Source organism: Silurus meridionalis, chromosome 23 (assembly GCF_014805685.1).
Source record: "Silurus meridionalis isolate SWU-2019-XX chromosome 23, ASM1480568v1, whole genome shotgun sequence".
Classification (NCBI taxonomy): Eukaryota; Metazoa; Chordata; class Actinopteri; order Siluriformes; family Siluridae; genus Silurus; species Silurus meridionalis.
The window spans coordinates 10,362,011-10,483,634 of record NC_060906.1 but is presented as its reverse complement, the minus strand read 5'-3'; the positions used below and the strand labels follow the sequence as shown (position 1 = coordinate 10,483,634).

At 40.5% G+C, this 121,624-nt stretch overlaps 6 protein-coding genes across 16 annotated transcripts; 3 read left to right on the top strand and 3 right to left on the bottom strand.

The window, feature by feature from the left end:
- Positions 1 to 2,926: 2,926 nt before the first annotated feature.
- suco (SUN domain containing ossification factor) lies at positions 2,927 to 41,301 on the bottom strand. 9 transcript variants are annotated; one of them, XM_046836482.1, is made up of 24 exons: positions 41,024 to 41,300; positions 22,896 to 23,004; positions 20,380 to 20,493; positions 19,877 to 20,244; positions 19,226 to 19,342; positions 18,782 to 18,932; positions 18,298 to 18,403; positions 17,252 to 17,373; positions 17,037 to 17,104; positions 16,495 to 16,602; positions 15,093 to 15,198; positions 13,361 to 13,381; positions 13,034 to 13,089; positions 12,149 to 12,240; positions 11,950 to 12,030; positions 11,180 to 11,263; positions 10,088 to 10,175; positions 8,704 to 9,843; positions 7,531 to 7,618; positions 7,311 to 7,415; positions 7,061 to 7,209; positions 6,553 to 6,644; positions 5,752 to 5,807; positions 2,927 to 3,703 (listed from the first exon to the last, which is right to left on the bottom strand). In XM_046836482.1, the coding sequence occupies exons 1-24, from the start codon at positions 41,074 to 41,076 to the stop codon at positions 3,218 to 3,220; spliced, it is 3,960 nt and encodes a 1,319-aa protein (XP_046692438.1). In that variant the 5' UTR covers positions 41,077 to 41,300; the 3' UTR covers positions 2,927 to 3,217. The 9 variants fall into 9 exon arrangements, with proteins under 9 accessions (XP_046692438.1, XP_046692439.1, XP_046692447.1 ...); XM_046836483.1 differs by having other exon boundaries at positions 5,752 to 5,804; XM_046836491.1 differs by having other exon boundaries at positions 5,752 to 5,804; positions 11,950 to 12,015.
- Positions 41,302 to 48,125: 6,824 nt separating this feature from the next.
- On the top strand, positions 48,126 to 54,998 carry tmed5 (transmembrane p24 trafficking protein 5). Its single transcript, XM_046836920.1, has 4 exons — positions 48,126 to 48,789; positions 50,806 to 50,903; positions 50,993 to 51,176; positions 53,395 to 54,998. Exons 1-4 carry the CDS (start codon positions 48,604 to 48,606, stop codon positions 53,611 to 53,613), a joined length of 687 nt encoding a protein of 228 aa, XP_046692876.1. The 5' UTR covers positions 48,126 to 48,603; the 3' UTR covers positions 53,614 to 54,998.
- Positions 54,999 to 57,735: 2,737 nt separating this feature from the next.
- Positions 57,736 to 59,494, top strand: pigc (phosphatidylinositol glycan anchor biosynthesis, class C). The gene is made up of 2 exons (XM_046836395.1): positions 57,736 to 58,055; positions 58,144 to 59,494. The coding sequence occupies exon 2, from the start codon at positions 58,147 to 58,149 to the stop codon at positions 59,026 to 59,028; it is 882 nt and encodes a 293-aa protein (XP_046692351.1). The 5' UTR covers positions 57,736 to 58,055; positions 58,144 to 58,146; the 3' UTR covers positions 59,029 to 59,494.
- A 1,554-nt stretch (positions 59,495 to 61,048) lies between these two features.
- Positions 61,049 to 96,924, bottom strand: dnm3a (dynamin 3a). Of its 3 annotated transcripts, none has more exons than XM_046835935.1 (22): positions 95,477 to 96,924; positions 95,059 to 95,263; positions 90,548 to 90,621; positions 90,065 to 90,214; positions 89,759 to 89,962; positions 89,591 to 89,689; positions 88,393 to 88,553; positions 88,076 to 88,218; positions 86,241 to 86,376; positions 86,085 to 86,152; positions 85,833 to 85,971; positions 85,662 to 85,748; positions 84,988 to 85,058; positions 84,838 to 84,889; positions 82,065 to 82,094; positions 79,155 to 79,268; positions 74,006 to 74,115; positions 71,390 to 71,501; positions 70,209 to 70,373; positions 67,151 to 67,386; positions 66,576 to 66,773; positions 61,049 to 61,263 (listed from the first exon to the last, which is right to left on the bottom strand). In XM_046835935.1, exons 2-22 carry the CDS (start codon positions 95,220 to 95,222, stop codon positions 61,182 to 61,184), a joined length of 2,595 nt encoding a protein of 864 aa, XP_046691891.1. In that variant the 5' UTR covers positions 95,223 to 95,263; positions 95,477 to 96,924; the 3' UTR covers positions 61,049 to 61,181. The 3 variants fall into 3 exon arrangements, with proteins under 3 accessions (XP_046691891.1, XP_046691892.1, XP_046691893.1); XM_046835936.1 differs by having other exon boundaries at positions 61,049 to 61,260; XM_046835937.1 differs by lacking the exon at positions 82,065 to 82,094.
- Positions 96,925 to 97,859: 935 nt separating this feature from the next.
- mettl13 (methyltransferase 13, eEF1A lysine and N-terminal methyltransferase) lies at positions 97,860 to 106,173 on the bottom strand. Its single transcript, XM_046835938.1, is given in 9 exon segments — positions 97,860 to 98,173; positions 98,341 to 98,472; positions 100,851 to 101,063; positions 102,253 to 102,426; positions 102,509 to 102,698; positions 103,265 to 103,311; positions 103,314 to 103,463; positions 103,544 to 104,279; positions 105,717 to 106,173. Coding segments are annotated over 9 exon segments (2,082 nt in total). The 5' UTR covers positions 105,870 to 106,173; the 3' UTR covers positions 97,860 to 97,886.
- Positions 106,174 to 106,268: 95 nt separating this feature from the next.
- itpa (inosine triphosphatase (nucleoside triphosphate pyrophosphatase)) lies at positions 106,269 to 110,025 on the top strand. The gene is made up of 8 exons (XM_046835939.1): positions 106,269 to 106,372; positions 107,017 to 107,074; positions 107,573 to 107,637; positions 107,728 to 107,801; positions 107,886 to 107,917; positions 107,995 to 108,107; positions 108,460 to 108,536; positions 109,737 to 110,025. The coding sequence occupies exons 1-8, from the start codon at positions 106,310 to 106,312 to the stop codon at positions 109,864 to 109,866; spliced, it is 612 nt and encodes a 203-aa protein (XP_046691895.1). The 5' UTR covers positions 106,269 to 106,309; the 3' UTR covers positions 109,867 to 110,025.
- Positions 110,026 to 121,624: the final 11,599 nt, after the last annotated feature.

Here is a 121,624-nt window from a genome sequence, read left to right as displayed (position 1 = left end):
GCCTGATCGGTGTGTCACACACCCTTGCTTCTTTTATATGGATATTTTTTGACAGTGGAACCAAGCACCATCAGCAGTGCTGCCCTGTACCAGTCACAAATAGACCAATGAAACAAAGTCTGGCTTTGTCCATGACTCGATACTTCTTCAGAGCAGAATATGTTGACCACCGTGAACAAGTTCACCCTTCTCACTCGGTGCATACTGGACGGCTTGTACAGGTCTTCAATTCCATTGATGGGACAGCAGGCTGACATGCTGCATCTCTGTGTTATCCAAGGTGGAGTTGTCCTGTACCCATTGAACACAGCAGGCAGTGCTTCATATTCATACTCGTGTCGATCATTACCCATTATTCCGAACTCCCAAAAAATTAAATAAGCAGACCTGCCATAATGAAAGGAAAAGTGTCTTTATTTAGAAATTCACAGTTTCTATTGGCACTACATCACTGTAGTTACATTTACACCTGTTTCCAAAAAAAAAAGAATAATAATAAAATACTGTGCATCTCATCCTCAGATTATCTGGTGTAAAAATGTTGCCCTCTCCCACTGGCCAATGACACGAATACACAAGCCCATGGCCACTAGAGGACTCCAGGGGGGAAAAAAAGCACAGGGAGAAGGAGCACTTTAAACATAAGACATGAGAAGTTCTCCAAAGTGCTGAGAGAGTGAGAGCCTGAGACACAGAGCTCTGGTTGTAATCAATCATCTTCCACACTAAATCACCCATACGCACTGGGAACCAATCGGGAACCAATACATTCGAAACAAGAGCGAAAAGAGAACATTAACCAAAGAAAAAAAAAAAAAGTTCACATTCGTTAGAAAGCACAGATCAGGAGACGAGGGGACATGGACGAGTGTGTGGGGAGAAAAAAGGAACCGAACTACACATCTAGAGTGGTCCAGTGAACCAGTCCAACAGGGACAGACACATACACACAAACATAAATAAAGACAAAGCAACCCAGTAAAAGACTGCAAATCAAGAAGGAGCTTCATGTACAATGGAAAATAGAGGAATGAGAAAGATACGAGTGTTTTCACACATAGAATTCAGATTCCGAAATCAGCAGGAAGAGCAGCCACCCCCCCCCCAACCCCGATCCCACCCAATCCAAACACAAAGGATTCTTGAAACGACAACCAGCACAATAAAGAACTCATCCGAACAGATCCTTAGACAAACATGAGCTGGGAAAACCACCAAACAATAAAACTCCACTCTGAAAGATTCGGGTGGACATTTATGACCCAACGTCTGGTTCATCGCATTAGAAAACACGAAGCGTTAGTGAGGGTGAAATTTGTCGAACACGACGAGGAAGTAGTGGGTGGCATTTTGCCTGGCGCTCAGACTCCAGCTTTTTCTTTACATGAAATGGAAGGCAGAAACGGAGCGTACCATTCGCATGGTTCACACTTGGGTGTGCGAGTGTGTATATACACACATACAAGAACCATTTTCAGTTAATATTCAGCCCAACCTCCTTCTTTTAATTCTAAAGACTAAAAGGATGATGTGTTTCTCCATGACCTCGAGTTCAAACATCCCAAGTAAACAACTACACTGTAATAAATAAATATATATATATATAAATAAGGAGTGGGGCTCGGGGGGGCGAACAATTTATATTGATGCATGCGTTTTTTGGTACCTGTAACAGATCTGTGCATTGTGGGAAAAAAAACACTGAAAGAGAGAGGTGTGTGTGTGTGTGTGTGTGTGGTGGGGGGGACGACAACCTGGAGTCTGAATGCAGGAAAAGGCCTGAATAAATATATTTTATAGATACGCTATATGGAGAAAAGTATCGGGACACCTGACCTTTCCTGCTATATGTGGTTCTTCTCCAAACTGTTACCACAAAGCTAAAGGCACTCACAATTCTATAGAATGTCTATAATAAATATTTTGTGTTCACTTGAATTTGGAAACCCAAAACCTGTTCCAGCATGGCAATGCCCCTGTGCACAAAGTGAGTTTGAAGATCTGGTTTACATGCTTTGGAGAGAAGATCTTGAGTGGTCTGCTATAAAGCTCTGATCTCATCCCTACTGAACACCTTTGGGATGTATTTAAACACTGACTGCACCCCAGGTCTTCTCACCTACATCAGTACCTGCCTTTGATAATACCCTCGTGACTGATAAACACAAATGGAGGAATTTTAGGCGCAAATCGTGGAATGCGATGCTCAAAAACCAACAATCTTATGACCAGGTGTCCGCAAACTTTTGGCTATATAGTGTATGCACGGGTATATATATATTTTTTGCAGACTTCAGGCCCCGCCTGAAATACTTCATGAACACTTCAAAACACAGAAAGCGAGAGAAAATGGGGAAAAAAAGAGAGACTAAATGACTAAAGGAAAAGTCTGGATCTGTTCTTCATTCAGTTCTGCTCACTTGAATGATGGAGGTTAAAGTGCTACAGAGGCCTACGCTTTCGACATACATTCACGCACACGTATGTACGCATCCTGGTCCCACTACACAATGACTGGACAAGACTAGAGTTCCACATACACCTATACCCCTCCAAAAAAAATACTAAAAGGAGCCTATGTGAGGGAGTGTGCAAGTAAACCTGGTTCCCAACAACAGAACAGGAGGAAAGTGTGAAGCTGCAACACTGACTGTAATAAAGATCAGGGTATGAGAGGAAGAGAGGAGCAGAGAACTGTAGTAGTGTGTAAGAAGAGAATCTCTAGAAAGAACAGACCTCTTGACCTTTCATGGTCTTGACCTGGTCCACACACACACACACACACACACACACACACACACACACACACACACACACACACACACACACACAAACAGTAGACTAAATCATACTGACATATGTTTTTTAGAAATAAAATAGAATTTCTCTCCAAAAATGAAAGAAAATGAAATAAGGACCCTTCACCTTGATCTGTGGTCTGATCTTTAGTTTGTTAACGGACAAATAAAGGCACGTAAAAGAGGATCAAGAAACCAAGGTAACTGCCCAAGAGTCTATATTTCTCTGTGCTTGAGCAAACGTAGCAGAGCCTGAACACTAAACAGTGTTAAAAGGAAGGAAGAGAAAGAGTGAGAAAGAGTGAAAAAAACAAAAACAAACAACTGTGTTTGTCTTTCTTCCTCCAAAGTTGAACACTGTTTCAGTCTATAAAGCTGTGTGTAATATAGTGCTGAAAAAAAAAAAAAAAAAGAAGTTCTCAGACATGACCGGTGACGGCCGTGACTCCAAAAGTCCCCATTCCGAGTTCCTGTTTTCCCTTCATCAGCTGCTGGAGCGTGGGCATGACGCACGTTGCCACGGGAATAGGCGTGTGCAGTAACCCCGCCCCATAGCGCCCGTGCGACTGCGTTTGCTGCTCGGCCACTTTAGAGCGACGGCGCTTAAAAGACCTCTTCTCTGTCTTGCTCTTGGCCAGCGGGAGCTGCTCGTGATTCAGACCCACACAGTGGCCGTTAACGGAGGGGATGCTGGAGCTGGACTCGTCCGACGCTGTCGACGAGGAGGAAGATGAAGATGATGAGCCGCCTTTGGGGCCGCTCTCGGCCACTCTTTCTCTGGACGAGCAGGTGGACGCGTCGCCCTCCCCTGGTGACGGCAGGAACTGAGGCGCGCTGACACTCTTGCCCTCGAGGCTGCAGTTACTCAGAAACGCTTTCTCTCCTTTCATCTTGCAGCGCTTTTTCTGCAAGAGGGGGGACGGAGAGAAAAGGTTTAGTTACGGGCAGACAGAAGATACAGAATTTAAAACAGTGAAGACAGACAACCCCAAAACTGTTGGCACCCTGCGTACGAACGAGTCTGGCATTGGTACTACGTTCATAGTCGTAGCAACATGTTGGATGTGAACCTGAAGTTACTCGATATTCATTTTGTGGTTCGTATAACATCTATATTTCAGTTCATCTTTTTTTATTCCTCAAAGGTTTTAGCACTTGTTTTTTTGTTTTTTCCTCGGCTTCACCAGAAACTGAAACAGAGCCTCCGCTCGCAAACTCCACGCATCTGCTGCCACAAATATATAAATTGCTAAAATTGTAAATTGCTCTTTTTAGCTATGTTATGTACTGTTGTGTGTTAAGTCTATTTTACATTATCACCATTCTTTAAGACCCTGGGTGGGCTAGGTCAAATCTCAACATACTATTTTTGAAAGTTATGATGGGGTCATCGGAACGCACCATAAGTCGGGGACTACCTGTAAATATTTTATAGTATATATAACTTATCGTTTTTACAATACGTTGTTTCGCTAAGAGACCGATTGCATTTTATCTCAAATCTTAACCTCTTGCTTTCGTCCTCATGGGTACAGCATCCGGGATGAGGTTTTATTATGCCGGTGCTGTTTGAGTGAAAACTTGAGTTATTTAATAAAACCCAGCCATATACCCTTTCTTTTATTAAAAGGGTACCAGTAATTCAGGAGTTAATGTTTTAATGTACCATCTATATTAGAGAATGACACCAAACATTGTAAGAAAAAAAAACAAAAACAGAAGTAATAAGAACAAGATCTTGTGGGTCTTGTGAACACACTGTAAAAAAACAAACAAACTTCAGTCAGGAGAGATTTGGTTCAATTGGACCAGTATGAAAGAAACTGCTGGGGCTCTGTTCCAAAACTCTCACTTGGTCTTTTACAGCAGGGTGCACTAAACAACACGCTCTGGGGGTCATGCAGAAATAACATTTGTTTGGTTAATTTGGTCATGTCTACAGACTGTTTGGTTCAGTTTGCATAAATAATTTCAGTTGTTTTAGTCCTCATTTTTCCCTACATTGGACCAGATGTTTCTGAATGTTTCATTACAGATGAGTTTCTTTTTTTTTTTCCCCTGTATTTTATCCTCTAGGGCAGTGGTCCCCAACCTTTTTTTGCGCCACGGACCGGATTAATGTCGGACAATATTTTCACGGACCAGACTTTAAGGTGTGGCGGATAAATACAACAGAATAAAATGAAACGATCGGCATATGTAAACAATGGAATCTTTTCTGTGTTCAGGGAAGCGCATCCGCTCCGTGAAAGTAAACACAGAGAGAATGAGGAGGAGCTTCTTCCCGCAGGCCATTCGGAGTTTAAACCAGGAAACACCCAGGATCTAAAACTGGTCCTCTCTCTCTTCATCTTCACACTTTTTCTGCACAATTTCTTTTATATAGTTTACACTTTTTATTTATCTACCTTCTTTTTTTCTTGGATTATTTTCCCTCATGCCGGACCGTCGTATAAAAGCATTTCACTGCATGTATGTATGTATTTAATTTGATAAAAACTGGTATTTTCTAAATATAATAATAAATGTGAATCCACCGTGTCGTTTTTTTGGTCATTTTGCTCGCTTGGGGGTTTAAATTTAGCGGTAATGTATTATGTGTTAGCGGCCGGAGCAGCCCCTTTAAGAAGGTAGCAGATGGAGGTAAGACATGTGACTGAGGCAAACATCATGACATGCATCAAGAGTGAGTCATAGGCAGATGTGTCAGAGAGAATCCGGTAATTTTCCATAACAAAAAAGTTTTGTATTCTTTCTGTGCAGCCCGAGATCAATTGACCCACAGACTGGTCCCGGTCCGCGGCCCTGGGGGTTGGAGACCACTGAATTAGGGTATTGAATCACAAGTTAAATGCCCTGGAGTGAGTGTTAATGTCGATCAAGTGAGCGATTTTGAAACTCGGCCCCTGGAGTGCGCAGCAGCCTACCACCGCAGGCAAAATGGACACTGTACCTTTTTCTCTGGAGAAAACCTTAGAGGTTCTACAATGTACAAGTCATCAGGACCTACTAAAGAGGGGAGAGAGGGGGGCAGGTTAAAGGAATGACATGGCAATTATGAACATGAACAAGCATGACTTTGCTTGCAAGTAGTACTTGATGCATTAAAGATCAAAATACACAACTCGATATGCGCTTGCATTTTGTATGGGGGGAAAAAAAAGAAAAAAGAAAAAAAATCGTCAACTATTGGATTTTACTTGAACACACGTGTCTGCTCATACTACTTGCAAATGTCAAATGTGAGCCAGCCCCAAGCAACTTTGGAGACAAAAGACCAAAGATGCGTTCTCACCACAGACAGTGATATATGTGACCATCAAACTTTCACATGGCGTGTTTTATTTATTTATTTATTTATTTTAAGCTCACTGTTGTAATTGACTGTAAGGGGGCAGAAGCCATGCACAGCAAGTTGCAATTTTATTTGAACATGCTAAGCTAAAAAACAGACTGTAAAATAAAACAGAGCCGCATATAGATCAATTATAATCGAAGGCTTTTTTTTTCAGGCCAGCAGACACCTTGTATTTTGCAAATGAATGTGCTAGGTGTACATGACGTATATGGGCGGATGTGTTTGGAAAAGCCAAGATATAGAGGGGAAAAAAAAAAAAAAAAAAGAACTAAGCAGGAGAACGTGTGTAAGAGAGTGCAAGAGAGCAAGAAAGAGCGAAAGAGAGACAGAAATAACCTTTAAATACAGAGAGAAAGAAAAGAACCCTGTGTTTGTGTTTTCAGAGAAAACTCTTACCATCTGAAGCTGGCAGCTGAAATGACTTGGACCGTATGAGAGGGCATGAAACTTTTCGCTTCAAACTCATGTCGTCGTAAGAGGAGAAACACCTGGGAATAAGAGTGAGACATAATAGAAAGGACATTTCATTGGTTTGTGGTTAGAAAGTGGGTTACCAATTAGTCCTAAGCATAAAGTTGTTGGCAGGTGATTAAAGAATAATGACTGGGCCTTCCAAACAGGACTGTCAGGTATTGGCATGAAATACTTTATAAATTTTTTTCTTGGATTTTGTATGCAGGTGTGGAGAACAGCACAATCACAGTAGACCTTTTTTTTTTTTAGCCATTCCAGCAACGGACGCAACCTGGAAAAACTATCGCTATGGATTTTTGCGGATTCGGCAATTAACTATCAGTGCAGCCGATGAACCAGTTGAACTCTATTTGTGGGTTTAACTTTGTATCTGCCTAGTGTGTGGTTGGGAGTTTGGGGTGGGGGGGATGTTTGTGGCAGAGTTCCATACCTCTTGGGACTGGGGTAGTGATTGCTCACAGGGATCGCAGAGCTTCTGCTATTGGAGGAGCTGCTGCAGCAACACTGCATACACAACAGCAGGCCCAGAGCCAAACACAACACCAGAGACACCACCAAGTAACTCTGCCTGTCTGACACCTGCAACACAGTTATGATGTTTAAACTAACAGATCCTGTTTAATAGAGAGTATGTACAGGGAAATGTGTAGAGATGTGTACGTGTATGTGTATACAAGCACCTCTCTCTGTAACTGGCCCACAATGATGGACAGGTTCAGCATGAGCTTGGTGACATTCTCCAGCTGGCTCTGCAACATCTGAATGGCTTCTGTCTGTTTCTGATCCTGCATGAACACAAAAACAATTTCAGCACCTAAAATCAACCTGCCCACACCTACGCTGTCAGGCAACATGCCTGGATGGCATTTTGAAAGATATACAAACATAAATACTTCTGACCTGTTCCTCTGCAATTCTGGAAGTGTTCTGAAGTTTAATGATGGTCTTGTTGAACGCCCGCTGCATCTCCTCCATTTGCTTACGATACCTGAGTGACAGGAAGACGGACCACAATGTGCTACATCAGTGTGCAAACTACACACTACTGGCTCTTCCATAATAAACAGTTTTTTAAAATAACAGGAGACGTACAATTTAAATGGTGAATTCGATCATTTAAATATTCATAATTATTAAAAATAGAACTGAGGGGATTTCAATTTAATTAAGCATAACCATTAGAGGTCGACCGATTCATTAGTTTTTCAGATTACTGGGCATGGATAGTTAATTGCACTAACTATCAGCAAAAATCCATTTCGATAGTTTTTCCGGGTTGCGTTATATATAGTACAAGTGCGGCCTCTAGAGGCGAAACACTGATGCCACATGCTGTTTATTTGATGGCTGTTTTTTGTTATTTTTGGATGTAACTGTTTACGTATTTAGAGTGTGTCTTTTTTGTTTCAGAATACACGTCTATTTATTTCCCTCAGTATTAATTTATGTAATAAATATATTCATATAGCACATTTTCATGATTCAGTACTGTATTTTTATTTGTGTACTGAAGTTAATTACTATTTTACATGGACTGTTATGTTGTTGTTTTTTCATGAAGGATCCATTTTAAAGACTTTGGGTGATTAATCAGTTATTGGAATGAGAGTCGCCGGTCGGAATGAAAGTCGTGAGCATGCGAGGTCGCGAGCGCTGAGGCCGCGAGCTCCGAGGTTCCACTGTATTGCCTAATTATTTATTAGATTCACCCACCAACCATATGCATAAGTAAGCAAATATTTGGCTTTCAATAGCAATGAAAACAACATGAAAAAAATTTCATTATGATAATAATAATGCTCTTTTAATAAGCTATTTATCTCATAAGTAATGCTTATTTGTCTTTATGGTGCATAACAAAAACAAATCAAGCATTAGGAGGCATAATAAATACAATTAAAATCATGATAAAATCTCCACAATACTTGTACTAGTCATTTTCTGTTACAGAACGACCCGGCATATGATTAAAGAAAAAATTATGTTTTCCACACAGGAAAAAAGTTTGGGGACCCCTGGCTTAATGCAAATATAAGGAAGGAGCTATTGGGTATGTGTGTATCAGTAGGTTACCTCTGGCTGAGTTCCTCCAAGTATCTGCTGCTGAGCGACATGTTCATCTCTAAAGCTTTGATCCTATTGTTAAGCCTCATGAACACCGATTCCTTCTGGTTGGAGCCGTGCACGTGGTTGCCGTTGCCGTAGCTCGGCTCGCCCGAGTTCTGCAGCTCGGCGTAGAAGTCGGTGGCGGTGCGCTGTAGTGTGCTCTGCGCCTCCTCCAAGGGCTCTTCCTGAGAAGCGAGGTGAGAAGGATCCTGCTGGACCTCCTCAATGCCTGCAGAAGGCTCTGGGCCAGGCCCAGGCCCGGGCAGTTCTGTGGGAGGTGGGATTTCTGTAGGTCGTACGTGTGTGGGAACGGAATGAACGGACTGCTCTTTGCTGAGTGTGGGGAGCTCCGTCGTCTCGGGGACGAGAAGTGAAGTGGTGGGAGTGAGGATCATAGAAGTGGTGGAGGTGAAGGTGGAAGCGAGAGAGGTGCTGGCAAAGGTGTGGGTCGGCGTTTCAGGTATACGCTCTATGTATCGTGGTATCGGATCTTGGGGCTCATCTGTGGGCAGAGAGTCAGGAATGCCCTCGGTGGGCGTGGCTTTGGAGAGCGAAGCCTCAGAGAAGCTGTGATGGGGAAGGGAGGAGGTGTGGCTTGGCTCTAATAAAATTGGAGGATCAGTGATTGGATCCAGAGTAACAGGGGGCGAGTCAATAGGCGCAATGTCTTCACTTTGGGTGGGCTCTACCTCCAAAGGCTTCTCATAGGGCAACAAGGGGGTGCGAGTTGGACTGGGGTCTGGGAGTTGCGTCGATGGTCGCGTGTGTCTCCTTGCGTGTGTGTGACGCTCTCTTTGTACCCGTTGAAGAGCCAGTGCTGCAGAACAGCGAAGGTGGAGGTGCTCGTGGAAGCTGGCTAGACAAGACAACGTAGAAAACTGGCTGCAGTAAACGGCGCTCTCCCGGAGGCGTGCCTCCTCGCGCCGCCTCTCCTCATCGCGCTCTTCCTCTAGAAGGGTCACGGTGGGTGGCATTGGCTCTTCCTCTTCATCTTCAATGAGAATGACGATACGACTATCTTCAGGTGATGGAGTAGAGGGGGAATCTGGAATGGGTACTTCTGGATCCGGCTTCGCCAGAGTGGAATCCAGCTCTGGAGTTTGGAGGCTGGGAACGAAGAGAAAACGAGAAATCGTTCTTGAAACTGCACGCATAATAATAATGATAGTAATACTAACAATAATAAAAATACGTTAATTATTTCCTGATGCTGGGAGTGAAAAAACTATTCGAGCGGCTGTAAAAATATAGGCTATTATTCAGAAATTTCAAACAAAAGCAGCATTCCGCAACAAAAAGAAACAAAAGCATATTCGGTGTATTGTGTGTGTATGTAAAGCTAAAAACATACATTTCTTGTGGCTGCGTGAGTGTTGGGGTTGGCGTGAGTGTAGATTCTGTGTCTTCTGTGATGTTCTCGTTGCCTGATGACGTATTGCCTACAGAAAGACCATCAAACACAGAAATAAAGAAAGGAACGCAGAAAAGCAATAACAGTGGGACAAAGAGTGGGAAAGGGAAAAACAACAGCCTGAGTCAGAGACTCGCCCACCACCTCTCCCCAGATGAGTGCGGACCCCCATCCTCCAACAACTCTCAGTCATGCACAAAGAAACTCATTGTTCATCAAGAAATGCAGCCTTCTCTGGCTGAAGCACATCCACACATGCAGAATTTACCTTTAACTCGAAACACACAAACACACCGAGCTCCCAAAACAAGAAACAGCAGGAAAAACTACTAGATCACAGATACTGAAAATCTACGATGAAAAGAAATACAATTCCCGGCACAAATAATGAACATATTTTGCAACTTTCGTAATTATTCCAAACCATAGAGCAAATAAACTCGTTTTTTTTTACTGACGGTCAGCTAATGGTAATGAGTAATATGTACATATCGAGCTTGGCCAGCTTTACAAAAGTGCGTTCCACTCGAGCGAACTTGTAAAGTAATGACTTTGAGGTTTGTTCTGGATTTCCTTGGAATGAAGCTACTTGCTCAGGCACAGCGAAGCAACTTTGCATAAAAATAAATACATAAAAGAAAGAAAGGCTAATACTGTGCTCAGCTCTAGAAATGATGACATTAAATAGAATGGAATGAACTGACTACTAACTATCACACAGTCTAAATTCAGTTGAAGTTACTGTTATACAGGTGAATTCTTTTTTTGAGAATATAATCTGGGCACTGCAGCTGTTTGCTCTGCAAAAAGGCTCTCATGTGCAGGTTCCATTCATTTTGCTTTTGAACTTGTTTTTTTGCACACTTTTCACTGACCATGACCTCTTGAAACTGAGCAAGAATGAGCATGCTCAGTTCATTAGCGCATACACCGATAGAAATCCCTAAAGTTTGTCAAATCTGATTAAAAGTGAGGTATTGAAAATTAAAAATAAAATAAAAAAAAGATGGATTTACAAAAGTAATGATGTACCTTCCATCTGAGCTCCATCTTCAAGCTCTGGCTTGGCCCCGAGCACATTCGCAGCAATGTTGTTGACCATTGTTAGGATTGCATCTGAGAGAAAAAAAAAAAAAACTGTGAGAATATTTACTGTTGACATGTACCGCTTGTGGTCTGTTTATGAAGAACACAAACGATACATGTATCAGTCTTGGGATTTTAAATAAAAGACGAGGATAGAAATGTAAGGAGGAGATTTTAATTTAAAAAGTGAAAGCAGTACAGATTTTGCCGCATTTTGTAACAGAGAACCCTAAAGAGATTGGAGCCCCATTCAGAAACAGAGCCCAGGATCCCAAATCAACATGTTCATTAAAAAAATAAAGAAATGTATGCATGAACGCTGGTGTGAGATTTTTCTTTACATCATTACAACACAGACGGACACTGTGTGTGCAGTGTGAGGAGGGAATACAGAGCCACCAAAGTAAACAGGCTCAACTGGCTGCAGGGTTTAGAAAATAAACCAAATAAACCATTACCCATGAAGCCTTATGGGATGGGTGGGTGTATTTTAAACATAGCTTGAGGGTGGGATTTTAGAGATTCTATGAATCATTTTTTATTAAGTACATATGTAGTGCGTTTTGGATTTTTATTATGACAGCCATCATGAATACACTCTAATCAGGATCGTTACAGCTGTCCTACGCTGTCCATCTGTGAGCAGTCTTTTACTAAAAGCCAAAGAAGCCATGCGGTTCCCAGGAAGTGCTGATACTAAGTGCTTGCATACATACTTGTAGCAGAACCCAGAAGATTCTTGGATGCCTTGTCTTCAGATGGAAGGTATCCTGGAGGGTAATCTATGGAATGGAGGTCTGGAGTTCAGAGAACACCTACAGTACATTAGCTAATATTCACTCACAGTATCTCATATCCTATAACCATGGAACAAACAAGCACTTCTTTCTCCTCGATACAAAATGTAAATCGTACCATAATCCTCGTCCAAGTACTCGACCCTCTCAGAGGGATACTGCGAGTCAGCAATCTCATCATACTCCTCCACCATACTGGTACCAAACACCCTGACAAACCGGGGAAAAAAATAACATGTTGGTACAATTAAAAAAATAATTAGAGAACGGACAAGAAGGATGGAAATACATAGCATTTCTGAAAGATAAATATAAATGGAAATGACACTGTTCAATACATTACAACATAAAGCTACAGATCAACCGTACATGTCACCACCAGCAGGGGCTCCAATCTTAAATATCAGGGCTAAGACCACATACACCGATCAGGCATAACATTATGAGCGATGAAGTAAGTAACACTGATTATCTCTTCATCATGGCACCTGTTATTTTGAGGTATTTATTAGGCAGCAAGTGAACATTATGTCCTCAAAGTTGACGTGTTAGAAGCAGGAAAAATGGACGAGCGTATGGATTTGAGTTTGACGAGGGCCAAATTGTAACGTCTAGACGTCTGGGTCAGAGCGTCTCCAAAACTGCAGCTCTGGTGGGGTTTCCCAGTCTCCAAATTGCTCCAAGAAAGAAACAGTGGTGAAGCGGTGACAGGGTCACGGGCAGCCAAGGCTCATTGATGCACGTGGAGAGCGAAACCTAGCTCGTGTGGTCCGATCCAACAGCTCAGACTGCTGAATAATTTCATGCTGTTAATGCTCAATGGGTCAGAACTGTTTTGGCAGCACAAAGGGGGACCAACACAATATTAGGCAGATGGTCATAATGTTATGCCTGATCGGTTCCTAAAGGGTTGTGATAGAAACATTGAAATTAAATGTGTGCATCATTTATAATTTAGACTGAGATACCAGACCGACAGGAAGACGGTTGTTTAAAATCTCACCTGATTAAACTGAGGGGGCAAAAATGCTCGGAACCGAAATGGGAAAGCAGCTCGACCTGCACGGTGTAAAACGAGAAATCGAACAAAGTGATTAGAAAGCAAGACTCCACACCACACGTATGCATTTTCTCTTCCTAATCGCAGCTGAAACCCAGCCAGAGTATTTGCAAAGCATTTTTAATGTTTATTTATGACAATATTACAATAAATAAATAGATTTATGTAAGACAGACGTGTACCAGTGCCATGCGTTTAATCTACTCAGCCTTTGCCACCAAAGCTCCCATTATTGTGCAATCAAAACATCTAAGACAAGAGAATGCTAACCTTTATGTACTTGATGAACATCTGATGCAAGGCAGGAGAGGGGAAGAGAGAAACAGGAAAAGAATCAGTAAGAGAGACTGGATTCAACCCACAAGAAAGTTCTTTTGTACTGATATGAGGAGAGGTTTCATTCAAGAATATGAACAACTCTCGAAACAGAGCAATATACGTGCAGGAAAAATGAGAAAAGGCAAGAGAGATAAATAGCGAACATGAAGGAACAGGCCAAAACCTAAGCGTGTGTGCGGATTAAAAAGCGATCCACCTTTGTTTAACCGGTTCGAAACAAGAAAAAAAAAAAAGTCTTCCACATGAATCAACACTGCGAGGTGACAAACTGTCGGAGAAATTGCGAAGCATAAAACCGGTAGCACAAACAGCTCCAAGCAAAACGGATGTAACATCCAATAAAACGCAGTACATACGAAGTTCTGCTTAAAGAGTTTACATGGCGCCCTCTCAGTGCTGAATAAAGCAGCTTTTTATGAGTATCTACTTCCTTTGACCTCTTTCCCTTCGTCTCCTTCTAGATCCCTCTTAGATTCTGTTTATAGATGTAAACCGGATGCTAAACAGATGATTATTTCTCTATACAAGATATTTAATACAAGTAATTCTGCCACATTAGCTGTACTTTCACTCGTCGTCATCTAATATCAGAGAGGACTTTGATCCCACGTGTCTGATGTGCGCAGGAACCAGCCACATTACTGCGCATGTTCTGGACAGCTTTCTTCTCGCTAGGAGAACGATTCTGATTAATTGGAAAGAGCTGTTATTACCAGTGGGTGCTCCCTGGATTAAATTTAAAGTCTTGTGTTTTGTTCATCCAAAAAAGATTTGCGCTACCGTTCAGGAATTTTATGATGTCTGGCAACCATTCTTGAGCCACTTGGTAAATATAGATGCATATCAAGTAGACTGAGTATCAAAGGTATAAGCAACTTTTACTCAAATACATTTAGGATTCAACATGTGTACTTTCTATTCCACGATAGTTTAATTGATAACGTCATTGCACCTCTGCTAAAGACGTCATTACGGTTTAACATTCGCAACCCGCATCCGCTGCCTGTGAGCAACTTTTTAGCACCGCTGGCCTTAATGAATTCCAAAAACTTTGAGAACCAGCTTTTGTTGATTAAAAAAAATTAAGAGCTGCATCATATCACAGTCAGTTATGTATTAATTGTTTTCCCATTGAATAATAATGGTTCTACTTTGACATGATACTTACGTTTTATTTGTTAATCGATACATTTTTGAAAGATCGCTTTACTACTTTGTCTGGTTTTTGTTTGTTTTTGGTTTGATCTTCGTTTCGTTCTGGCATGAAGAGGTTTTTGTGCTGATCTTGAGAGTTGAGGTATACAATTGAATGTGTCTTGGTGTTGAGGACTAGTGCATCTTTGGGCCTAAGTTCACTATGAATTAAATTCTCACCGATATTACTTTTACTCAAGTCATATAGGAATTTGAACCTGTAATGGAGTAAGTTTTACTCAAGAATGTTTTTCAGGTTCACACCTCTGACCGCAAGACACCGCCGCGTCCCAAATGACTCCTCTGTTCACGTGTTCTAACTGTTATTAATCTATTGGAAGACATTGGGCGTATCAAGTAAAATGGCACCGAACTCCTGATACAAGACACCTGGTGCAGTGATGAGACCTGGGGGAACAGGGATGTAAACAGGATAGTGAAAGAACTGGTGCAAAACCCCTCCCCTTACCTTAACATATTTGGCATACAGCTGTTCATCCAATGGGAAGCTTTGAACTGTGCGCTCATCACGTGCATGAAAGGTGCCAAGCTTCACCCACTTGTTGGTCGGGTATCTGTGGAGTAGCAAAAGAGTCATTTAAATACGGTGTGCTTAATAAAAATAAAAAGTGTTCATAAGAGTCTCATACCCAACTCGAAAAAACACTTACTGTACAGCTCAATACGTGAAAAGAGCCGACAACAAAATGCCTCTGAAGGAGCTAAGCGCTGATGACATCATACTTTAACTGTGTAACATGGAAACATGTGAACTGCTTCTGTAAGCGAATGCTCTGTCCACGAACCAGCGTTCACTCTTTAGCGTTTACTCTGTATAGTATAAAGCTTTCCAAGCTGCTAGACTCATTATTATATATTGTCATAAACGAAAAGATACAAGGACAAGGTGGTGTTGGTAGACGGTCAACTGCCAATCAAAAACCATTTATTCATGTGTTCGAAGAAAAAAGACGTGCCTTGTTTATACGTATATTTGTGCCTCGTTTATTAAAACCGTAAGCCCTGGGAAAGGAGAGATTGGATTTATGGGAGGAATATATAACATACCTGGCAACCCTATCAAACATTAAATAGACCCAAAAAAATGCAGAAGAAGCAGAAAAAAGAGAACGACAGTGAGAAAAATGTTGTTGTGTCGGTTTGTTTTGCACACACAAAAAAAAAAAAAAAAAAAAAAAACGTGCGAAGAAGGAAGACGACGACTCCCTTAAAAGTGTTACCGTTGCTGTTTCCATGACCACAAGGAACCAAAGGACCCAACAGTCTCTCCTTGTATTGACTTTAGTAATCATTAAATATTTGGACCGATCGCTGACTGGAAAAAAAAATGATGCAGTGCTCAGGAAGAGTTTTGTTTGGAAATTGGCACTCGGCGCAGTGTGCAAACTTAAAGCGACACCTCGTTTTGACACGTCGATGCTTCTTACGTCGAAAATGCGTTTTCCGGTTAAAGTAAAGCAACAGTTTAAAAGCTATGCTCTGGTATTAAGTCTGACTCGGACCTAGGGATTAGAGTCCCTTGGTAAATTTTTTTTTTTGCAGGTGTGAACACAACAATCACACTTCTGTGTCATTCGAAGCATTCTGTCTGAAAATAACCGAATAGTGAGCTCAAGCCACGTTTATAAGTGAACCACAGCAGCATATAAACCATTATGGGATGTAGGCAGAACTCTTATGTAAATTTCTCATTTCCCACTACAATCGTCTTGCTTTGTGGATTTCTACTCGTCCTTGAGTTGTTTTTTTTTTATGTACAATGAACCTTTGAAAGCTTTTCTGTTTGTTTTAAATGTATGCAAAAATAAATAATATTTAAGAGAGAGATCAGAAAAAAAAGGGTGGTTTACCTGTCACTGATTGACACCAGGAAATCTTTTGGAGTGGAGGAAAAGAGTTCAAAATTCGCAATATCCAGCTGCTTCACCTGGATTGGCTCACAAAGCTCAATAACGAACCTGAAACCACGGAGAGTAAGGCAGAGAGTAAGGCAGTAAGTAAGGCAGAGAGTAAGGCAGTAAGTCTTTGTGTGATTAAAGAAAGAAGAAGTATATACACTTTTGTCAACAAAATCTGCCACATAATGGCTTTTACATTCATATCTTTAAATGCTGATATAAGCACTTATTCATTTCAACATTGACAAATCTGTTAAAAGTTAATCAAGTCAGGTTGCCAGGTGTAAGCAGCTGTGGAGACACGTTTTAACAGTGCGACCAGCATTTAATTTTTTTTACGGGAAGAACCTTAACGTGATATTTTATTGACCGCAACTTTAAAAAGCAAGAGAGATGGAGGATCTCAAATCACGAATGTTTATATGATCACACACTTTTCTCATTCCATTCTCCACCTCAGTCTCTCGGTGTTTCGAATGACCAGAGTGACTCACCAGATCTTATTACTGCAGGGGTTGAGCATGTAAAGATCCATATTCTCCATTAGAATGGCAGACGTGCTCTGGTAAAGAAAATAAAGAACACGCGCATTTACACTGAGAGCATTCCTTTCGCATTGTGAGATTACCTGCTTTTCAGAAAAAGACCGGATTCAGATATAAATAAATAAATAAATAAATAAATAAATGGCTCCGCAGCTGTGCATTACCTTAGCCTCGTTGTTGGCTGCGAGAATTTTGGCCCCACACTCCACAGAGGCATAATTATTCTTAAAGTTCTTCTGAATCTTTTTCACTGTATGGGGGATGCCGTTGGATGACGTGTGCAGACCTAGAACAAGAATAATTTGATTTGAACGCATTTGCTGCAAAAGTCACACAATAATCGCGCTTCAAACCTCGAGCATGAAGAATCGGGTTTGTTGGACAAGGAATTTGGTTCCAGCTGTTGGTGACTCTCAAAAGTACCGACATATTATAGACAAGAAACCTACAACATAACATGGAGCTTTTAAAATGGTTTATGCACGGCGGAGATCTAAAACAGAGACAGCTCGAAGATAATCTGTGGTGTCTGCAAGTGAGCCAGTTGTCCCGCATTAACCTGCAAGACAGCTTAATGAACGCATGTAAGTTTCAGAACGTATTATCCTGCCTAATAACAACATTGGAAGCAGTGTGTGCAGAGTCCGCGCTTTACATTAGATTAAATAACAGCCTTGTTCTGTTTGTTTTTGATTCGGCTCGGAAAAGCGCTAGAATGCAGTAAACACACAATAATCATTGGACACGTCTTATTATTTTAGTTATAATTCAAGCAACTGATTCCTAAAACTGACTGTTTCAAAGCCAGATTTGAGCTCTCGTGTCTCTCGTGTTTATGGGCGCTCGCTGCCACATGCATGCATACTGTAAAGTTTATGTAGTACTGTACTAGAAATTGCTCCGTTTGGCTAAAATTGCACTGCGCACCATGCTGCCCGAGCAGCCGATTTATCTTAAAGTTGTAATCTTGCATACGGTGTAGATTTATTCATTGATAGAGACTCGAAATGTAAATTATGTACCATAATGAGTTAGGCCATGTCTCGACTTGCGATATTTTACGATGGGGAAACGCATGTCCACCGTAACTCAAAGACTCCTAAACATGTGCACACGGATGCTAAATAATAAAATGCCTTAAATCATTTTATCCATCAACTAAATACTATAGAACACTGCTGCACGAGATGTGTTAGAAATTCGCTCTTACTTTTCTTCTCCTCCACCTCCATTACTTTTTTCTTCCATTCATCAAAAGTGGGGATGTCCTCTTTGCCAGGGACAGGGGGATCGGTCCCTCCCTCGGGTTCAGTCACCTATCCACAACACAGGGCCGTTTTCAAACAAACTCTTACATGACGTTTACAAATAAAAGCGACACACGGTCACATAGGGACAGAGCTACGGAGATCTACGGATCCCATTTTTACTTGGCGAATCCTCTGATGTAAATTAGCGCCGAGGCTCGATGCCCCGGGGATGTGAGAGTGAAAGTACATAAGTGCGTTATTAAGGAGCAATGGATAGCTTTTCCGGGAATTGATGAACACTTGAAACCTTTTTTTTTACTCAAATTCGGGTGGCTGTAAAACATCTATTCAGGGATGGACCACTGCTTCTGTGGTCCCTATTTAAACACCCCTTCAGCAATGATTTAAATGAGCACAAGGACTCGTTTATATTACAAATCGGACCTGTGCATTTACCACTTCCTGGTTCTCCTGGGCTTGAGAGTCATTGACTGTGTTCTCTGGCTCAGTGAGGTCCGGCTCAGCCGAATCCAGAGGGGCAGTCAGGTCAGCATTGGTCCCTGGATCCTGATTCTCAACTGATTCCACCAACACACTGCAGAGAGAGAGACAGATCCAGCAAGGAAGAAGGAGGGGGGAAAAAATGGACAGCCATATTTATAAAGTGCATCTTGGAACTGAATTAAATCTCATTTTAAAAAGAAAGAAAAAAAAGGCATTTTTGTATTCATATTTTGAAAACCCTTTTTTTTGACGAGAGGTCACGTTTCAAAAAAAACCCTGTTAAAAAAAAAAAAAGGATCAAATGAAGGACGGCGTGCTTCCACGTGCTCTTGTTACCTTATCACCCAGTTGTAGTTGGGAAGCCTGCAGGTGCTCAGTACTCACCTGCTGAGTGTAGAGCCAGAAGCAAGGAGCTGGCTGGAGAGGGCCACAGAGCCCAGCTCACACTGACTGGCACTAGAGTTCTTTAGTGGGGAACCAGCACTGGCAACCTCTAGTGCACTAAGGGGGAAAAATCATATGCCATTTACCAAGGACGAAAAGATGGACAGAGAAAGAGAAAAAGGACGAAGACAAATTTAAAATGGAGGAGGAACGACGAAGCGATTCTATCCAGGGTCCGAAAGGGCGACAAAACAAACAGGGAATTGACTTCCTGTGACATGGGGACAGGTCATTTTGCTAAGGCCTATTAGACTTTCCGGACCACAAAGCCAGCAGAAGAATGCGGATCCTACAACGGCAAGTTAGAGCGAGGCATTTCCAGTGCTGAGGTCCGTTCAAAAGACGTGAAAAAGCAGGCGAAAAGCTTCAGCCATTACAAATCCCAGGTGCGATAGCGACAGCGATGCGTGATACTGCTGATTCGGGCCGATTGATGAACAAAAACAAAAATTCTATAAATGCAGGACGTTTCCCATAGAGGTGATTTGAGGAACCTAATCGTGGGATCATGTTAGTACAGGAATGATTCTGCATGAAATGTTATTCAAAGGTCAATCACAACAAATAACGAACCAACTAAACTTTTCGCACCTGGAGGCGCTTTCCGATGAGGTGTCTGAGGTAGGTGCCGCCGGTTCCGGGGCGTTCCCCGAGTCGGCGCTGATGTCCGCATTAGTGTTCGAGTCTACGTGGAGATCGGATGATGGTTCAGCAGGAGATGTAAAAGACGTTTCAGCAGCAGCAGCGTCGGTGTGCTCCGGTGAGGGCGAGGCCTTGGAGGGCTCGGTTTCCACTGGATGGGGTGGAGGTGGTGGTAATGATGACTGAGATGATGAAGGTGGGGGCTGTGTTTGAGCAGGCTCTAGTTGGTCAGAGTTGGTATTGGGATCAACCTCTAAATGTGGTGTGTCTGGTACAGTGTGTGCCTCCTCCAGCACCTGCTCTACTATAGTCACAGCCTAAGGAACCAAAAAGCAGAACAGAAATTCAGGGGAAATTTCTAGAAGGGGTATAAAAAATAAATAAAAGAAAAGGGGGGAGGGGATTTTTTTTTTTAAATATAAAAAACGTGTCAAAATAACAACATTTCTCACCTCTTCAGGTTTGTCGTCTTCTGCTGTGTCTTGTTTTAGCTGCTCCTCTAGTGCAGCCCTCTCGGTCTCCAATCCCATGTTGTAGGATGATTGTAACTTCCATTCCTCCTCAACCTGGTAGAATAAGTAACATCATGTCAAAGCTAAATATACCCCTCCCTGACTTCAACAATACATTTATAGAGCGGTGTAAATTAAACGCATTGCTTTTCTGCCAGCAGATTGTTGATGACGTCAGAGCCAGCTAGATTCCATTCATTAATATGAATGTAGTGGTTCTCTTTTCACGTGGCCCAAATCGTAATTTGATTGATAAATGTTACGGTAAAATGTTCTCGCGGATATTTAGAAATAGCAACTACGTTTAGCTGCTTTACCCCTGTACATTTTCCCCCTGTTTTTCTAACGTGCCCATCCAATGAGTTCACTTTCTCATCCTTAGTAACTGCCTGGTCAGGATGATTTTAATTGGGCTAAAAGTACAGGTACAAGCAAAAATCAAAACTAGGGGGAAAAAAACAAAGCATGCTAATAGAACAGGTATTTTTTTACTAGCTTATTCTCTGATACGGTAAAAGTTAGGGATGGTAAGATTTACCGATTCAATAATTGATATGTAGATCGATTTCTCCTCGCTAAACTGTTTCTCTAACGCGTTCTCTCAGTGGCGCTGCTGCGACGTGAATACGACCTATCGCAACGCTAATTAGACCGAGGCCTGTCCCGAGACTAACATTGCAGAGTTAGAGCTGCATCTTAAAGACAGAACAAGAAAAGACAGTTTTTTTCTTGTTTGCGTTAGAAGTCAGAAGGCACCTTAAGTAAACCAAAAACTTACTGTCTGTCTGAAAGCGACAACTATCTGCATAGTATATTTTTTCTGTGAAATCATATTGCATTGTGATGAATCGAATCGAAATCGTATCACATCTCATCACTAGCTGCTTCATATGCATGTGTCGCAGCGTTGGCTATGCACAGAGAAGGAGAATCGCATTGCCCTCAGTTATGGAAATGCGCATCCCTAATATGGGTAATTCTGGAAAAACCATATCCTGTTTAAACCACACCCACTTCACAGCAAAAAGCATTGATGCATGGATTGCATTACGCATCTGCTGTAACTTTGCCTTAATGTGTCTGAGGTCCGCCTTCCTCCACCTCTTTAATGCAATTGCTGCGCAATGGGGTTCGGTTTATGTCTTGTGTATTTAGGTGTATTGCAGTCCGTTTGGACATGTTTTATGGTCATGTTTGTTGGGGGGTTTCTTCTCTGTTAAGCAGGAAAGCGTGTAAGCGTGTGAGTCTGCAGTATTCAATATGGCATTTTGTATAAATAAAAGTTACGGAATTGGTCTTTGGTTCATAATTGGGTTTATTTTGATATCTGTGCACTGGTCCCATCGCCCCTTTTCTTCAGGATGTACGAGTTTATTATTGGTTGAGGTCTGATGGTGGAAGTTTACACTCTGTGATTCTCATTTTGAGAGGGCAGAGGTGTTTCCAGCTGACAGTAAGGCTGCAGTAACTCAAGTAACCCTTTCTGGACAACTGTATTTGGAAGTAAAGGGTCTCGGGAAAGCAAAGCACACTGGAACCTGCTATGAAGCACTATGAAATCATCATCATAGTGTTATTATATCTGCAAACATCTCTTCCAGGTATATACGTCATAAGAGCTCGAACAGCATAGGCCTTCGGTAAACTCCTTAGGTCGCAAGGCCCACAAGCTTATCCTTAAATCTATGCAGGATCAATGATGCTTTGTTGGGCCGTGTTTGTTCAAGGAGGCGAAGAGTGTTGAAAAGCATACAAGCAAACAGCAGCCACGTAGTTGTTTATACGAAACATGTCATATGACCACAGGCCACGAAGTGATGCTCCTTCTGGTTAGTAGATATCAAGTGAGAGGGAAACTAGCTAGCGGGTGTGAAATGACTAAATGGGAAGAACATGGGGTTAAAGTGCATTTTTATTATCCATACAATAAAATAATGTAAAGAGTTGAACAAAAATGTGATCAAAGCCCCAATGATACTCAAGGATCCGGCAGACGGGGCGAACCGATTCAAATTAGTGGAGAAAAGCAAACTTCCTCGACAAGACACATGCCGAAAGTGATTCAATGTCAATCTAAACAGTAGACATGAAACTCCACCTAAACAAACTCGACCTGTGGGAAGATGAAGATCTTAAGGGGTGAAAACTAAAAAAAATTCTAGTAAAAAAAGGGAATGAAGTCTCAACCGGAAATAAAAAAAATAGCCAGCAATGGTGTCGAAAAACATGTTGACTCACTGTAATGTCTTGGTGTCTAAAATTGATTAGACTTGTCTAATTTCAAATGAACATCTGACACATGAAGTAGAACCTCAACAGACTCCATATTCACAAACTGCTCCCAGATTGTGTCCTTTAAAGCATTTACCCTGATATTAAACACCACTTGATCTTTGCTGCACTTGTGAAAGTTGATGCACTGAAGCTTTTGTTCGCCGCGTGGTCAAAACTGTTACCTCGTCGTTAGTCCTCGTCTCCCGTGTCGCGTGCGCGCTACTGTCCTGTGTAGCGGGTTCTGGGCCTGAAGACGGCTGTTCTGTACATTGGACATGACGACTTGAAGACCTGTGACACACAGACACAAGAATAACCGGTTAAGCACCTTCGAAACCAAAGCTTCAAAAGGTTAGAGGCAGGAATTAATGTTTGTATATATATATATATATATATATATAAAAAATACAAAATGTATGTGTGTATAGATAGATAGATAGATAGATAGATAGATAGATAGATAGATAGATAGATAGATAGATAGATAGATAGATAGATAGATAGATAGATAGATAGAGATAGATAGATAGATAGATAGATAGATAGATAGATAGATAGATAGATAGATAGATAGATAGATAGAGACTTTTTAGTGCTGTCGATTAGAGCTACAGAGCTCACAGCTGCTTTAGTTTGTTTTTTTTGAAACTGGAAAAATCTCACACAATCATGCGAATCGCTGGGATTAAGTTAAAAAAAAACTTGCCACAAACTCGCGCCTTGTGCGCGCTACACGTCGCATGTCCACACGATCTGAGGCTGGAAAGGCCACGATCATGAGAGAGTGGAGAACAGCTGGGACTGCTGACGGTCAACTGATATACACGGCGTTACTAGAGAACTTCACCTTGAAATCTGGCCTCCAACCTGCCCACATGGAGGCAAATGTTAGCATGCTGTCAGCACCACGGCCTACAAGAGGTGCCTTTTAGGTAGATGCTCGGTTCGCTTTGCTTCCGTCGGATAATACATGTCTATCGTAAAAAAAAAAGCCCTCTAATATCTAAAGCCGCGTGAAGGAGGTGGTGCTCATGCTCGGTTCTTGTGCTATGCAAAGCATTAAAGCCCAAAGAAGAGCTCCATTTTTAGAAGTCATGTGTTATCCCTGGACAAAAGGCAGCCGAGGGCGCATGGCTGCTGGCTGCTTGCGGGGGGGGAAACGTGAAACCGTCCATGCACATCGCTCACAACACGAGCTCGAGCGCTAGAAAATAAACTGCCACCTAAAACTGCAAGGAGGTTTATCTGTGTATGAGTTCAAGGAAACATAATTAAACTAGTATAAACAGGTGGTGCTTTCCCAAGATAGACAGGTATGGGGAAGGGGTAGGTCAGTGGTTAAGATGTTGGACTTCTGATCAGAAGGTCCTAAGCTCAAATCCCACCAACACTAAGCTGTCACTGCAGTGCCCTTGAGCAAGACCCTTAACCCTCAAGTGCTCAAGTGTATGTGAAGTATACACATGTATATACACATATCTGAATTAAACAGAAGAGATGGGTGGATATGTATGACAGATATAGACAAAAAATAAATAAATAAAACAAAATTAAATTAGTGACCCTGTGTGATTGTCAGTAAAAATGTGTCCATGTGCTGGTATAAAAATGTAAAAGTAAAAAGTTTTTTTTTTAGGTAATTCTTTAGAAAATATTTTTTACTTCCCTGTCTAACAGGATGCAAAAAAGGAGCTGACTGGAACACCGGAGGTGACGAGACAACCGAGTATCTCAAAGCACTTCAACACCACCGCCGAAATTGGGATCCGAATGAAAACTATTTGCAGCTTTATAACGTAGCTGAATTTAACGCCGAGTCAGCAAAAGCAGGCTTGCTCATTCTGGCTCAAAATCCGATTCAAATCGATGCCTGTGTGCTGTGCTTGATAGACAGCAGATTCCTGCCTAGAGACAATTCAGAATCGAGTTGTCTGCTGTGCTGTCAGTTGCGTAATCGGGGACTTGGATGAGGAAATGCACAAAATAACAACCACTTTCTCACCTGTACAGCTAAACCTGGTAAACGTGACAAGCTCATGCATTCCAACAGCATGTCAGGAGGAGCGATGATGATGGGAATTTGTTGTGTAATTTCCAGCACTGCATTTCAAAGCAAGGTTATTACCATTCCACAGAAAACGATTCATCACCAGTATGGAACATGATGCGTTATATTATAAATCTGTGCTTACAGGGTAGAGATCCAACAAGCCTTCAACTGCAACATGATTCGCCCTAAGTGTTTAATCTCGTTTCTCATCGGCGCAGTTGCTATTAAAGCTGCTGCTACAGATTGTTGTAGTAATCGAGTATCCTAACGATTATTCCATCGATCAGTGGGATAAGAAGTCATTTTTCTGTATTCAACAGCGATCCAAAAAAAAGACGGGTCTCTTAAAATGAACAAGGAAGTAGTTTTCCTTTTAGGAAATTATTATTGCTGAAATTCACTATACAAGAATATAAAATTAGAACAAAATAAACCCATTTAGTGCATTCAATTGGCAAATTACATCAAAATGCAAATGCAGTTGCGTTCAAAAAGTTCCTCGGCAGTAGAGCAGGTTATGGGAAACTATTTATTTAATGAAACGCAATTATGCGATGTGGTTTTCCACGGATCACATCCGTGTGCTTATCGCCGGCCGCTGCGGAGGGATTATTTGACAGCATAATATATAAAAATCCATTTCGAATGACTTTAAACGCGGTGACCGTGCTGTACGGTGTTTATGTTTTGGTTTGAAACGATCCCAAACTTTGGAAACTTTCTGCCGCTTTCTTTGGTCTGAATCTTCCCCGATTTTTTCATTAAAGCTTCTTCTGTGTTACCGCTCCAGAGCGCTCCAGGGTTTAGCGGGTGGCACGTCAGTAATAATGGCCCGTGGGAAACGCAGTGCTCCGTGTTTTGTTAAATGGACTAAACTAATTGTAGCAATGAAATTACTCGAGGAATCGTTACAGCCCAAGCGGGTATTAAAGAAAACGGGATTAAATAATGAATAAGGGATAAAATGTAATTTTTTAAATCTCATCCTGCATATAAACGACTTATTAACAAACAAGCATCGAGACTCCGTGGGAATTCGAGAAATCAATCACTGCTGCATGACACTTTAACAGCAGCTTTTTTTTTTTTTTTTTTTGTACAGAACAACTTACTGAACCAGACAGTCCAGATCTTCAGTCATGCAGAGCAACTGTACAAAGCAACACATATCACATCTCAAGATTTCTTTTTTTATCTTCAATTCATTTAAATAGGAACAACTAAAACAACCAACAAAATGTACATCCTACACTGTGACTTCATGTGCAATAGATGAGACATCGGTTACAAGTAAGACATGAAAATGGAGCCTTTAATAACCGCCTACTTAAATCAGGCTGTTTACATGAAAAAACTAATACTGATGTCAAGTCTATATTATGTATGTTGAATTGATCTTAATAGGCTGTAGCTTTCTGACAGGCGCCACGCCTTCTTTATCCTGTGTAACCCTGCGTACTACGACAAAAACAACTGTAACTGTTCACAATGGAAAACGCATTCTTCCTTTTAATTATCGGCATCGGCCACATCAGTCTCATCACCTGAGGAAAAACAGTTACTGGTGGCGTTTAACCACAAGCCTTCTCTGTTTCTGTTCATCTCATCTCAATTTTAAAAAGTTTATTTCTTATTTTTTTAGCATGTTTGTCACACTTTGTTTCAGATCATAAGTAATTAAAATATTATTACCGTATTTTCCGGACTATAAGCCGCTACTTTTTCCCCACGCTTTGAATCCCGCGGCTTAAACAATGAAGCGGCTAATGTATGGATTTTTCCTGAGTTTTTCCCGGTTTCACAAACTTCAAGCCAAAAAACTGAGCCCCATAACATTAGACCAGTAAAATTGCAGAACGGGTTCAGGTGAACCAATGAAACTCTTTGATTTTTTTTCATGATTTTTAAACGCACGACGATGCCAAAAGAAAAACTCTCGAGAGAAATTGTTGTGAAAGGAAGGAGGAAGACAGTGAACAATGACTTTCTTGGTAGGCTCCTGTTTAGATACAAGCCGTGTAACAGACACTGTCTTTCATTAAAGCCTGTGTAAAGTTCATTAGTTTCAGTGTAGACAGGTTTATAGACAGGTGCGGCGTATTTATGTTCAAAATAAAAATCTTTGTAAAATTCAGTGGGTGCGGCTTATATTTGGGTGCGTTTAAAACACGTGAACACAACATACTGTTTTAAATTAAGGTTTTTATTAAGCGTTTGCACCCTAAACCTAATAACTGGTTGGGCAACTTGCATTAAGTCTGTTACAGCGCTGTGGAGGAATTTTGCTCCACTCATCTTTGCAGAATTTTTTTAATTCAGCCACATTGGCGGGTTTTTGAGCATGCACCGCCTTTTCAAAGACTAGGCCTCTCCAAAGTCTTCATTTAGTTTTTCTTCAGCCATTCAGAGGTGGACTTGCTGGTGTGTTTTGGATCATTGTCCTGCTGCAGAACCCAAGTTCGCTTCAGTTTGAGGTCACAAACAGATGGCCAGACATTCTCCTTCAGGATTTTTTGGTAAACAGCAGAATTCATGGTTCCATTTATCACAGCAAGTCTTCCAGGTCCTGAAGCAGCAAAACAGCCCCAGTGCATAACACTACCACCACCATGTTTTACTGTTGGTATGATCTTTTTCTGAAATGCGGCGTTACTTTTTCGCCAGACGTAATGGGACACACTTTCCCAAAAGTCTTGGAGATCATCAAGATGTTTTCACAGAAAAACCATGAGGATGAGTCATCGCTGTGCTTGTGAATTGTGAATAATGTCTCTCACTGTGGTTCTCTGGAGTCCCAAAGCTTTCGAAATGGATTTATAACCTTTTCCAGAATGATAGATCTCAATTACTTTCTCATTTGTTTCTGAATTTCTTTGGATCTCGACATCATGTCTAGCTTTTGAGGATCTTTTAGTCTACTTCACTTTATCAGGCAGGTCCTATTTAAGAGATTTCTTGATTGCGAACAGGTGTGGCAGTAATCAGGACTGGGTGTGGCTAGAGAAATGTAACTCAGGTGTGATAAACCACAGTTTTAACAGTTTTCACACAGGGCCATGTAGTTTTGGATTTTGTTTTCCCTCAATAATAAAAACCTTCATTTAAAAACTGCATGTCGTGGTCACTTGTGTTATATTTTACTAATATTTAAATTAGTTTGATGATCTGAAACATTAAAGTGTGACAAACATGCTAAAAAAATAAGAAATCAGAAACACTTTTTCACACCACTGTATTTACACACACACACACACACACACACACACACACACACACACACACACACACACACACACACACACACACACACTATTATGGACAACAGTTTGTGGACACCCGAGTATAAGACTCCTATGTGCTTTCTAAACACCCCGTTCCACATTTGGTCCCTGTTCACTGTGATAATTCCCTCCACTCTTCTGGGAAGATGTTCCACTAGATTTTTCGAGTGTACTTGTGGAGATTTGTGCTCATTCAGCCACAATGGTGTAAGGTCAGGTGCTGATGTAGGTGAGGTGAGGAGCACTGGGGTGCAGTCAGTGTTCTAATTCACCCCAAAATGTATGGTCAGAGCTTTATAGCAGATCATCTTCCACTCCAACCCATATAGAGCAGAACTATACATTCATACTACATAGTATACATCCCAGTCCTTTTTCACCAATCAGTACAGCAAACTTTAGATGGGAGTCTATTGAGAAGCACCCGGCCTGGGGCAAAAGCGAAATATCTTCCCTCCTGTAGAAACATGCCCAAGTTCATGTGTTAAGAAATGCTCACATTATCAGCTCTCGAAGAAGGGTGTGAGAGGGGGTGGTTCGATGGCTTTATGGATGACAGGAAAAGAGGTAATCATGTTATTCTTCCAGTCAAGACAAAAGATCTGCAAGATGGACCTGATGAAAACACGATGTGGGCTAATTCTCCAGCGCTACACCAGTCGGGTCGGGTTACTATGAACTCGCTTTGAAAACTATGAGTTCGCTGTGATGGACGTAAAATTCAGCTCGGGTTACGATCCCGATTGTCCAAATAATGACTGGAATGACTCTCAATCCTTTACTTAAACCCAAATCCGAGCTCAGGCAGGGGGACGGAGAATAGATGACAGGGAGCTACACAATCAAAGATCAAGATCAATTAGCCTGTTCTCTATCTGATGTGGCAGACCTCTGGGTTTTGTGCCAGGCTTTATCTTTAGGCTCATCTGCCTAAATGGGTTCAGGAAGAGCAGGCATGCAGCAAAATCCCTCCGGTATTCCCTGTCACAACCTAAAAAAAATAAATAACAGTACGAAAGCGGAACAGATTCACGACATAAAAGTTATCGATGGGATGCATCAAAAATTTTTTTTTTTTAAAGTGTGCATCGTATACACTTTTACATCCTTTTTTTTTTTTTTTTTTGAATAGTGGTGTCGGTAAAATGCGCTTTATTGATATATAATTGTTAGCAGAATCGCTATGCCTTTGTTATACCAATAATTTGTGAGCAATATTTGATATGTAGATTGATTTCTCCTCGATAAATTTTCCTCAGTGCCGCTGCTGTGACGTGAATATGACGAGGCGTGTCCTCACAAAGAATACAGATTAACAAGGCAGAGGAAGAGCTGCATCTTCCTGGAGACAAAACAGGAAATAATTTCACTTTTGACAAAATAACCTGCACATTTAGTATTTGGCTGTTGGAGGAGGCCATATGCCAGGTCTTCAATACAGAATAACTCGCTACCACTGGCTAATCACCTCAATTACGTCACAAAAGTGAATGGACACTTGACCATGAATAGCAGCTGGACGAGGAATTCGAGATCTATTCGATCTCTAATCAAGTCTAAAACAAACAAATCCGACCTTTCAGCCCGAGACTGTGACCGTATAAGATGAAGACGGGAAATAGCTTCTCATTATTTTATAAATAACACAAGCAGAACATGATTGAAACGTATGAAACGTACGTACAGGTTGCGCAAGATGAGTTCTAAACGTGTGTGAGAGACAAATGGTCTTTGAAATCTGACTGCTAGTATTTACAAACTGACGCATTTAAAATTCCAAGGTGTAAACCGCTTTGTTTCCAGTTGTCCATTTAGCATCGGCTCATCAAAGCTTGATGTTAATAACGGGTGTGAACAGGCCTAAGACTAATTTAAAGCACAAGAGACAATGTCAATGACATGTCTTATGTCCTCAGGCATTAAAGTATAATACTATAATTAGACTATAAGTTGTATTGACATATTTGAGTCGTGAGATCGTGGTTTAATATTCAGAAGTCCTCCATGTACGCCAAAAGGGAGGAAGAGTAAAAGTACACGCAAGCTTGAGTGGTTTAAAAAGTCAACTGGAAAGTAGATCAGGATCTGGAGCATGTACTGAGCCGTGTGGCTGTGAGACAAACAGCCAGAGAAACAGGCAGAGTGACGCAACGAACCTCGTGTTGGAAAGTAGGCCAGGGCCTGAGGAAAATAAATGTTTCAATGCTGTCAAGCGGATAAAGAGGGGGAATAAAGCTGAAGGAAACAAGTGAACTTTAATTCATGGCCATTGCAGGTTCACAGAGCAGCTCTGGGGCAGAGCGAGGCACGTTCAGATAGGAGATATGGAGCCTAGTTACAGTCTATTAGATAAATATTCATGTGCAATGTTATGCAAAACCTACTGTCTTTCACTGAAGACAAACCACAGGAGGTCTTTCCTACCATTAGCCATCAAACTCTATAAACTCCCCCCCTTTCAGTAAGAAGCAGAGCTGACAGAATGAATACTGACAGCATCACTGTGCCTTTATATGCATTAGCAAAATCTTATATGTGTAATATAACACTACGTGTAATATTAAACCATCATACCATGTGCAATGTGTCCTTAGTTCCCGAGTACCTTTTTGTACTTTGAATACATTTTGTATATATAAAATATTTTTCATTTACATTTTTTTTTCCTCTGGCAAAAACAACAAAAATTTCCTCCGAGATTAATCTGGAAGAGATAATGCTTGCGGATTAATTGCGTTTGACTGGAGGGTGCGACCTGCAATTCCCATCCTCCGACCAATGCTCATCTTTCTGTAAAGGGCACGAACACGACACGCTGCATGATCTTAGCGCTGCCGTATTCTTTCAGTCATATTCAACACATTCGCAGACTGCACGGTATCGCACCGCGCTCTAGCTTGAAAAAACGAATAGCGCGCGGCGTCAGTGATTCGCCTCTAGAGGCCGCTGTCGTGGTGACAGCAGACCTTTACAATCGCTCCAGCAACTAACCGGTATGGATTTTTCCATATTGGATTATGGATTTGGTCGACCTCAAGACTAGACTGCAGTTTATATTTTCCTGATGACATAGAAGAGATTGACAGTATTGAAGTATGATTGACAAATACAAATTATTACAAGAGAAAAGCATTTGACGGACAAAAATGCCAAACACTTAAATAATGTTTAATGCTTTGAAGCAGGGCGGTTCCTGGCATGCAAACGGTTCAAAGGGGGATTAAAGCAAAGTCAAACTTACTCCGCATACTGAACAAGCAATGATGTTAGGTAACTGCAGGAATATTAAAGTGCACAGCATATACACTCATCTATCAACAGGGTGGATTAGATCTGCTAAAGTGCCCCTAGGTGTGAAGGAGTGTGTGCCCTTCAATGGACTGCTCATACAGGGAGATTTCCTGTCTCATGCCCAGTGTTCCCAGGATAAGCTCTAATTCCACAGTAACTCTGACCATTAAAGTGGTTTTCCCCCTGGTTTTATTTTGTTGATGCAAGAAAAACCCCTTAAGACAAGTCTGGCTTCTATAAAGGGAGATTCACAATGAGTTCAGTTTAAGAGTCAGTTAAAGGAGAAATCAAAAGAGTGCATGATGAATATAGGAACGTACACCACCGACTCACATCCTGAAGAAGCCTCGCCCAGTCTTTACATCGCGATGGAGGAACAACACTGCTTTGGACTCGTCAGTCCTTTCGGTTTCCATGCCAACCGCTCGTACGAAGTGCTCAGAAAGCGCAACACAAGATTTCAGCCGTTGCCGTTGGATACACGACCCACCCACCCCCCACCCACAAGAAGGACAATGGGTGGTTATTTATAACCTGTGGTTATTTCTACGAGTGCTCTTAAGTGGCATGGACAGAAAAGCATCTGCTCTGACGTCTGGAGATCAAAACCCTGAAGCCAGTCACAGACGTTCGATGAACTCATTTATGTGGAAAGGGATTGCTATCGATGTTTCATGATGCAGAAAAACTGGTCCAGTCTAAACAAACACGCATATGCTGCAAAAAAATGCAAAACAACCTCTGCATGCCCGGACGCTTATCATCTGTATTTACGAATTCCAGAGAACGCAAACTCACCAAGCTGCAAGTTTATACCTACATCTACTTATACTTAGAGCACTGCCCAGCTCATTCCTCATGTTCAATCCACAACAACGCTGTGTGCGGAACAACTCGCAGACTACCGTGTTTACACCGAGACTAACTATAGCCTCAGAGCTCGGGCGAGGCGAAAGCAGGATTACATAATCAACCTGCAGGCCCGCGGGGATAATTCTTCATGAATAAACGCAACCGGGTGATGACGACCGTTAGAAAAAAAAATATCCGGAACGATCCGGATCTCTCTCTATCCGTGATTAAACGCCATGTTTTGCCTAAACACAGGTGGTGTGCGCTCAGGAGTGCAAAACAGGAGTTAAAGCTACTCGTTTATTAAGTTATACGCCGAGGACACGTCGCATTTTAACATTCGAAACGTACGAAACTTTCCCAGCATCGAGTCAAAGCGATCACAAAACTTATATTATGCTTGAAGAGGGTTATAAGATCCTATGCAACCATCATAACCTGACTGAAATCACATCACACTTTTCATTCATTCTGGTGTTCGATGATTATGATGAGATGATCAGCATAAGCAGGCGTTGTTCATCGAATGGACACTGATTCTATATTACCATATTCACAACGCCTCCGAATGGTGGATTGTGAACATTACAATGAATCCCGTAGTCATATGACCCCCAGCTCTAAGCAACCGGCGGATTTGCTCACAACCTCTTTTCTTTCTTCTTCGCTTCTCCATTTTGGGCAAAAGATAAAAACACAGCAAACAAGCACAAAAAAAGTCTCTTAATCAATAGAGCACTGGCTCTAAGATCAGCCCGATTACCACAGGGATGTATGTGCACCAATGGAATAGGATTTGAGAGATCTGCAATATAAGCAACTTAAACAGAAAATCTCAAAGTCTCTCAAATGCACATAATTATAAAGTAATATAAGTAAGAAGACACGACCTGCCACAATTAGTTTGTGCCTCAAAGCAACAACAACACCAAAAAAAAAAAAACGCTCGGTAACAAGTTCAGCTACGCTGCGCAAAAAATGTGTCACTTTCCCCGATCGTGTTTAACAAAGTGTTGTTTTTGTCTTGAAGACAAGAGTCGAACCTGTTCACTGCGATCACTCCGTATTAGGCTCAGATGGCCACTACTGCACTTTATTTTAAATGATTGGAGGCTATAAGATATAAATGTTGAATGCAAACACAGAAAATTAACTTCAACTAATCAAAATTTCTCTTCTGCTGCTTTTTCACTGGTGTTCCCTTGTTTCAATTGTCCGTCACACTTTGTTCAGAAAATGATGTTTTCTAAATTCGCCGAGATCATTCGTTTCCTTTATCTCTGCAATCATTAAAGAGAGAGATAGAGAGAGCAATAAAGATAAGGAGAGAAATAGAGATAGACAGATACAGATAGCTTGATAGACAGACAGACAGACAGAGAGCTAGACAGACAGACAGAGAGCTAGACAGACAGACAGAGAGCTAGACAGACAGAGCTCGAAAGAGAGACAGACAGCTTGATAGTCAAATAGACAGACAGATAGTTCGATAGACAGACAGACAGACAGACAGCGCTATAGACAGACAGACAGCGCTATAGACAGACAGACAGCGCGATAGACAGACAGACAGCTCGATAGACAGATTGACGGATAAACAAAATGCAGTTTGGCATCTACCAGAACAGTAACTGTGCAAATTGACAAGTGCAGATAAATATGTAAGTATATGTACAGCATGTAATATAGATGTAAACATATGTTCAGTAAATAAATATAAAGGCTTTAGCAGTGGGGAAAAAAATATGCAGACTTGAAAAATACGAGTAAATGAAAATTAAGCAAAAAGCCGAATGAACAAATACACTAAATATATGTATATGTGGAATATAAGGCAGGATGTACAGTATGTAAGGTATATATAGATACACCTACATAAGAGATTAGTGCAGATGTATATAAGGCACAATATGCGTAGAGAATGAGGGGTATATAAATGACAATATGCAATACTGTACAGAAGATATATACAGTGTTTATAAAGTGATCTAACGGTGTGGTGTTGAGTGCAGTAGGATGATGCTGGACGGAAAAAAAATAATAAATAAAAGCTGTTCCTGAACCTGCTGGTTCTGGTGTGTATGTTTGTGATTGGGATGTGAGGAGTCCTTGATGATGCTGTGGGATCTGTGGTGAAGGTGATCAATGGCAGGTAAATACAAGAGATTTTCCTAAAACGATTCCAACATAATCTACAGTAATTAAAACCTAAATGTGGGTTTCAGCCATAATACGGTAGTAACTTTCTTTCTGAATTGTGAGTACGCAAAGCCGTCACCAGTCACGCATTAAAACTAGACACCAAACAAGTCAACATTCTACCCAACACACAAATAATCACCAATTGCGATTCTCAATGTTCATTTGTTCAACTGAAAGCTTCGAGTCGCATTAGTGGAGAAATTTTGGAAAATGCCCCATGAAGCGGTAGTTCAGCAACTTCTATTTTCCACTTTTCCAGATAAAGTGAAACTGCAGTTCTCAGCAGCCGCTGGAAATAATCAGCGAACAAAATTGAACTACTGCTTAAATCTATTCAAACCTGTCGAATTTGAACCAACATTTTGCATCGGAACAGTTGAGTTTGGTTCCATTAACTGTAATTACTCATATAGCTGGGCCTTAATGCTACCAAACCGCTATGTATAAAGATTATTAGGTATTATTATAACGGGTTTATATTATGGCACAGCTGTATTAGTGAAACCGATTAGTCAGAAGTGTTCATTTTCCCGACTGCCATAGTTTGTTATGGAATTTTACAGTAGCAAACAAACAAAATATATAAAAAAAAACAAAACAAAGCTTAGGCAGTTGTTGTGTGCTACCGAATATGAAATTGAGTTGTGTTTTTATTTTACAATCTGCTGTTGAATGCATGGTCTGATGATCTCATAGTTCTTCAATAAACTAAGCAGAAATAAATGAAAGAAGATGCGATCAGTAAACCCACAAAAGACCCAACTGGAAAGGATCAAATGGCACTTGCCAACAAAAGCATCTTTGTGCGAGCGTAAAACTTTGCACTATTCAAAACACGCAAGAGACAGGGACTGACACGTCGCTCGTTACTGCTGAAAATGTTTTTTTATCACCGAGACATGCTGACTGTGTAAATGCTCTTTCTTTTTTTTTTTTTTTTTTAAAGAAACTAAAAGTCATGAACTCTATACCCTCATTGATGGATCATGATCACTACTATAAACACACCCCCAAACCGCAACACACGGCTCCGGCATGAGATTTCATAATTATTTGTAAAATTAAAGTACTACAGTGTAATGGTTCCTCACCTGACTCTATGCAAATGTTGAGAAAGCAAATTAAAAACAAAATCGCATACTGATATGATCTGAAGTGAAACAGTAATAAACTTGACAAGGACAAAGAAAAATACAAGGGAAAAAAAATTGTTGCATCCAAGTCAAATGCAGAAATCTAGACTTCATGCTGTTGCCTCGTTCTCATTTTTATCTGCGTGCTGAATATTCACTTCCTGATCAATTTGAAGTTGTCTTCAAGGCAACTGCGGTTACGAGGACAAAAACATCAGGCAAGCTGAGCGACAACATGAATCCAATCTAATTCAATTTTTGAGACAACTCAAACATGCGACGGTCTCAGCAAGTCAAATCAGCACAGCTGCTCGGAGCAGTGGGAGTTCACGCTGTAGTTTCATATTACATCAGTATACATAAAGAAAAAAACGAGAAGGAATATACGACGTGGTATCGAAGAAAGGTTCGAGACTAGTTTCGTAGCACGCCACCAGATGGCAGCACGAGGCTGCACGCGCAATCGCGGGGAGCACTGGCCTTCACAAGTCGGGGTCACGGAAGTCATCGTCCTTTGATCGAGCCGGAGCGACTCGCTTGACATGCTTCGAAACGAAGAATTCCGGGACATAATCCCGAAGAGGCAGGAACGAAGGGAGCGCTGGATTGCTTTGCGAAAGGACTATTTTGAAAGTGATGGTGTGTAAACGTAGATGATTGAAGTACTTTCTTGTGAATGGAGCTTTTTGACATCACCTTCGATCTTTAAAAAACATGGAGATGTTTAGTAGCTGAAATGCTAAAATGAACTGAAAAAGGCAAAAATTCCAATTTGTTCCTGCATTTTAAGTCAAAAAATTTTTCGGCCTATTTGTACAAGGCTACTAAAGGAAAGAAGGCTAAAAGTGGTGGAGAGCCGACGAACCACATGGACAGCGACATTAAACAATGGTCAAAAACGCACACAATAGGATGTGTGCAAGCTGCTCGCGGATGGAGAAAGCGTAGGTCTTCAGTCAGAGAAAGCAGAGATTTGTGCCAGAGCTGCACTTCTCTCTGCCCACAACTGCAGGCTTTGTGTTTCTGCCTGACTCGGCTTTTCTTTCTCTCTTCAGCGTTGGGGCTGAACAGCAGATCGGTTCTGTGCATGCTGGGGAAAAAAAAGAACCCTTGCGGATTTGAGAGAGAGAATCGTATGTTGTACGGAGCGTTAGGAATGTCAGCGTTAGAGAGGAGGGAGGTTTGGCCGAGAGGCCGTGCTGACGATCACGCACCGTCTGAACAAAGCGTGCCTTTGAGTAGACGCAGAGTTTGATTAATACCAACCGGCTTTCAATCCGGTTCCAAAATAAGACTCACGTTAGTGTTGGATTCTCGGGAAATCCGGTTCCCGAGAGTTGTGAATACTGACTTAAACAAACACCAAAGTTTGTGATGTGCTTGTTAAACATCCTGGTAAATTTTCTGAAACTTTCAATGGAAACTGCATCTGGGGAATTTTTGGACATATTCCAACTTGGAAACTTACCGGGAATTTATGGGAAACTTACTAAAAAAAATAATTTTTTATACATTTTTTGGACTGATTTAACTGTTAGTATAATTTAGTTGTAACTTACACAAAGCACAGGGAAATTTTAGATATAAATGCACATAATATTTATCTGATTTACGCGAATACTCTCTATTCTTGGACATTGTTTTGTGTGCAGGATTCGAGGAATGATGTGTGCGTTATGTTATGGAGGAATAAACAGGGCATGTAGGGGGTGTGGCCTTAACAACCCTGCAGGAAGTGTGTGTGTGTTTTAAATTTATTTATCCAAGAGTCATCCTGTGAGACCCTTTTTTTTTTTTTTTTAACTACGTTTAAGTTTCTGCCATTTTGTAAATTCCCACTTTACTCCCTTCAATTCCCAAGGAAAGTTTCCAAGCCGTGAGAATTCCTGAAATTTTGCAACCCTAGATCAGGCATATTAAGGCTGAAGAGGCCTGAGATCTTTAGCAAACCATGTCTTTGTGGAGGGTCTAGTAATCCATTCACATGCAAAATATTTCTGTGTCTATGTATTTTATCAGATGAGAACATTTTGACGACGGGTTTCTGGCCATGAGATACTTGTGTTTCTGCAACTTCACTGGGCGGGGTAACAGAACGATGCCTATGATTGGCTGGCGGAAATGTGACCGGCAGAAGGCCGGAATTCAAACGTGCACAAATCGTGATTGACATTCGCAATTTTTTGAGATCGATTTCCCATATAAACAAAAACGCGTATTCATCATGAAATTGGGAATGTCCCATGTGCTGACACGTGTGCACCGCGACAGATCAGACGGTAAAACGACGATCTTCGAGCGTGTTTAGGCGCCGAGAGTTCAAGAAACCAGCAAAGCCAACATTCGTATCTGTTCATTCCCAATAGACTTCTGTGGGCAGAAACTGGTCTTAATCAGCATATAAACGTGTCCCTTCTCGAAATTAGTAATCCGAGTTGCTGTAATTTGAAGAAGGAACACAGGAGTAACTCGGTATTAAAAGATGAATACGTGAGAGTGGAATCCACACGTTTGTATTTGGACGAACATTTAACAACTCTATTAAAGTTCACTTTAATACTGTAACGCTGTTCTGGAGTCCAGGCTGATGCTAAATTGAGAAACCGAAATCGAGATCATAACTGTGCAATTCAACTTCCTTTTAGTTTTTAAACGGAAACACGCGTGTACTATACACTTCCTGTACACTTTTACCATCTTTGATATGTTTCTTATTCTTGAGGTGCCTTTTCTGACCGAGTAATCAAAAAATGTATACATATATGAATATCGGTTTGGATACGTGCTGTGACGTGGAGGAATACGGATGCGTGAGGAATGGGATACAGCAGGGTCTTTTATCTTCTGCTCTTAGACACCTGGAAAAATCTAAAGATGCAAAACAGTGAAAGAGTCGCAGATCTGAAAAACACTACTGAAAGTGATTTCAGTACCTTTAACCAGTCTGTTGACTTTTACTAAAACTCTCATCTAAGGACATTTATGTTTTTTTGTGCCGCTTCTCCTCCAAGTAGTCGACGCTAAGCTTCAGGTTACAATAACACGCCGCCATCCGTCATCTTAAGAAGACTATTAATGCTCTGATGTCATTAATACATGGACGTACCTGACATCCTAAATAAACAAGCACGTCTCAAATATCATTATCAGTCGTAACAGGAAGGGAATGTTCACGGAGCTCTGTGAAGGCCGGCCTTTCTGTACGAGATTCTCGCTCCAAACACGGTGCACTGCTCACAAGTTAATAAAGCGACACACCAGCGTGAATCTACCATCTGTCCATCTCGTGCAGAACCGGCGGGATAGAAAAAGACCAACATTCCAGCAATGATCCAGTCACTCCAGATTAATATATAATCAAGTTTCTGCACAAGAGCACACAACCCAAATGATAGCTTTCCTCAATACAGACTAGTTCAAGTACAATAGGGTCTCGTTTTAACACGTGTTATAAGTAATAATAAGGTTGTGATCAGGTATTTTTTTTTATGAGGGAATAATAATGGGCTCGATCAGTTCCGTAGATAAACATATTATAACTTGTTGTCTAGGCATGGTTATGTGCATTGCACAAGAAATCAAAAGCTCATTTTTTAAGTTACAAAAAATTAAAATAAACCAATCTCTAACGTTAAATGCCAACAAGCTGAAAAGTCACACGGATTCGAAACAACACCGAATCTGATATCGAATTCTGCAAGAAAAGAGTAACTGGAATGCTTTTGAAACGGAAAATGTATATTAATAGACTGCTATTAATTAAATGACTTTTTTATATTTTGTATATTCACCCAGGCGTAGTGTTTAGATAAGGTATAACATTATGACTGGTGAAGTGAATAACACCGATTATCTCTTCATCATGGCACCTGTTATTGTGAGGGACATTTTGTCCTCAAAGTTGACGTGCTAGAAGCAGGAAAAATGGGCGAGCGTAAGGATCTAAGTGAGTTTGACGAGGGACAAATAATGACGTCTAGGTCAGAACGTCTCCAAAACTGCGGCTCTGGTGGGGTTTCCCAGTCTGCAGTGGTCAGTGTTTGTCAAAAGTGCTCCAAGAAAGGAACAGTGGTGAACCGGCGACAGGGTCATGGGCTACCGAGCCTTATTAATGCACACGGGGAGTGAAGGCTGGTGCGTGTGGTCTGATTCATAGGACGAGTAACTGTAGCTCAAATCGCTGAAAAAGTTCATGCTGTCATAATGTTATTCCTGATCAGTGTATATTTACGGTACAAGTAATTTTTGTGACAGAGTCTCGCTGTGATTTTTCTCAATCAAACTAGAAGAAAAAATGGGACCTGTTGAACAGAAAGATGTGTTCAGAATAGGGAAAAAAAAAAAAAAACCATAGCGGCCTCATCTCTCCGTCACTGATGCAAATACTTTGAATCTTTTGAGTTGTAAAAAAGACGCAGTAAAGAAACAGGGGCAACAAGTAAATCTGATGGACCACATTTACATAATGTGGTCAGGATTTGAATAGCTGGAAAAGCCTCGGGAAAACAAATCCGAATGCACCGGTTCACGAGGGTTCGTTCAACTCCTGCGGCTTATTATAAAACTAATTATTATTGTATCTCCAAAATAATCATGAAATCAAGATCAACAAGACATGTACAACACATTTCCTAAAAAAACTAAAAAAATATTAAGCTTGGTAATATAAAAAATAAGAATCATCATAAATAAACAAATAGCAAAATATATCACTATATAATATGGATAAATCGTTAAAAGATAATGCAGAATAATAATCATATAATATAAAAACAGCTGCAAGAAGGAAATTTGCCGGTGTAAATAAATAAATTAAAGTATAAATAAATAAAATGTCGAGGTGAAAGTGACTAACAGTTAATGAGGCACTTTTTTAAAACAGGTAAACAATATTTGAGTTGAGGAAAATAAATAAAAAGTCATATAAAGGCAGAGATGTAATGATGTTTCTGTGAGGAAAATGTCAGCCAGCTGTTTCTCCACCTCTCCAGGGCATGTTAGAGAAATGATGTGGTTGTTGAGGGGGGGAAAAAATAACCCTAATAGGGTTTAATGTGTACAAAATGTAGAATTTAATGTCAAAAATACCAAAAATAAATGTGTATTGTTTTGAATATTGAGTCTCCATGTACATACTAAACCCTATAGCTAGCTTTCCTTTAGCCATACGGAGCAACGTCAATGTTGGAATCCACAATGAAGCTTTTTTTAATAATAATTTTCTAAGGGAAAAATAATTTATGAGCTAAATATACGAACAGTGCCTTTTGCTTTACATTTATTTAGCTTTTTTTTATATTTTTTATATTTTTTCTCCGACCAGTCTGTTAGCTACGCATGAAGCTTCACAGGCCAACAAATAAAGCTGATAAAAATCAGACATTTCTTTTATAACTACAGGGTTAATGTGAGAATTAGCATTTCAAGGTATCCCTGAGGCTTATTTCTGTAAAATAAATATATATAAAATAAGGAGCATTATTAATTCTGTGAGAACTCACCAGCACACGAGAGCTACAGTGAGGCACAGGAGCAACACACACAGCCTCTTCATTATCTTCCCACGGGGACCAACATCCTCGCTTCTTATTACACGCTGTCCTCTTCGTTTCGATTTAAAACACTTATTTGTTAAATAAGAATAAAGTAAAGCTATAAATACACTGAATAAGTGTGTGGGTGTGTGTATATGTTCCGCGCCCAGCCGTGTGTTACACAGCCGACCTTCCGCCGCTGCTGCTCGGCTGCTTCTGGCCCTCCAGCGGTCGCTAGGCCTCCGTAGCTCCTCCCCCTGTGTTAGCGGTTAGAGGCCTGCACCAATAGGACTGGAGCGTATGGATTGTGGTCCCGCCCACACGGCGGACTTCCAGGATGAGTTGGAAGTTGGATGAACGGCCGCGTCACCACGCTGATAAGAGACACACCGGGGACACGGAGCAGAGCTGGACCTCGTACAGAAGCATCCATGTGGAAAATGTCGCGGTGGAGTTTAATGAATGATGTAATTCGGAGCAACCTTTTGTTCAGGTGTGAGAGAAAAAAAAACCGTCACAAACACACACGTCACCGGCTTCTAGATACTTCTAGATTCTTTTAACCATAAAAACAATAAGTCCATACATTATATCAAATTATCATCACCTCCCATAGATAGATAGATAGATAGATAGATAGATAGATAGATAGATAGATAGATAGATAGATAAATAATCCATCAACTTATCATCACCTTCCAAATACATACAGATAGATAGATAGATAGATAGATAGATAGATAGATAGATAGATAGATAGATAGATAGATAGATAGATAGATAGATAATCAACCATCAAAACATTGATTGTGTACATCAACTTATCATCACCTCCCATATACATGTAGATAGATAGATAGATAGATAGATAGATAGATAGATAGATAGATAGATAGATAGATAGATAGATAGATAGATAGATAATCAACCATCAAAACATTGATTGTGTACATCAACTTATCATCACCTCCCATATACATGTAGATAGATAGATAGATAGATAGATAGATAGATAGATAGATAGATAGATAGATAGATAGATAGATAGATAGAAAATTAACCATCAAAACATTGATTGTGTACATCAACTTATCATCACCTCCCATATACATGTAGATAGATAGATAGATAGATAGATAGATAGATAGATAGATAGATAGATAGATAGATAATCAACCATCAAAACATTGATTGTGTACATCAACTTATCATTACCTCCCATATACATGTAGATAGATAGATAGATAGATAGATAGATAGATAGATAGATAGATAGATAGATAGATAGATAGATAGATAGATAGATAATCAACTATCAAAACATTGATTGTGTACATCAACTTATCATCACCTCCCAAATACATACATACAGATAGATAGATAGATAGATAGATAGATAGATAGATAGATAGATAGATAGATAGATAGATAGATAGATAAAAAGATAGATAATTAACCATCAAAACAATGATTGTGTACATCAAATTATCATCACCTCCCAAATACATACATACAGACAGACAGACAGACAGACAGACAGACAGACAGACAGACAGACAGATAGATAGATAGATAGATAGATAGATAGATAGATAGATAGATAGATAGATAGATAGATAGATAATTAACCATCAAAACAATGATTGTGTAGATCAACTTATCATCACCTCCCAAATACACTCCTGAACAAAAATGTAGGACCATGGAACACATTCCAAGTTTTAACATTTTGCACTGGTGGATCATAACCAGGTTGTAGGTACTGCTTCAAAATGCCAAAAGAAAAAAAAGTAGCAAGAGACAATTTATTGAAAACTGCATTTAAACTCAAACAAGCTGTTCATCAGCTGATCAAAAGTTTAAGACCAAAATGTTTCCCTGTTCTTAAGATTTTTGTCAGGAGTGTTTATATATACACGGATGGACAGACAGACAGACAGACAGACAGACAGATCTTTATTGTCATTTCATAGTTCAAGTATACAGCAATCAAATGCAGTTTATGTGTCAATGTGTGTGAAATAAAATAAAAAGACAATATATAGAAATATGGAATATTTAAAGTTATAATATGAGATGTGTACATTGTATGTACAACTGTACAATAGTTATACACTGTGAATATACAGATGATGTATAGATATATAGGAGTTAATCTAGGATATGCTATGAATGCAACAAAACAGTTATAATAATCCAGATATGATACAGAATGTACAGAGTGAAGTAGAACTTCATAATGATTCCCAACAGTTAAATAAGTAAAGCATCAGCGAGCCACTGAACAATCTGATTGCTCAGTGATGTCTTACTGGTTCTTACAGATGATCTACTAGACAGAACATTCCACCACTAGAAGGCAGCAAATTACCAGTGGAAACACAACATTAAAACCATTACAATTCCTTTTACAGCTATTACAAATTCTATGAGGGTTTTTTCTTGATGAACATGACTTTATTTTTCAGAGCATATAATGTACATAACAGTGAACCTTTTTTTCACAGGAAGCTGGGGTTAGAACATATCTGGAGTACAATTATACAATTTGTATAAAATATCTTTGTATGATAGAGGCCCAAAAACCCAACCATTAAGGTTGCACAAGCCAGTGCACTTATTGCCGGTCCCAAGCCCGGATTAATGGGGAGGGTTGCGTTAGGAAGGGCATCCAGCGTAAATCGTGTGCCAAATCGAATATGTGGATCAAGAATCAGAAATTCATACCGGATCGGTCGAGGTCCGGGTTACCAACAACCGCCAAAGGTATCGTTAGCCAACAAGGTACCAGTGAAAATTGGGCTACAGTTGGCCGAAGGAGGAGAAGGAGGAAGATGTCTACAGAGACGGCAGGAAAGGAGCAGTGTAGGAGAGTGGAGGTTCGGGTTGGTACTTTGAATGTTGGTACTATGACTGGTAAAGGGAGAGAGGTAGCTGATATGATGGAGAGGAGAAAGGTAGACATGTGCTCAGGAGACCCAGTGGAAAGGGAGTAAGACCAGAAGCATTGGAGGTGGGTTTAAACTGTTCTATCATGGTGTGAATGGAAAGAGAAATGGTGTAGGGGTAATTCTGAAGGAAGAGTACAGTAAGAGAGTAGTGGAGGTGAAGAGAGTTTCTGATAGAGTGATGATCGTGAATCTGGAAGTTGAAGGGATGATGATAAATGTCATCAGTGCCTATGCTCCACAAGTCTGCTGTGAGATGGAGGAGAAGGAAAGATTTTGGAGTGAGTCAGATGAAGTGGTAGATGGTGTACATAGGAATGAACGAGTGGTGATTGGGTCAGACTTTAATGGACATGTAGGTGAAGGGAACAGAGGTGATGAGGAGGTGATGGGTAGATATGGTTTTAAGGAGAGGAATGTGGAAGGGCAGATGGTGGTAGATTTTGCTAAAAGGATGGAAATGGCAGTGGTGAACACTTATATTAAGAAGAAGGAGGAGAATAGAGTGAAGTATAAAAGTGGTGGAAGGTGCACACAGGTGGACTATGTTCTATGCAGGAGATGCAACCTGAAGGAGATTGGAGACTGTAAGGTGTTGGCAGGGGACAGTGTAGCTAGACAGCATCGGATGGTGGTCTGTAGGATGGTTTTGGAGGTGAAGAAGAAGAGGAGGAGTGTGAGGACTAAAAGAAGAATAAGATTGTGGAAACTAAAGGAGGAAGACTGTAGTGTGAGATTCAGGAAAGAGGTCAGACAGGGGCTCGGTGGTGGTGAAGAGGTGCTGGATGATTGGGCAACTACTGCAGAAGTGATGAGGGAGGCAGCTAGAAAGGTACTTGGTGTGACATCTGGAAATAGAAAGGAAGACAAAGAGACGTGGTGGTGGAATGAGGAATTGCAGGAGAGCATAAGGAGAAAGAGATTGGCAAAACAGAATTGGGATCGACAGAGTGATGAGAAAAGTAGGCAGGAGTACAAGGAGATGCAGCAGCAGGTGAAGAAGGATGTGGCGAAAGCCAAGGAAAAGGCATATGAGGAGCTGTATGTGAAGTTGGACACTAAGGAAGGAGAAAAGTATTTGTATCGTTTGGCCAGACAGAGGGACCGAGCTGGGAAGGATGTACTACAAGTTAGAGCAATAAAGGATGGAGATGGAAATGTGTTGATTAGTGAGGAGAGTGTGTTGAGAAGATGAAGGGAGTATTTCGAGCAGCTGATAAATAAAGAAAATGAGAGAGAGAAGATTGGATGGTGTGGAGATGTGAATCAGTAAGGAGGAAATGAGAGCAGCGATTAAAAGGGATGAAGAGTGGAAAGTCATTTGGACCAGATGACATAACTGTAGAAGCATGGAGATGTTTAGGAGAGATGGCAGTGGAATTTTTAACAAGATTTTGGAAGGCGAGAAGATGCCTGAGGAATGGAGAAGGAGTGTGCTGGTACTGATCTTTAGGAATAAGGGAGATGTGCAGACCTGAAGTATTTACAGGGGAATAAAGTTGATTAGTCACACCAGGAAGTTATGGGAAAGAGTAGTGGAAGCCAGGCTGAGAGAAGAGGTGACCATCTGTGAGCAACAGTATGGTTTCATGCCGAGGAAGAGCACCACTGAAGCATTGTTTGCTTTGAGAATGGTGATGGAGAAGTATAGAGAAGGTCAGAAGGAATTGCATTGTGTATATGTGGATTTAGAGAAAGCGTAAGACAGGGTGCAGAGAGGGAGGAGTTGTGGTATTGTATGAGGAAGTCAGGTGTTTCAGAGAAGTATGTGAGAGTGGTGCAGGACATGTATGAGGACAGTGTGACAGCAGTGAAGTGTGCAGTAGGAACGACAGACTGGTTCAAGGTGGAGGTTTAACTGCATCAAGGTTTGGCTCTGAGGCCTTTCCTGTTTGCAGTTATGATGGACAGGTTGGTGGACGAGGTCAGACAGGAGTCTCCCTGGACTATGATGTTTGCGGATGATATTGTGATTTGTGGTGAGAGTAGGGAGCAGATGGAGAAGAGCCTGGAGAGGTGGAGGTACGTGCTGGAGAGAAGGGGAATGAAAGTCAGTAGGAGTAAGACAGAGTACATGTGTATGAATGAGAGGGAGGGCAGTGGAGTGGTGCAGTTGCAGGGAGAAGAGGTGGAGAAGGTGGAGGAGTTCAGGTACCTGGGGTCAACAGTGCAAAGTAATGGAGAGTGTGTTAGAGAAGTGAAGAAAAGAGTGCAGGCAGGGTGGAGTGGGTGGAGAAGAGTGATAGGAGTGATTTGTGATATAAGGGTATCGGTGAGAGTGAAAGGGAAAGTTTATAGGACTGTGGTGAGACCTGCGATGTTGTATGGTTTAGAGACAGTGGCATTGAGTAAAAAAGACAGGAGGCGGAGCTGGAGGTAGCAGAGCTGAAGATGTTGAGGTTTTCTTTGGGAGTGACGACGATGGACAGGATTAGAAGTGAGTTTATTAGGGGGACAGCGCATGTAGGACGTTTTGGAGACAAGGTGAGGGAGGTGGGATTTGGATGGTTTGGACATGTGCAGAGGAGGGACATGGGGTGTATCGATAGGAGAATGCTGAAAGCCACTAGGAAGGAGGAAAAGGGGAAGACCAAGAAGGAGGTTTGTGGATGTGGTGAGGGAAGACATGCAGGTAGTTGGTTTGAAAGAGGCAGATGTAGAGGACAAGGGGGTATGGAGACTGATGATCCGCTGTGGCGACCCCTAATGGGAGAAGCCAGAAGAAGAAAAAGAAGAAGACTCTAATGGAGTAGTTTTGTTGTGTACTTCTACTTTTTAAAGTTGTTTTTAAAATCTGTAATTTTACTTTTATTTATGTTTTATTTGAAGTGTTTTACTTAACTCAAATTAAGTACAGGTAAAAAAAGAATTAATAAATAAATATAATCCAAGGGGTAAAAATTGCTCCCCAGAAACTACCGTACTGATTGTATTACTCTATACTGCATTACTGCATTACTTTTATTTACTATTCATTACTTTTACATGAGTACATTTTTAGACCACTAGCTTAACTTGTAGTTTACTAGTAGTTACTGTAGTACTTTATCACTCTTTCCACTTTTAACATACAGTATAATCGCTCACTCATCAGCCTCTTTCTTTACCTCTGAAAACCACAGTATTTACTGTATTTGATTTCACTGAAATGAAAGCATAAAGTACAAACTTTACTGTCCTGGAAAACTCTGTAAATCACTTACACTAGAATTTTTTTCCATAAATGTTTTCTCTACAAAAAATAACCAAGAGTTTTCTTTATTAAACAACATAAACACGTTATTCACACTTAGATTTATTGGCCGCCTCCGTCAAACGAGTCCCTGCCTAATTGAGAATGACGGGTCGTTCATGAACAATACGTTCAATTCTACACAATTCTTTATTGTGAAACAGAGGAACGAATCATTTTAAAGAGTGATTCGTTCATTTTTTTACTGGAAGCTTCTTAACAAAGCGTTGCGAAGTTCTCCGTAGGTCATGTAGAGGGAACAGAATTGAGTAGTTCATTTGTTGACTCTTCTAGTCTGAGCCGTTTATTCTTTTTTTTCACACGAATCCCATAGACGCTATTCATTGCATTACAAAGGAAACAGAATCAAGTAGTTAATCTCATGAGTCATATGGTCCGAGTCGTTCGTTCTTTTATCACGACTCCCATAAACGCTACAAAGGTGCAATAGATCAGTTTTTTTGTCTTGATCTTGACATTGTTGTTACAATCATTGTGGGAGTCACGTGACAAAAGAACTAACAACACGGACCAGAAGATTTGAGAGGTGAACTACTCATTTTCTTTATTATAATTTGTCCTAAGCTGCATCAACGTAATTTTATCATTGGAACTAAAGTCAAAGCTTAAGTATGTAGATCTGTTGGGGGATCTGTTTATTTAACACTTAATTTGATTTCTGATCGAAGAAACAAACTAAATGATAAACAAAAAGATTCAAAGAACCGATTCACTAAAATGATCCGATCGTCCTATCAATACTGATCGAGCTTTTACTGTAAAGCTTTTGTATCAGAACTGGCGCATTAATATACACCTAGAAAGCCGGAACTACTTAATATAATGCACGCCTTCTGTGTGACCAATCAGATTCGAGCATTCAGCCGCGTTATATATTGACCAAAATCTTGACTTTAATAATTCACATGAAGTATAAATAGTTTATTTTAAAATATATCTCAGGTGAGGGAGATGCGCTTAATTGTTTTTTTTGTTTTTTTTAGAATAAAAGTATGACTTAAAATGACTCAATTTACCATAATGCAACAGTTTAGAGGTTTCCGCCTGCGCGAATAGGTTTGCTGTTTGGTAAGATTTTGAGATATTAAGATATATAAGAGTTGGTTAAAATAAAATAAGTAAATAGATAAAAAAAAAAAAAAAATGTAAAAATGAATGGTCTGTTTAGAAACCAGCGTGACTACTTTTTCGGGCGGCGGGGTCCTGACGTGCTGGTGCTCTCCGAAGTTTCCCAGTAAAGTTGAGTTGATGTCAGAACCGGTCGGTGTGATAGAACCGGTCTGGTGTCAGGGCTTCATTGTTCCTGTTCATACACACAGAAAGCTCGCGTGTGTGGTGTTTGAGTCATGCCGCGGGTGAGCTGGGGATCAGTAGCACTGCTGTTAGTGCTGTGTGTGGGGAAATGGAGTGGAGTCTCCGGCGCTTTCACACAGTCTCTGGACAGCGACTTCACCTTCACTCTTCCTCCCGGACACAAGGACTGTTTCTACCAAACCATGAAGAAAGACGCTTCGCTGGAAATTGAGTATCAGGTGAAAACACCTTCACTGTCCACAGCGTTTATTAGGGACCAGAACTTGTGGAGACCATGATCTGTGAGGGGAGGGGGACGGACATTTAAAAAGGGGGCGTGGTTATGTTTTAGACATGAGGTGGCAAAAAGGCCCCCTGGGTGGGCAGGAGCCCCGATTGTTACATTATGTACAATCCTATATAGAAGTATAAGGTTTATGAGGTGGTATCAAAAAGTTTTGAGACTAGCTCTATTTAGAAGAAAGTACTATTTGTTTTTAGGACAGTGGTGGTCCTGTACAGCCAGGCTGCCACTTTTGGGGTCTTGAGCAAGGCCCTTAAGCCTCTCTGCCCCAGGGGTGACGTAACCTGCACGCTGACTCAGCTTCCTGACGAGCTGAAATATGCAAAAACCTGACGTGGTGGTGTTTAAGGCTTTAGGTTAATTATCGGAAGGTGGGGCAAGTCCTCCTCAATGGTGTCAAAATGGCGACCTTCGAGCCGGATCTTCAAAAGTGGATTGTTTTACAACGATCATCATGCACAAGTTTCCCAATGGTTTTGACGTTTTCAGGTGTTGAGCTTGTTTAAGGTCTTCTCGATCTCTCGTCGTCTTCCGGCGATGATCTCGAAGTGACTCTCAAAACACCTCGAACGACTCGTGTCGGACGTCTGTGGCAGATTTGCCCCTTTTCACACGTCTGCTCCTTGTTCTAACTGACCATGATGAAATGGCAGATGTGGTAATGCGTATGATCAGAATAGCACCAGTTGCACCATTCGTCCCAACTTTTTTGATGCCACTTTATATACAGTATAAGACATGGTCAAGGATCTTCAATCTCAGGTTTTCATAGGCTCATGGAAATCAAATAGATTTCCATTTTTCCACGTTTACATACGACACACTGATCCAGAGGTGGATCTAATGACTTTTAGATGATCTTGTTTGAGCTGATTTTAAAATGAAGGTATTCTTGCTGAACTGTCAGGTGCCGCGTCCCAATTTGCTTACTATCGACCCTAAGTCGTATCTGATATCGAAACAGGAATCCCAAAGGTTCTTGGATAGAAACGTGGATTCATGTTCATTAGGAATATTATGACTTTTGGAGGCCATGCGCTCAGGAGACGGGTTGGTTTGCAGCTTTGGGAAGAGGGGGAGGGGTCATGTTTTAGCCATGGGGTGGCAATGGGCCCCTCTTGGTGGGTATAGGAGCTCAGATTGTTACAAGTTTAGATCTGATTGATCTTCAGGCTCAGGTCTTCACACAGTCTACATTTCATAGTACATTTCATTGGATCATGGAAGCCAAATTGGGCAGAAAGATTCCCAATAATGACAACGTGAAAGAATAAAAAATCAAAAATATATCATGTACATAAGTATTCATACCCTTTGCATGACACTCAAAATTGAGCTCAGGTGCATCCTGTTTCCACTGATCATCCTGGAGATGTTTCTACAACTTGATTGGAGTCCATGGAAGGCACACACCTGTCTATAGGAGGTCCTACAGTTAACAGTGCTTATCAGAGCACAAAAGAAGTCAGAGGAATTGTCTGTAGACCTCTGAGACACGATTGTAGCGAGGTACATATCTGGGGAAGGGGACAAACATTTCTGCAGTCTGAAGGTCCCAATTGAAGAAGTTTGGAACCACCAGGCCGTTTCCTAGAGCAGCCGCCCGGCCAAACTGCTGTAATACATCACACCGCCCATCTACCAGTCCACTGGTGTATATAATACGAAAGACAAATTGTGGGTGCAGCAGGTCCCTTTAACATTGTGATTGTGTGGGAATGTTCATGGCCAGACTGCACATGTTTACTGCGTGCACAAGCCCAGTTTCAACATCAGTACTAAGCTGACGCAGCAGAATTCGCAGTATTATGAAACGCGTATCTAAAGTCAGAGTTGCGTCGAAAGGGCCATTATTTCCTCCGCACCTTCGTCTCGCGGTTTCCTGTTTAGAGAGACGTCCTAACAAAAGGTTTACATTATTAATGAACTAATTACGTGATTCATTCCGCAGGTCCTGGATGGTGCAGGACTGGACGTGGATTTCTACCTGTCGTCTCCCAGTGGTCACATTCTGGCTTCTGACTTCAGGAAGTCTGATGGAGTTCATACGTAGGTTCAACCCACAACATCTTGCATTTACTAGTCACACTTTGTTCAAACGGCCGTATGTCCTAACGGCGTGCGGCGGTCTTTCTCAGGGTCGAGACCGAGGAGGCGGGCGACTACATGTTCTGCTTCGACAACAGCTTCAGCACGGTGTCCGAGAAGATCATATTCTTCGAACTCATCCTGGACAACATGGACGACCAAGAAGATCCGGAGAACTGGAAGGAGTACGTGCAGGGCGCCGACTTGCTGGACATGAAGCTGGAAGACATCATGGTGAGGATACAAATACAGCTCAAATACGGCTTTCCGATCATACGCTAGAATCCTTTTCGTAGAGTCTGATCTCGGGGTCCAACTGAAAACATGAGCAGAAACAAAAGCAAGACGTTTAATGGAAACGGTAATTAAAAAGTATCTGGTGAAAATAGGCTCAATTTTAATAGGAAGCTCTGCACACCTGCTCATTTACGCAGTTCTCTCATCAGCCAATCACATTTGAGCAGCTGTGCAATGCAAAGAAAAGGTCATCAGAATGGAAAAAAAGGATGTGAACTATGGCTTGGGTGAAATATTTCACCAAATCACTGACTCACTGAATCTGAATAATAAGGATTCCTGATCTGACCACAGTTTCACAGTTCTGTTGCTCGCTCTCAGGTTATAAATAGATCTCCAGCTACAACATTAGTTTCAGGAAGTTGAAGATTAGAACTGCAGCTGTGCAGGATGTGTTTTCTGCAGTAGTGCAAAGGTGATGCAGATGAGTTCGTCCAGCACTCAGAGTGGTTTGCATGGACATGGGCGTGGGCAGAGTTTTCCCTACAAAATTATTTCAAACGTTGCAGGAAGTGCCCTAAAACTCTCAGTAAAAACATACGGGTGTAAGACGTAAACAATTCCTTGACTTTATCTGTGGGGCGACTTGAACAGTTGTTTCTGCTCACTGAAAAAACATCCGGTGCACAATACAGCTTCTTGCAGTTTTTGGGAAGATCGGATCATTTTAGTGACTCGGTACTTCGAATCTCGTTTAACCAAACGATCAAATTCAACGATCAAACGATTTTAAATAAGCAGCTCACCAACACATCTGCATTCACGAACTTTGACTATAGTCCCAGCTATTAAAATATGTACATATAACCGCATATGTCTTGGAGAGTCGGGTGATGAAAGAACGAACGACTCGGACTAAAAAAAAAGCAGAGAGATGAACTACTCTGTTCTGTTTCCTGTACATAACCTATGGGGATTTTGTGACGCTTTGCTCAGGTGCTTCCAGTAGGAAATAAACCAATCGCTCTTTGAGACGACTTCATCACTAGCGTGTTCGTGGTCCATTCACAGCTTGAGGTGCTGTCTTTTATTTCAGTTTTTGATGCGAACTAAAGTTTCAAACAGGAATTGTACTATATCAACAAAAATATTGGACCAATAATGACTTTTCCAGCCATATGAGCTTCTTCCCCAAACTGTTACCACAAAGCTGGTAAACAATGGTATAGTGTGTCTTGATACGGCGGCATGAAATGTTCCCTTCACTTGAACTAGGAGACCCAAACCTGTTCCAGCATCACAGTGCTCCCGTGCACAAAGCCGGTCCATGAAGACATGCTTTGGATGAGATGGAGTGGAAGATCTCCTGCTATAGAGCTCTGACTTCAACACTATTGAACACCGTTGGGATGAATTGGAACGCTGACTGCACTTCAGGCCTCCTCACCTCACCTACATCAGTACCTGACTTTACTAACGTCCTTGGGACTGATTGATCACAAATCTCCACAAAAACTTGTGGAACATCTTCCCAGAAGAGTGGAGGTTATTATAACTGCCAATGAGAGATAAATGTGGCTAGATGTTCAAAAAGCACATAGGAATCTTATGGTCTGGTGTCCACACTATTGTCCATGTAGTCTACAATAAATAGCAGTGACAAAGTATGCAAGAAGGCGTCTTTGGAAAGTGCTCGATTTGTACGGAAAGGTCAATGATAAGTGCACTGCGAGACTAAGTAGAGCAGTAGAAGCAGTCCAGTGGCTGCTATACATGACCATTGTGGACCGAAACAAAATACGAGGCGATATCGAAAACTAGCTCAGTTTACAAGAAAGTACTTTATTTATCTACGTTTACACATGATCACCTTCAAAATAGACCCCTTGCACAACGATACAGCTCCTGATGTACACAGGACGATGTCTTTTGGAACACTGACTTATGAAGGTCGGTGCTCCCTGTGACTATGTGTGCAGCCTTGTGCTGCCATCTATTGGTGTGTTACAAAACTTCTCAATTTTTATATCACCTGGTAAGAGTAACATACTAATAAACATTTAATCCCCTATGAACAGGGTTTCTATCTGGGGTAAAATTTGAATCATTTGTTCAAAGAAAAACATTAAATGGCTATAAATTAATATTTTTTTCAACTAAGGCAGACCTTTCTCACTGTTCGACATTGTTTTGTTTTTTGTTTTCTCCCCCCCAGGACACGATAAACAGCGTGAAGGCCCGGTTAGGGAAGAGTCTGCAGATCCAGACGCTTCTGAAGGCCTTCGAGGCTCGTGACCGCAACCTGCAGGAGAGCAACTTCGAGCGCGTCAACATCTGGTCTTTCACCAGTGTGGTGGTGATGCTGGTGGTGTCCTGCCTGCAGGTCTACCTGCTGCGCAGCCTCTTCGAAGACAAGAGCAAAACGCGCACGTAACCCCTGTCCAACATCCGGGGGGGGGATCCAGGGACTGAAAAGAGATCTGTGTTTTCCTCCGCTCTCTCTCCATCATCAAACTGTTCTCTCACTCTCCTTAGCCTATTCTGCCTATTCATGCTGAGCCAAGAACACACTGGTTTGCTTTTCCAGCCTATCAAAAAGAAGAACCTATTTTTTAAACAAAAATATAACTGATGTTGTTACAGTTTCTTAGAAAGTCATTTTAAAGTAAATTTAATGAACACTGATTGTAGAACTGATCGTAGAAGTCAGGCACTGTTGCATATTTACACTGATTAGAGTTTATATATCTGTTTTTTCTCTCTTTAGACCCCCAGTAGGATGAAATCTGCGTTTTTATTTTAATGGTTTGTTCTAGCGAAACAAAAACCAGCCTTTCTGTCAGGTGCCAAAACTTCAAGCTGCCTCGTTTGTTCTGTAATATATCCCGTCTAATGTAGATATGATAGCCGAAGATCATTTCTCACATTTCTGCTTACAAGAAAACACAGGGCCGTGGATCAATCGGCAGTGCTGCTTCTTCAGGAACGCCTCCCGACACTCGCAGACGATCCCAGAGGGCTGTTTTTGGCCCGGAATTAGTGGAGTAAAGGGATTTTTCGGCGTTGCTAGAAATCAGCACAGCCCAGAAGAGCTGATCACATGACCCACAGCCCAGCTCGGGGTGCAGCAGCGTGACAGCGACTCTGGAATTCCCAACGTGACTGGGAGCGATTTATAGAAAGACATTTGTGAGTCGTGGTTACGAGAGAAGTCCAGCTGATGTGCACGCTCCTCCCGAGCCGAGTGAGCGGTCAGGTGATGAACAGCTCCTTCTTTCGTGTATGGAAGACAAATATTTTCATTCAACATGAAGGATTATTTATTGGGTTATCAAACATTGTAGCTACGAACAAGCAGCATCGAAAGTTCACAAACGCATCAAATCGTGCTCGAGCTCATTCTGTACATTTCCAGCTGCTTACAAAATCAGCATTTACAGAACCCTCAGGAAATTTATTACAAAGTATAGAACAGAAATTACTTCCTAAATATATATATATTGAGCAATAATATAAATAGTGCTCTATATTACAGGTGTGCGCAAGACTTTATTTTGCTCCTGCAGTTAATTTATCTGCCAGCAGGGGGTAACGGTGACGAGAAGACGTCCTTTATACGTGATTGCAGCATGCACACCTCTAGTCTAGTTTGGAAACATTTTCTAGAAAATGTCCAGGATTCGACTTTGCCTTGGTGATGTTTCATTAATATGATTGCAGTGAAATATGATCTGTGCCAATACTGAGATTTGTGTCATAATGGAGTTTAAAATCCAAGTTCATACAGAAATCAATAAAATTGTAATTATAATTAAAAAATTCCTTTCGTTATTATTTTTTACACTCTGGTTTAAAGATCATTGTGGTAATATATAAACTCTGGTGGGTTAAAAAAAATGTGTCTGTGTTGCATGCAGAGAAAAGGATCATGGAATGTGGCATGCAGAAGTGTTTGTTTAAGCCAGTGATTCTCAAAGTATAAAGTGCGCCCCTAGTGGGGAATAAAGACATTACAGATTGGACGCAATGGTCGGCAGGCATTTATATAATTTGTGTTCATTAATCTTTAATCGGTCCTTATTATAAGTAAATTAATACAACGTCAGTTAGAAAATCCAATACGTTCAATCTTTTAAAACATGGAAGTATTTCAGTACCATTGTTTGGGGTGATTTAAGGAAGTGATGGCAGAAAAAGTTTGAGAACCACTGGGTTAAGCATAAAACCATACAGTGACCTCAAAACGATTAAACACTATTAAAGATTATTCACTATATCCCTCCAGGATGTTGGCTCTCCAGCACCATGCTTTCATTTAATTAGCTATCTTCTGATTTGATTCCTCTTTTTAACATTGTTACCCATTATTCCATCATCTATGTTCTATTGCTTATACAGTGTAGACAGAATTGTGCAAAATCCATATATAATTCTGGGGAAAAAAATACCTTAATTTATCAAACTGTGTGCAGAGTGGAGAACTTCAGTTTTTGAAATGAAGCACTGGGGTTGGACTGGAGTCTCGGGTATAAATTCATCAGGATCCACAGTCATAATGTACAAAGAGTTTTCCTTTCATATAAACAATATAGACAAAAGGTTATCCAAATCCAAATAAATTTATGGTGTTACTGCCTGCAAAACAGCATCGAATCTTTGATACACTTGTACACAGGTTTTGAAAGAACTCTGCAGATCATCTTGGAGCTCTAACCACAAATCTGTTGATGCAGGCTGCCTCAGATCCTTCTATTTCTTTATGCAATCCCATGACAGACTTAATGACATTGAGATCAGGACTCTTTGGGGGCCAAACTATTATTTCCAGAACTCCTTGTACTCTATACTAAAGATAGTTTTTAATGATGTTGGTTGTATGTTAGGGATTGTTTTCCTGCTGCAGAAGAAATGTAGGGCCAATCAGATGTCTTCCTGATGGTATTGCACCATTAATCCCAACCTAATCTCCAACTTTATTTACAGAAATGCAGCCCCAAACTTGCAGGAAACCTCCACCATGCTTCACTGCTGCCTGCAGACTCTCATTATCATACCACTCTCCAGTCTTTTAGTGAACTTGCTTCGTGCCACAGCCAAATATTTCAGATTTTGACCCCTCGGTCCAGAGCACCCACTGCCATTTCTCTGTAACCCAGTTTTTGTGCATAGTTGAGTCGCTTTATTTTCATGTCAGAGGTGTGGCTTTTTGACTGCAATTCCTCCTTTAACACCACTTCTGGCCAGACTTCTCTAGTTAGAAAACGGGTGTGCCTGAGTCATACTGGTTTTCTGCCAGTTCTTTGCTAATGGCACTGCAGGACATCTGTTGATGTTGAATAGGAAGAAAACATAATGTGCCTTTCATCTGCTGCATTAAGTTTCTTTGGCTGCCCACTGTGTCAACTGTCCATTGAACAGCACATCTTGAAATCCCAATCTGCTTTGAGACCTTGCTGATGCACTATAACTACCTTGTGTTTTGTTGCTGTGCTCAGTCTTACCATGGTGCATCACCTGTGACATTAAACCGTCTTCCAAAAATTCACTTTAGTAGCAGGTTTTTTTCTCACCGAGTTTGAATCTGCTACACAGCTGTTTCTGTTGTTGATTATATTTCAACCTACATGTGAAAATTATCATTAGCACCTGCTTGGTATCATTGGTTATTTATACACCTGATTCTGATATATGTCAGAATTAACGTGTTAATAACAAAAAAAATATTTCATTTTAACCACACAAATTTTATTAACGTGCGATTAATGCAGCGCACGTTTTTCAACAAGACGCAAATTAAAACCTTCAGCGCGACATATTTATTCGCGTCGTCCTTTTTTTACTTTACTTCTTTCCTTTAGATATTACCAAAAAATTATAAACTCCACCGAAAAATCCTTTTTCAATCACTAAACATTTGTTTTTATGATGCGCCAATTCTCGAATCCAGCATCCAGATCTGACATGATGCACAAATCCGGCGATTAAAACCGTCAGTGCGGAAACATAGCAAAAGTTCTGTTTGGTGTCCTGAAGATTTACATAATTTAAAACACAATAATTGCTTTTAAACATTTACAAGATCTTTTTTTCTTCATGCTTTACGTCAAGTTTGGTTTCATTAATAATAAACACGCATTTGCATAATGCACAAATATTTGTCCATGCCTATGTTGATTAGAATTTTTTAAATTGAAAAGTATATTTAAGGTGCATTTAGAACAGATAAAAAAAGTTGCGATTAAATAGATAAAAAAAAAACTTTTATAAAAAACATTTACGATTTATTATCTCATAATTATGAATGAATATCTCATTATTACGAGATCCTGATCTCGTAATTACGACTTAGTATCTCATAAGTCGTCATTATGAGATAATAAGTCATAATTATGAGATATTAAGTTATATATATATATATATATATATATATATATATATATATATATATATATATATATATATATATATATATATAGCGTTTGAAAAGTCGATTTGAAAAAACTTTCCCTTAGTCACGAGCTCACGCGTTCCTGTTTTCAGCAGGGGGCACAATTGCACATGCGCGCACTTCCTGCTTCCTGCGTCACTTCCGGGAATTCCTATAGGTGAGGTGTAATCAGTGATGGAGGAATTTGAGCTGCTCCCGAAACGGATTTAAACGCCTCCTGTAACCTGTATAACGAGTGATTGTCTCGTCAGCTGTGAGAAATGTATGTCTGTTGTGTAAATGCTGTGTAATTGATCCGGGTAATAAAGTTATTAAGTCGGAAGTATAGAAAAGCGATAGCTGATATGATGCCTGCTTCAGCGGTCATCCGGGACTCCGGTCAGCATGGTGAAGATACACTGTGATTCTCCATTAAACCCCACTATAAGGTACAGATCATCTCTCACTTTCTGTGTGTGTGTGTTGGTTCTTGTGTAGTGTCTCTGAGGGATCAGTGAATCTTCGTGTCTTTCTCAGGACATGGGCGCAGACAGTGACGCGGGCGAGACTCCGGCTGTGCCGTGGCGTAAAGTCCTGTACGAGCGGCAACCTTTTCCTGACAACTACGTGGACCGCCGCTTCCTTGAGGAACTCCGACGGAACATCCGGGTCCGTCAGTACAGCTACTGGTCCGTGGTGCGTGAAGCCGGACTCGTGTCTCAGCAGCTCTCGTGCGTGGCGCTGTTCCTCACGCTGTGGTCCTACATGGAGCAGGGAAACGTGGCTCCTTCGACGCTGCTCTGCACCGGTCTGGGCTGCTCGGTGCTGGGCTACGCGCTGTACGAGGCTCTCGGGGGAGAAGGCTGTAGAGAGAGGACGCGCTGTGCGGACTTGCAGAGCGCCGCCGTGTTCATGGCCTTTACGTTCGGCTTCTCGCCGGTGCTCAAGACGCTGACCGAGTCGGTGAGCACGGACACGGTGTACGCCATGTCCGCGGGCATGCTCACGGCACACCTGGTGTTCTTCCCCTACACCCAGCCCAGTTTACCTGGAAGTCTATCTCTCAACGCGGCGCTCTTCGCCTCTGTGTGCTTGGCATCGCGTCTCCCCGGGACCCTGCACACCTTCGCCATGCTGAGCTGCGGCCTGCTCATCTTCGCACTCTGGCCGTGTCTCCTGCAGCGCCTGAGACGCGCCGCGCAGTGGACCTTCCCCTGGGCCGCCGGTACCGTGTGCGTGTGCGGAGTTGGAGGAGTTTGGACTTTGTGGCCCGTTGGAGCTGTTCTCCTGTTTCTAGCTCTAATCGTCCTAACGCTGGTGTGTCCTCTGCTCCTGGTGCGTCTACAGAGACACAAGGACAACATCCACGGGCCGTGGGACGAGGCTGAGATCAGAGAGGACCTGTCCCGCTTTCTCAGCTAACACGTAGGGGGGAACATCTGTAAACATCTGCTATTCACAAGTCGTTAAAAGTCGCTGCTGTTGGGGGCGCGAATGAAATAAAGGGCTACTTATTTTTGACATTCAATCTCAGGGAAAATGTTCCGGATGGACTGCACGGTTTACAGAAACTCTATGCACTTAAAAGTTCTTAATAATACAAGTGATCACTGGTCTTAACTTACAAGTGATAACCGAGGCAGTATTTTTTTTAATTGCATAACATGTTAATTACTGTTTTATTTATTGCACACGATTCTGTGTTCAAGCTCACAAAAAAGTGACTCGAAAAATAGATGTTTCTACCTGTATAATCACAGAGATCTTTTAGATGCTGGAGGGATGAAGGAAAAGATGGCAGTGATTGTGAAGAGAGATGATGGCGAGTCTTTGGGTCAGTGACTGTGGTTCTACTAAAAAAAATGAATAAAACAAATGTACACATTTATTTTGTGTCCTTTATACAGAGTACACTCGCAATATATACCAAGCAATGACTGTATATCTAATGCATACCTATATATACATATACAGGGAAAAAAATGGGTTGTGGACACCTAAGCATAAGATTCATACATGCTTTTGGAACACCCCATTCCACATTTAGTCCTCATTTGCTCTTATAATTAGCGCCACTCTTTTTTGGGAGTGTATTTGTGCAGATTTGTGGACCCTGTTTTTTTTTCCCCCAGACATATTTGATTCTTCCTCAAACTGTTACCACACAATTGTACAGCATTCAGTTTTCCTTCAATGCAACCTGTAAACAAAGCCAGGTCTTTGAAGATCTGGTTTATATGATCGGGAGTGGAAGATCTCGACCCTATTGGACACGTTTGTGATGAATTGGAACACTGAACATCTCATCTACATCAGTACCTGACTGTACTCACTCACCCATGGCTGAATGATCACAATCTCCACAAGAACACACCAAAATCTAGTGGAACATCTGCCCAGAAAAGTGGAGATTATTAAATGGGGATTGTTCAAAAAGCACATACAAATCTTATGATCAGGTGGTTTAACTTTTGTCCATATATTGTGTATTTTTTGAAGGGCAATATAAAAAAATTATATTAAATATAATAAATATATTTGTTTAATTTATATACAGTTATTATCTTTATATTATTCTACGCTTCATTAAGAGTGCTTTAGGAGTGGCTGGTTCTTCCTGGTCTTGTCCATAGTAGGTGCACCACCTATAAAGCCCACTAGAGGTCAGTAGTTCCTTCAAGGTGGTTTGTGGTTTGTGTGTGTGTGTGTGTGTGTGTGTGTGTGTGTGTGTGTGCGCGGTGCTTATTAGCACCAACACGATGATCACATGTGCTCGCTCAGGTGTATGATCTCCTGTGAAGCCCTGACATCTGGGATAGACTCCAGATTCACTACAGCCTTGACCGGGAATAAAGTGGTTACTGAAGATGTCTGGAATTTCTGTTTTTTTTTTTTGAAAATGAACTTAATGTACATGTACTGTCTGATCTTTTTTTTTTTTTTTTTAATAAAGCTTAGCCATTATTTACAAAACTGAGCACTTTAGACATACGTTCTCTCTCACGCACATACACACAACCAAATATTTAACAATCGGAAATTCTGATGCGTATCCAGTGAATACAACATATTGCAGAATACGAGGCTGTATCAAAAAGGTTTCGAGACTAGTTTTGTAACACGCCAGCAGATGGCAGCACAAGGATGCATGCGCAGTCACAGGGGGCACCGACCGTGGCTCCTTTGGACTTCGCCCTCTTCCCGATGGGGGCGCTATATCGCTGTGCAAGGTGATAGTGTGTAAACGTAGATAAATAAACTCTCGTAAACAGGGCACGTCTGGAAACTTTATGATATCCGATGCATCAGATTACTGGAGTTCGTTTGTACGTCATGTCAGCTCATCTAGGACCATGTTTAAGAGTAAGGGTGTGGCGTTAGCTGTGGTATACGTCAGGCTACAGCGGAACGCGTTCGTCATGCTGACGTATAACCACTCCTGTGAAAAAAAAATTCTCACTGCCTTCATTAGAGTGTTTTTAGATAAAGTTGAAATGTACCACCTCTAAACCCCCTCACTTAAAGGTCATCCGAGAATGAATCTGAACCGAACGCTCGATACGCTGGTATCGTTCTCACGCCGTCCTTGTCCCTTTTGTATTTGGGATTCTCTCGTGCTCGTGAGGATTTTGGGAAGGCACTGCCGGCGGTTGTCTTCTGAAACACACAAAAAACAAAAAGTCAGAAATCTTCAACAAGAGGGATTCTTTTTCTCTTTGTAATAGTAGCTCTTTCTCACACTGGGGAATTTCTCAATAAACCACCATCTCGAATTTATTTATTTCGTTCAGGCATTCTAATTAATGTCTCAGCATGGGGTTTGGTTAGAAATGTTACATAAAAAGATCTCCATTGCTTCAAACCTTGATCTGCTTTTGTACTATATTATTATATATATTACTATAATCTATATTATATCTGTATTTACATAATAGAACCTAGAATGTAAAACAAACACCAGATACAACACAACCCATGACTGATAATAAAATAAATACATGATCTGGACAAAAGTATTGGGACACCTGTCTTTTCCAGCCACATGTGATTCATCCCCCTAAACTGTTACCACAAATTTGGAAACACAACAGAGTAGGAAGTCTTCTGTTTAGGTAGCATTCAATTTTCCCTTCACTTGAACCAGGAGACTCAAACTTGTTTCAGCATGGCAATGCTCCTGTGCACAAACCCAGACTTATGAAGATACAGTTTACATGAGTTGGAGTGGAAGATCTCCTGCTACAGAACTCTCACCTCATCCCTATTAAAAACCTGACTGCACCTCACCTCACCTCACATAAATCAGTACCTCACTTTACTAGCCTTGCAGCTGAATGAGCACTAATCTCGTGGAATCTAGTGGAACATCTTGAGGTTGTGGAACAATGGAGGTTATCAGCAGCAAATGGACACTAAATGACTAGGATGCTCAAAAATCATATAAATCTTATGGTCCCCATACTTTTGTCTATATAATGTATTATTAGACTGAAGAATCTCATCACTGAGCATTCTCATCACGAGGAAAAAAAACAAAAAAAAACAATTTAACTAAAAATCTATTTTCTTTCTTTCTGTGGGTGATTTTGAAAGAACCGTGAGGGAAAAAAAAGGGTTGGAATAATACTGTTATCCTGTAATAATTCCTCAGTCAGGGCTGTGACACCAAATTGGCAATGAGCTGCCTTAAATGCCTAAGGCAATGTGGGCTGTCAGTGAGTGTGACAAAGAAACTGTGTGTGTGTGTGTGTGTGTGTGTGTGTGTATGTATATGTGTGGGTGCAACGCAAATCCAGGAAAGATCCCTGTGGAGGTTCAGGAATCTCGCTCTCTAATGGAGCTGGCAGAGGGAGATGTTTTTTGAGATGGGAATGAGGAGAAAGTGGCTTTTATTTTTCCCGATCTGCGGTGAGCTCTGGACAATCGACAGAAAAAAAAAAAAAAAGATGGAGATGATGGAAAAGAAAGCAAAACAAGATTTAAAATGGCCAAACAGATTTAACAGCCTGAAAATACCAGTGGGTTATTTTGGAGAGAAAGAGAGAAGAAAAAAAGATATAGAGAGAGAGAGAGAGAGAGAGAGAGAGAGAGAGAGACATAATACAAAGGGCTACTATATGGTATCTCATTGTGTTACAGCTGAAATCCGTTTAACAATGTTATAGAGCATCTTTACAACAAAAAATCCGAATATAAAACATGCACTATATGAACCAAAAGTTTGTGGACAACAGACTATAATATTCGTATGTGCTTTTCCTATAGTCCTAAGTCCCTCCACTCTTCTGGGTAGATGTTCCACTAGATTTTGGAGCGTGTTCATGGAGATTTGTGATTATTCAGCCACATGCCACAAGTCAGGTACTGATGTAGATGACGTGAGCGAGTCCTGGGGTGCTGTCAGTAGGCCACCCAAGATCTTCCAATCTAATCCATGTGAAGCATATTTTTAATGGATTTGTGCACTGGGGCATCGCCATGCTGGAACACGTTTCAGTCTCCTAGTTTAAGTAAAGGGAAAATGTAATGCTATGGCACCCAAAGACGTCCTATATAACTGTGTGTTAACAGTTTGAAGAAAAAAACATACGGCTGAAAAAGTCAGGTTCGGAAGTAATGACAAAACGCAATTCAGATCAGCTCGTTTGATCAGCTTGTTCTTATCATATCAGTAAAGATCACTGAGAATTTGATTAAAAAGCTCAACAAATAAGAGAAGTCACATTGCAGAGGCAGTGTGTAACGTTTAGTACTGCGAAAGAAATTAAGAGAGCAAAATCAGGGCATATAATGGTGGGGGTTTTGGGTACTAGAGAGCCGTTCGAGAGCTGGAATGTATGATGGAGCGAGGAAAAAGAGAGAAAGAAAAAAGGGGGATTTGGGCGGCTGAGAAAGAGCAAAAAAAAAAAAAAAGGGTGGAGGTCCGAAACGACCCTACGAGGAGCACCGAGGTAATGAGGCAGAATGCAAATGAAAGGACGGTGGAAGTAAAAAAAAATAAAGAGAAAAAAGAAGAGAAAGAAGAAGCGAACACCGGGAAACGGTGTGTGGCAGCAGGAAAGAGCGGAGTCTGTCAAAGCCAGAGTAAATGGCGGACATCACAGAACACAGCAAAGTAATATTCACGGAGTACACCTCTTATTAACTCGGCGCAAAACACTTTCCAAAAACAGTTCGATAACTATGAGACGTGTTTATTTACAGCTGGTGCTGACTGGATTTATTGGATTCTGCCATTCAATGAATATAAGGGGGGAAGGGGATGGAGGCAGTCTGTACTGAATGTAAAAAAAAAAAAAAGAAAAAGGAAAAAGAAATATGAAAAACACATTTTCCAGTAGACCCCCACCCAGCTCAAGTAACCTCTGTCCTCACTGTGCCGGCATCTTAATTTGTGTGTGTGTGTGTGTGTGTGTGTGAGAGAGAGTGTGTGCATGTTTTAATACCTTTATGAGGACCAAATGCCCCCACAAGGCTCTGAACGTGTTTTCTAAAATGAAATGTTCCCTTTTTCTGTTTTTATTTTATTTTTTTCATTTAAGTAAGAAAAGTAACTTGTTAATGGAAGGTCCTCACAAGGAAACATACATGTGTGTGTGTGTGTGTGTGTGTGTGTGTGTGTGTGTGTGTGTGTGTGTGTGAGTGTGTAAGCATGTTTTAATACCTTTATGGGGACCAAATGCCCCGACAGGTGTTTTTAAAACCAACTAAAAAAGCCGAAATAGTTTCCTTTTAGGTTTTATTTCCATTTAATAATAATAAAAAAAGTAAATTGTTAAAGGTCCTCACAAGGATGTATATATATGTGTGTGGGTGGGGGGAGGTGTGGGTGTGTTTTCTTTCCTTGTTATTCATTTACATTTTTTGAACACAAAACTTTATGGTCATACATCTTCACGTGGAGCCAGCAGTGTCTCCGAGATGCTATTATAGTTACAGGAACATTAACTGTATGGTAGACGTTTTGTTTGTCGTGCAGAAAGGTAGCCTCATATTTCACCCTCGTCCTTGTCCAAGGAATGGCATGCTGAAGGAAACGCAATATTCAAATGTTTTTTTTTTTCCGGTTAAATACGACAGACTTCCGAAGCAAGGAAGCACATTTCTCATGCGCACGCACCGGAGTTTATAGGCAGTAAAAAGTCGGCAGCTCGTGCATTGCGGTACACACCATATACTGTATATCTTACAGGAAGGAGAGGGGGGGAGGTTGGGATCGTGCCCAGGTTTAGTCATGGGGCCCTGACCGTTACGGTGTACACTGCCGTCAGGCCTTGATTAGTTTATTCAGGTGTGCTGCAGAGGGACGGAGTGCATGTGAAGGAAGCTGGTTCTCAAAAACCACAAATGCATCCCTGTGAGCCTCCTGTCATAGCTGATGGATTTGATTTCAGAGTGCAGATGGGAATGAAGTATGAGTTTGCAGAGTTCTCAAACATAGGCTTGGTCTAGACATCATTTCTAGAGGGGTGGGGGTGGGGGTCAGAGTTTTTACTAGGTTAGGAGTCCACTGAAAAAAAGAGCCTGAGAAATGTTGTGTAATACATGCTTTTGTTTTCAGGGTTTCAATTTGTTTTCAGTCAAATTGAAGACTTTTTAAGACCGCTTTAAAGACCAATCAGAACGACATATGAGACCTATATCACCACATCAAACACACACACAAATACATTGTTAGTAGCTGCTTTAACCGAGCACTCAATTTTTTCGCAAAATTTGCACTTCGCCATAACTGGGGAAAAAAATTCTGTTTTACATCTGTGGTACAATACAAGAGAGATTCGTGCCAAAAACAGAAAGCTGATTGGCTGTTGCATGTTGGTCTCATTTGTTTCCGTAATACAGCAAAATTAGATTTGGACTGGCGAAAGAAAGAACACCTAGGAAACAAAAAAGAATAAAATAAAATAAGACCTGTTTATAATAATTTAAGACCAAGAACAGTGACTTTTTAAGGCCTAAAATCTTGATTTGTAGATTTGTTAAGACTCACCAAAAACCCTGGTTTCACGATTGCGCTTCGAGGTCTGGACTCACGCTCAATGTTTTGAACATTAAACCCAGCATTAATCCTCTGTTTCCAATGTTTCTTTCTTCTTCTTCTTCTTTTTTTTTTTTTTAAAGAAGCCACATCATTACTGTATGTCACTAATAAGGCAGGAGATAAAAAAGCCACAAATCTAGTGTAAAAACGCTTCCCTTTGTTGATGAGCTATCTTGGGCAAAATGATTTGCACGCACGCTTGTGATTGGCTGCAGCAAGGCCGCAGCTGAGCATCTGCCTAACAAAGTCGTGATGTTTCATGTTTGCAAAGCATAGAATTGCTTAACGTTTTCCCCCATATGTTAATCGCTTCAATCTGCTGAGAATGCTCGCCAGTTGACGTCGTTGCGCTTGCACTTAAAGATTTGATGTAGAAATGACACAAACGGGACACTTGTGTATGCGCCACCTAGAGGCACGTTTATACTTGTGGATTTGTATTTGGTGATTGCATATACCACATGATGTTTAAGTTTCTAAATAGTCAATGTATGATAACGTGTTTTGTTGAAAGTTTGTATGCTAAAAATAATATACTTCTCTTATTTCTGACAGATGTTCTGTAAGACAGTTCTGTATAGTCGGGGAAGCAACTCAGCGTGTGCAGGGTGAGGACACAGGGAAGTTTGCAGTTTATAAGTCTGATTCGAAACAAGCTTTTGACCGTGTTTACATGTAAAGGTACAGGTGTCACTTTTATATGCAATAGTTTACTGTAATTCTGTGAGCATGTAACAACTTTTGGGACAAAATGTTGCTCCCAATAACAGGTGCCACGATGAAGAGAGGTTCAGTGTTATTTACGTCACCGCTCATAATTTAATAATGTTATACCTGATGGGTGTATATACTGTATGTATGTAGTCTGTCACATATTTACATAAAAATGGTGCCCTGTACATGAATTATTATACTAAGTCATTACCTGGGAATGCTGGGAGCGGTCCGGTTGGGGCGTGACAGTGTCTGAGGGGAGGCCTTGTTCTTCAAGCCTTTAGGAACAGAAGGAGCTGAACGAGCTGGAAGAAAAAGAGGAGTTATGGCAGAAGGGGCAGGAGGCGCAGGACCACGAGTCGGAGGACCGGCGCAAGACTTCTTAGGTGCACTGATGACTGATGGAGATCTGAGAGAGAAATAAGAAGGAAGGGTTAAAGCGAACAGTTTAGGAACATTTGCCTTAGGAGCTTCCATTAGGTCATGTTTTGAGAGATATGTTATTTTTCTTGTCTGCTGCAGAGAGACTGTTTGTCTTGCTTGCCTCAGGGCAACATTAGTAATGATGTGTTTCCTGGGTTTTCCATGCTTTTGTATGATTTAAGTCTTTCTCAGGGATTTTTATGAATTCTCCTTGTTTTTTTGTCTCTTAACGCTATATTTTAGCAATGAATTTCATAAACAGCAATAAAACCAAATAGAAAACTGCTGACTGGTCTTCTTCGGTCGTACACAAAAACACGTAAACAATCTACTGGCTGAGTCGAAACGGAGTCTGTATCCTACCTGAGGTTGCTGATGCTGGATTGTAGCCTGGGACCGTCTCCTTGGGCTGAGAGCAAGGTGGACAGGGTAGAGGTGGAGATCTCGCTGAGAATGAACAACGCCTCCTTCAGGGCCGAGTGAGTGCGCAACACGTGCTCTCGGTGCACCGCTTGCTCCGGAGACTCGCACATCAGAGCCGAATGGTCACCTGTAGAGTAAAGCTGAGCCAGCAGATCTGAGTGGATAAACTCTTTCACCTGTGGGAAATGGAGATGCAACAAAGTAAGTGGGGATAATGGGAAAACAGGAAAGAGGGAAGCAATAACAAGCTAAACTCGATCCCATGGCGGTGTCACAAATCCCTCCACCTCCAACAAGAATGAACCTTCTTTTTTACTAGTTGTTCATATAATAGAATTCCCCTTTTTTCAAATGCTGTGATCATCATCCTGTTTCCGATATCGAATCCATTCATCTTGTACCAACATACATCCATGCAATCCTACAAACCACTCGTTCTTGAGATATGGTGCGCATGAGAATGAAATAAGGATGGTCACAAATATCAGAGAGTGATAAAAATGTGGTCCAGACCTCTTTGATTGACAAACAGGAAGTATGCTCTTTCAGATATTTGACCATTCATCAGTTAGAATCTGATCACTGAACACTTATCACTTTAAATCCCCGAATCGGCTGTTTCCATCCAACACCATGATTTGTGTTTACATTCATGACATTTGGCAGACGCTCTTATCCAGAGCAACATATAATTGTCTCACAACTGGGTAGTTAAAGGTTAAGGGCCTTGCTCAAGGGCCCTGCAGTTGCAGCTTAATGGTGCAGGGATTTAAACTTGCATTCATGGCGCATGTGAGTTACCATATTGGTTACTATGAAAAGTATTTGTACAAACTCTATGCATTTAGGGGATGATTTCAAATCCCAGCACCACAAAGCTTAGGGGCTTTTCAGCAAAACATTCAACCTTTAAATGCTCAGTAAAACATAAATGAAATTGAAACTGTAAGTCTCTCTGGATAAGGGTGTGTGGAAAATGGCATATGTGTAATGAAAATCAATCAATCTTACTCAAGTAGCATAGTGGTAGTTTAAGCTTGGCTGAAATATGTTGATGAATGTGGCATAGAGAACATCTGAGCCAATCTATTGATATGTTTATATGCAATTTATAATTGTGCCAGAACTTAAAAAAACGAACAAAAAAACCCCGGAGTAATTAACGTTTGTTTGTTAAATTCAATGCAAAATTCCCAATATCTAAAGCTGGAGATATGAGACGTGTATCACCACTTACATACGCACATGCCGCTGTGATTTATATGGGCATATTTGAAATTAAATAACATTTAGACGATAAACAATTAGTATTAATGAATGAATTAATGTATGTAAAATGTGGTCACGTTACTTTAGCAACAAGATGTAGTAATGCTGATATATATATATAAAATATAAAAGTGTTTAGGTAACAGAAATAATAAAAATATATATAAGATTAAAGTAAAAAAAAAGGGGGTGAATAAAAGTTTGATGAATGCTTCCTTCTGATTGGTCAGAATGTTTTGATTCATTTCCAAGACACTGTATTTCTAACAGCAAGGTTTTACAGTATCGGACAATCCACGCAAAAGAGATTCAAATGAGCGCGTAATCATTCATATGGCTGATTTGGTTGTTTGTTTTGACTCAGGAGGGGACAACGATTTTGGAAGGAGTCTTCGATAGCTTTTTAAAACTCAAGTGTTGCAGTTTCTATTGCAACCTGAGAAGCTGCAACCTCTAAGGAGAGAACATTGAGTGTTTGGAGAGGGACTGAGTGTTTATAGCAGTTGTAATGAAAGGAAGTGACATGCTTTTTGGATAATCAGTAATGTTAACTCCCACTATAAATGAGCACAGCATGACATTTCCTAATAAATAAACATTGTTGCTATAAACTAAAAATGTATTTACAGAGGAAACATATGACACTATGTTGATAATTTTCCCGTTTTGAGCTTGAAAATTCCTATTGATTCTATAACAGTGTCTAGAGATTTTTTATTGTTTTATTTATTAACTTATTTATTTTGTACAGATCTTAGCTATGAGCCTCAGTGTCGACAGGCTGTACAATACCACCATCTGTATTTGTATCTCTGTCTGTTAATTATTCGGGTCTGTTTTAATATTTGGATTCTGGTTTAAGAACCCAAACTCCTGAATAAGCATAGCTGGAAAATTTTCAAGAATGATAACAATAAATCTTTAAATATCATTATTTAAAAATATGCCTTATAGAGTTCTTTCAAACTAAAGCCAAAAAGTATACAATAATATATTACAAACTTCTATATCCCATGAGCAGGGTTGCCAGGTTTAATGGACAATTCCTCTAGTACTGATGTACTTCATGGCTAAAAGTTTATGCACAGACTCATGTGCTTGATAAATATATCACAGTCCAGAATTAGTCCCCCATTACCTTTCAACTCTTCAGGGAGGCTTTCCAAAGAGATTTAATGAGATCAGGTACCGATGTCAGTTTATGAGACAGGGTTGAGGTTAGGGCTCTGGTTTGGACACTCTTCTTCAACCTCAAACCTTTGCAATTCGTATCTTCATGGAGCTCATTTTGTGTAGAGGAGCACTGTCCTGCTAAAACAGGGGTGGGCTTCTTAGCCCCACTATAGAAAAGCTTCGTGGCAACTGTTTGAAGAAGAAACACATATGGGATGTGATGGTCAGGTTCAATTCAAGTCCCACAAACCAGAAATCGACAGAACTGTTTACTTTCCTGTTAAACCGAACAGATTCAGTGTGTGGGTTTTAGGTTGGGAGTGGGAATTTTATTGAAACTTGGCAACCCTGCCCTATATTCCAGCTCCTGTCTATATCAATATTTGTATTTTTTAAATCCATTCAACGTATTTATATTCAATTCTGTATTCACCATATGAGAGGCAATGATGATGAAGTACTTTCAGTGACTATAATATAAACTTTCATAAGTCATTCACTTAACATTTGACTTTGGGTTAAAAGAGGAAAGAGAAGACGGATATGCAGCACTGACGTTGTTGATCATCAGGTGCATGATGGTTTTTGGAATCAGGTCTCGGATGCACTTGTAGACGATGCTCATGTAAGAGTCCACCAGGTTGCGGATGGTCTCCACCTGCCTCTCCAGCTGAGGGTCCATGGATAAGTCTTCATCCACCGCTGAGCTGTCGCCGTCTGCCTGAGAGAGGAAATGGAGGGAAAGAGAGAGAGAGAGAGAGAGAGAGAGAGAGAGGAAAAATTTGGAAAAATGGAAAGAATAAAGAAAGAGTAAAAGATAGGAATCAGAATACAAGGCATTAACCACATGCTTGTTTGAGATTATGAGAAAGATTATGATAAAAGAATAAGAAAAAGAAACAGAAGAAAATAATTCATCCCGGGACAGGAGGGATTGTTCTAAAGACTTGTGTCAAAACAAGTTACGGGGAACCCTGACAGAGCTCTAATGTCACTCAGCGAGGTCCACCACATCAGAGGAAAGCGAGTGAGAGAAAGAACTTGAGAAAGGGATAGATGGAGATGGAGATGGAGAAAAAGGGTAAAAAAGAGGAGGGGGGGGCTGATTAGAAACAGACATTAACGCCCCTCTTTCCCCTCTCCTCTCCTCAACGCAGTGACACAAGAGCTGAGGAATGCAGGCGGCCTGCTGATGGTGGAGCAGCCTGTCTAGAGCCTGTAGCCTGCTGGCCAAGTGGCAGAGCGAGAGATACACAACTCACAAACAGGATGCACACACACATACTTTCGGGTTCTCGCGCACGTTCACGGAGGTCACATTCGGGGCTCCTGCCTTTTGACTCGGAGGAACGAAGATAGAGTCAGAATCTCAGACAGAGGACAAAAAATGAACGGGAGAAAAGTACGAATGCTCAGGGAAAAAAGAAAAAAAAAAGAAAAGAAAAAAAAAAAAACGACAGTGAAAGAAAACACATGCTTGGAAACACTTGGGAAAAAGGTTAAGTCCCAACCTAGAATGTGATCCTGCCCAATCGAAACGCGAGAAACGAGTTACACAACAGGATTCGATTATGTACGGTTAATCTAAAATTGAACTATAAAAACGCTGCTCTTTTGAGAGAGATTTAGTGACATAGGTGGTTGTTTAACATTGTAGCTGATGTCAGTAGAGGATGCCTGTACACACTAATGGTGAGTGCTGTACAGCAGTACAGGTTATCGATACTGTTGTCTTACGGGTGTTTTCTCAGGATAGACTCCAGCACGCAGCAGTGAGGCTTTCCAGCTGTCTGCCTCCTCCTGCGTGTCACTAGCGAGCTCCAGCTGCCTGTAGTCCTTATACACGTTCCTATGGCACACACACACACACACACACACACACACACACACACACACACACACACACAGAGTGGTCATGGCAGCGTACTTGCAAACACTCATCTCACAAAGTCACTCAGCATCTTCCTGGGCCTCATCGTACAAGTATTTTATTCTTTTTTATATAGAATGCCTTCTTTGCTGTATGCACCCTTTTCCGAGCTACGATTTTCCCCTTACTCGCTGTCACCTCTCAAATCTTTGTCTCTATTGCTGACAGAACTCAGGAAGCCGATAATCTGGAGTCCAGCTCCCTCCATCTGTTCCACATTCGCCCTAATGACTGTGTTGTTTCTTCCTCATTTTGCGCGTACCCCCTCCATGCCGCACCCCCACCCCCGAAACAACCGTCCCCTCCCTGTTTGCGCAGCCTGTTACTCGGTCCGCCATCGTAAAGATACGCAAAGCCATACATATAACATATAACACACACACAATACACATGCACACAATGCATCAAATGTATCCACATATACATGGTTGTGTCTGTCCAGGTGTCCTCTTTGTGAGTAATAATAAATAAAAATAAATCGCCCAAATTCAGTTACCTGCCAATTCCCACCCACATTTCAGCTTCTCCACTATTGTAATCGGATACGATAATAAAGAACACATGCTTTCTATGAGACACAATCTGGCAGCAATCTGTGTGGCAGGGCAGTGGAACACACTCGGAGGTGTTCGCTATCTGCCCTCTTCCCCATACACAAGCTCACAGACGCCCACGATTGGCTAGTGTCACTCTGATTGACGGCGGGGAGAGCATGTCAATCCCAACCACCCGGTTTGTTCCCGGCTGGCTATGGCATCGTCTGGATGGATCCGAGCAGGATGATAAGGGAGAGAGTTTTAATCGGCTTCACGTAAACAGTAAAGAAAATAAAATGAAAAAAAGCATATACTCTAGAATCATCATTTCATGTACAAGTTTTCGTACGAGAGATTGTTACAATTGGTTTCTGGTTGGACTGTAACAATTTTGTGTGTGTGTGTGTGTGTGTGTGTGTGTGTTTATGGGGAGGTGGTAGCTTAGTGGTTTATGCATTGAACCTTGGCTCATTTCCACATAACTCATAATATTGTTCAGCTACAAAAAAAACGCTGTTCTGGCCAGCACGGCGCTATTACGCGTGATTGTCTATTACTAAGCATGTATCGTTTGCTATTATGTTTTAATCGTAATCGTTTAAGCCTGTTATGGGTACGAGTTACTGCAATGTCAAAATGTGTCTAAAATATGTGTTTCTGTGAAATCCACAAAACAATCCTTGATTAGCCAAGGAAAATGTTCTGCGCCATTTCCGGAGTGCTGATTTCTCTGAAGCTGAGCCTTTTTTATTCACAACCAGAGCCGTACAGGCAACGTGCCATCGCACGTAAGAGCCAAATGATCACACACACACACACACACACACACACACACACACACACTCTCCGTCTCTCTTACGCCAGTGGCATAACGATGGAGGACAAAACTGCACACTTTCGCCCCCCTTCTTATATCATTTGACATTGTCTCTAAAGCATTTTAGTACTATATGTGAGGAAGCATTGGTTTTTTAGCTTGAGTGTGTTTCCATGTGTCCCGATCACCTTTGGCTCAGAAATACACCCTGGTGAGTTCCTGAGTGTGTGTGGGTGTTAGGCAGTACGTTACAGCATCCTTGACAAGGTAAGTAGAGATGCTCTCGTTTCAGGAAAAAACGTAAAAGATCATGTTCGTTAATCAGAGCGGATTTGCATACACAGCCTTCGCTCTAAATTGAGCCGCGTCCCCACCCACAATTAAACCCGGAGCTGTGTTTCTTAGGAAAGAATCTGGGAGAGGGAGAGGAGAAGGGGGTTTCGACACAAGCCAGGAATGTGTCAGTGGGTCCCCATAGCACTGCCTATGTGTGAGAGGAAGTGTATCGTATGCGTTTGCTTGTGCTTTAAATCCCTTGCTCTGATGTGAATCGAAAGATCGGACTGTCCCTCTGCATGTGTGTGTGTGAGTGTGTGTGTAAGTGCTACGTCCATCACTTCGAAATCGACTCGCGCTCCCAGTTTGTGTCTAGCGTAATGAATGTCCGGGAAACTCCCGAACAAAAGAGCAGCCAGGAGCACGGAGCACAAATTCCACCAGAGCGTGTCAGTGAGAGCAGGACGACGAGTTACTAGTAATACGCTCGGGCCGTTTCAGCCAAACTGTGTCGGGTTTTTACGGGTTTCCTTATGCGTTCGACTGCGTTTTGTAAGCGAATGATCGTAAATCAAAGTGCAGCTGTGAGAGAGTGTCATGACCTCTTATTAGTGGCAACACACACACACAAACACACACAGTCGGATCAGTGTGTGAGTCCCGAGCTGTGAGTCACTAAAGTGTGGTTTGTCTGTAACTAGCTGTGTCTCCAGTTCCCAGTCTACAGCCTGATCATTTCTGACAACCCCACAAATGTGGTTGTGTGTGTGTGTGGTTGTGTGTACAAAACTGACCTCTGCTCTATGTTAAAGATGGAAAAGGCATGTTTGCTGGACATGAAGCTCTTCTCCATGTAGCGCACTCTCAGGTTGTCCAGAGGCAGCATGTACTTCTTCTCCTTCTCCTGAGGGAGTCACACACAGGGCACAAGTCAAGGGGGGAAGCGGATCAAACGGGACGACATCTCGGAGCTCATGGCTGTGGAGCTGCTCCAATGCAAAATTCATCATTCGACACGAATCACCGGGATCAGTGGCAGAAATTCGTTTGACAGCTACGCTGACCAACTGAGCCGATGCTTCTGCGGTTACCTTGTGCGGGTTGCATTAGCGAAGTTATTGTGATTGATTGCGAACACATCATTTGTCAGCTTTCTGTTACCAAGCCAATGAATGAATTGCAGCATTGTATAATATTATACTATACTATAAATGTAATATGATATAAATTTGATAATATATTTTAATAGATGATTTTGTAGGGGAAAGGGGACTTTTCGTGTGATGGCGTTCAACTTTTATATAATGATATGAAAGTACATGTTTTCTGATCTGATATTGTGAATTTATGCACCTGATGTACTAGACTTCATCATGTAATGTATATGTAACACTCTGCATGTGTGCTTTGTTTGGGTTTTCGCGATATACTCGATAAAGTCAAAACGAATTGTTCGATCCACAACTAACATTTTACAGGATTTAGCTGATGTTCGAATTCTTAAATGAAAAAATCTGGAAATCATCAGCGTCGTGGAAAACACTGTTTGTTGATCGGATAATCTTCAGTAGTCTCCTCGCCCTGACGCAAATATATGAATGCAAGCTGAAACTCGAACATGAATAATTATTCTGGATTATTGACGCGCAGCATCGACGGAATTGTCCGACGAAATGACCGAATAGAAGCAATTCATTCGATGGAAAAAGCCATGGGATATAATTGCTGCCAGAGAATGAAAGAAACCGAAGGGATTCGTGTACACGATTGGAGAGCTGGAAGTCGTGCGGGCGCTGGAATTTGCCGAAGGAATTTCGTCTTGATTGTTTTCTGCCTTTGAAAAGCGAAACCTCTAAACACGATGAATTGCACGACCTGAGCCGAATGGAAGCATGTGAGATCGTTTAACCGATCTAGCGATTTTTACGTTTAACACCAATCAGCTCTAATAACAGCCTGAAAGCAGCTTCGCACTGGTCCTGAAGAGCCCCAGAGCTGGTGTGATCTAAATCCATGTAATCAGAGTTAACACAGCTGAAGGGGAGACCGAGCACTCAGGGATGCTGCGCGATTTTCAGCGAGTGGCAAAAGACTTGGGAGGGGGAGGTAAAGAATGAAAGGGGGTTTAAAAGATAGAAAAAAAAGGCCCACATGTGGAAGTCATTATTCGGCCTGAGCCTCTAAAACACAACATTTCTCAAAAAGAAACGGGGCAGCCCCCCCCCCTCTCTATCTCTCCCCCTCCTTCAGTCCAGGAGGGGCTGGGGTCTCAGGAAACGGCTTGGATTACACGGTGCGGAGGAGAAGTTGCAGAGACGGACCAAACGACAATAACCAAAGGCGTCAACCTTGAGGAGAATGTGAGAGACTGGGATTTCAAAAAGCAACAACAAATTCAGAAAAAGGAATATAAATAGATCAGCGAAGACTTAGTCATATCCTGTACCCTTTCCTCCTAACCCTCGTGCTCTTCTTCTTCTTCTTCTTTTTTTTCTTTCCTCCTTTCAATTTTACTCAATCCCTGCTCCCTTTTCCTAGTCTGTACCCCTCTAAAACTTTCTCATTTTTCCCTTTCAGAGGCCCACTTCCTGCCGGAGATTTTTAGAGGTTAAAAAAAAAAAGGTCAGAAATGACGGGCTGGCGTCAAGACTACAACATCTGGTACCGCTTTAGAGGGAGAGAGCAAGAGAAAGCAGAAGTGCAGAAGTGTAGAGAAAGTGGATAGATATGGGAGGAGTGGAGAGAACTGGAGAACCGCTGATGGAGGTGTGGACAGCAGAGCATCGTGGCCAAGGATTGAAAGTCTGAAAAGAAAAAAAAAAATTTGATAGCAAGACAATCCAAAAAAAATCAATTCCCAGAGGGTCCTTTCAACCCCTTATATGGCCAGCAGGTTCCTCCCTCTCTCTCCTCTCTCTCTCATTCTCCGCCCGCTCTCTCGTTCTTCTCTCGCTCTTTTTTCACCATGCCTTCCCTAAATGCGCCGCCAGACTGCCGGCTACAGGAGTGAAATGTGCCACGTCAAGACTGGATACTCGACCGGAGCGGTGAGAGGGAAACGGCGAGAGGAAACCGGGCGGAAAACAGGAACGGGACGAAAAACGACAACGGAGCTCCGGCGCGTGTCTTTCTGCCCCCTGCGCCGGGAAGCCAGTGGCAGATGGAAAGGGAGGGGGGTTGAGGGGGGAAAAAAAAGGACACTATTTCTATCTTGTTTATTTTTTTTTATCTTCCACCTCCTCCTGTGAAAGTCTGAGCTAGAGAGAATGGGCTGAGTAGATAGAGTAGATAGAGAGAAATGAGGAAACGAGAAAGTGTGACAAGAAGGGAGGGAATCTCCTGCTCCGTCATCCCAGTGTTCAGACTACCTGTTCAGGATCATACTGGTGTACAGTAGTCTGCACATTGGTTAGACTGTGCATGGATTGGCGACGCAACCAGACTTGCACTCGTATGCCGCCGAGCTTTTTTTTTTTTTTAGGTTTCTTTCGTGGTTCTGTCGGCAAACAAGGTTTGTACGGTGTCTGCTAATCGGGCTAATTTACTATCGCTTGCATGTGAATGGCCGAGGGTCAGAGTGGATTTGCTGGTGTGTGTGATAAAACTCAGTGACTAAAATGACGTGCGTGCAGCGGCGCGCTGATTAAGCATCGCTAGGTACTAGCTTAAAAGAAACATGTGCAGCGTACTCGGTGTGTTCCTCCCAAGAGCTCTTAACGAACTCCAACTTCTGCATGCATGGTATGTCGTATGATCTGGTATGAGCAGAACTCTGACTGACACACACACACACACACACACACACACACACGTATATATGAGACAGCTCTGAGCTGCACATATACATGAAACTGCTCTCAGACATTTGGACACTTAAAGGCCCCCCTCCCCACATACACACACACACACACACACACACACACACAGAGTTAGTGTGGCGATGTAGTAAGAGAGAGAAAGCGAGGCTTAGTCAGAGTCATCTGTTTTCTCTCATGCAGCATGAGTGTGAGAGACAGAACTGGAGAGAGAGAGAGAGAGAGAGAGAGAGAGAGAGAGAGAGAGTGTGTGTGTGTGTGTGTGTGTGTGTGAGAGAGAGAGAAAGAGAGAGAGAGAGAGACTCCAGGAATGCGTGTCTGTTTAGTGTTGGGATGGTTTATCCAAACCAGCGGCACTAGAAATACCGAAAAAAATGATCTAGAACGATGGCTGTGTGCAGTTGTGGTACAGCTGCTGACCTATTAGCTGATGAGAAAGGAGAGGAGTGTGTGTGTGTGTGTGTGTGTGTGTGTGTGTGTGTGTGTGTGTGTGTGTGTGTGAGGGAGAAAGAAAGAAAAAGAGACAGGGAATAGCTATATGATAGGCTATATAGGGGGTGAAGGGGTGCAGGATTGAGGAGGCAAAAGGGATATCACTCTATCTTTCTATCTCTCTCTTTTTCTTTCTCTCTCGCTTTCTTTCTCGGCAGGCTCTTGGAGGCTGGTGTTTGGACAAAGGCTTACAATTTTCCAGCCAGGAATGTGTATGGTCCCAGAGAGACTGCCAGCCACAGAGAGAAAGAAAGAGAAAGAGAGCGAGAAAGAGAGAGGCCAATTTAAGTCAGGAGACGAATGAAGTGTGAATTAAAGATGTATGCCAGAGAAGAATGGACGGAGCACAGTCACGGCGCAGAGGTAAAGGAAATAGGCGTAGGCAAGGAGTCAGCACTAAAACCGACTAACGGCTTCACGTGTGCGCCGAACAAAATGTCTTTTTGAGTATGTAAAAGAGGAATAGAATCACTGGGTTTTGTTCTAAAGGCATGTTTAATACGATCATATTTGAGCAAATTGTGTTCAGACATGATGGCAATTGTAAGAGAAAAAATACAGAAATGTGCTTTTGGATTGAAACTACAGATTTGGAAAGGCGGTCTTTGGGCATTTGATGCACACGGGACAATGGATACGACAGAAATATAGGAATAGCTAGTGCAGGCAGCACTTATTTCTTTTTTTTTCCTTTCGGAAATTCCTCTCTTTCAAAAAACTTTATAGTATCGAAAACGATTGTTATAAAGATCTCAACTTTGCCTAATAGGTCTACTTATAAGACACACAGACAGAAACACGGAGACGTTTATATTATGATCAGTAATATTTGTGTGTTCAGAAAGCTGTAATTAGGTTTTAGCGGCCAGTGTAAGTGCAGTAAAGTGTCTGTTTAGTCACATGGGGAAGTCAGAAATATTTGTCCCATCCTTTAAGAGTGTCTGTGATTACACTATGTCTGTTGCGTACGCCTTTCTATCGCTGACTGTTTGTGTTTGTCGAACTATATGTTTATTCGTTGTACCATTTGTATTCGGGCCCAAATTGTGTGTGTGTGTGTGTGTGTGTTAGTTTGGCTTGGGGGGAATCCAGCTGTGTCAGGGTGATCTGATCCAAATGCCTCTATTCCCAACAGAGAGTGAGCAAGAAAGCGAGGGTTACAGAGGGCAAAAGCGGAAAAGTAAGTCGAGGTGGGAACCTATAGTGTAAAAAATCCAGCCACGGAATTTTTGCTCAGGGTTGGTTTTCCATACCGAAACTCATCATGCTTCTAATTATGCGCCCCCTACAGGGTCTTTTTTTTCATGTCTTACTCATATCCTTAGGTATGATTTGATAGTCGTTCGATTCCAGTACATGAATCGGATCAAGAGAACGCATCATTGGCTGAGAGCGTTGTCTGTCTGCCTGTCTACACTTGCTGTGCAGAACTTCCTGCACCTGTACAGCAGGCACAGACAGGCAGACAGATGGCAGCCCACCTGACAGGCCACGCGACAAGAAGGACCATTTTTCGGGGCGCCGAAACGAGGAGCGTTTCCGAGACTCTGGAACTCTCTTCGCATCTATTGCCCGGATCATAGCAACGAATGCTCGATTGAGAACTCGAGTGAAACAGAAGCAGGCCAAACCTCACCTCGTCATCTTTGAACCAGGAGAGGCTCTGTGCAGTGAGCAGAAACCAGTACACTCTGGCCCCTCCCTTCATCAGACTAAGATTGTTGATGGTCAGCCAGCCTTTTTGGATCACCTGCAAAACAAGAAAGAGGTCAGGACTCCAACTTTCGAGGCCGTGAAAGAAGGAAGAGTTCGTTTCACCAGTCTTTGGAAAAACAGAGGCGGAGCAGTGTTATTTGGGGGGGGGGAAATGTAATAAAGTTGAAATAGTGATGTGTGACTGAATGTGTATGTGTCAATAGAAGCATATTAATGTCCGTGTATGGGTTTTTAAAAAAGTGCACAGCCCAGGTGGGGGCTTTAGGATGTGTCCTGACCGGCAGAGGAAGAGGAAAGGACTGGTGTAAGAGAATAAAGGAAGGAGGGCTAAAATAAGAGCGATGCAGGCAGAGGATGAGAGAAAACGGAGGGATGAGGGGGCGGAGGTGATGAAAGAAAGGGAAGGAGAAAGCCCAGCTGGCAAAAAGAGAATGAAGCAGACACATAGAGAAAGAGTGGACGAGCGCAAAAGAAAGAAAGTGAGATAGACTAGTAAAGAGTGCACACACTTCCTGTTTAACAGTATCCATGTACAAAAACATGATTGTTTGGAAGAAAACATATCCAGAACTGCAGTGTATGAAATGTAGAAGGCTCCAATCAGGGAACCTGCAAGAACCCTCCAAGAAAGGTCTCCAAGCAGAACCATATTTAAAAGCTAAGACGCTTCATTTATCCAGTATACGGTTACAAATCAGTGCGAAAGGCTGTATATGTAAAAATATACAGTATAATTTCATTCATTTGTTCAAATCTAAAATCTGCACTGCAACCCAATCATATCAATGGTCACATTCCAATACAAAAACCCCAAACACCCCCCATATAGTTCTTGGCAAAATAGGGGTAATTAACTGCCTTTGAGCAATCGAGTCTCACTAAATAAATAAATAAATAAATAAACAAACCAAAAAAATCACCTAGAAACCCTGTGTGATCCTAATAAACTGTACACAAGCACACATGCACCACACACCAGATGAACGGAGATCAGCGGCTATAAATCTACAAGCCTGGAGATTCCACAGTAGTTGTATTGTGTTTGGGAGCATCGTCACACACTTTTCGTATGATACACATTCGGTGAAAAGCCATACGTGTGCTCAGCAGGGGGTAAACATGATAACCAGGGTGGAAAGTAAACAATGACTTTGTAATTGAGTCGTACTTCTAATTTTTAAATCTTATAGAAAAGAATAGGCTTAATTTGTCAAAGTGAAATTCTTTCTTCGCATATTCCAGCTTACTTGGAAGCTGGGGTCAGAGCGCAGGGTCAGATATGATTTCCCCCCTCTGGAGCACAGAGAGTTAAGGGCCTTGATCAAGGGCCCAAAAGCAGCAGCTTGGCGATACCGGGGCTTAAACCACCCAACCTTCCGAACCCAGTATTCCAGCACCTTAACTTAATTTTACTTTTATTTACAGTTTTTCCTCAGTTGCTTTGGAGCGTTTCTCGGATCAGAATTACAATTACAGTACAGCAAAGGACCTACTTCATGTACAGTTTGGAAATTGGACCTCTTTTAATGTTTAAAGGCTCTGGCATGGAGGAGCTGGTGTTTTTTTATCTATGATGATCTCAAACGTTGAGCTATTTTATGAGTTGTTCAGTAGCTCCTGGTTCAACAACGTCAAACTGACTGTATCATCACTCATAATCTCACACTCTGGTGCTCATGGTGGTTCTCACTCTCCAATGTTTTGTATTGTTTTAAAATTGATAATCACACCCTTAATATCACCCAAATGAGGATGGGTTCCTCTAAAGGTTTCTTCCTCATAAGATCTAAGCAAGATTTTCCTTGCCACAGTCACCCAATTCTGTAAAGCTAGTTTGAGACAACGTCCATTGTGAAACGCGCTATAGAAATAAACTCGGACTTGAATCCTGTCCGGTCTTTTTGCATTCAATATAAATCAAATATGCAATGAAATTCATATATACCATACAGAAGAAATTGTGCATTTTCAGTCACTGTAATCCAAACCGTAGTTTATATCAAAATACTGAAACTGCGCAGCGTCACACTGACAACATGCCTTGACATTTTGCCGATCTTGATTGTGATCAATGACAAAAGGACCCAGAGTTCTGAAGGCAATGATTTGTTCATTGACACAAATATTTACTTCTGAGAGATGAACTAAGGATGATGAAAGAAAGTACAGGCTTTTGCAAGAAATCCAATGTGCTGTTTGTACACATTGTTTCGAGAAATGATCTTACTGGTTTGCAAATGGATGATTTGAGAAAACGCTCCAAAGCAACTAAACTGTAAGAATGTTTTGGTTGAAGTATTGCGCTTAACTAATGAGTAAAAAAAAAAAAAAGAAAAAAAAAAAAGGAAACTGAACTGTCTTGAACTACACTAGAACACCCTCGCTGTAAAAAAAAAAAAAGAAAAAAAAGGAAACTGAACTGTCTTGAACTACACTAGAACACCCTCGCTGTAAAAAAAAAAAAAAAAAGTAAGTTTGACTTCAGTACATTTTTACTTTTACATGAGTAGATTTTTAGACCTATAACTTGTACTTATATTTGATTACTCTTTCCACCTCATAATGTTAATGACGGCAGGCTGAATGAGTTAGAGAGATGCTCGGAGATCAAGAGCAGAGAAGAGGTTTCTTGGAATTTATGCTGCATTAGATCAGGAGGAAATAAATATTTTCAGACTGAAGAGATAATCGTTAAAAAGCTGTGCGGATTCATGGAATCGTCTCGATCCCTCGGTTCCATGCATTTCGGGCCGTGGTGTTAGAAGCTGCAGACGGCAGAAGGAGAAGTGGACGGCAGATAGTAAAGCTTACAGACACTTAGGACTCGTACAATTTGACTGGGAGGTGGAGGTGCAGCAGCCTAAAAACGTCAGAGAGAAGAACATCGTTACTATAGGACTAGAGGGCATCCTTACACGTTCATCAAGTACATCTCTTGCAAACTTAGAGACAGGAAGACACAAAGCGATCGATTCTGAAATCGGATGAAGTACCCTTGTTCGGTAGTGGATCTGATAAAACAGAGGCTTCATGCGGTGTGGATGTGAGTTACTCACCGTGCCCCCTGCTGAACAGGTGGAGAAGTGCATGAGCGCAAAAGGCCAAGAAGGGAAAAGGGTAGGACGTGTGGACTCTTTGTTAAAAACGGAAATGCGAAAAGAACCGGGAATCTTACAGAACAACAACCTGCAGTGTTAACAGGACCCTGTTTGAATGTGAAAATGAATTATTTTCAATTAGGTTTTACGAGACTAGAAATAAATGTGAGTGACTAAAGAGCAGTGGTGGGCAGTAAGGAAGTACAGTAATCCCCCGCATTTGCCTCATAACTAATTTTTTTGGTGGGTTTTTATGTTGAATCAATAACATTTATGGATAAAAATATAATTATTAAGTATAAAATGAAGTCAAATGTTAATACAGTACAGTACTGTATACAAAAAAAGAACACGGGGGTTTACTGTAAATGTGATTCGTTACTGTACTACAGTAACTTTTTCGTGTATCTGTACTTTACTGAAGGATTTCCTTTTGGGGAGACTTTTATTTCACTACATTTCAAATAACTTACATCTACATTTTGGGAAATCAGTCGTTCCTTTTTATTTATGAGCGGATAAAAACTTATGTGGTCAAACACAGCAAGCAACCAATCAAACGCTCTCTGTTTTAAACTTGTCCTGATTGGCGCTTGGTGGTTTCTACTTATCACCAACATACTGTTCAGCATCAGTTCAACAGCAAGCAGAACATTCAGAGAGGAACAAATGATGGAAGAATCTCCAGACTCGAACTCGCCACAACAACGGTGGCCTTATTTGTGGGATAATAGGAATGATAATAGGAACATTATAGCCGTAATAAATCACAGTATTTTGGATACGTAAGTAAATTTGAAGGCAAATACTTTTCAACTTTTATGCAAGTGAAAGTTTAAAGGGACCTATTTTTTTCCTATAATATTTTACCTACTGTATCTCTACTTTAACTCAAGTATATGTTTTGTGTACTTTGTCCACCACTGCAAAACAATATAAAGAAGGTATTTTACAGATGGTAAAAGGGGCAGAGACACAACAAACAGTTATGAGTACATGAGTACATTAATAGAAGGGTATTGTTAGTTATTAGTGAGTAATCTGTAATATAATATAAAAGCAAACTTGAGGAAAGAAACACAAACCACAGACAACACAAAAAAAAGGATGTTAGGTACAATATCTCAAATGCTTCGTGATCAGTTTTTCTACTAATGCGTCTACATTCACAGCTTCACACTAGAGATGTGCTTTGGGACTGGGTATTTTTTTTCAAGCATGCAGACGTGGCATGTTTTCACAAAGGTTACAGGGCAGGAAGAAACATTGTAACAATTTTAAATGACTCGTTTTGACATACGTGTTTAAAAAAACACAGCCGATGAATAACTAAGTTTATACTTTAGTTTGTATTGTTTATTTATTACTATCGAACATTTCAAAACTATTTATAATGTACAGGTCTCTTTACTTTAAATCGGTGTGAAGTGCTCCAATTTGGGGACAATATCAATTTCAAAGGAGCGTCTAATTATATCATATCATATGTGCAGTGATCAGATTGTTACAGAAGTCCTTTATATGCCGCTATAATATATTTTTCTTTCTGACGTGTGACACTTCTGAACGTTCAGCACGGTGAGGGGACTTGAATGGCAGGCGTCACCACATTCGTAAAACAACTGCAACAGCAGGCATGTGACGTATCAAAACGCTCGTCTCTCAGAGTACGATCTCGTCTCGTCTCGACCTGGTGTCGAGGTTTGCATCGTCACATTTTTCTCGTGAATACGATTTAATTTTCTTGTGATCTCAAAATCATTTTATTACAACATTCATGGTTTCCTCGTGATCAGAACTTGTCTGTGTATTGGGCATAAGGGCACGCTCTAGAGGCAGCATCATTGCAGCGTCATTAAACTCAACTCAAGCTTTATTGTCATTCTACCGCATACACAGTATACAAACGAACGCAATTTCGTTACTAACGGACCAAGTGCATATACTGTGAGAAAGCAGGAGTAAATCTTCTTCTTTCGGCTGCTTCCAAATTATACATAAATAAACAGTAAACATCAAACACAACAGAGTTGAGGTGTGAAAACTATGAGGTAGATGTTATAAATATGAGGTTGAAATGTGAGTAATGTAAGAACAGAAGTAAAGAGTAAAGTGCGCGTGCACGGTAAGAGGTGATCACATGCAACTGTGTGCAATTTCCAAAGTGCATGTTTTAACATAACGACTGGATGTCTATAGTAAACCGTTCAAGTCCCTGAGTGCAGATGTCTGCAGATGTGCTACAATGTCAGACATTGTCCATGATGCTGCGAGGATGTTGCCTCTAGAACATGCTCTCATGACAAATACACAGAAAGTTCTGATCACCAGGAAACAATCGTGTCGTGATAACGAGAAAACAAGAGAGAAAAAAGATTATAATGCGTGGACTCTTAGGACTTCTGAAGATCAGCAGACTAGCAGTATTAAAAAAAGAAGAAAAACTGTCCCGTGTACAGCTCTATATCACACCGTCACGCTCCCATTTCCATGACACTGACTCACCTGGTTCCATGTGGAAGCCTTTCTGGTAATCTGGTTATTTCTTTGTTGTGCACTTGAAATAGAAAAAAGAGTAACAAATGGTATAAAGTGCTGCTTTTTTATCATAACCTGGCCTGAATAAGTGTCCGTGCTATGGCTATTAGAACTCACTTGGCGAATCCGATAAAGTCTTCGTGATTGGTGTTGATGTAGGAAAGCTGAATGTCTACTGAAAGGAAGATCTGTTGGATTAAAACAGAATATAATGCATTGATTATTATTATATGTATATTATTCATAAGAAGTGGTATCAAAAAGTTTCTGGCGCTATTCTGATCACGTGCGTTACCACGTCTGCGTCATCATGGACGGCAAGTTAGAAGAAAAAGCAAACCTTAAATTCTGCATGAAACTGGGCAAATCTGCCACGGAGACGTTTGACATGACGTATGTTTGACCTACGGCGATGCTGCGATGAGAATTTTGAGTGGCGCGAGCGCTTCGAGAGCGAAAGAGCATCAATGTGAGACTACGAGATCAGGATCAGGAAGACCTTCGGCACCGTGTTCTCACTTCGGCACACTACTGGCCAGATTTAGCTCCTTTTGCTCTCTTCCTGAAGATGAAGATCCAGCACGAAGGTCGCCATTTTGACACCATTAGGGAGATCCAGCACGAATCGCAGAAAGTGCGTGAAACTGAACCCCCCCTTTGTGCAAGGGGACTATTTTAAAGATGATAGTGTGTAAACGTAGATAAATGATGTACTTCCTTGTAACCAGAGCTCGTCTCGAAACTTTTTGATATTACATCGTATTTGAATTACTCATTTGTTTACTTCTCACCTGGTCTTTGGTTCTACTCTCTTGCTCCCGAATATGTGTGGTGACTATTCTCTCTGTCTCCTCCTGCAGCCTCGGAAAGGTCCCTAACTGGACAACAACATCCACAATTACGTGAGTACACGGTTCACGTGCGCTTCATTTCAGTAGTATTAAAAAAAACACTTATAATACCTTGCCGATGCACTGCCTCACTGTGGCTACGAGCTCCTGGATGACCATATCGATGCATTTAACACAGGGACCTTTGAGCTTCACAATCTCCTTTTTAACAATGGCCTCAAACGCCAGGTCAGGAGTGAACAAGCCTGTCCTAGACAAACAAACAAACAGACCACCACACACAGCAAATGTACCTATGAGCTGAGGATATACTGTGCTGTCAGACTAAAGGTTAAGTAAAGCTGTGATGTTTGAAAGCCAGACCTAATCCCGTGAATATTCTTGATGGCGTAGCTTATCTCGCGCCGCAACTCCTTCTCGTCGATCTCCATCTAATGAGCGAGCGACAGCGAATGAGTGCGGATTGTCACAATGCAAAGTTTTCGGTAGTGAAACAGATGTGTGATGGCCGGCACACACCTTGATCAGCTCGTAGGGAAAGCGCTCGTGGAAGATGCGATTGATTTTGGCTCCTCCTGAGAGTTGAACAGTGTCCACTTGGTCACCGGAGCCCTCGATCATCTTCTCAAAGTCCAGCCCGAAGTGCTGGATGAGCCTGACAGATACAAAAGGAAATAAAGTGTAAAGACAAGAATATACCTTATTAGAGTTTTGTAAGTGGAGCAGCTCCACAGTTCAGTGCATTGATATTATATGTACAATGGAGGGAAAAAGCTTTAGTGGTAGATTACAGTTTTTCTCAGTTGCTTTGGAGCGTTTTTTCATATCATCCTTAATATTTGCAAACCAGTAAGTTGCTTTTTTAAAACAATTTGTACAAGTAGCACAATCCATTGGATTTCTTGCAAAAGCCTGTGTTTGTGTCAATGAACATTGAATTGCCTTCAGACGCTGCACAGTTTCAGTATATTGGTATAAATTATGGTTTCAATTTTTCCAGAGATTGTAAATCTGTTTTTTTTGCTCTGTCTGTATATGCTCACCAATTGAAGGCTCACAAGATTCACCTTTAACCTATTTTGTAGAACCAGTTGATGATTGGTTGATCCGATGCCGTACACTCGCCTTTATTAGTGACATTCAAGATTCGTCTGCACAATTCATCAATTCAAGAAACATTTACCAAAAAATGTTTAGAGAGAAATTGTTACAGCCAAGTTCGAATGGCAAAACACATGTCTTGCGCTCTGCACACACTAATACATCTGAGTGAGACTTTTTTATGCCTACGGAGGAAGAAAAGTTTATTTGGTCTCGGACATACTTAAAAATCCATTTTCAAGAAAAGCTAGACATCGTAAAAAGTGGTCAGCCAATCCTGAAGCTGAAGGTTTGTTCACCACTTCCAGACCAGAGAATACGAGCAGTACCACTGACTTACAGCCTCTGAGGAGCGGTGCACATTATGAGTATGCATCTCTGGTGAGTAGGTTGTATTTTGTTTACACTTTTAATGTTTTGGTCATGTTATTAGACAAATATTGATTCTGAACTGCTCCTGATGATGTAGGTGGCGCAGTTGTGGTTGTAGTGTAGAGGTTTGGAGTCTTAACTGGGTTTCTTGCTGTAGTAAAATGGTATTCACCCTCAATACGTGAAATTATTCTCTCTCTGTAATTCCACGCGTTGTTATATTGCGTTTTTGTACAGTATTGATGGTTTCTATAATTGTGACGTGATAGCGGTGGTATTAAGAGGTGGATTAAGTCGAGTAAGTCCCTACTGAAGGCCCGGGTACCAAATGCACGGCCCGCCAATGGTTTTAAACTTGTTCTGATTGCCATTCGGTGGTTTCTACTTATCACCAACATACAATTACACCGCAAGCAAAACATTTAGAGAGGAATAAATGATGAAAGAAACTCCCGATTCGAACTCGCCACAACACCCGTGACCTCATCTGCACGATTTTTTTTTAAGTAGTTATAAAAAGGTTTTGGGCTCATTACAATTTTAATAAATATCAATCAGTGTTTGACAAAATATAGATTGGTGTGCTGAGAGTGACAGAGTCTTTCCACATAAACTCAGTTGATTAAGATTCTTGTGACCAAAATTATAATAGGAACATTATAGCCATAATAAATCATAGCACTTTGAATACTTAAGTAAATTTGAAGGCAAATACTTTAGTACTTTTACTCAAGTGAAAGTTTAAAGGGAGCACTTTTTCTTTTGTATCTCTACTTTAACTCAAGTACATGGTTTGTGTACTTCGTCCACCACTGGATTTGTGAATGTTTATATGAATCTGTTTATACTGTATTACATCCTGGTTGTATGGAGTGACTCACTGCATCAGTGCTTTGGTCTTGCGTGAGTGGTCATCAGGGTTCGTGTTTTTGTATTCCTCAGCCTCTTTATCCAGTGAGAATAGCTGAGACTGCAGTCGGTTACGGAACGCCGGAAGTGTGTCCCGAATGTGATTGGTCAGTTGCTATGGATACAAAACAGGTAACACAACTTATATATCCACACAGGGATTCGTTTAAACAGACCTGTATGGCATTATACATTTGCAGCAGTAACACTGACAATCTGTTCTAACTATTCTAGTATTTATACACCAGTATATACTGTATGTACAGAAATCTCTTTCTCTGTCTCTCACTTGGTTGAGGACCTTCTGCAGGTAAGGTGTGCCCATGCGGTCGGCCATGTGCTTGTAAGCTGGATGAGACTGGAAAAACACCCGCTCTGCAGCGATGGCTGCACTGATGTCCTTCTTCCCCTCGATGTCCTTCTGAGAGCGATTAACCACTCCAATATAACCTACACCAATCCCAAATAAATACACACACAGTCTTAGGAATAGTATAATTATGCAAATTAAAAAACAACAAAAGAAGAGACAGCAAGACTAGAAATAATAATATAACCCAGCAAGAGGAAATCTATACAATAATGTAAAACTGAAGCCTATTTAGAAAAAGTGTTCAATCTGCATGGAAAATAGAAAGGAGAATGAATGACGTGTGTGTGTGTGTGAGTGTGTGTCTAATTCATTAAACTGCAAGCACGAAGCATGAACGCCCAGCACCTGGCCTTGCTTTAGCTGCCAATGAGAGCACGGCCTACACTGCTTGGCACCAGTTCAGTTCCTATAGGCAGCTCTAGCTGTAACCTAAACCCTGTGGCAGCGAAACTACAGGAAGGGAACTTGTCTCATATCAACACTATGACCTCATACAGATTTACTTACAGCTAAAAAGCTTCCCACACAATGCACATGTCCACACATGTCCATACTCATATGACAATAAATCAATAGTTCCGGTAACAAAAAATCGACATGCATCGATAGACACCGATCAGGCATAACATTATGACATGATAACATTATAATTGGGGAAGTGAATAACGCTGATTATCTCTTCATCATGGCACCTGTTAGTGTGAACATTATGTCCTCAAAGTTGATGTGTTAAAAGCAGGAAAAATGGGCGAGCGTAAGGATTTGAATGAGTTTGACGAGGGACAAATTGTGACGTCTAGACGACTGGGTCAGAGCATCTCCTGCAGCTCTGGTGGGCTGTTCCTGGTCAGCAGTGCTCAAAAGTGGTCCAAAGAAGGAACAGTGGGAACCGGCGACAGGGTCATGGGCAACCGAGGGTTATTGATGCATGTGGGCTGGTCCGTGCTGTCCGATCCAACAGACGAGCTTCTGAAGAAGAAAAGGGGACTAATACAATATTAGGCAGGTGGTCATAATGTTATGCCTGTTAACCGTGTATAATGTAGTTTCGCACGACTAGCCTCTTTTAAGAATTCGCCTAACCCTAGTTCCAGACGGATTAAGCACAATGTACCTCTGCGTAAGGGTAGTACCCGGTTCTCCAGAATGTCTCTGGCATCCGTCCCCTCATCCATCAAATCGAGTTTAGTGATGACGCCAATAGTCCTCAGACCTGAGAAACCAAAAATCATGAGAGGGTGAAAAAAAAAAAAAAAGAAATGTACAAAATGTACATTCTTACCTTGTGGATCGACATCTTTGGCCAGTTTGAGGGCATCTGAGTTGGTCAGGTCCATGTTTGCCGGTGTGACAGCCAGGATGAGGCAGTTTTCCCGGCAAATGTACTGCATGATCATGTCTCTGATCTGGTATTCGATGTCTGGAGGTTGATCCCCTACTGGAACCTTAGTGATGCCCGGCAAGTCTACCAGTGTCAGGTTAAGCACTGAAAGAAAACTCTCATATTAGAACACACTCATATGTTGTAATTATTAATCAAAGAAAGCAGCGTTTTAGAAAATGAGAGTTGATAAGGTGACGATTGTACCGTATGGTGAGTAAACACGAAGGTTGATGGGAATGGATGAAATGCCTTTATTGGCTCCTGTAACTCTGTCCGTCTCTGCTTCGATCTCGCGTCGAACCTCGTCGAAGTTCGTGAACTTCCTTCCTTTACAGTGCAGGAACTCGCCATACTCTAGAAGGAGAAGTGAGAAAGAAAGACGGGAGAGACGGATCGTAACAGGAGAAAAACAAAGGCTCGATTTCACAAATGATATAATAAAAATGTCTTTTTGAACTTTTCATATACTGACACGAGTCTTTCTATCGAACAGTTTATGGAAAAAGACGAGGACACACTGACCCCAAGTGGTTACCAAAAAAAAAAGACATACAATCAGACCTGGACTTTCTCTTCATAATAAAAACCTGATTAAAAACAGTTCACTCCATCACAAGTGAGGATGTTTGCGCATACTGTACATACTATATGCGCATGTACTGTACGTAGGTATAGGTGCGTATCTACCTGAGCCTCCGCTGATTAGCTGTAACACAAGTGGTCTTCGAGTGACAATCCCTGAGCCTCTTGGTAAGAAATCCCTTAAAAAAAGAAAATAAATGAATAAATAAATAGACAGTCATTTAAGCCATACACACACCACTGAACCAGAGCCAGTAGAGACAGCATTCTTAGACAAGGCCGGGCCGTGGTGAAACTGTAAACCTAATAACTCTCCCTCCCTATACCACACACACACGTATTACCCTCCTGACTCCATATATACTATGCACTAAGAACATGAGAAAGAGATCAGAGAACATTCTTACAGAGGTTAAGGATAGATTTCCTTAAAACCAATGCTATTTACACATTTACACTGATTCACAATGTCATTTCGGCAAACGGACTCAAAGCAATTAAAGGGCCGACAATGGTTCTCCGGAAGTCGAGAGACGTGAGTTCACATCCTCTCAATCATAAGCTTGAAGGAGCATAAAGGAAACAGTCCACCCTGAACCTCTTCCCGATCAGCCTTTACAATGAACCTGATCTTTGATTGTGCAAACTGAAGATTTATTTACCATCAGCATGTTGGTTTATTTTTATTTTGGCTAACGGTTTCCTTATTATCCCCATGATGCCCTTATGATGCCCTGCGATAGTGGCGCTTGATGCAGAAGCACTTAATTTTTCTTACCGCCTGTATCTGCTCTGACCGCACACAAAACTTTGCTGTATTTTCTCAAATATAGGGGAACCACTAAAGGGCATTCACAGTGTTAAATATTGTCCAGTGAATCGTTTAGCGAAATTGAAAATCTTTAGAAATGAGAGAACTGTTAGAGAAGTGAAGAAAAGAGTGCAGGCAGGGTGGAGTGAGTGAAGAAGAGTGATAGCAGGAGTGATTTGTGATAGAAGAGTATCTGCGAGAGTGAAAGGGAAAGTTTATAGGACTGGGGTGAGACCTGTGATGTTGTATGGTTTAGAGACAGTGGCATTGAGTAAAAGACAGGAGGTGGAGCTGGAGGTAGCAGAGCTGAAGATGTTGAGGTTTTATTGAGAGTGACGACGATGAACAGGATTAGAAATGAGTTTATTAGAGGGAGAGCGCATGATTGAGCTGGTTTGGACATGTGCAGAGGAGGGACATGGGGTATATCGGTAGGAGAATGCTGAGAATGGAGCCGTCAGGAAGGAGGAAAAGAGGAAGGCCAACGAGGAGGTTTATGGACAGTGGGGTATGGAGATGGATGATCCGCTGTGGCGACCCCTAATGGGAGCGGCCGAAAGTAGAAAATAAAACATTTACTGTGGTTCGTGGTGGAGTTTTATTTTTTTATCATCATTTGCACCTTCTGGACCCATACCATCATTTATCATTGCTAGTGATTGTAAATAGGCCACTTATGCACTTCTGGTTAGATGCTCACTGCATTTCACAGACTCTGGACATGTACTCAATAAAGTTGAGTCTAATCTAATCTAATCTGTAATGGCATGGCAAATGCGGGCACGGTCATGCCAATAAGAGCTATATAATACATCTTTTGTTCATGATCATCATTATATTGGCTTTGGGTGATACATATTGGTGTCACAAAAAAATGAATAGAAAAGGGACTAAAAAACACACCCAAATGTTTATGTTTTATAAGCATTTTGGACTCTCTTATAGGTTCGACACACGTTTTCGGGTGGGTGTGCTGACGCATTAGTTTGAAGCGAAAAAAGAACCGCGTTCGTTTCGGGTCGAATTAAAAGCAGGCTAGTCTGGAATGGCATCAGCGCTCACCAGCTTGCTCTGATATATTCCCTGTCATATTGTTCAGCAATGACTTTTGAACCATGTCAATAGTTCTATCCTTGTTTGACAGGTGATAACTGATGTATAGTGTTTTTCATGAAACTCTACCACTATTCAAATACGAAACCAGGTCAGACTAGGTCTGAGCAGTGCTTAATCAATTCCACAAAGAAAGTGCCCTGGGCATGAATATATTTCATTCCGTCGCTGCATTTGAAAATAAACAACACAAAAAAACCCGAGCACACTTATAGGTCTTTCCTCAGATTATCACTATGTAGTGTATTATTTTATAGAGTGCACAAATTGTGCGATTTGTGGCTCTGCAACAGCGATTCAGGCGATGATGCAGGGTGTGTGAAGCTAAATCAGAAACACAATCTGAAATAGCGAGGGAACCTCCCACAGGAGCAGGCCCAGTTAAACGCATGAGGGACGTACGGAAATGTCAGAATGAAGGTATAATATCTTAGCTGGCTCACAAGTAAATATATCGAGGTTCAAACAGCCTTCGTGTACAAGTCCCTCACTCGCGATTGACCGCGGCACATCCGCATTCCTCCTCCACAATGTGTCTTATTATTAGCCTCGACTCCGTTCGCTCTCGTCACTTGCCCGTGACCTCGACGTCGAGACAGTGACAACGCTTCTATTCAGATTTCCGTACCTCTCTTTTTGGCTCTAAATGCTGCTCCTACACTCCAGACCCAACACTTTATGAGCTTTTCAAATCTTTAATGAAGAGAGATTTTAAAATTCAAATATAAACCCATCTATACTTCCTCTAAGCAAAACATTCCTTCCCTTTCATCACTATTTCTTCTCATCTCCTTCAGCATCTCGTGGACCCTCTCGTATCCGCAGGCCTTAATCAACAGTAGGCAGGGACAGATGGCTTGTGGTGCTGATGCACAAGGATTTTTCCATCGCTATGGCTACATCTTCCAGTCCTTGCATGTGTAGCGCAAATAGTCTCGTCGGATGTTAAATGATCGGTAACTGATCATTTCACTGGTTGTAAAGTGCTTGAAGGCTCCTCCTGGAACACCATGAGGTTATAATGACACACAAGTCAATCACAGGTCACCATACATTCATTCGTACTCATTCACACCTACTGTAGTGCCGTGTTTCTGGAAGGTGGGAGAAAACTGGAGAACCCCGGAGACAAACAGTGTGAAACGCGAAACAGCTCGTTTTAGTGTCACTAATCTATTTGTAATTGCATTCCATACACGTTTGGGATTGCGTTTTCTCTCCCACACAGCCGGTTCCATATGAGTCGTCTAGCTGCTATGACACGCACGTACAGTACACGCGCCTGAGAACCTACTCGAGTCAGAGATAAGACTTCAGCTTCTGCTATGTGTCGTCTAATACAAATAACCTTCACCTCACTTCCCAGCTCTTAAAACCGAGAACGACAAACAATAGGCTGGATTTTTCCACCAACAATCCAGGTTTCCTGTGGACAGGCCCGAAACACACTTGGCAAGAGCGCATCTTCCGTAGAGCAGCTGTACTTCTCCTCGAAGCAAAGAAACATGGACGCAATGGTACAAAGAACATTTCAAAATCTAAATGGATTGTCTGTTCAAGTCAATCGGTTGGTTTACCGATTCAAGTAATTCATCGAAATGCTTCGGATTCTGAATCTATCCCAAGAAACGCCGCACACACCTGAGACGGTGCATTGCACAAACACACATTTATTTCACTCGTTCACACACACTGGCAATTTCACATGGCCACTCTGCCTGATGGCTCACTTTTGGGATGTAGGAAGTAACAGTCTATTTATCTCTATCTATATGAATATACAATAAACACTATGTGACTAAAAGTAGCTTCATGCCTTCTTAATGAACATCTAGATTTATTCCTCTTTTGCTCTTATAATAACCTAATCGATTTCGGAGCATGGATGTGAGGAGTTGTGATCATTCAGCTACAAGAGCATTAGTGAGAATAGGTACTGATGTTGGTGAGGTGGTCCGAGGTTCAATCAGTGTTCCAGTTTGCCCCAAAGGTGTCAGGGCTCTGTACAGGACACTCGGGTTCTACCACTCCAACCTTAACATACCATGTTTCAATGGAGCTCGCTTTGTCTAAAGGGGAACTGTGATGCTGAAACATGTGCATGTCATTTGCAGGGAACATGTAAAGCTGCAACATACAAAGACATTCTATGCAAACAGAATGGGAAAAAACACACGTGAGTGTGATGAGTGTCCACAACCTCTGAGCACATATATGATATATAATATATGATTTATCAGGTGGTTGTGGGTTCGAGTCCCAACCATAGTGCTCCGCCATAGACGGTCCCAAGCACGGCTACTAAAAGTCGAAGGGTTGCCACATCCATTGGTTTTGAACAGATGTATGGGAAAGTCTTGAAATCCTTAATAAGTCTATCTACTGTGTTATCTGAAATAAAAGCTACATCGTGCATGTTGAACGTGTACGTTTTCTTCAACACTGTACACGTCTGATGAAATTCAGCTGTAAAATCTCGTTCTCTCGCTCCGCACGAACATCTCCTTGGCTCCTAAACGTTGCACTTGGCAGGAGAAGGAGATGAAGAAGCGACTGCAGACTACAGATGAGTGCAAGACCCCCTGCACCTGTTGCCACCACACAGCGCATCCTGCACCATCCTGCTCACATCAGAAACCTTCCTGGATACAAAAAAAACACCTCCAAGCAGGACAGTGAGATCATCACTTACCTGCCTACGAAGTTCTCCAGGACGGAGGACTTGCCCGCACTTTGTCCTCCCACCACGGCGATCTGCGGCAGATCCAGACTGCAGCTCCTTCCGAGGACACCGAATGCCTCGTGGAGTCTGTTCACCAGAGGAATGAGATCCTGCATACCCTGGTTCCCCATCATCACCACCAACTCCACCACCACCACCACCAAAAAAACCTCACCTATGGACAAAACCATTCAAATGGAAAACTATGGGGGAAGTGTATGGAGGAAAGGCACTTAATACTGTACCTAAAGCGGGTTTGTTTGGTATTAATGCGTCTGTTTATACTAACTTCAAGTCCATTTGGTCCGTGAAATACTTAACACCTAGTTTGATACGGTCTTATTGTATTAATTTTATTATAAATATATATAAAGGTCTGTTAGCTTACCTCGCCTTTTCGCCTGTCACACTCCCAAAGCTTAGTATCCACTTCTGGACGGAGAAAGTTAGCAATTCTACAACTGGTTTTTTTTCCCAACACTACAATACCGATAAAAGAAGCAAAAAACAATTCCTTCACAGATTTAAAAGTCTTCTGGGCTGAACCCGGTTCGGTCCGGGTGCTTTCTCTCCCTCTTCTCTCTCTGTATGTCTCTCAGCTGGAACACTGACAGTTAACGGTACAAATCCGCGCATGCGCACACTGCCTTTCAGAGATAGGCAATACAGTACAGACTTACTCTCTCTCTCTCTTTATAACCTTTAAGTGACTTAATACACCGTTTATACGGCTTAGTATTCAAAATATGGCTATTTTAAACATTTATAAGATTTTATATGACAGGAAAAGTGCTACAGATGTTTTTAGTGATACAGATTGACTGTGTGTACAGAATTCAGTAAAAATAGACTGAGGCACACTGGGAAGAGTTTTTGTGACTCCACAAATAGTTTGACATGTCTTTACTTGATGGTGTTCTTGTGTGTTATTGCATAGATCATTTAAAATCGAAGAAGTTTGTTATTTGATTACTGTATTATATAAAATCATTCTAATAGAAACATCTGTTCGCGTGTTTATTTATGAAGTCATTCAGTCAACCAATCATGTTGTAACAGAGGACGTATACAATCATGCAGATACAGGCCAAGCGTTCTAACGACGGAATGATGTGAAAGTATGAGAAGTGTGATTTTTTTTTACTATGGCCTGGATGTGCAGAAGGGCTGGTTTGAACAATGGTCTTGACTAAGTAACTTAGATAATCACTCTTTACAACTGTGGTGAGAAGAAAAGCATCTAAAAACCACAAAACACATTAAGCTTTGAGGAAGTTTGGATCCAAGAGCAAATCGAGTAATCTGCAGTCATCCAAGAGCAAAAATCCAAGGCTATAATAAGCACTGACCAAAAATAGACAGGTAAAAGTCTACTTTGGGTTAGTCTGTGCCTATGACGGTCTCAATCTGTTGTTCATGTCTGACAGAAGTGTTAACCGGTTTTTAGATGTTGCAGCTCATCCACCTCAAAGTTCTTGTGCATGGTGAGATGCTTTTCTGCTCATCATGGCCCTAAAAAGTGATAATGATTTATTATATCCTTCCATGCAGCTAAGAATAATCTGGTCATTGTCCTAAATCCTTTATGAACAATACATCTTTCCCCATAGAATAGTCACCCAGTGTGCGTTTTTATTTAGTTTTCCATTCAATTCTGTCATTTGTGAAGTTTATAGTTCATAAAAATCACACTCATGTTTTAAGTCACTTAATCTTAATGTGAATATTAACTCAAGTTCTTGAACTGTACCTGCAACATATTGTTGTGCTGCTGCCACACTACAGGAAAACTACAGAACTAAGCAGGTGTACAGGTGTTCCTATTAAAATGGACAGTGTATATAATGAACATGTAATAGCACAGTTAAAACAAATACACAAACCAACTTTTGTCAGTTCATGTAAAATTGGCAGTTTTTCCATTTCCTCACATTAATACAAATGAGTTCCTCAAACTAAAACTAAATAAAGCTGGTGACTAAAGTCTAGGCTTGTGGTAATACACTGTACCACTTTTCATTAAGATTTATTCAAATGCTTTCATACAAAAATATTGTAAAATTAAGCAGGACACAAATTCAAACCCGAACCATCTGGATGGCAGTCCAAAGCCGTAGCCGCTCACCACTTCTCCCCCAGTGGATCGGCTGGAGGCCTTCACTCGGCTGCAGTGGCCTACAAAGCACATCTACAGTATAAGATCTTCTGTAAAAGGGCATCTGCTTCTCTGCATTAGATATAGACAACATCTGTAAAAGGGCACCTGCCCTGTGTTCACTAGACAGATAAGCGACTTTTTTTTGTTGTTTTTTTTTTTTACCAAAAAAAAAAAAACATTTAAAAACTGTCATCTTTTTCCCCAACTGATTCATCCTATCTAAAAAGCAAATGATTCATGAATTGCCTTTTTAAAAAAAAAGAGTAGGAGGTGCTGAGCAGTTTCAATATCTAGTGCAGAGCTCATTTCTGGGCCAGAAAAATGTAAACAGAAGCCGGAAATTACCCAGATGCACTGCATTGCAGCATTTTATATGCTTTTTAAACGATATTGTTCATTAGATGATTTTTATAGGTCTGAGGATGAATTACATATTATACAGTATATTATAATTACATATTATACAGTATATTATAATTACATATTATAGTCTGCATTTATATGCATGGAAAAATACAGGCACAAAATGAGATCAATGTTGTTGGAAAAAGATCTCGTTTTGACAATTAAACATGATCTACGTTTGGGTTTAAACCACGTGGATTTCATTTAAGCACACATACGGGCCCCGACAGCCCGTTCAAGCTACTCGCAAGTCTTTCAGCATTGCAATAATGTCTATTTGAGGTTTAAAGGGAGCATTGTGGCTCTGCAGTGTCCCCTGCAGGTGTTTGGCTGTCTGCTGTAGCTCTTTTGGGATGGTGTTTGGTTTGTCTCGTTCACCCCCAGTCCGGGAACACAGCAGCACCTCGTTTACTTCACCCTCAATGGGACGAGAGAGAACACTCGGGAACGCGTCCTGCAAACGCTCCAACACTGACTGCCTCAGAGCTGAGTCACGACACACCAAGTTTAACATAAACACTCCTGAGATGGAAGGAAGAGTAAGACAGAGACAGGAAAAAGAGAGAAAGAGAGAGATAGAGTAATGCTTAGCATAATCGCTGTGGAGCACAAACACGTTCTATAGCTCAATAATACTAATAATAAATACTTTAAAAGAAAAAGAGAGGTCTGATGTGGAGCTCGCACACCTCGAGGAGTTAACAACTTGCAGACTTTCTCCAAAAGGGATGTTTCTACAAAGGCAGGCGGAGGGCAGCTCATGCCCAGGGAGCGGTCTTTACTGTCAACATCGAACATGATGACATCATAGGAATGTCCCCCTATAAATAGAGATGGAATGAGGAGCGGGAATGAGGAGGGGTCTCCTGGCAGTCAATATGAGGTACAAGAATTTGCATGACTTAAAACACACACACACACACACCCACACCCACACACATACACACACACACACACACACACACTAGGGATAACCCCGAACTCCTGGTTCTATGATAATGCTGTACATAAAAATGTGAAAAGAAAATACGTTTTTAATAAACATATATATATATATATATATATATATAAAAAACACACCTCTCTTTGCTCATTATCTTCTCTTGGATCGCTTACAAAATTACATCGCCATTCAGGGACAGGCATATATATATATATATATATATATATATATATATATATATATATATATATATATATATATATATATATATATATATATATTTTCTGTTCTAAAGTAATTCTGTAAACAATTTTTTGATTGTTTTTTGATGCATCGATGTTGCGCTGTATTCAAAGCGCAGACGCACGGGCAATTCAGCCGATTTCATTTGATTTTCCGACACGTGAAATGCAATGAAATTGATGACACAAATGGACAGGGACACTTCTAAAATATAAACATGTATACACACACTCTGGCCATAGAAATTAGCTATTGTATTAGAAATTCAGTAGATATTAGAAAGCTTAATCGCATCATAAAGAGATAGCAATCAAAAAAATTTGTACCTGATATTACCATGCTGCAGAGATGGGAAGTAATGAAGTACAAATACTCTCCTACTGTAATTCATCTGGTGTCAGTACTTTTACTTACTTACTTTTACTCATTAGATTTTGACACAAATATCTCTACTTTCTACTTCTTACATTTTCAAACCAGGCTCGTTACTTTAGTTTTAATCTATTTGGTGAATTTTTTCCTTCTCACTGCGCACTGTTTTCAGACCATCAGCCTATTTCCTGTCATTGCGCGGCTTTTTCAATCTACCACTGGTGTATAATTTCCTGGCTCTCACACACCACAGATGTAGGCTAGTTTATGAAGCTCACAACCAGCAGACAACAAGAAGTATGGAGGTAAAGTGTATGAGACAGAGGGAGTCATTGATGTAAACATAAAACAGAGACATTCCTGATCTCCTGATCATCATCATCTTTTCTCTGCTTGTGTTCTATATGGTGGTTGTTCAGCTTTTATACATTCATTAAGCTAACAACATTTTTCATTCATTTTGTATTAATATATTAATTTATTATAATTTTTATTTAAAAAAATAAAGGGAGCGAAATTAAAAACTTTAGTGCAACACACGTTTATTCGTGATGTCTTTTCTTTGCTCAGATATAAAAAATTAATTAAAAAGCTCCACCGAAAAATCATTTTTAACCTGTAAACATTTGTTTTACTGATGTTTACTGTCTGTCTTTTTTGATCGTACAGATAAGAGAAATACATAATTTGAATATGTAAAGGGTCTACTTTTATTTGTATACACTCATAATAACAACAAAATGTTGTGCTTTTGTAAAGTAAAGAAAACAGACAGGGGCACTTTCTACTGTCTCCTTCATCTCTCTTCACAGACACACAAATAAAACACCCTGAATCGCAGTGAATATTTGCCTCACAGACATAATAAATATATGTATAGAAAGCTCTCGAAATGTCTAATTTTAAATCAATATAAAAAAATATTTTCTGATTGTGTAATCTGTATGAAAGTTATAAGAGGTGCAGTTTCTCCGGTATCACCATATTAACCGTCCGTGTGGAAACATAGCAAAGGTTCCGTTTTGTGTCCTGATAATTTATGTAATTTAAAACACCATTAAAAACATTTACAAGAATAATTTGTCTTTATGCTCTATGATGAGTTTGGTTTTAGGGATAATAAATAATCGTTTGCATAAAGCTTCAATATTTGTCCAACATACCCATGCTGATCAGAGTATTAAAAAATTGGAAAGTGTTCATTTAAAGTACATTTAGAGCAGCGCGATTAAATATTTCAATCGATTGATGGCCCTAATATTAATATGATGTGAGGTCCAGTTACCAGCGTGACACTAAAACTGGTAGTAATAATGGCTACTTTTTACTTAAGTACATTTCAGAGCCCAAACTTCTTTACTTTAACTTGAGTGGAAAAGTGTAGTCAGTACTTCAACTTTTACCGGAGTCTTTTTTAAACATGAGTATCTGTACTTCTACTTAATTGAAGGATGTGTGTACTTTTGCCACCTCTGCCATGCTGTGAAAACACTGGTTGGAAGTGTCAACAATTGCGAATGGTACCACTTAAGCACCATTTAGTTTACTTTACTGTTTTCCAGATACTCTCAAGTATATTAGTACCAAAAGCGCAAACATTTGAAGAAGAAAAAAAAAATGATGAAGGGAAAAAAACCTTACCCTTACTCTCCAAGGTGTTGATGTGTTCTAGACCATCTCCCAGGGTTACCTTCAGTCTATCGTCAGGCTGGAACCCGAACCAGGTTTTTGCCATCTCCAGTACAGCTGGGTCGAGTTCCACAACCTCCACCAGCACGCCAGGCACAAAATCCCGTATGAACTGGGGCAGCCCTCCACCGCCCAGCCCCACCACCAACACTGATACCTGACGGTCTGTGCAACACAACAAAATATCAAATAATATCAATACCAATTTGAAAGCAAGAAATATTTGTATAATTACTATTAATACTGAAAATTCACATAGGCCAGATAATAAATTTATATTACAGAACAAGAGCATTCCTAAAAAAAAAATCTGTTTTCTCTCTTTCTCTCGCTACACATACTCTCGAGTTACCACTGATCCCGTCTCCTCCTGCTCTCCGGCCTTGCCTGATCCGTCCTGATGCCCTACTTCTATTCTGAGCTTTTTTCACCTGAAAATCACCCGCTCAGGCTGCTGCTGCTGAGGAGGCTTTTACACGGACATCCTAACGATCATCATGAGATTACTGTAGATGGTAGAGTGTAGAAGACATAAAGATAGCAGTAGATGATCATCCTTGGACAGCATCAGGACTGCAATTGCAACTTGCACTCTAGCCATTGAACAATGAATCATTTCTGTTCAATACAGTAGACTTTACGTTTATAATGAAATAGTTAATGAAGTCGGAAATGATGCTCATTGGTTCCTGTTAAAACAGTTTTAGACTTATACAGTAAGAGAAGAGAAATTCATCTCAAGCTTGCTTCTTCCTGTTTTCTCAGGGAGTATTTCCTCTGGCTTGCTCAATAAGGATATATTTATAAGTTAAAAATTGATATCTGGAATTGACTTTTGCCACTAAGCAGCATTTCTGACACAAACTACAACATTTAAATTGAATAAATATTTTCTATACAATAAAATCCCAATAATCCCAATTTCCAATAAAGATGAACAGAGTAACATTTATGATTTAGACGTTGCTTTTGCAGTCCTTTCCAAAAATGCTCTAATTTTCCCTCGATTCACATTATAAAAGTTCTATGATACAGGATATGACACAATACAAATACTACACTTGTACCATAGCAACATTATGAACAATTAAGGTTGATAATCACCTGCGTCATCAGTTCATATTCCTATTCTTTTACTTCACTGACTTTCACCTTGCTCATTGTTCACTGTGCTATAATATCAGAACACACACTCGGCGCTTCAGGGTGAATACCGGGTAATAGTGCATGTATGGAAATGAATTCATAGCACTGTCATAGTTCTATCATAGTTTCATCAATGCTTCTTTTGAGCTCAAGGCCTAAAAATAATTACACTGCACCACTTTTCTGCCTACCCACCACAAAAGCATACCTTTATTACTGACGGCCTCCTTTCCCAACATGGCAAAGCCTGCGATCATCACCTCGTGATGAGTACAACAGAGAAACCCTCGATCTACAGTGTGATTCTTGTTAACCGAAGCTGGAGTTTCAGCAGTGGGAGCCTTCGATTTCTTTTTGCTCTTTTTTTTCTGCACAGAACCAGCTGGAAAAAGCACAAAAAAAAAATCAAGTACAAGATCTTCGAGAAATGTCTTCTCTCTCACACTGGTAATACAAGTGCTCACTTGTAGAAGTGGATCGTAGGCGGCTTTCCGACTGCACCAGCTGAGTGTTATTCATGAAGATCAATCTACGGTAGATATGACCGTCTTCTCCTCGGACATCTTCAACAGAATACTCGCCGGTTAGGGTACTGATGCCTCGGCCCACCACCTCCCTCCAGCCCAGGTCACCTCCAACAGACAAAAACGGCACCTGCAGAGACAGGAGTCAGCATAGAAATTATAGAACTAATATACTAAAAACTTATTATAAATATAGTAGCAACTAAAGCTTGACCAATAGTGGATTTTACTGATAGCAAGGTCGGATCGTACTTGCCGATAACCGATTAATCAACCAATAGTTTTAAAATGGATAGTGGATTTAAAAACAAACAAACAAAAAAACACCATGTAAAATAGTACTGAACTTTGTTACAAAAATAAAAAGAAATGTAATTTCAATGCTCTGGACTTTTAAAGATGGACATTATAAATTGTGACTCTATTTATGTGAAATTGTAACATTTTAAAGTAAGATTACATTTGTACCATGAGCTGAATTTAATAAATGCGTGTCAAAACAAACAGCACATGGTGTCAGTGACTCGCCTCTAGAGGCCACTCTCGTACTGTACGATGCATCCCGGAAAAACTATCGGCATGGATTTTTAATGCGAGCCGTTAGTTCCAGCATTCAACTCTCCACGCCGATTAATCTGCAAAACCAAACGGTCTACCTCTAGTAACAAATTCTTTAAAAAATTTAGAACTCTTTACCTGCTGATTGGCTGGCATTCCAGGAGGTGCCAGTTCCATCACCATGGAGAGAGCTCGGACTGGACTGCTTGCATGTCTTCATATTCCTGGTCTCGATGCATTGCAACAACGATCAATCGGCGGAAGTTTGCGCTGGCGGCTAGCTGAGCGCGACCCTCGGCAGAACCGTACAACCAATCGGATTCTCGACCCTGAGGAACTTTACAAAATCCAAAACAAGTATTGGCATTGGAATTAAAAAAGAGTGGCAGAAATAATCATGTAAGAAATGGCTCCTACCAATAAAAATAGCAAAGTGGTTGGCACGGGGTACTTTGGCAGATGGCAGACTGTCCTGCACCGTGAGTGTGTATCGGGGACGACCCGTGGCTGCGTGGCACAGCGTGAGGGAGGATGTGCTGGAAGTATCCGTAGACCCCTTCAGCTTCTGGAGCATGAGAGCGTACGCTTGCCGTTCCTTTACTGCAGCTAAGAGCTCAGCAACCGATGCCAGTCTACACAGGGTACCGTCCTCCCCCTGGCACATCTCCAGCACTTTGAAGGGAGCGGGCTGGCGGAACTTGGTGCAGACTAGAACAAATACAGGAAGTGAGAATGAGGAGTCTGCATTCTGCTGGCTCAGGCAATGAATACGGACAGCAAAGCCGGCTTCAGCAAAATGCTCCACTGCCATCTTTATCACATGCTCTTGGGCGAGAGTCACGCAGACGTAACGGCCGCCCACAGCCAGAACCCGGCCAACCTCGGCCAGCATCCTGCCGGCCACGATGCCCTCCTCTTCCGAGGCCATGGCATCTAGAGTTCCCTTGTCCAGAGCAGCCTGAAAGCTCCCGCTTTCATAACCCGTCTGAGTGGCATCCACCTGATGAAAGGTGAGGTCGGGACGGCGTTGCACGTTTCGCTGGTTCATGTGAGCAACAACCGTCTCACTAATGTCGATGTTGGTTAAGTGGTGGTAGCCGACATCGTAAAGCTGTTCGCTCAGCTCTGAGTTTCCGCAACCCACCACTAAAACCTGAGAAAACCATTCGTTAGAAATCAAACTCCTGTTCAGCAAAACCCTTTGAACACACGTTATAATGTTCGAAATTTGTTTCTGGATACAGTTCTGCTAGATTAACAATTTATAATCCCATCTAGAACAATATATGTTGCCATGTCTCGGAGGTTTTTTTTTTTTTTTTTACCACTACCACCTCTGCCTGCACATTACATTTACTCTTATGGCAATGACAGATGCCCTTATCCAAAGGGACTTACAGTTATCTCAGTTCTATGGCTGAGCAACTGAGGGTTAAAGGCCTTGCTCAAAAGTCCAGCAGTGGTAGCTTCATGGTCCTGGAATATGAACCCATGACCTTGCATTCAGAAGTCCAACATCTTATCCACCGAGCTATCACTTTCCAGTATAAAGGTATTATATCCCAGGCATCCCAGTATTAGAAAACTATGTTACGATTGTTGCAAAAGTAAATCATGAGAAAAAAAACTGAATGGTTCTCCTCAAGCTGCTGCATTTCACTGGTTCTGTACAACCAGCAATGTTGTACAACTCACCACAGCATGATGTACACATTTTTTTTTTTTTTTTGAGAAATAGAACATTTGTACACTGTGCATACCAAAAAAAAAAAAGGTTGTGAGTTCAAATCTCAATCACACCAAGCTACCACTCCAGGGTCTCTGAGCAAGGCCCTTAATCCTTAGTTGCTCTATGAATGAGATAAATGTAAGTCCAATGGCTGAGGGCATCTGCCAAATGTCATAGGTGGATTACCTATTTAGATAAAAAGCATTAGTGAGATCGGGTACTGATGTTGGTGAGAATATTTGGAGTTCAGTAGGTTTTCAAGTTCATCCTAAAGGTGATGATATTTACTTCACACCTACAATCAGTCAGGCTTTTCAGACTTTTATATTGTTTTGTCCTTGAGGCAAAAGTATATGAACCGCTCACCATTACATTCATGTTGTTTCTCCATAGTTAGAACAACATAATTATCATTTACTTCACTTCAATCGAGTTTTATTTGTAAAGTGCTTTTAACAACACCCCAAAGCAGCTTCACGATAAATAAGTGATGAAATATGAATTTATATTTCAGAGCCTATAAGTTTATCCCTAATAAGTGATCCAGTGGACAGAGTGAAAAGGAAAAACTCCTTGAGATGATAAGAGGAAGAAACCTTGAGAGTATATATTAATTATTATAGAAGGGCTCAGTATGCCCTCAGCATTACAACCTCCGTTCACTGGAGGACCAGAAAAGCCGAGACAGTGTCACTGAGTTTTAATAGAGGTCCATGAAGAAAGACATGATTTGTCCAGGTGGATCTCCATATACTTATATACAATCAAACCTCAAGCAGAGCTCCAGTGTATTTATTCAGAGAGTTATTGAGTCTACAGTGTCGGTGTGGAGGAAGTGTGCGCTCATATGGCTGTTATTACCTTCTCACGTGGTTTGATGTACTTGTGCAGCACGCCACACAGGGAGGTGTAGTCCCCATACCACTCAAAGGCTTTTTCTCCCCGTTTGCGGAAAAACCGCTCCCAGTAATCCGCAGAGCTGAACTCTTCCGCTGTTCTCGGCAACAGACTCATCTTACTCACACCCTATTAAATCACTCTTGTTTAAAAAGGAGTCTTCCTTTGATTCTTCTTCTTATTAATCCTGATCACCAGCAGCCCTTCACCATGCAGGACACACACACACAATACTACAATCTACAGCACGCGGATCTCTTATAAGCTTAACGTTACTAATTTCATACAATTATTCTGTTCAGCCTCGAACTGAAATGATCCTGCTTTCATATATATGTTATATTCTCATTTATTCCCCCACATGTCCTGCATCTCAACCCGGACACATTTCTGTGACGGACACGCGACTACACATGGCATTGATTTGATGTTCTAGGAAGGCGGGCCATAAAAAGCGTCCAATGATTGGTGAAAAGTTTTCATCAAATGACTCTATTGGTTGATTATGGTGTCACTCAGGCAGATGGCCGGCGCCGGTGTGGGTGGGTTTATTAAACATGGCAGTGCCGGCTGGAAGATCCGTGGTGTTTGTAACAGGAAACGCGAAGAAATTAGAGGAGGTGAGAGTTTAAATGTAGATCTGGTTTCGGGGGGAAAAAAACTAGTATGTCAGCAATAGGATATATAAAGCGAATTATTTATGTATGCATAAAAAAAAATATTGGATTTGGTTTCGGTTTGTGCAGTTGCTGCTCTGCCATACTATATTGTGATCTATGTATCTATGCATCTACTCTATTTATAAATATCTATCTATCTATCTATCTATCTATCTATCTATCTATCTATCTATCTATCTATCTATCTATCATGCTTTGTTTTTTTTGTCTCTATCTAGCTTTTTTGTCTGTCTATCTATCTGTTTGTCTGTCTGTCATTCATGCTTTATCTATGTCTGTCTGTCTGTCTTGCTTTCTTTATCTATCTATCTATCTATCTATCTATCTATCTATCTATCTATCTATCTCTCTGTCTGTCTGTCTGTCTGTCTGTCTGTCTGTCTGTCTGTCTGTCTGTCTGTCTGTCATTCATTCATTCATGCTTTCTTTGTCTCTATCTATCTATCTATCTATCTATCTATCTATCTATCTATCTATCTATCTGTCATTCATGCTTTCTTTGTCTCTATCTGTATGTCTGTCTGTCTGTCTGTCATTCATGCGTTCTTTCTTTATCTATCTATCTTTGTGTTTCTGTCTTTCAGGTAGTTCAAATCCTTGGTGACAAATTCCCCTATAAACTTATTTCCAAGAAGATTGATTGTAAGTACTTCAGAATGCAGCCATATTGGCATCAGTCACTAAAAAGGTTTGTGTGCACGTGACCATAAGACCATCATCTGTCCACTGAACATCTCATTCCACGTGTATTTTTTACTCTACTGTTATAAAAAGCTCCACTATTCTGGGAAGGCATTTTCATTAAACTTTGGTGTGTGACTGTGGGCATTTCTGTTCATGCATTCACAAGAGCATTAGTGAGATACATACAGGTGCTGATGTTGTTTAAGACGCCTGGGGTTCATTCAATGTTGCAGTTGATCCCAAAGATGTTCAATGGGGTTGAGTGCACAGCGACATTGTGACGCTGGAATAGATTTGTGACGGGAAAATGTAAAGCTGTAAAGACATGTACAATTGCGTGGTTTTAGTTCTGTGGCAGCATTTTGAAGTGTGAACCATCTATAAGTGTGATGATCAGGTGTCCACAAAACCTTGCCTATATAGTGTATGTTCTTAAGTCTATGTGTTGGTTTGCAGTGCCTGAATACCAAGGAGAGCCTGATGAGATCTCCATACAGAAGTGCAAAGAGGCAGCAAGACAGGTTTTCTACTCTATTTCATTCTGCATCGTATTTACAAGTATTTTGGAATACTTGTAAAGATCTGCTTAATTCTGTGCTTCTCTTATAAAGGTAGATGGGCCAGTGATTGTGGAGGACACCTGCTTATGTTTTAAGGCTTTAGGAGGTCTACCAGGGCCATACATGTAAGAAAGAGTCCCACATTTATCTTGTACTAGAGATTTAGAAATGTCATCAATATCCACTAAACTTATTGGTGTTTCCGTTAGAAAATGGTTTCTGGATAAACTGAAGCCAGAAGGTAAGACCGTGCTGTTATTTGTATATGAATTCATGGTTTTAAGACTCGTAAGACGTAATGCGTTTCTCTGTTGTCAGGACTGTACAAGCTTTTAGCAGGTTTTGAGGATAAATCAGCCTATGCTCTGTGCACATTCGCCTTTTCTCCTGGCAGAGAAGAGCCTGTTCAGCTTTTCAGAGGGATCACCGAAGTTAGTACATATTTTACATAATATTGGTTTCATACACCATATAAAACATGTCAACTCTGTCAAATATCACATGCACAGGCAGCACATTGTCAAACATACCCTCTAAACTGGGTTGTGTTTTTTCTTTTAATATAAGTTGATGAAGAACGCATGTCAACAGAGTGTGTGTGTATATATTTAGAACAAATAGTTCCTGAAGTCATTTTGGATCGTAAATGATCTTTTCCTGAAAATAAAAACCTTCTGCTGTAGCATTCCTGAGAAATCCACAGAACTCTTTGGGTCTAAATAACCCCATTGTTTTGTACAAGTTTAATAATTAACCCAACTAACATGTTCTACTGTTATATAGGGCAGGATTGTGGAGCCCAGAGGCCCCCGAGACTTTGGATGGGATCCCTGTTTCCAGCCTGACGGCTATGAACAAACGTGAGCCAATCACATTTCTGCACATTCACCAAGAGATGGAGCTGGTGCACAACAACACAATCTTACTTAAAAAAAAAAAAAAAAAAAAAATCCCACCTGGAAATAAAAAAAGAATGTCAAATATTTAGTTTCCATTTGTTTACGAAAAGGAAGTGATTCTGGGAGTTGACAGAGATGCACAATTTCAACTTTAATAATATGATGAATGTCGGTGGCTGCATGAAACATCCACTGCATTCAAGAGCCGTACTGAGCACCAGCTGTATTTCTGCTTCAAATATATAATATAATAATAATATAGTGCACAATATATGGCGTTTGATTTTGGTAGGATATCTAATGATCAAATATTCATTACAATACGTGCAAATGATTGAGTGAGTGAGAGTGAGTGAGTGAGAGCTAGTGAGAGCTAGTGAGAGAGAGGGAGAGAGAGAGAGAGAGAGAGAGAGAGAGAGAGAGAGAGAGAGAGAGAAATAAAAAAAATGCAGTTTAGCATTTACCAGAAGTGCAAATAGTAGCAGTTGTGCAAATTGACAGATAAATATGCAAATATATGTACAGCATGTAATCTATAAGTAAATCAATATAAAGGCTGTCAGTGAAAAATGTGCTAAAGCTGATGAGCAGTACACTAAGAAGAAATATAAACACATATATGAACAAATGTTAAGGAGTTATATTAATGCAGGGAGTGTGTAAGGCACAATATGTGTAAAAATGTAGGATATAAACATTTACAATATATGATATGTAGAATGTATGTGCAACTGTTCAAAAGTTATACACAATTTATATACAAGTGATATATAAAGTCGTGAATTGAAAAGTAAATGCATTGTTTATGATCCAAAATAGAGATTAAAACAGTGTGTCTGAAATTTGGGGAGATTTTCTAGAAATTAAAATATATCAAAAAAACAACTTGTACCTCTTTTTCTATGTAGCAAAACTTGAAAACAGCAAATAGTGCAGAAAGCTATAGCGGTTTACAATATGATGCTCCTAATGGATTAAGAGGCTATTTATATGATATTATAAATACTACTATTATAGCTACTATGTTATACCTATATTTCCCTAAAATATATTAATCATATTGACTGTTAACACTTTATTGACTCTATGCATGACATCATTTAGGCATTGTCTTCGTTTGCCTCTTTTTTTTTTTTTTTTTTTTTTTTTTGGTCTGTGCAGTTATGCAGAGCTCCCTAAAGAAGTGAAGAACACCATCTCTCACCGGTACCGTGCCCTGGCAGCCATGTCTGAACACTTCTCCAAACCAAACGATGTCCCAGAGACCAAACGCACCAAACACGCTGACTAATCACTAACAGGTTGAACCAACTGGAAATCGGCTCGTCCCATTGATATTGGGCATTCGGCTCACGTGACGTGTTGCAACGATCAACCCGAGACTCGTAAAAAAAAAAAAAATGCAGGCACTGCAATACATTTTTAATAAATAAAAACATGATATACCGTACAACTTTGGTATTTATGTGTGTGTTTGCGCTTCTTCTTAATATTAAAGTCTGCAATTTCATTCTCAACCATTAAATATATGGACGTCCCGGGAATAATTTTATACGTGCCAACCTTTAGAGCTCGGAAACAGATTTTTCAATTCCAAGTTGAGGCCTGGGGCTGCAATTTATAAAAACAAAACAACTCTGACTTAAAAGAAAAATAATTTTCAGGGTTACTAATTCATTTTTAAATTAGGTTATTCTTGTTATATTCATGCTTATTATAGTAAAAAAAAGAGTATTTCTAATTCCTTTATTACGTGATTTATGTGATCGCGTCAACAACACTCAGAAAGTTGACTGCTAATGTTGTATTGTAAATGCTGTGATCGTTACCTCATCATTTGCTTTTTCTTACATTGCAATTAGCTGGTTAGCATGACAGAGCAGGTTGTGATCAAGAAAAGTAAAACAAACTGAAAATTGGAGAACTTGTAAGTGAGGAAGTGAGATGAATCAAGCTACAAGATCCTACTAGACCAGTGGTTCTTAACCTTGTTGGAGGTACTGACCCCACCAGTTTCATATGCGCATCCACCGAACCCTTCTTAAGCGGGGCGTGTCATCCCGAATCATATGAGTCGGGTGTGTGTCTTGACCTCCCCCGAACCCCTGAGACTGACTCACCGAACCCCTGGGGTTCGATCGAACCTAGGTTAAGAACCACTGTACTAGACCCATGTCTCTGCTCATATAAAGAAAAATGTATCTTTCCTAAAGCGTATACATTTATATTGAACTATTGGTGATGAACCCAATGGTGGTCTGGTGCTTTCTTAACACTGTCTTATTATTTCTGTGTGATGTTTGTGGTAGTCTGCTGCTCTGATGTCACAGGGGGACACTGTTCTTGGTAGCACAATATATTATTGTTTAGCACTGCTCTTGCTAGCACAAATACAATTATACAACAGTGCAATTTATGAATACATGTATTCAAGCCATGCAATGTGAGTCCTGTAAGTAATCATATTATACTATTTTTTAGATAAAACAACCGGAAGTAAATCTTTGTAAATCTCTGAGGGAAAAAAAAACTGAGGAAATGTGCAATTTTAAGGAAAAGTCAAGTTGTTTAGAATTTTATAGGATGGGAGCAACAAATGGCTGGAAAAGTAAGTGTTACTAAATCCCTACAGCTGGAAGAACATTTTGCAGCTAATTCAGTTAATTGGAAAAAGGTCAGCAACATGACTGGGTTTAGAAAGAGTATCTTAGAGAAGCAGAGGTTCATCAATCTGCAAAACAAAATGCATTCACAAAATTTACCGTACATGATTTCATGAAAAGATTTTGAGATTCTGGAGAAATCTCTGCGCATTTCCATGCCCATTATATTCGGGCCCTGAGGCAGCACTGCATTAAAAACTTGCTTAAATTCTTTACTAAAATATTGTGGATATATAAACACAGTTCACCACATCATACACAAATGCAGGTTAAAACACTATCATTTGTTTGAGCACTATCATTGTTCTATCACACTGTTTGAGCTACAGAAGCTCGTCTGTCGGTTCACCACCGTTCCTTCCTTGGAGCACTTTTGATAGATTCTGACCACTCAGACTGGGAACAGCCCACGAGAGCTGCAGTTCTGGAGACGCTCAGACCCAGACATCTAGACATCACAATTTAGCCCTCGTCAAACTCAAATTCTTTTGCCCATTTTTCTTGCTTTTAACACGTCAAATTTGAGGAAAAATGTTCACTCGCTGCCTAATAAATACCTCCCACTAACAGGTGACTTGATAAAGATATAATAATTTTCCCTTTGCAACTTTTATTAATGCACAATTAATTCAATTCGAACATTTCTGTTTGATCATTTTTATTATATATATATATATATATATATAGATAGATAGATAGATAGATAGATAGATAGATAGATAGATAGATAGATAGATAGATTTAGCGCAACACATTTATTCCCGACCCCTTTTCTAAACCAAGTCTCAAACCATTATGCAAACATAAAAACATGGCAAAGGTTTCGTTTGGTGTCCTGATATTTTACGTAATTTAAAACACTATAATTACTTTAAAACATTTACAAGAATATTTTACCTTCATGCCCTATGTTGAGTTTGGTTTCACTAAGCACAAAGATTTGCATGAAGCATCCATATTTGTTCATGCCCATGTTGATTAGAGTATTAAAATATATAATATATAATATATATATATATATATATATATATATATATATATATATATATATATATATATATATATATATATATATATATATATAAAATAAATAATAATATTTGTTTTGTTTTTTGTTTTTTTATAAATCCATTCATATTCCTTGTAGTCATGTAAAGTGGACACAACACTGACTTTGGAAATAAACATGAAATCCACCGCTTTGAATCAAGCATGCTACAAAAAATGATAATATTTTTAACATGAAGATATATTAATATATCACCGCTGCTTCCTGCAGGTCTCAGGAGCCACCGCTGCTTAGAGAATCGAGAAAGGTCCATTAATCTCCAACGTGTTACTGTGGCAGATTCTGTTTTCTCAGGTGACTCCAGCCATACCCATTGCCCTCAGAGCATTCACTGCTTGTGTTGCTCGTTATGGCCACCATTTGGAAACTGTTTTATCACTTCTGACTATTTTTTTCCCTCTGCTCCTTTGCACTCCCTTTTCAGGAAACCAAGGTACTGACTGGAAACTGAAGGTTGAACTACAGAAAGCAGAAAACGTATTTTTCTGAAGAAGTAGATCAAAAAGACATGTCCTAGAAAAACTAGCCACAGTGTTTCATTGTGTATTTATTGTTTCAATAAATTATTATATTTATTAAAACTGGTTTAGAGACAGTGGCATTGAGTCAAAGACAGGAGATGGAACTGGAGGTAGCAGCGCTAAAGATGTTAAAATGTAATTAGGAGTGATGAGGATGGACAGGATTAGAAACAAGTTATTAGAGGGACAGCGTATGTAGGACGTTTTGGAGACAAGGAGAGGGAGGCGAGATTGAGATGGTTTGGACATGTGCAGGGGAGGGACATGGGGTATATCGGTAGGAGAATGCTGAGGATGGAGCCACCAGGAAGGAGGAAAAGAGGAAGACCAAGGAGGAGGTTTATGGATGTGGTGAGGAAAGACATGCAGGTGGTTGGTTTGAAAGAGGCAGATATAGACGACAGGGGGTATGGAGACAGATGATCCGCTGTGGCGACCCCTAATGGGAGAAGCCAAAAGAAGAAGAACAAGATTTATTAATACTGATACTTATTAACTTATTCATGATATTTATCCCCATGCTTAGAGCAAAAAATTACTTTCTGTTGTAATTAAGAAGGAACATATTGGTCAATTGTACAATTATCTAAACAGCCAATCATGTGGTAGCAGCACAATGCAGAAACTCTGTCATGCAGCAGTCATGCAGTTAATAGTTAATGTTCACATCAGACATTAGAATGGGAAAAGACACACTTCTCAGTGACATTAACCGTGGCATTATTGTTGGAGCCAGATTGGTTGGTTTAAATATTACTACAACTGTGTACATTTCACAGAGAACAGGAGAGTTTAGAGCAAAAAACATCCAGTGAGCATCAGGTTTTTCACTCTTTAAAAGCATGGTGAGCAGAAAAGCATTTGAAAACACACAGCTTGTCAAAACTTCAGGTGGATGGACCCCAACAGTCAAAAAAACAGGAATCTGAGACTATCATGGGCACAATATCACGGACATTGGATAGCTGAATATTGGAAAAATTCTTTCAGTGTTCTGCTTTTCTGAAGTGCTTTTCTGCTCATCACCAAGGTGACAATGGACAATGGACAATGTTGAAGCAGCTTTACAGAGAGAAAGCAGTAATAAAAGAATGTATACGTTTATTCCATATAATTGTACTGTAAGTTTATCCTTAATGAACAAGCCAGTGATGACTGTGGCAAAGAAAATCTTCATGAGATGGTATGACTAAGAAACCTCAAGAGGAACCAGACTTACCGGATGTCTATTTATTACAGTTGATCATTGTTACAGTCCGAATTCATCCACAAAGTTCTTGTGTTGCTCAGTATTTTCATGGATCTTTAGGCTGTTGAAGTGGAACCATCCCCAGCTGCACAAGAGACACTGGTCTGCATTTCCTGACCTCATACTACAATAATTCATATGTCTGGTCTCTTTGGCTTGAGTTTCAGAAGACATATATACAGAAACACCGCCGTTACACTGCTACAATATTTTATGCAGCCATAAAGGAGATTATACATCTGTGTGCACTCATGTCCTGCTTCAGTTTATTGAAGTTAATACGTGTTATTGTGCTTAACTGTGCAAAGTAATGGAGAGTGTGTTAGAGAAGTGAAGAAAAGAGTGCAGGCAGGGTGGAGTGGGTGGAGAAGAGTTACAGGAGTGATTTTTATAGAAGAGTATCTGCAAGAGTAAAAGGGAAAGTTTATAGGACTGTGGTGAGACCTGTGATGTTGTATGGTTTAGAGACAGTGGCATTGAGTAAAAGACAGGAGGTGGAGCTGGAGGTAGCAGAGCTGAAGATGTTGAGGTTTTCGTTGGGAGTGACGACAATGGACAGGATTAGAAACGAGTTTATTAGAGGGACAGCGCATGTAGGACTGATTGATGGTTTGGACATGTGCAGAGGAGGGACATGGGGTATATCATTAGGAGAATGCTGAGGATTGAAGGAAGGAGGAAAAGAAGAAGATTTATGAATGTAATGAGGGAGGACATGCAGCTAGTTGGTTTGAAAGAGGCAGATGTAGAGGACAGTGTAGTATGGAAACAGATGATCTGGGACCCCTAATGGGAGCAGCCAGAAGAAGAAAAAGAAGAAGCTATTTTATTGGGCTCCTGAATATGTATTTAAGAACAATTACAAATTACTATATAAGCGATAAATTGTATTATAAACTGTATCATAGAGACATTGTTACTTTTATGAATAAATAAAATTTTCTGGCTTGATTTAATTTTCTCCTATTCCACATGTAGTCCCAATCTGCTGTTATAATAACTTCCATTCTTCTTCTAACCTTCCATTCTTCTTGTGCTCATTCACCCTCAAGAACATTAATATCGTCAGGTGATGATGTAGGTGAGGAGGCCTGGGGTGCAGTCAGCGTTCCAATTCATCCCAAATGTGTTCAGTAGGGTTGAGGTCAGAGCTCTATAGCAGGCAACTCAAGATCTTTCTCTCCAACCCATGTAAACCATATCTTCGAAGAGCTGGCTTTGTGTATAGGGGTATTGTCATGCTAGAACAGCCTTGAGTCTCCTAGTTCAAGTAAAGGAAAGTTTAAAGTTAACGCTTTCAAAGACGTCCTATACAATTTGTGGGCCTCCACAATTTGTGGGCCTCTATAAATGTCCATATACTGTATGGTCGATGTTAATTAAGTGCAATTTTTGTGTATAAATGTTTGTGTAAGCCAAACAACCTAAAGATTTCAGGCAGATTCAAAAAAAGTTTTAGAAAAGCCTTTTTTACTTCGTACGTCATTCATCATTTCTCACAAGTGTGTCAAAACACCTGTCAAGTATTTAAGTGATGCCCACAAACTCCAAATCCAACTGAACAGACAGATGGAAGAAATGACAATTTAGAGTTATGGTTTTTGTGATGAAAGACCAGCTCATCCTTTGTTTTTTTGCCCAATTAATTAATTAGTGATTTTCACAAAATTTTTTCAATGCACGACGGTGTGTTTCTTTTGAAAGAGATGCTAAAACACCTCTACATCTGCTGAATGAGGAATAAAATCAGGAATTTAAACTTGATTATATATCAGGGTTTCTGCAGGTCAAACGAAAGACTTTTTGAGACCTTTTTAAGACCTTAAAGAATGAAATATAAGACCTATATCACAACATCAAACACACACACAAAATCATTATTAGCAACTGGCCTTAACCAAGCACTCAGTTCATTTACTTCTCATGTCAAGTATCGCTAAACTTGCACTTCCCCATAGCTGAAAAATAAAATCCATTTTACGACTGTGGTACAATTCAAAAGAGATTTGCACCAATAACACAAAACCGATTAACTGTTAAAGAAAAAAACACAACACCAAGGAAACTAACAAACAAAAACATTCTAAAGTGCTGCAGGAGCATTTCAATGAGCACTAGAGGTATCGTTACATGGACATCTAAAAATTAAAACCTGTTTAAAATGATTTAAGACCAAGAACAGCGAATTAAAGACTTAGATTTTTAAATGTTTTTTTTTTACTTTTAGAATTGGGCAGAAACCCAGTACATTCCAGATATTATTGCTGTAATATTTGCACATGATATGATATAAAATTGATTAGCACACACTCAAAAGCAATTTTCTAAATTACCAGATTTTCATGAGTTTCTTGTGTAAATGCTTGTATTATTTTGTACAATTAAATCTGTTTATCTCCAGCTTATTAAATGGGGGCCAATGTTATTTAAGGCATCTCTGTGTGGAAAAGGAGTTGGAAATTAAAAACATCACTTCCTCTGGCATTCTTGGCACTAAATCTGTGGAACTGGCAGACACAACAACAACAATAATAATCATTAGAAAAAACACAGGGGCAGATGCTTAGAAAATGTGTTCCTGGCATTTAATTAGCCCGTGTTGACTGTCCCTATCAGAGCCACATAAAACAAATCCAGGTTGTGTCTCTGTCCCGTTTCCTGCTGGGCTTATGAGCCTGAGCTTCTAAAAACTGTTCTTTCCCTCAGGATTCCTCAATTAAAGACAACAACATTCCTTACCCTGAAGGGGACGCTCAAGATGTTGCACGTCTGCAGGCTGGCTGTTCACAATAATGTTTCCAGGCTTAAAAACATATACATACATCCACAGCAGGATTTAGCAGTCACCAGGGTGCCATTCTGTGGTAATGGTCATCAATTTCTTAGTGTCTTTCTTGATGTATTTTACTATCTACATAAAGAATAATCTGCAAGTTAGATCTCAACACCGTCAAATGCACACTGAACAAAAAATTAGTTAATGAATGTAAATTTCATCAAAATCAATAAAGATCAAAATTGAGATTCTAAATAAAATGACACCTGACCTCCTGTTACAGCATATTAAGGGACAGTTCAAGCCTTGCTGGTCTGTTAATTGCCATGCTGTGGTACTTCCATGCTCTATGAGATTAACTGCACTCTTCTCTCTCTCTCTCTCTCTCTCTCTCTCTCTCTCTCTCTCTCTCTCTCTCTCTCTGTCTGGTCATCCAACCATTTTCCATGCCCATGATCACTATATTCATGATAGTAGCAATTTGCTTTAAAGTCCTTCCTCTTAGGCAATTTGGAAAGTATTGCATCCTCTTTAACAGCTGCTCAACATCTGGTTGGCTGGTTTTCCTTCCTCTGTTTCTTATCTGCATAACGTGACTACTCCCAGTAAGATATATTCCTGTTCTTTTTATGATGCAAATTGTATGCCAATGTAGATAAAAAAAGGATCCAGGCAAAGTTAAAGTAATGGTTCTTTATTGAATGCTTTCACAGAGCCTTTAAGGTACTCCACTTGTGGAGAGTCTGTAAGAATATATGAGGCGGAATAGACTTTTTTTAACCTTTGTTTTATCATTAGAAAAAAGCACAAAATACAGTGATAAATAAAAGTACGGTGTAGCATTTCAATGGAGTGAAAGTAAAAATAGTAATCAATACAAATATTGAAGTATGAGAAAATAGTATAATATGTATACATAGTGAGAAATACTTTCAAAAATAAAAGTTAATTCATTTATTTTTTTCAGTCATTAATAAAGCCAAATAAAATTAATATTTGGTGTGACCACAATTCTACTTTTAATTTGTACTTTTGCACAAAGTCAGGGATTTTGTAGGATCAGAGAGAGGTGTATGATTATCAATTTTACATGTCAGTTAACTGGAACAGAAACAGCTGTGTAGGAGCTTCAAACTGGTTGAGGAGCCAAACTCAGAGTGGCACTAAGGTGAGGTTGTGGCAGTTTCATGTCACAGGTGATACACCATGGCAAGACTGAGCACAGCAACAAGACACCAGGTAGTTATACTGCATCAGCAAGGTTTTCCCCAGTCAAAGATTTTAAAGCAGATTGAGGTTTCAAGATGTGCTGTTCAAGCTAATTTGAAGAAGCACAATGAAATGGGAAACTTTGCAGACTGTAGACACAGTGGTCCGCCAAAGAAACTTAATGCAGCAGATGAAAGACACATCATAGTTACTTCCCTTTGACACAGGTAGATGTCCACCAGTGCCATCTGCAAAGAACTGGCGAAAAACAGTGGGACCCAAATATAACCATATATTGTCTTGTCTTTTGCCAAAAAACCATACCTCCAACATGGAAACAAAGCCTCCTTATAGGGTGCGACTCAATTAAGCATGAGCATAATTAAGCTTTTTTTCAAAATATGAAATACAACCCAATTCCAAAAGAATTTGGGATACTGTTTAATCTCATATATCCACATTTTATTCACAATAGAACATAGAAAACATAACAAATGTATTTTTTAAAGAAAAAAATAAGACAATTTTGAATTTGATGGCTGTAACACGTCTCAAAAAAGTTGGGATGTGGCAACAAAAGTCTGGAAAAAGTAATTGTTAATAAAATTCAACAGTTGGAAATACAATTTGCAACTAATGAGATTAACTGACAACAGGTCAGTAAGTAGATTGGATATAAATAGTGTATCTTAGAGAGGCAAAGTCTCTCAGAATTAAAGATGGGCCGAGATTCATCAATCTGTGAAAGACTCTGTCTACAAATTGTGGATCAATTTCAGAATAATGTTCCTCAACATACAATTGCAAAACAGTTCAATATCTCATCATTTACAGTACATAATATTATCAAAGTTTTAAAGAATCTGGAGAAATCTCTGTGCAGAAGGGGACAAGGGCGAAAATCAATATCAGATGCTGGTAATCTTTGGGCCCTCAGGCGTCACTGCATTTAAAACAGTCATGAATCTGTAATGGAAATCACTGCATGAGCTCAATAACACCACCGACAAAGAAACCATTGTCTGCAAACACAGTTGGCCATGTTATCCTCAAATGCAGGTTAAATCATATAAAGAAGAGGGCATGCATGAACATGATCCAGAAATGTTGCCATTCTCTCTGGGCTAAAGCTAATTTAAAATGAATTGAGGCAAAGTGGAAAACTGTTCTGTGTTCAGACGTTTTGAAATTTGCATTGGTATTTGGAACTCAAATCCTCAGTACTTCAAAAAGCATCTCTGATGGTATTGGAGTGCATTAATGCCTGTGGAATGGGCAGCTTGCACATTTTTTTAAGGTTTTACTACACAGTATCTGGAGTTGTAATTGTCTGTAGCAGGACACAATACAATAATGAGTGTATGCAATCAACAGTGAGGCATGGTGGAGGTTTCCTGCAAGTTGGGAGCTGCAGAGAAATACAGGCAGATACTTATGCATCAAGCAATACCACCAGGAAGGCGTTTGATTGACCCCAAATCAAAAACTGAAGCAGGATAATGACCCCAAACATACAGCCAATATCATTAAGAACTATCTTCAGCATAGAGAAGAACTAGGAGATCTGGAAATGAGGGCTTGGCCCCTACAGAGTCGTGATCTCATTATTATTAAGTCTGTCTGGGATTAAATGAAAAGACAGTAGGATTAGAGGCAGGAACTACTTGCTTAAATCCTGCAAAAGCTGTGCGCAAGTATACCTAGAAGAATTGATGTTTTGCAGTTAAATGGTGGTCACACCAAATATTGATTTCATAATAAATGAACCAGTGACAGATATGTAATTTTTAAAGAAACTGAAATTTCTATGATTTATTTAATATAAATAGTCCTTTGGCCGTCCTTTGCACTAAAATCCTATAATGAAAGTATGTTTAGTTTAATACTCTCTTCTCCTGCCTTTGATGAACTCACAGGTCACAAGGAATAAACTGTTTACTGAAAAAGAACAGCTTCACCCTCATTCTCTGTTCTAACTAGAACAATATCCATTTATTCCTCTCATCCATTCACTTGTCTACACACAAACATAGCAAACTTTCAAAGGCATTGTCAACAACAGAAAGCTGTGAGATGACACATAGAACCTGCATGACTATGAATAAACAACGAAAAATAATCAGGCAAGAAACATACCACCAGCAACAAAGTAAAAACGACGCTTGAAAAGCTTGGCTAACTTCAGCTTGATTTCATGGTATGACTAATTTTTTCCATAGTGGTCATCAATGGGGTTTTTTTGCTCAGTATTCCAGCGAAAGAAACAAAATGTTCTCGTTGACTGAATGTGTCAAATATCAGGTTCAATAGACAGGTGACACAATGTCTGAATCGTAATTGAAAAAACGGATAAGAAAAGATTAAATCTAACCAGTCTTTAATAATTTATTCATAGAAAACAGCTGGGCTAAAAATACTGTTCTAGAGATTCTCACTATTACAAGTATATGTGTTTGCTATTAATTGTTTTACAATAGTTTATTAAAATAAAATAGTTAAAAAAAATTCAGGTTATTAGAAGAAGCTATTTTTATTTCTAATTTAATAAGAATAATAACCCTTGGTGGTCCGGCATTTACTATTATAGATTAGTATCTATTTTAATGCTTCCACCATTCAGCATTCGGCATTCCGATCCCATAAGCTCTACTTGTTGATATTATTATATATATATATATATATATATATATATATATATATATATATATATATATATATATATATATATATATATTATATTTTATACCATGTTATATGTTATTTTAGTGTTGCTGCCTCACAGCTCTTTGGTGCATGGTTTGATCCAGAGCTTGTACTGTCCACTATATAGACAAAATTATTAGGACACCTGACTTTTCCACCCACATGTGGTTGTTCTCCATACAGTTACCACAAAGTTGGTACACATTTGTATAGAATACATTTCTCTTCACTTAAACTAGGAGAGCGAAACCTGTTCTAGCATAACAATGCCCATGTGCACAAAGCCAGATCAATGAAGACATGCTTGAAATGGGTTGGAGTGGAAGATCTTGAGTGGCCTGCTATAAAGCTCTGACCTCAACCCTACTGAACACCTTTGGGATGAATTGGAAGGTTGAATTCAACTCAGGCCTCCTCACAATACATCTCATACAAGTACCTGATTTTAATAAGAAGAGTGGAGGTTATGATAACAGCAAATAGGCACTACATGTGGAATAGGATGTTCAAAAAGCACAGCTCTAAATGTAAGTTATCTAATAAACATTTGTACATTAAGCAGTACAGCCTGTTCTATTGTCTTAATCAGCCGCTTTATTTTGATCATCAACAGCTGATTATATATTATACAATTCACAATGACTTACTATAAATAAATAATTGACACATCCATCAACACCGTGTAAGGAGTTTACTGGTAGGAATGAACAGTTCCTCTGCTTCCAGTTGATTTCCAAGGTCACAGAACCTCATCATTCCACTTCGCTAAGTTCTTCACTTCCTCAGGAGAGACACTCAGTCACATCTGCTTAAGAAGTTGTCATGTAATATATGAAAAATATTCCATGCTTACTCAGTA

Excerpts from the sequence above, each read along its gene's own strand:
- pigc (XM_046836395.1), top strand. The coding sequence starts at position 58,147 with ATGGGCGCAGACAGTGACGCGGGCGAGACTCCGGCTGTGCCGTGGCGT.
- dnm3a (XM_046835935.1), bottom strand. The coding sequence starts at position 95,222 with ATGATGGGGAACCAGGGTATGCAGGATCTCATTCCTCTGGTGAACAGA. Across the intron at positions 90,622-95,058 it reads CTGGAGAACTTCGTAGGCAG|GGATTTCTTACCAAGAGGCT; the intron begins GTAAGTGATGAT and ends TCTTTTTTTAAG. Across the intron at positions 84,890-84,987 it reads GACTTTATCGGATTCGCCAA|TGCACAACAAAGAAATAACC; the intron begins GTGAGTTCTAAT and ends TTCTATTTCAAG.
- suco (XM_046836482.1), bottom strand. The coding sequence starts at position 41,076 with ATGAAGAGGCTGTGTGTGTTGCTCCTGTGCCTCACTGTAGCTCTCGTG. Across the intron at positions 10,176-11,179 it reads AGATGGAGCTCAGATGGAAG|GCAATACGTCATCAGGCAAC; the intron begins GTACATCATTAC and ends GTCTTTCTGTAG. Across the intron at positions 6,645-7,060 it reads CACTACCCCAGTCCCAAGAG|GTGTTTCTCCTCTTACGACG; the intron begins GTATGGAACTCT and ends TCTTATTCCCAG.
- tmed5 (XM_046836920.1), top strand. The coding sequence starts at position 48,604 with ATGCCGCGGGTGAGCTGGGGATCAGTAGCACTGCTGTTAGTGCTGTGT. Across the intron at positions 48,790-50,805 it reads CGCTGGAAATTGAGTATCAG|GTCCTGGATGGTGCAGGACT; the intron begins GTGAAAACACCT and ends TTCATTCCGCAG. Across the intron at positions 50,904-50,992 it reads AAGTCTGATGGAGTTCATAC|GGTCGAGACCGAGGAGGCGG; the intron begins GTAGGTTCAACC and ends GGTCTTTCTCAG.
- itpa (XM_046835939.1), top strand. The coding sequence starts at position 106,310 with ATGGCAGTGCCGGCTGGAAGATCCGTGGTGTTTGTAACAGGAAACGCG. Across the intron at positions 106,373-107,016 it reads ACGCGAAGAAATTAGAGGAG|GTAGTTCAAATCCTTGGTGA; the intron begins GTGAGAGTTTAA and ends TCTGTCTTTCAG. Across the intron at positions 107,638-107,727 it reads GCAAAGAGGCAGCAAGACAG|GTAGATGGGCCAGTGATTGT; the intron begins GTTTTCTACTCT and ends TCTCTTATAAAG.